Genomic DNA, 142,113 nt, shown 5'->3' on the forward strand with positions numbered 1-142,113 from the left:
TCACCCAAAAATGCTATTTTTAACAGCATTAAGGGCAGTTGCTGCCTGGCACTGATCAAAACATCTTTTTTTTTCCCCTCACGGGGTAGTTTGGTGCTTTGACACAGAAGAGAAAGGAAGATGAAATATTTCAGTCAGCCCTCAGCAGAAGTTACTCTTAATTATTTGAGAATCAAATTTAAAAAAATCAAATGGAAGTGGTGGGATGTTGGAACTGGGTGTCACTCTGTGTGTACAACAGCACGTACAACACCCAGAAATAGCTGAAAACCCTGAAAAATGCAAAATAAAACACGTTAAAAATATTTTTAAATCAAATCCCCCACTACAAGTATATAAAATAAGGTTATTTCCCCAACAATTCCCAGAAATCGCTGAAAACTCTGAAAATACAATCAAAAACAGAATAAAAATAATTTTAAAATCAAACCCCAATACAATTATATAAAATAAGGTTATTTCCCCAACAATTCCCAGAAATCGCTGAAAACTGTAAAAACTACAAAATAAAACATGATAAAAAAGATTCTCAAATCAAAACCCCCAGTAAAATTATATAAAGTAAAGTTATTTCCCCAACAATTCCGAGAAATAGCTGAAAACCCTGAAAATACAATCTAAAACAGAATAAAAATAATTTTAAAATCAAACCCCCAATACAATTATATAAAATAAGGTTATTTCCCCAACAATTCCCAGAAATAGCTGAAAACTGCAAAAAATACATAATAAAACATGATAAAAAAGATTCTCAAATCATAACCCCCAGTAAAATTATATAAAATAAGGTTATTTCCCCAACAATTCCCAGAAATAGCTGAAAACCCTGAAAAATACAAAATAAAACAGAATAAAAATAATTTTAAAATCGAACCCCCAATACAATTATATTAATAAGATTTTTAAATCAATACCCCCAGTACAATTATATAAAATAAAGTTATTTCCCCAACAATTCCCAGAAATAGCAGAAAATCTGAAAAATACAAGTTAAAACAGAATAAAGATAATTTTAAAATAACCTCCCCAGTACAATAGTGGGAAGTGAAGCTGTTTCTCACCCAAAAGGTGCAGCAGGAGGAAAAAGCCACGATCTGCTGGATTCTGCAGCGATTTTTGATCCCAAATCTGGCTCCACCTGGGTGGAACAAACCTCTCCCTTTGGAGATGGAGCAGCCACTCCTGGGAGAGCAGCAATAAAATAGGAATGGCCTCAGGAATTGTGATAAAAAATCCCATTACTCCAAATTCTCCTCATGGAAAGCACCCCTTAGCTCCAAGGTTTCCCTTCAGGTCACCTGGGATACTCTGGGATAATTTAAAACCCCAGGAGAATTCCTGGAATAATTTAAAAAAAAATTAAAATTCCAGGAGAACTGGAATCAGAATGCAGCCTCAGCAGGACTCCTTGTTTGTAGGGAAAGGTTTTCATGGAATGCCAGAATATCCTGGGTGGAAGGGACCCCCAGGGGTCTCCCAGTGCCAGGAATCCCAAACCCCAGCCTGTCCAAACGCTCCTGCAGCTCTTTTAACGAAGCTGTGGAAATGACAGAACAAAATAGAGTCAAGGTGCAGGTTCCAGGCACTCAAACATTCCTCTGGGATGTGGGGCCACCATCCCATTCCCAGCATCCAGCAGGATTTCCCAAACCCACGGCCTCAGCAATTAAAAGAGAACAAAGGAGGCAAAATGGAAAATAACTAAATCTGGGAGAGTGGAAGGGGGGTTGGAATGGGATGGTCTTTGAGGTCCCTGCCAAGCCAAACTGATCCAAGGTTCCCACTTTTCCCACCTGGAAAGGGGAAGGGTCGGTAAGGAGAGAGGAGGAAGAAGAAGGAACAAGGAGGAAGGATGAAGAAGGAAGAAGGAGGAAGAAGAAGGAGGAATAAGAAGGAAGAAAGAAGAAGGAGAAGGAAAAAGGAGGAAGAAGGAGGAAGAGGAGGAGGAGGAGAAGGAGAAGAAGAAGAAGAAGGAGAGAAGAAGAACAAGAAGAACAAGAACAAGAAGAACAAGAAGAACAAGAAGAAGAACCAGAACAAGAAGAAGAACAAGAGGAAGAACAAGAGGAAGAAGAACAAGAAGAACAAGAACAATAAGAGGAGGAAGAAGGAGAAGAAGGAGAAGAAGGAGAAGAAGGAGAAGAAGGAGAAGAAGGAGAAGAAGAAGATGAAGAAGATGAAGAAGATGAAGATGATGAAGATGAAGATGAAGATGAAGATGAAGATGATAAAGATGAAGATGAAGATGATGAAGATGATGATGATGAAGATAGATGATGAAGATGGATGACGAAGATAGAAGATGATGAAGATAGAAGATGAAGATAGATGATGAAAGAAGAAGATGATGAAAGAAGAAAAAAGAAGAAAAAATAAGAAAGATTAAAGAAGAAGAAAAACAAGAAAAGAGGAAGAGAAGAGAAGGAGAAGGAGAAGGAGAAGGAGAAGGAGAAGGAGAAGGAGAAGGAGAAGGAGAAGGAGAAGGAGAAGGAGAAGGAGAAGGAGAAGGAGGAGAGAAGCTCCAATCTCCAGGAGCAGCTCCATGGTCAAGGCTGGGTTTGGAGAACCTGCTCCAGGCAGATTCCAGGGTGGGATGGGATCAGGGACAGTGACAGCAGAACCCCACAGAGTCTCAGGAGGGAAACAAACGTTGGAGGCTGCAGGATTGCCCCGATTTCACAGGAGAGCATCCCAATAAAAATGGTGGTTACTGGGAACTGAGGGGCACCTGATCTGCTCCATAATGTCTGCAGGGAACATCCCAGAGTCCCAGAAAGACTGAGGTGGGAAGAGCCTGTCAGGATCACCCAGCCCCACCAGCAGCACCCAATCCCTGTCCCCAAGGCCACATCCAGACTGCTCTGGGACAATGCCAGGGACTCCAAACCTCCCTGGGCAGCTCAGCCAAGGCCTGACCACTCTGCCAGGGAAAAAATATTTTCCAGCCTCCACCCTGAGCCTCTTTTGGTGCAGTTTAAGGCCGTTCCCTCTGCTCCTGTCCCTGTGCCCTGGGAGCAGAGCCCGACCCCCCCGGCTGTCCCCTCCTGGCAGGGACTTGTGCAGAGCCACAAGGGCCCCCTGAGCCTCCTTTGCTCCAGGCTCAGCCCCTGCCCAGCTCCCTCAGGAATTCTCCAGCCCCTTCCCAGCTCCCTCAGGAATTCTCCAGCCCCTTCCCAGCTCCCTCAGGAATTCTCCAACCCCTTCCCAGCTCCCTCAGGAATTCTCCAGCCCCTTCCCAGCTCCATTCCCTGCCCTGGACATGCTCCAGCCCCTCCAGGGCTCTCCTGCAGGAGCAGAACTGGACCCTCCTGTCAGTTTTATTTCCATGTCATTGATTTTTCCTTGGATCAGGGGTGAGCCTGTGCTCACTTTGCTCTCCCTGAGTTGATTTCACTCCATCTCAGCACCTCACTCGATTCCATCCAGCCACAGCAATCAGAGCTTTCTGCAGATTTCTCCTGAAAGAATCCAAGCAAACATTCCTTGGAAAATAATAGGAAAAGCCGCCCTAGGCAGAGAGAAGATTTTCCAGGTGGCCAATTAACTTTAATGAGTTTTCTGCTCCTTTTGTGTCCCTTATTTGCAAGTACCTGGTGGGGTTGTTTGGGAGTCTGGAGTTTTGGGAAGGCTGCTGGCTTCCCCAGGCTGCTGAAGGCTTTCTCTGGGTTCAGATAAACAAATTCCATGTGTTGGTGGCATCTCCCAGAGTGCTGGCCCTGCCTGGGAGCTCAGACAGGACTGAGAAGGAAATGCCTGGATCCTCTTTTGTCCCTTGGCCAGTTCAGGTTTTTCTCTGGTGCTTTTTTTTTCTTTTTTCTTTTGTTTTTTCCCTCCCCCCCCACCTTTTTTTTTCTTTTATTTTCTTCTTCTTTTTTTTTTTTTTTTTTTATTACTACAAAGAAGTCCAATTCAGTTTTTAATTTGAGCCTCATTGTCAGGAACCAAACCAACCCTCTTCCTCTGGCAGGAAGCTGCCCTTTGGAGGCATTGGCACTTTTGATTTCAAGCTGCATCAGGTGTCTCCTATAATTCAATTAATTTCCCCCCATTCTTCTTCCCTTCTCTCATCTCTCCTTCAGTGCGTTCCTGAGGCAATTGCAGCTCTTTGGAATTCTTCTCTGGAGGGTTTCTGCCCTTGGCAATGCCCAGGGAGCTGCTTGAGGAATCTTCTGTGCCTGGATTGCAGGGGATCAGCCCAGGGGTGCCCAGGTGGCCGAGAAGGCCAAAAACATCCTGGGCTGGGTGAGGAATTGTGTGTGCAGCAGGAGCAGGGCAGGGATTGTCCCTCTGTGCTGGGGTCCCTCAGGGCTGGGTCCAGTTCTGCTCCTGCAGGAGAGCCCTGGAGGGGCTGGAGCGTGTCCAGGGCAGGGAATGGAGCTGGGAAGGGGCTGGAGAATTCCTGAGGGAGCTGGGAAGGGGCTGGAGAATTCCTGAGGGAGCTGGGAAGGGGCTGGAGAATTCCTGAGGGCTGGAAGGGGTGGAGATTCTGGGGAGCTGGAGGGGCTGGAGAATCCTGAGAGCTGGAAAGGCTGGAGATCCGAGGGAGCTGGAAGGGGCTGGAGAATCCTGAGGGAGCGGGAAGGGGCTGGAGAATCGAGGGGCGGGCGGCGAGCTGGATCAAGAGGCTCAGGGGCCCTTGTGGCTCTGCACAAGTCCCTGCCAGGAGGGGACAGCCGGGGGGGTCGGGCTCTGCTCCCAGGGCACAGGGACAGGAGCAGAGGGAACGGCCTCAGGCTGGGCCAGGGCAGGCTCAGCTTGGCCAGCAGCAGGAATTTGCCCATGGAAAGGGGGCTCAGGCCTTGGCAGGGGCTGCCCAGGGAGCTCTGCAGTGCCCATCCCTGCAGGTGTCCCCTGGAGGTGGCACTGAGTGCTCTGGGCTGGGCACAAGGTGGCCATGGGGCACAGCTGGCACTGCCTGGGCTGGGAGGGCTCTGCCAGCCCCAGGGATTTGGGGGTTCTGTGAAAACAAAGCATTGCACGTGTCTGCAGGATAGAGTCACCTTGGTGAACCCCTGGGCTGGATTTCATCCTCCCAAAAATCCCTCCTGAAATAGTTCTGGTCCCCCCCGTGCCCGGGGGTCCCTCTGGGCTCTGTGGTTTGGCCAGGGCTCTCCCTGCAGGAGCCCAGCACATTTCTGTGGCTTCTCACATGAGGAGCAGCACCATTGTCCTGCCCTGACTGCAGCATTCAGGGACTGTGCAATTCCCACCAGAACAGCCCTGGCAGGGGCTGGGGCTCCTCACAGGGCACTCAGGGAGGGTTTTTAGCCCACAGCTGTTTTTAGAGCTCCCCGAGGCCGGCAGGAATGTCCTGGGCAGTGGCATTGGGACGCTGGGATTTACAGCCCTCTCCCAGCCACTGATCACTCAGAGTCAGCAGAGGCTGAGGAGCAGACAATCCCACACTCACCTCTGGTCTTGCTTTCTGTTTTAATTGCATTTGACACTGCAGAGGCCCAAGGAAAGCAGAACTCACTGCCACTGAAAGAGAGCTTGGTCCAACACGCCAGGACGATGGCTGATTGCAGCTCTAACAGATTTCTGAACACAAAAAGGCCTTTATGAGGTAAAAGTAGCCCTGTAATGTCAGGAAAACCTGCAAAAGGTGCTGCACAACTTGTGCACTCCACAAGAGTGCCTGGAGCCAACTGGGCAGGCTGAGCTGTGGGAAGGAGGCTCGGGCACTTCTCCTTGGCCAGAGGACCAGGGCCAGCCTTGGCCGTGGCTGTGCTGGCTCTGTCCCCTCCTGAGGGGGGACAGGTGTGTGTGCCCCCCTGCCCAGGCACTGCCTGTGCCCTCAGCAGAGCATTTCAGCTGGCTGAGCCCTCTCAGGGCTGGTTTGTGCCTCTGCACAGAGCTTTGTGTGACAGTGCTCACAGGGGTCCATGGGGAGGGAAGAGAGGAGAATCTTGACTCCATGTTCAGAAGGCTTGGTTTATTATTTTATTATATATATTATGTTAGAACTGTACTGAAAGAACAGAAGAAAGGATTTCAGCAGAAGGTTTAGCTGAGAATAGAAAAGGAATGAATAACAAAGGTTTGTGTCTGACCCAGACAGTCTGGGCAGCTGGGCTGGGATTGGCCATTGATGAGAAACAACCACAGAGACCAATCCCAGACCCACCTGCTGCATCCCACAGCAGCAGAGAATCCTTGTTTGCAGTTTGTTCCTGAGGCCTCTCAGCTCCTCAGGAGGAAGAAATCCTAAGGAGAGGATTTTTCATAGAACCTGTGGGTGACAGCTTCACACGAAGAAAAAGGATCCTACAGCTGGGAAGGGCGGAGAGGAGCACCCCAGGATGGTTTTCCATTCTGTGCCCTGATCCAGAAGGGGCACCCAGGGAGAAATGCTGGAATTCTCAGCAGTGATTCACCCTCCCAGCACAGGGAGATCAGGGAAAGCAGCACCTGAAGGGCTCCAGGAGAGCTGCAGAGGGACTGGGGACAAGGATGGAGGGACAGGAGCCAGGGAATGGCTCCCAGTGCCAGAGGGCAGGGCTGGCTGGGATCTTGGCAATGAGGAATTGTTCCCTGGCAGGGTGGGCAGGGCTGGGATGGAATTCCATCCCTGGATCCCTGGCAGTGCCCAAGGCCAGGCTGGACACTGGGGCTGGAGCAGCCTGGCACAGTGGGAGGTGTCCCTGCCATGGCAGGGCTGGCACTGGGTGATCCCTAAAATCCCTCCCAACCCCACCCAGTCTGGGGTTCTGGGGTTCTGTAATCCCTCGTGGTGGCTCCCAGCACCCAGAGATCAGGGCAGAGCTATCTCTGGGTTATTCCCAGCACCTGGAATTTTCTCACCTCACAAACCCGTGTTCCACAGCCCAGAGAAGTGAGAACCTGCACCCCTTCCTCAGAGGGGACAAAGAGGGGACACCCACAGCAAGGGAGGTGTCCCCTGCACCTGGAGCAGGTCTGGGAACGCCACAGCTCTGAGGACAAATCAATCAAATAAACAACAACCAATGTACACCACAGCTCTGAGCAAATAAATCAAATAAACAATAGCCAATGTACACCACAGCTCTGAGCAAACAAATCAAATAAACAACAGCCAATGTACACCACAGCTCTGAGCAAACAAATCACCCTTGTGATCACAGACTACGAAACTGATGCAAAAAATGCTCCTAATTAATCTGTTTTAAGACATTCCAGTCAGAATTTTGTTCTGTTCCAGCGGTGCCAGTGACAGGACGAGGAGCAGGGGCCATGAAACTGAAACACCACAAATTCCACCCCAAAGAGAGGAGGAAGCTCTTTGCATGGAGCCCTGGAAGAGCTGCCCAGGGAGGTGATGGATTCCCCCTCTCTGGAGCCATCCCAAACCCAGCTGGACGTGTCCCTGTGTCACTGATCAGGGTGACCCTGCCTGGGCAGGGGGTTGGGCTGGGTGATCTCCAGAGGGCCCTTCCAAACCTGATCATTCTGGGATTCTGGGATCTCAACCCCTGGGGCACCAGAAAGGAGCTGGTGGTTGGACCTGGCAGCCAAAGCCCAGGGACACCCCCAGGGCACGGGCAGAGAGCTGGAGAAAAGGGAAATCTTGTGAGCTGAGACAAAGACAGATGTTAGGACACGAGGAGAAGGGAAAGTCATGGAATCATGGAATGGTTTGGGGTGGGAGGAACCTCAGACTCATCTTGTTCCCTCCCTGCCATGGCAGGGACACCTTCCCTTGCTCCAGCCCAGTGTCCAACCTGGCCTGGCACATTCCAGGGATGAGGAGCTGAGCATGACCCACCAGAGCCAGCCCCCAGCCCAACCCTGCCCATGGCCTGCACAGCAAACAGAGCCTTGGGCTCTCAGGTTCCTTGGGAAACTCCTTGGGAAACTCCTTGGGAAACTCCTTGAGAAACTTCTTGGGAAACTCCTTTTCCAGCCCAGGATTCTGCTGCTTTCCCTTCCTGAGGATCGTCCTGCTTCCCCTGGCAGCAATCCCAAACTGATCTCCAGGTCACTCCTGGGTTTGTTTCCTTCCCCTCTGGGCTGGGTGCAGCTCTGCTGGAATTGTTTTCTCTCAGTAGAGGGCAGGGAATTATTTATAGGGGATTCCAGGGATTATCAAAGCAAACTCTCTGCTCTTTCCAGGGCTGGGAGAAGTGGGAATACCCTGAGTAGCTTGGGGGATCCTTCCTGCCCTCTGCCAGGGGCCTTCCTGGAGTCCCCTCCTCCTCAGTATTTCATTCCTGGCATTCCCTGAGAGCAGGGTGGGAATGGGAATGCTGCCCTTGCACCTTTGGGTACAGAGCCTCCTGCTCCTGGCTCCATCCTGCCTGTGCCAGCTCCCGGTGCCCACAGGGGGAGCAGACCCTGTGGCACTGTCACCCTGCTTGTCCCCAAAAACAGGGAACAGCCACGATGGCTCAGGTTTGGCTTTTCTGTTTTTCACACTCTGTGCTGCTTTCGTTTGTATTTCTGAGCTCCATATTATGGGATGGAGAGCTCTGTGCCCAGAGCAGGGAGACAAAACAATTCCTGCTCCAGCTGGGCACCAAGGACAAATGATCCCAATCTCAGCCCAGGAGCACAAACCCCGTGGGCTGGAGAGAGAAAAACAAGCAGGGTGGGAGTGCCTGGGCTAAAGCTGGGCTGGGACAATGAACTGCAAGGTGGGAATGGAGCAGAGCTGATCCCAAGGAGAGACCCCGTGCCCGGCCGGGCATTTGGGGCCATTTGGGTCATCTTGGGCCATTTGGGTCATTTGGGTCATCTGGGTCCATGTGGGACCATTTTGGTTCATCTGGGTCCATTTGGGACCATTTTGGGTCATCTTGGGTCCATTGGGCATTTTGGGTCATCTTGGGTCATTTGGGTCATTGGTCATGTGGGGCCATTTTGGGTCATCTTGGGTCCATTTTGGGACCATTTTGGGTCATCTTGGGTCCATGTGGGGACCATTTTGGGTCATCTTGGGTCCATTTTGGGGCCATTTTGGGTCATCTTGGGTCCATGTTGGGACCATTTTGGGTCATCTTGGGTTCATTTTGGGGCCATTTTGGGTCATCTTGGGTCATTTTGGGACCATTTTGGGTCATCTTGGGTTCATTTTGGGATCATTTTGGGTCATCTTGGGTGCAGCCCTGGCTGGGCTCTGGTGCTGCCCAAGGTGGGTCCATGCAGGAGATCCTTGGAATCAATCCCTGCTTTATTCTGGGACTCTGCCCAGCCCCTGCTCTGGGGCAGCCCTCACAGGGCACCACCAGGCTGCAAGGACCCTGAGCCTCCTCCTCTGCTTCCAAGGAGAACTGGGGAAGGAAAACCCATCTGGAGCCTTCTCCTCCCTACCTGTGACCTTCACATCTGCCCCCAGCACCAGGCTGAGCTCAGCTCACCAGCACAGGCTGCAGCTCTGCAGAGCCCGGCAGGAGCTGGGCATTCCCCAGGGAATGCTGGGGGTCTCCACCAGGAGCAGCTTCAGGTGTGTGGTGCTGTGAGGGTCCCCAGGATGAGGGGAGAGACAAAAATTTGACTCCAAGTTTTCAGAAGGCTGATTTATTATTTCATTATATATATTATATTGTATTGTACTTATATTACATTACATTACATTATATTATATTACATTATATTATATTATATTATATATTACATTTCTTATATTAATCTTATATTATATTATATTATATTATATTCTATTTCTTCTCTTCTCTTCATATTCATTATCATTACTATCTCTTACTCTTCATTATCATTACTATTACTTCTCTTTACTTATTTATCATTCTCTTCTCTTCTCACTCTCATTCTCTTCTCATCTCTCTATTCTCTTCTCTTCTCTCTCTTCTCTTCTATACTTCTCTATCCCTCTTTCTCCTCTCTTCCGTCCTACCTTTCTCTTCCCATCCCTACCCTTCCTACCCTTCATGCCTTCCTCCCTTCCTTCTATTACTTAATCTTCTCTATCCTTCTCACCTCTACTATCCCCTATCTCTCCCTCTCTCTTCTCACCCCTTATCTTGCCCTTACCTTCTATTATAAAGAAATTCTATTATATTAAATGACTTACTAAAACTGCACTAGAGAAAGAGAAAGGAGACATCAGAGGCTTCCCAAGAATGAGGAACAGAAGCCTGTGACTCCTGAGAGAGCCTGGCTGGGATTGGCCATCCAGGGAACACAACGCACAGGAGCAATGGAAGAATCCCCCACCACACCCCAAAGCAGCAAAGGGAGAAGCAATCAGATCATCACTATTTACATTGTTCTCTGAGGATTCTCAGCTTTCCAGGAGAAGAAATCCTGGTGAAGGGATTTTCCAGAAAACATCACAGTGGCCTTCAGCAGCAGAATTCCCAACTGTGAAACCCTGCTGAGGAGGCTGAGGGATTCCTCCTGGGATGAAGTGCATTGTACTGTCAGGAGACACGGAATCATGGAATGGTTTGGGTGGGGAGGGGATTTAAACCATCCCATCCCATCCCTGATTTAAACCATCCCATCCCATCCCTGATTTAAACCATCCCATCCCATCCCTGATTTAAACCATCCCATCCCATCCCTGATTTAAATCATCCCATCCCATCCCTGATTTAAATCATCCCATCCCATCCCTGATTTAAATCATCCCATCCCATCCCTGATTTAAACCATCCCATCCCATCCCTGATTTAAACCATCCCATCCCATCCCTGATTTAAACCATCCCATCCCATCCCTGATTTAAACCATCCCATCCCATCCCTGATTTAAACCATCCCATCCCATCCCTGATTTAAATCCTTCCAGCCCCATCCAGCCCCACCTTGGGCACTCCCAGGGAGCAGCCACAGCTTCCCTGGGCATCCCCAGCTCCTCTGTTCCCACAGAGCTCAGCCAGGGCCCTCTCACAGATCCAGGGAATCTCACCATCCCACCATGGTGCTGAGACTGGGCAGGGCCATGGACTGGGACAGCTCAGGCCATGCTGTGCCTGCACAGCCCTCTGGCTCCCCAGTGTCCCAGAATTTTCCTCTTGGACATCCAGAACCTCTCAGAGCCCATGGCACAAACTGGGCTCTGGGCACCCCAAAGGCTGGAGCACATCCCAGGGTTTCCCTTCCCTTTTTTCCCCCTGGCACAGCTGTTTGCTCAGTCCCAGCACTGCTCCAGCTGGATCCCCTCACCTCCATTCTGCTGTTGGCTGTTATTCACTTCCCAAAATATCCAACTCTTGCTCTGGGAGCTGACTGGGCTCAACAAATGGCAACCCTCACTCCCCCTCCCATTAAAACAACAACAAAAAAAATTAAAATCCCTGTTAGAAACTAAAATTTCAGTTATGGGGAAAGTTGTGGCTGCAGCTGAGAGGTTTGTAAACAAATCCAGGTGCTGAGGCAGCTCCAGTGCTGGGACATCCCCAGTGCATCCTGCTCCTGCCACCCCCAAAAATGGGACAACAATCCGAAAGTCCTAGAGGGAGTCACTGATAGCAAATGTTTGGAATGTGATCAGTAAAATGTTTGGAATGTGATCAGTAAATGTTTGGAATGTGATCAGTAAAATGTATGGAATGTGATCATAAATGTTGGAATGTGATCAGTAAATGTATGGAATGTGATCAGTAAATGTCTGGAATGTGATCAGTAAATGTATGGAATGTGATCAGTAAAATGTTTGGAATGTGATCAGTAAAATGTTTGGAATGTGATCAGTAAAATGTTTGGAATGTGATCAGTAAATGTATGGAATGTGATCAGTAAAATGTATGGAATGTGATCAGTAAATGTCTGGAATGTGATCAGTAAATGTATGAAATGTGATCAGTAAAATGTATGGAATGTGATCAGTAAAATGTTTGGAATGTGATCAGTAAATGTCTGGAATGTGATCAGTAAAATATCTGGAATGTGATCAGTAAAATGTATGGAATGTGATCAGTAAATGTCTGGAATGTGATCAGTAAATGTATGGAATGTGATCAGTAAAATGTTTGGAATGTGATCAGTAAATGTATGGAATGTGATCAGTAAAATGTTTGGAATGTGATCAGTAAAATGTATGGAATGTGATCAGTAAAATGTTTGGAATGTGATCAGTAAATGTTTGGAATGTGATCAGTAAAATGTATGGAATGTGATCAGTAAAATGTTGGAATGTGATCAGTAAATGTTTGGAATGTGATCAGTAAAATGTTGGAATGTGATCAGTAAAATGTTGGAATGTGATCAGTAAATGTATGGAATGTGATCAGTAAATGTTTGGAATGTGATCAGTAAATGTATGAATGTGATCAGTAAAATGTTTGGAATGTGATCAGTAAATGTCTGAATGTGATCAGTAAATGTATGGAATGTGATCAGTAAATGTTTGGAATGTGATCAGTAAATGTTTGGAATGTGATCAGTAAAATGTCTGGAATGTGATCAGTAAAATGTTTGGAATGTGATCAGTAAAATGTTTGGAATGTGATCAGTAAATGTATGGAATGTGATCAGTAAAATGTCTGGAATGTGATCAGTAAATGTTTGGAATGTGATCAGTAAAATGTCTGGAATGTGATCAGTAAATGTTTGGAATGTGATCAGTAAATGTATGGAATGTGATCAGTAAATGTATGGAATGTGATCAGTAGTGTCACGAACTGAGCATCAAACAGGTGTGAACTCTCTTGCTGCTGTGCCTGTTTCACGTCTAAGAGCCTGCAGGAATGAGAATTGAGGAGTCTGAGCCTCCAGTGCTCCCACAGAGAAATCATTTCAGACAGGGAGATCTCCATAAAAAAAATTATTGGAATGGAGCAGTTTTCAATTCTTACTGTATGGAAGAGTACTGTGGACTTGGTGAGATTTACTTGTATCATCATTGAGAATCTTGTTGAATTTCAAACAAACAGATAAAAAACCTGCAGGGCTCCACTGAAGCCCAGCCCCATGGTAGTGTGAAACGTGACAGAATCTTTTCTTAGGAGGAAACTCAGCACTTCTCATTCCCTCTGCTTTGGTGGCCAGCAGCTCAAACAAGAATTTATTGGGGTGAATTTAAAAGAAAACCCCACAGAGTCCGGCAGGAGAGCTCCTGGCTCTCGGACCATTTCAGTCACTGAATAAAACAGGAATTACAAACTCTGTGCAATATTTGATTTCCAGAATAAGGGGAGAGCCTGGGGCAGAGGAGGCTCAAGAGGAAGAGCTCCTCCTGCACAAGAGGAATTGTGTGTGCAGCAGGAGCAGGGCAGGGATTGTCCCTCTGTGCTGGGGTTCCTCAGGGCTGGGTCCAGTTCTGCTCCTGCAGGAGAGCCCTGGAGGGGCTGGAGCGTGTCCAGGGCAGGGAAGGGAGCTGGGAAGGGGCTGGAGAATTCCTGGGGGAGCTGGGAAGGGGCTGGAGAATTCCTGAGGGAGCTGGGAAGGGGCTGGAGAATTCCTGAGGGAGCTGGGAAGGGGCTGGAGAATTCCTGAGGGAGCTGGGCAGGGCTGGAATTCCTGAGGGAGCTGGGCAGGGGCTGAGCCTGGAGCAAAGGAGGCTCAGGGGGCCTTGTGGCTCTGCACAAGTCCCTGCCAGAGGGGACAGCCGGGGGGGTCGGGCTCTGCTCCCAGGGCACAGGGACAGGAGCAGAGGGAACGGCCTCAGGCTGGGCCAGGGCAGGCTCAGCTTGGCCAGCAGCAGGAATTTGCCCATGGAAAGGGGGCTCAGGCCTTGGCAGGGGCTGCCCAGGGAGCTCTGCAGTGCCCATCCCTGCAGGTGTCCCCTGGAGGTGGCACTGAGTGCTCTGGGCTGGGCACAGGGTGGCCATGGGGCACAGCTGGCACTGCCTGGGCTGGGAGGGCTTTGCCAGCCCCAGGGATTTGGGATTTGGGGAATCAGCATTGAAACTGGGACAGATGAAATGGAAAATTTAAAACTACACCAAAGAAACTGGAAAAGGACAAATCAGCATCACTTTCACATTTGCAGCCTCTGCTGAGCTCCATGGAGTGGAGTTGAAATTTCAGTTATTCCCCTTCAATCCAAATTCTGGGTGTGAGGCAAAATCCCTTTAAACTCCAATCCTTCTGTTCACTTTCAGGAAACCTTCAGAGAAATCTCTGTCTAAGACACATTCTTGCAATTGGCACTTTGCACACCAAAAATGTGAATTTTCAGCAGCCAGGGCAGCTGAGGGAGCCAAACCTGGGGCAGATTCCCAAATCCAGGCTCCTCCTGGCTGAGCTCATCCCTGGCTGGGAGCCAGCTCTGTCCCACAAGGAAAACTCATGGAAAAGGAAAACTGCCTGGAGCAGGAGCAAGCACAGCAATAAAAGCACCTCTGATACAGATTCAGCTGCAGGGAGTGTGCTGTGTATTCCCTCTGTTCTTCCAGTGATTTTTCCAGAAAAAAAAAAAAAAAAAAGAAAATTAAAAGAAAGGGAAAAAATAAAATAGGAAAAAAAAAAAAAGAGAATTGAAAGAAAAAAGAAAATCAAATTTAAATTTTAAAAAGCCTTTGATGAAAATACGCCCAAACAAACAAACCCCAAAAATCCAGACATTCATTACTCTTAAAGGAAGATGTGGAGAAAAAGAAGATGTCATTCTTTTTCTTGATTAATTTTTAAAAAAATTAAGATATTCAGAAGAAATCTTTCTTTTCCTTTCCAAAATTCCCCATCTAAGGAAAAAAAAAAAAAAAAAAAAAAAAAAGCACAAATTCCCCCCAGGAATGATCCAACCACTGGATTTACATCAGAGAGCAGGAGGCCTTTGTATATATAACAATAATATCACAGATTTTCCTCCTCTTTTCAACAAAAGAAAGGCAAAAGGACACATGAACACTTCATTCTGATGGTTTTTCCCCAGTTTGAAATGTCCACTCGATGGCAAAACGAAGCATCTTTGATTCTTGGGGAGTCTCTCATTCCCACCTGGAATTTTCTGGCCTTACCTAAAAAGGAATTTTTACCTGTGCTTTGAGCACTGTTTGTCTTCAGGACCATGAGGTGGCTTTTGGCAGTGAAAGTTTGGGGATTTTTTAATATTAATTTAAAAAAAAGAGTCAGGTTTTACTTTTAGCCACACTTTTATTGCCTTTTTTATACCCCCAAAGCAAACCCCACCAAATCACATCCCAGATTTCTACATTTACACTGCAGACTTGTTAATATCCATGGTCTGGAGTAATTTCTGGGAAAAATGCAAATTACAGCATCCTGCTGCTGGAGAAATCTTCATTATCAATGTAATGCTCCGAGAGAAAAGCAAATCAATTTGCAGAGTTGTCCAACAGCAAGATAAGCACCCAGATAAAAACCCTCCCAAGTATTTTAAACAAAAAGAATCCTCAGTTGTTCCAGTAATGAGGGTCCTGTGACAGACCACACACATCCCACGGGCAAAAGGGATTTTTAATTTCTTTTGTGATGGAGCTATCCCAAATCTTTCAGGATAAAAATAAAAATGGGTTGGAGGAGGTTTGAAACCCTTGGGAATTTCAGTTTTTCTTGGCAGAGAGTTTCTGCTCAGGGCTGGCTGGGAGGATGCCCCTGCACTCCTCTGGCCTGGCCAGGGGGTGTTTGGTGAAAGCTCTTCGGATGACATCGATGTCCCTTCCCAGGTGCTCCATCATGGGGGACACCAGGGACGGGGGGGCCTCCAGGTCGATCAGGAAATACCTGAAATGAGAGACACAGCAATAAACAACCAGGACACTGGGCTGGGACAAACCCCACAGAAACACCTGGGGTGGGATAAACCCCACAGAAACACCTGGGGTGGGATAAACCCCCCCAACATACCTGGGGTGGGATAAACCCCAAAATGGGGTGGGATAAACCCCCCAAAATACTGGGGTGGGATAACCCCACAGAAACACCTGGGGTGGGACAAACCCCACAGAAACACCTGGGGTGGGACAAACCCCCCCAACATACCTGGGGTGGGATAAACCCCCCAAAATACCTGGGGTGGGATAAACCCCACAGAAACACCTGGGGTGGGATAAACCCCACAGAAACACCTGGGGTGGGATAAACCCCACAGAAACACCTGGGGTGGGATAAACCCCACAGAAATCCCTGGGATGGGATAAACCCCCCAGAATCCCTGGGGTGGGATAAACCCCACAGAAACACCTGGGGTGGGATAAACCCCCCAAAATACCTGGGCTGGGATAAACCCCACAGAAACACTTGGGGTGGGATAAACCCCACAGAAATACCTGGGGTGGGACAAACCCCCCAAAATACCTGGGGTGGGATAAACCCCACAGAAATCCCTGGGGTGGGATAAATCCCCCCAAAATACCTGGGGTGGGATAAACCCCACAGAAACACCTGGGGTGGGATAAACCCCACAGAAATCCCTGGGATGGGATAAACCCACAGAAACACTGGGTGGGATAAACCCCCAGAAATACCTGGGGTGGGATAAACCCCACAGAAATACTGGGGTAGGACAACCCCCCAAAATACTGGGGTGGATAAATCCACAGAAATCCCTGGGTGGGAAAACACCCCAAAATACTGGGATGGGATAAACCCCCCCAAAATACTGGGATGGGATAAACCCCCCAAATACTGGGATGGGATAAACCCCCCAAAATACCTGGGCTGGAACAAAATTAACCAAAATAGCCTGGGCTGGAGCCAAATCCACCAAACCACTGTGCTGGGACAAAATGCACCAAAATACCTGGGCTGGAAGAAAACCAATCAAAACACCTGGGCTGGAATAAAATCCACCAAAATACCTGAGCTGGGATAAAACCCCCCAAAATACCTGGGCCAAATCCACCAAAACACCTGGGCTGGAACAAAATCAGTAAAAATACCTGGGCTGGGACAAAACCCCACCAAAATACCTGGGGTGGAACAAAATGCACCAAAATTTCCAGGCTGGAACAAATCCAATCAAAATACCTGGGCCAAATCCACCACCATACCTGGGCTGGATCCAAATCCAACCAAATTTCTGGGCTGGAACAAAACCAACCAAAATCCACCCAAGTACCTGGGGTGGACAAAATTAACCAAAATACCTGGGCAGCAATTCAAGGAATTCTTCTGGGGGGTTTCTTAAATGAGAATTCCCAAGTTTTTCTGCTCCTGTGGGGTTTTTTTTCAAATGAGAATTCCCAAGTTTTTTCTCACATTTTGGTAACTGGATTGTTGGAAATAAAAGCTCAGGGTTAGCTTGATTTCAATGATGTGAAGTTCAATTGAACTCTGGTGGAATCATGGAATATCCTGAGCTGGAAGATGTCCCACAGGACCATCCAGGCCCTGCCCAGACCCCCCAGATTCCCAGTTTTTCCCTGGGAACGTTGTCCCAACACTCCTGGAGCTCTGTCCGGCACTGCTGACCCAAGGAGGTTTGTGGGGGTTTTTGAAGGAGTTTTGAAGAAGTTTGAGATGGGATTTGGATGGTTTTGAGGTCCCTTCCAACCCAAACCATTCCAGAATGCCCCAATTCTCCCAGCCCAGCTCCCCAGGGAGCACCTCACATCCCTGCAATGAACCCACCCACGTTCCAAGGAGGATCAGACACCCCAATTCCATCCCCAAACTGCCCCTGACAGACAGGACTTTGCAGGAATTTTGGATTCCTCCAGAGTCAGCCACAGCAGGAGCAGCCCATGTTCACAGAGGTGATCCTGGAGGGAAAGCCCCAGGACCAGAAGGGAACTGGGAATGGGAAACACAGGAGCTGGGGCTGTGAGCGAGCCCTGCTCGTGCCCTGAGGCTGCACTGGGCTCATTTTTTGCCCTCAAATCCCAAATATTGCACCCCAAGAGCCCCACGGGGCCAGGAGTGACTCAGGCAGCGCTGCTGGATTGCAGAATCCACCCCTGGAAAACATGGGAATGACTTTTCCTCAGCCACCACCCTGATCTCACAGCAGCAGCCACCTGACGGCCTCAAGTCATCCCCAAACCCTTCCCAGAGAGCCCAGAATTCTTCAGGGGAGGGGCAGGATGGTAAAAACCCACAGGAAACCCCAGTCCTGAGGCAGGAGAGGTGCCCAGCTGGAATGGGATGATCCTGAGTGTCCCCGGAGCCAAGGCAGCAGTGCCAGCCCGAGCCAGCCCTGCCCTGCAGGGTGCCTGAGCTGCAGGAATTGGCCCAGGAATTGTCCAGGGATCTGCAGGAATTCTGCTGGGCTCCCTCCTCCTCACAAATCCACACAGCAACCAAATCTGGGCATCTCAGCTGCCCAGTGCTCCCTGGGCTCCGGGATGCAGAGATGGCAGCAGGGCAGGAGTTTGGGGACAGAACCATTTCTGTTCTGGGATGCAGAGATGGCAGCAGGGCAGGAGTTTGGGGACAGAACCATTTCTGTTCCAGGATGCAGAGATGGCAGCAGGGCAGGAGTTTGGGGACAGAACCATTTCTGTTCTGGGATGCAGAGATGGCAGCAGGGCAGGAGTTTGGGGACAGAACCATTTCTGTTCTGGGATGCAGAGATGGCAGCAGGGCAGGAGTTTGGGGACAGAACCATTTCTGTTCTGGGATGCAGAGATGGCAGCAGGGCAGGAGTTTGGGGACAGAACCATTTCTGCTCTGGGATGCAGAGATGGCAGCAGGGCAGGAGTTTGGGGACAGGAACCATTTCTGTTCCAGGATGCAGAGATGGCAGCAGGGCAGGAGTTTGGGGACAGGAACCATTTCTGTTCGGGATGCAGAGATGGCAGCAGGGCAGGAGTTTGGGGACAGGAACCATTTCTGTTCCGGATGCAGAGATGGCAGCAGGGCAGGAGTTTGGGGACAGGAACCATTTCTGCTCCGGGATGTAGAGATGGCAGCAGGGCAGGAGTTTGGGGACAGGAACCATTTCTGCTCTGGGATGCAGAGATGGCAGCAGGGCAGGAGTTTGGGGACAGAACCATTTCTGTTCCGGGATGCAGAGATGGCAGCAGGGCAGGAGTTTGGGGACAGAACCATTTCTGTTCCAGGATGCAGAGATGGCAGCAGGGCAGGAGTTTGGGGACAGGAACCATTTCTGTTCCAGGATGCAGAGATGGCAGCAGGGCAGGAGTTTGGGGACAGAACCATTTCTGTTCTGGGATGCAGAGATGGCAGCAGGGCAGGAGTTTGGGGACAGGAACCATTTCTGTTCTGGGATGCAGAGATGGCAGCAGGGCAGGAGTTTGGGGACAGAACCATTTCTGTTCAGGATGCAGAGATGGCAGCAGGGCAGGAGTTTGGGGACAGGAACCATTTCTGTTCTGGGATGCAGAGATGGCAGCAGGGCAGGAGTTTGGGGACAGGAACCATTTCTGTTCCAGGATGCAGAGATGGCAGCAGGGCAGGAGTTTGGGGACAGGAACCATTTCTGTTCTGGGATGCAGAGATGGCAGCAGGGCAGGAGTTTGGGGACAGAACCATTTCTGTTCCAGGATGCAGAGATGGCAGCAGGGCAGGAGTTTGGGGACAGAACCATTTCTGTTCTGGGATGCAGAGATGGCAGCAGGGCAGGAGTTTGGGGACAGGAACCATTTCTGTTCTGGGATGCAGAGATGGCAGCAGGGCAGGAGTTTGGGCACAGAACCATTTCTGCTCCGGGATGCAGAGATGGCAGCAGGGCAGGAGTTTGGGGACAGAACCATTTCTGTTCCAGGATGCAGAGATGGCAGCAGGGCAGGAGTTTGGGGACAGGAACCATTTCTGTTCTAGGATGCAGAGATGGCAGCAGGGCAGGAGTTTGGGGACAGAACCATTTCTGTTCTGGGATGCAGAGATGGCAGCAGGGCAGGAGTTTGGGGACAGAACCATTTCTGCTCTGGGATGCAGAGATGGCAGCAGGGCAGGAGTTTGGGCACAGAACCATTTCTGCTCTGGGATGCAGAGATGGCAGCAGGGCAGGAGTTTGGGCACAGGAACCATTTCTGCTCTGGGATGCAGAGATGGCAGCAGGGCAGGAGTTTGGGCACAGGAACCATTTTCCAGCCTGGCCAGTTCTGTGGCAGTGCAGCCCAGCAGGATCCAAGGATGCACCCCCTGACTGATTCTCTGGTAATGCCACTCCAGGCACTGGTGACCTCAGCAGATGACACTTGAACTCTCCTCTTGGGAACAGCTTCCAAACCCTCTCAGCCAGCAGGAGGGAGGATGGGGGCAGCAATTCCAGCTGAGATTCCTGCCCCTTTCCCCTGATCCCAGTGCCATCCCCAGGCTGCATCCTGAATTCATTCCATTTCTGCCCAGCTCTCCTCTGCTGCTTTTCATTGTGCTCCTAAAACGGCAAGGGGGTTGTTTTTTGGTTTGTTTTGTCGGGTTTTTTTTCTTTCCCCTCCAAAGGCTGCTTTGCAACTTTGTGCTCTCTCTGCCATTAGCCAAGGGTGGAAATTTCCACTGACGCACTGTTGATAAGCCAAGGAGAAGCAGGGGGGGAAGGGAGGATGAGCTGTTCCAGCAGATCTTTCTGACTCCTCTCAGGAAAAGGTATTTTATCAAAATTGCAGGCGCTGGGAAAAACGTGGGGTTTCAAAAACAACCACCTCTCTCCAACGTGAGCGAGATTGCTTCCCTCTGCCACGACAAAACAAAGGGAGGGAGAGAGAGCAGGGAGAAAGAAGCAGCAGGAAAAAAAAAATAAATAAATTGGATTTCTTCAGGAAAGAAAGAAGGGCTGGAAAAACAGAGAGCAGCACAATGGACAATGAGAGCCCTGAGGAGATCTGAACCCCCTCCCCTCAAATCTCCCCACTGAAATCAGCAGCCAGGAGGCCACGGGGGTTTGAAAGCCCCAAACCTTCATTGCAGGCAGTGATCCCTGACCCCACAACGCTGCTGTTTGTGGAGTAAACAACCCCAAATCCCAGCGAGACAAAGCCAGGGAAAAATACAGGAATGCAGCAGGGGAACCACCTCGTTCCTGCAAAGAGAGATGCAAAAAGCATTTGTGCTCTCTAGGAGTCACCAGGGGAGAAATGCAGGAAAATTCCACTGATTCACCATCAGCCCACAGTTATTTTTGTCCTCCTGCTTGACTGCAAACACAAGGATGATTTAAATGCAGGGGAGCAGACTGGAACACATTAAAACAATGCATTAACTCCAAAAAAAAATGAAAATGTAGATGTCTCAAATAAAGGAGGACGTGCCTTTGTGTGTGAGGGAAATAGAAAAAAATGGACAAAAAAAAAAGAGCCAGGTTTCATTTCTCAAATTTACCAAATCCAAGCCAGAAATTGTTTGAACCTTGAGTCCTAAGGATGCTCAAATCTGTTGCTTTCAGATGGCCTGGGTAGGACTTCAAGGATCCTGGATGGAAATTCCCTTTGAAACCTTCCTGGAATGCACCTCTGGGCCAAGGGGAACAGTGAGGATGTGGTGGCCTTGGAAGAGGCTCTGGAATCCCAAGGTTTGGCCCCAAAATGTCTCCCTGGTGTGAAGGTGGAAGCTCCAAGGGGAAGAAAATGTTCTGAGGAACAGCAGAGGTGAAGGGAGCAGAGAGCACCTGGAGGAAGCCACAGCAGGTGCAGGAGGAGCTCCACGTTGTCCTCATCAAGGTAATTCCACAAAAATAAATTTTTTTTTTTTTTTTTGCTACCTGAATGTTCATTTTTAGGACCATGGAAATGGGGAATTTGCTTTGCCCCTCCTCAGCAGGGCAAGCTCGTGGATTGTCAGGAGGAGCAGGACAAGTGCTGCCTTTAGCTTTTAAAAATATGGCAGTGGGAGTTCCTTGAAAATCTGGGAAGGACCAGATCCAACCCAAAAGTTGGACTTTGGTCACCAAAACTGTGCCACAGGAATGATGGGAATGATCCTCAGAGAGCTTGGGGGGAGAGACATCCACAGCCCCAGGAATGGCAGCTCCCAAATTCCATCCACAGGCACCTGCTGTTCAGCTGACTGAATCATGGAATGATGTTTCCTTAATTTAAAGATCATTAAGAAAAGAAAATCATTGAAATGAAAGCCAACCCCCCCCAAAAGGGTGGCTGGTTGCCACCCCACCAAGCCCAGTGGCCACACAAGGAGTTTGCAGCAGGGTGCCCCAGGATTTGGTGGGTTCTGGTGCCTCCACATCCCCAGCTCTGCTCAAGGCCTCTAAAAAGCACCAGAATTCCAAAGGGTGGAAAAGGAAAAAACAGCTCAGGTGGAAAGGGAAAAGCATCCCCAGCATCGCAGGGCTTTGATCCCTGAGGCACAGCCACACTTCCATGGGGAGAAGGATTGGAAGGCTCAGTGATGGCTCCACTCATCAATGGAGAAAGCCCCATCTAGTGGAAGAAGGCAATCAGCTGAGCAGAAAACACTCCAAACGGGCAGAAATCCCCAAATATTCCAGCTGCCTTTGCTCTCATCCCAGTGCAGCCCACAGCCAGAACACCCCTGTGGCCCAAACAGCTCCAGGTGTTCTAAAATCCCAACAGCAACAACAGGTTGGGTTGGGCATTAAGTTTAAATTGATTTTGGGGGGGTTAAGTGAGGGAAAAATGCAGCAATGCAGCTCCTTTGCTGTTTTTGTTTTGCCCTCTTTGGTCTTCAAGAGCCACGGAAAGCATCAAGAGGCTCCACTTGAGCGAGGCCAAACACGTTTGGAGGATAAAGGGAAAATACGAACCCTGCACAATTTGGGTTCAACAAAGGGTGGGGAGAGGGTTGTTCAAACCTGTGAATGCCCAGAGAACTCTGCTGACAGGTGACCATTATTGCACTCCTACAAATCACAGCAATAAATTGTACCCAGGCAGTGGGGATGGTCACAGGGCACTTCAACCTCTCCATCCACGGGGAAAATTTCATCCTGCCACCAGCAGCAGGCTTGAAAATGAATTGTGCAACTTCCAAGGCTCAGCTGCTTTGTGGGGAGAGGCAAAGCCTGAACATGTAAGAAAATTTACAGGGAAATGTTTCCACAAGAGTCAAAACAAAGGGGGTGTCCACAGAGCTTGTGGATTCCTCACGCCTGGAAATGGGAGGGTGGATGGGGCTTGGAGCAGCCTGGGAGAGTGGAAGGTGTGGCTGGAATCTTCAGGATCCCTTCCAGCCCCACCCATCCCTGATTCCATGGTCAGTTGTTGGATTATTCCTCTCAGCAACCACCCATTCCTGCTGGTTCAAGAGCCTTTCCTGGGCAGGTGCTCTGGAATTCCTGGCCTGAGCCCTTGGGGGCTGGGCTGCATCCCTTGATCCTCAGGGACCCTGGAATTCACCTCCTGCAGAAAATACCCCGGGCATGTGGGAAGGGGAACTCCCCAAAATGCAACTCCTGGGTGAGAATTCCTGAGCAACTCCCCAAAGTGCAATCTTTGGATGCTAATTACTGATCAACTTCCAAACTGCAATTCCTGATCAACTCCCCAAATTGCCATTCTTGGATGAGAATTCCTGATCAACTCCCCAAAGTGCAATCTTTGGATCATAATTCCTGATGAACTCCCCAAATTGGTTGATAATTCCTGATAAACTTCCCCAGACTGCAATTCCTGGGTGATAATTCCTGATCAACTCCCAAAATGCTAATCCTGCATGATAATTCCTCATGAACTCCACAAATGCCATTTTTGGATGATAATTCCTGATCAACTCCCCAAAATTCCTGCATGAGAATTACTGATCAACTCCCCAAACTGGATGATAATTCCTGATGAACTCCCCAAATGCAATTTTTGGATGATAATTCCTGATCAACTCCCCAAAATGCAAGTCCTGGATGATAATTCCTGATCAATTCTCCAAATGCAATTCCTGGGTGAGAATTCCTGATCAACTCCCAAATTGTTGATCCTGCATGATAATTCCTGATGAACTCCCCAAATGCAATTCCTGGGTGATAATTCCTGGGGGATAATTCTTGATAAACCCCCAAAAGAGAATTCCTGGATGATTATTCCTGATAAACACCCCAAATGCAATTTTTGGATGATAATTATTGATGAACTCTCCAAATGCAATTTTTGGATGATAATTATTGATGGACTCCCCAAAATGCAATTCCGGATCAACTCCACAAAATGCAATTTCTGGATAAGAATTCCTGATCAATTCTCCAAATGCAATTCCTGGGTGAAAATTCCTGATCAACTAATCCTGCATGATAATTCCTCATGAACTCCACAAATGCAATTCCTGGGTGAGAATTATTGATAAACTTCCAAAATGCAATTTTTGGATTATAATTCCTGATCAACTCCCAAACTGCAATTCCTGATCAACTCCCCAAATTGCAATTCCTGGATGAGAATTCCTGATCAACTCTCCAAACTGGATGATAATTCCTGATAACCTCCCCAAATGCAATTTTTGGATGATAATTCCTGATAACCTCCCCAAAATGCAGTTCCTGGATAAGAATTCCTGATTAACTCTCCAAACTGGATGATAATTCCTGATCAACTCCCAAATTGCTGATCCTGCATGATAATTCCTGATGAACTTCACAAATGCAAGTCCTGATGAACTCCCCAAATGCAATTTTTGGATGATAATTCCTGATCAACTCCCAAAATGCAGTTCCTGGGTGATCATTCCTGATCAACTTCCCAAAATGCAGTTCCTGGGTGATCATTCCTGATCAACTCCCAAAATGCAGTTCCTGGGTGATCATTCCTGATCAACTCCCAAAATGCAGTTCCTGGGTGATCATTCCTGATAACCTCCCCAAAATGCAGTTCCTGGGTGATCATTCCTGATCAATTCCCAAAATGCAGTTCCTGGTGATCATTCCTGAGCAATTCCCCAAAGCAGTTCCGGGTGATCATTCCTGATCAATTCCCCCAAATGCAGTTCCTGGGTGATCATCCTGACATTCCCCAAATGCAGTTCCTGGTGATCATCCTGATCACTCCCAAATGCAGTTCCGGGTGATCATCCGATCAATCCCAAAGTGCAGATCCTGGGTGATCATTCCTGATCAACTCCCCAAAATGCAGTTCCTGGGTGATCATTCCTGATCAACTCCCAAAATGCAGTTCCTGGGTGATCATTCCTGATAACCTCCCCAAAATGCAGTTCCTGGGTGATCATTCCTGATCAACTCCCAAAATGCAGTTCCTGGGTGATCCTTCCTGATCAATTCCCAAAGTGCAGCTCAGCAGGAACAAAAGCAAGCCCTGGGTTTGCTATTTCAGAGAACACGGGGGCTGAGGAGACAACTGTGAGTGAAGAGCAAAACAAAAAGATGAAGAGGCAAAGCAAGCAAATAACAAAAGAAAATTGCCATCTTTTCAAAATCAAATTTGAAAGCAAGGAAAAAGAAACAACAAAGCAATGAAAACCTGGCAGGTAGAACGTGGGAATTGTTAGGAATTATCAGAGTTTTGCTGGAGAACTCACAAGTCATGGAATGGTTTGGGTTGGAAGGGAATTTAAGCTCACCCAGTGCCAGCCCTGCCATGGCAGGGACACTCCCACTGTGCCAGGCTGCCCCAGCCCAGGGTCCAGCCTGTGCCACAGAAATAAATGTGCCCCTCAATGAAAGAAAGTGAATGAAGTGATGAAAATGTGGTGAGGTGAACACACTGCTGTGTCCAGGCAGATTTAATCCCACACATCCCAAAACCAGGAGGAGGGAAGGCCCTGGTGCTCCATCAGTTCCTGAGCAGGCTGAGCTGCTCCACCTTTGCTCCAGAGCTGAGGATGGAAACAACTCTGGAGTTGGGCTAAACCCACTAAAAACTCTGCAATTCCAACCCCAGCACCCCAAGCTCCTCCTCAATCCCCCATCCCAGCTCCTGCAGCTTCCCAGATTCCTGACCTGGCAATCCTTGGAGCCATCACCTCCCCAGAGGGGTGTGTGAGTCCTGGTTTGGTTTTTTTCCCGGTTGTGTTGGAGCTGCCTTTGGATCATGTCCAAAGTCAACCCCCCCCCCCCAGCCCAAGGCTGACCCCAAACTCCCCCTGAGCCCTGGACAGGCACAAGGGGGGGGGATTGAGGCAGGGCCAGAGCAAACAGGGAACCACAAAGTGCCACCCCCAGCGTGCTACTATCGCTTTACAACCAGGTGGAACCTGCCCTGCTGTCCTCAGCCAGCCCCAGCCTGGAGAGGGATTCAGAGCTGGTGGAGCATCTCAGACAGCAAACAGAGCCTGGGCTGAACATTCCTTCCATTCAAAAGGCTGCACACACCTCATTGAAATCAGTTTGGTTCTGTTTGTGCCAGCAGAAACACCTCTGGGACCAAAACACCACCAAGCCCCTCACAGCAAGCTGGAATGCAGCTCTTAGGAACAAGTAGTGGCGAGTTAGAGAAATGCTTGGCACCAGTCTGGGGCCCAGCAGGAGAGAAAGGTTGGCAATCCTGATTTCAATGCCTTCTTCCCCTGGCTTTTCACACTCTGGGCAAGTCGGGCTCCAAGTCTCACCTAAATTCCCATCCCTGGAACCTGGTCCTTGGCAGGTTTTATTCAGCCACAAGGTGAAATGTTACAATTTCAAATCCTTCTCTGAAATACTTAAAACCCCCAAATGTTCATGTCCTGCTACGAATAAAATTAATGTGAATGAGTGGCTATTCCAGTTCAAAGATCAGTAAATCAGGGATTGAAAAGTTTGATCCTTTAATGAATCCACACCATTCCCAAAACTCAATTTTCATAATGACCTACAGGCAAAAACTGTCAGTATTAAATCTCCCAAAAAAAAAAAAAAAAAAAAACAAAACAAAAGGAGGAGGATGCCCAAAAAGATGAATTTAAGAGAAAAACCTAAATTTTAACACCTCCTCCTCAATGAGCAGGATCTCCAGAGAGGGAATAATCTCACTGTTTGTAGGATGATCCCACTGTCTGTAGGATGATCCCACTGTTTGTAGGATGATCTCATTGTTTGTTTGCAGGATGATCCCATTGTTTGTAGGATGATCCCACTGTCTTAGGCTGATCCCACAGTTTGTAGGATGATCCCACAGTTTGTTTGTAGGCTGATCCCACTGTTTGTAGGATGATCCCATTGTTTGTCTGTAGGATGATCCCACTGTTTTTTTGCAGGCTGATCCTACTGTCTGTAGGCTGATCCCACAGTTTGTTTGTAGGCTGATCCCACAGTTTGCAGGATGATCCCATTGTTTGTCTGTAGGATGATCCCACTGTCTGTAGGCTGATCCTACTGTCTGTAGGCTGATCCCACAGTTTGTTTGTAGGCTGATCCCATAGTTTGCAGGATGATCCCATAGTTTGCAGGATGATCCAATGGTTTGTTTTCTAGGCTGATCTCACTGTTTGTAGGATGATACCATTGTTTGTTTGTAGGCTGATCCCACTGTTTGTAGGCTGATCCCATAGTTTGCAGACTGATCCCACAGTTTGCAGGCTGATCCCATAGTTTGCAGGATGATCCCATAGTTAGTTTTTTAGGCTGATCCCATAGTTTGTAGGCTGATCCCACAGTTAGTTTTTTAGGCTGATCCCATAGTTTGTAGGCTGATCCCACAGTTAGTTTTTTAGGCTGATCCCAGAGTCTGTAGGATCTGGGGCTCTCAGGAGAGTCGCTGTCCCTGCCAGGGAGAGCTGAGGCCGCAATCCCCCGTGGCAGCCTTGCACAGATCAGCTCTCCCAGCAATGGCCAGAGCATTCCCTTTCTCTGGGGTTCTCCAGGACCGTGCTGGGGGTGCCCTGCCTGTGCTCACTGTCCATCCCATATCCCAGCTCTGTGCAGCACTCCAGAGCTCTGGAACAAAGCCTTTTTTAAGGACGAGCCATCCCTCCTGCTGATTTATCAGTTTGGGTTTTCTGCCTCAGCTCCTTCCCTAGCTCTAAAATCACCACAAAACCTGAACAAGAAAATCAGGGAATGGTTTGGGCTGGGAGGGAAGTTCAAGATCATTCCATGGGCAGGGAACCTTCCAGCAGCCCAGCAGAGTCCAAGCCCCATCCCATTAATTTTCTATCATTCCATTAGATTCATTTGCATATCATTCACCAGCCAGAGGCCCAAGGAATAATGGATTGAGTGTCCATCCCAAATCTCCAACTAAGCACATGCTAGAGGAAAATAAATCAGCTAAAGCTCTAAGAGTCAGGAAAATTTAAATAAATAAACTTTAAAAATATTTAAAACCTCAAACAAGCAAAAAATTAAAAGCTTTGGAAGATTCAAGATGCTCCCCCCAGACACTCCTGTGAATTCTTAAGTTAATTCAGAATAAATCAAGACTAAGGAAAGGTGGAATATTCTGGATTATCCACACCAACCTGCTCCAGAAGGGACACAGCAGAATTGGGAATTGGCTGGGGGGGAGAAAAGATTCCTGGATTTCATGGGAGGTCCAGGAGCTTAGGGAGGTGTCTGGAAAAGTTGTTTATTTTCTTTTTAACTTTATCCTATTTAAAAAAAATTCTTTTTTACAGCTGTTGTAAAGTAGAACTGGCTGAATAAAGGTGAATAAAATATTTTATAAAGTGGCTCCAAAACTGACTTATCACTTCCCATTGATGGATAAGGTTGGATTTCCTGAATGTTTCCTTTTCCAATATGAAATACTGGATGGTCCAGCAGGAACCCACCCTGCCTGTCCATGGAGCTGCAAATTCCACAGGAAAACCTCCAGGAATGCAATCCTCAGGAATTCTCAGCTCTGGATGGGAGATCCCAAAGAGAAGCACCCAAACCATGTCCTGCAGCTCCTCTCTCCATCCTGCTCCTCCCAGCAGTCAGAGACCTGGATCCTGCCACATCCAGGAGGAGGAGGAGGAGGAGGAGGAGGAGGAGGAGGAGGAGGAGGAGGAGGAGGAGGCTTTGATCTGATGTTTTCCTGCTCGAAGGTGGCAGTTCTTGGTTGCTACAGCCTTGTTGTACTCAGCAGATAAATCCACCTGCTCGGGGGCTCTGCAGGCAGGAGGGGTTTGCTCAAAGCTCTCTGGGAGGACTTGGAAGGGCTGGAGGGGAGAGATGGACCTGGCCCATCCCAGAGCACCCTGAGCCAGCTGGGAGCAGGAGAGGGATTGGGATTGGGATCGGATTGGAATGGGGTTGGGACAGGAGTTGGGATTGGAATGGGATTGGGATTGGAATGGGGTGGAGATTGGGGTTGGGATTGGGATTGTGTCCCTGTGCCCCTCAGGTGATTTCCCACCTGCAGAGCTGCCCCAGGCCTGCCCCAGCCCTGGAGGAGCTGGAGCTGCTGCAGAGAGCCCAGAGGAGGCTCCAGGATGGGCAGAGGGCTGGAGCAGCTCTGCTGGGAGGAAAGGCTGGCACAGCTGGCATTGCTCACCTGCACAGGAGAAGCTTTGGGCTGAGCTCAGGGTGGCCTTGCAGGGCCTGGAGGAGCCCCAGGAAAGCTGGAGAGAGACAATTCCCAGGGGATGCAGGGACAGCAGCCAGGGAATGGCTCCCAGTGCCAGAGGGCAGGGCTGGCTGGGATCTTGGCAATGAGGAATTGTTCCCTGGCAGGGTGGGCAGGGCTGGGATGGAATTCCATCCCTGGATCCCTGGCAGTGCCCAAGGCCAGGCTGGACACTGGGGCTGGAGCAGCCTGGCACAGTGGGAGGTGTCCCTGCCATGGCAGGGTGGCACTGGGTGGGCTCTGGGGTCCCTCCCAGCCCAAACCAGTCCCTGGCTCCCCCTCAGGCACTGCCATTGTGCCCGTGCCTGTTTTCCTCTCCTGCTCCATGTGGGTTTTTTTCCAAGCCGTGGCTCGACCCTGCCAGTTTTGCAATGTAGGATGAAATCCTGTTGCATGCCCATGGGAGCTGAGAAATTCCTGTCTCAGGACAGAATTAGTGATTACCTCATCCTGCTGTCAGAGCAGAAGCATTTCATAAACATGAAAGCCTTTTCCAAGGGCAGACCAAGGAGCTGGTGTCCCTCTCCTCGTGCCAGGAAGGAGCCAAGGCAGAGGGATGACATCTCACTGATTTTGGGTGCTGAAGAGGAGAGGTTGGATGAGTTTTTGGCTTGCGTGGCAGCACTTCTGCAGGGCAGGTTTGGGGTTCTTCAGAAGACAGGAACATCTCCAGAACTTTGGAGAAGAGGTGAAGAGAAGGCATTTCTCCAGGGGAGCTGAGCCAGGGCCTCACCACCTCCACAGGGAGGAAGGAATCCTCCCCAGGATCCCATCCAACCCTGCCCTCTGGCACTGGGAACACATTCCCCCTGTCTGTCACTACATGTCCTTGGAAAAAGTCCCCTTTCCTGCTTTGCAAAGTGTTCCTCAAGGTTCTGGAAGGGCTCTGAGGTCTCCCTGAAGTTCCTCTTCCCCAGGCTGATGGAACTGATGGAGATCCCCCTTCCCCTGGCAGCTCCCACCATTCCCACCTGGCAGCAGCACCAGAAGGTGCTCAGAAGAGGGAATGAAGCCAGGAATCACCCCATGAGAGCTGATCCAAGGAGCAGCTCTGGAGTGCCCTGAGCTCCCCCAGAGCCCCTCAGGGAAGGGCAGGGCTGGCCAAGCTCCCCTTGCAGGCTGCAGGATCGGGAGCAGCTCATTAATTGTTAATTGTTCTTTGGATGAGGCAGCCCCAGCAGTGGGGGTTGCTGAGCAACATCTCCCAGGCCTTGGAGAGGCAGCAGCCATTCCAGAGGTGGCCTCGAGGAGCAAAACCACCCTGGGCAGGGATGGAAGCTGCAGCACCTCCCTCTGCACTGGGGGCATTCCAGCCCAGTGGAAATTCCCATTTATTGTGTTCCATAAAACGCAGGATTGCCTTAAACACCCTTACCTGAGGGGCTGGGGGAGCTGGGGGGGCTCACCTGGAGATGGAAAAGCTCCAGGGAGAGCTCAGAGCCCCTGGCAGGGCCTGAAGGGGCTCCAGGAGAGCTGCAGAGGGACTGGGGACAAGGATGGAGGGACAGGAGCCAGGGAATGGCTCCCAGTGCCAGAGGGCTGGGCTGGGTGGGATCTTGGCAATGAGGAATTGTTCCCTGGCAGGGTGGGCAGGGCTGGGATGGAATTCCATCCCTGGATCCCTGGCAGTGCCCAAGGCCAGGCTGGACACTGGGGACAGTGGAAGGTGTCCCTGCCATGGCAGGGCTGGCACTGGATGATCCCTAAAATCCCTCCCAGCCCAAACCATTCCATGATTGTGGACTTCATCAAACCCCAAAACTGTATCAGGAACACAACCAAGTCCTACAGGGCATTGAATGTGAATTATTAACATTGGAGGAAAGGAACCCATCCTGCCAACTGGGAGATTAAGTTGAGCTTTATCAGAAAACAGCCTAAAAATAGTCATTTAAAAAATAATAATAACATTGTTTGTGTTGGGGAAAGTTCTGCAGTGCAAACACCACTGAAAACCAGCACAAACCTGACAGCTCTCAGAATAAAACACACAGAACACTCCAAGCAGGACACACAGCCCCCAGGAGCCACCCAGAGCCCCTCCCAGGTCCCACCTGCAACCCAAACATCCCAGAAGACCAAAGGCTGGTCCTGGTGTCCATGTCCCAGGAGTGACAGGACTGAAGGGGGAGGTGGTTGGGAAGGAGGAAAGTTTGACAAGAAAGTCTCACAGCTATGGGTGCTTCCATTTCTATTCCTTCATCAACCTCCACTTTCAATATTTGAATGTGGAGTCTGAAGAAGGAACAGAGCTGGAAGCAAGTTTTGATCTGAAAGGAAAGAATTTTGAGCCAGCCTGACTGGCTGACCAGGAGCAAAGGGAGTGTGGGTTAGAAGGGGTTTTATGGCTCAGAGCAAAGATAAACCCACCCCAAACCAGAAGATGTTTGTACCAAGCAGGAAGAGAGCACAGGCAAACAAGGCACAAATGTGGCAAGGAGAAAAAAGGGCTCAGAATTTCCCACTGCAAGAAAACTGAAAACCAACTTCTGGCTGGAACTGCCATGTGCTGACTGTGAGTGCCTGGAGAGCAGGGCCATGGATGTGGGAATGACAGCAGCCAGGATGGGCTGGAGACAAGAGTTCAGGGACAGATTGGTTCTGCTGGGTGAAGGTGCTTATGGGGTTGGGCTGTCCCTCTCTGTCCCCACACACGCTCAGGATGGTTCTGGCACGCTGGATCTCAAAGGATGAGTCTCCACTCTGGGTTTTTCGGTCTCCAGAATTGTTTATTGTTTCTTACCTACAAAGTCCCTTCTCTGCCCGACCTGGATCTGACCAGCAGGGCAGCCAAAGGCACTCTGACCACCCCCAAGGCGGGCACATCTTTTATAACAAAAACTACGGATATCAGATTTACCTTTTATCCCCAATACCTGTCACCCTCGTCACCAAGTGCACCCTCACCCCAGAGCAATCCCCAAGTGCCAACACCACAGCAGGAGATGGATGACAAGAAGAAGAAAGAAGAGCCCTGTGACACGCCCTGACTGCTCCATCTTGTCTCCACAACCCCCCTGTACCAAACCCCAAAATCTGGGATTTACCCTATAATTGTGTCTTCCCTTCACCATTCCCACCCCAGTGATTCCCACAGGTTCCATCTCCTCACACACAGGTGGCACATCCCCAGATGGATCAAAATCCATCCACCAAGTGCTTCTGGCAACGTTCCAAGGCTCCCGAGCCCCCCAGGGGTTCTCTCATAGCTCTGGACATCAGGAGGGATGGGCTGAGCTCCCACAATGCTCAGCCCAGAAAAGGAAATAATGCCCTGTGAGCAAACCCAAGGGTCTGCAGGGCTGCCTGCAGCTGGAGCTGACAGCTGTGGGCACAGCTCTGTCACCCTGGGCTGCTGGGACACCTTGGCTACAATAAACTGCATTTTGGAGAGCAGCCTGGTGCCACATCCCTCATCCCAGCTCCCACAGGAGGTGTCCCCACGTACCCTCCTCTCTTGTGGCGCTCCTTGTGCTTGGTGATTCTGTAGGGCAGGGCCCTCTCCCCCAGGCTCTCCAGGCTCCTGACGATGGCTCCTCTCTGCAGCAGAGCCTCCACGGTGCGCTTGAGCACGGCAGCTGTCTCAGGCTTGGAGAGAAAGAAAGAGAAGTCAGGAATGGCTGGGAATCTGGGGGGTTTAGGGGTGGAAAGGACAGCTCAGCACTTGCAGAGGGGGGGCTGCAACCCAAGAAGACAAAGGGGAAGCACTGAGAGAGAGAATTTTTAGGAGCTGTGGTGCTGTCTGAGGGTCTCCAGGAGCAGGGAAGAAGCATTTTATATGATATGTTGGAGGGTCTCCAGGGAAGAGAGGAGAATCTTGACTCCATGTTGCAGAAGGCTGATTGATTATTTTTTGATATTATATTATATTCAAAGAAAATGATACACTAAAACTATACTAAAGAAACATCAAAAAGCCAGCAAAGAAAAGAATGAATAATAAAATCTTGTGATTAACCAAAGTCACGACACAGCCAGACCTGTGATTAATCATTAAGTAAAAACAATTCACACACTAATTAAACAATTCTTTAAATCACGTTCTAAAGTAACAAAACACGGAGAAGCTGAAGCTTCCCAGCTTCTCAAGAAAAAAAAAATCTTAGCAAAAGTATTTTTCAAAACCATGCCATTGACAGCAGGCAATTCCCAGCAGAACTTCCTGCCATTCCCAAGTCAGGCCCCAGCAAGAAGAAGATGAGTTCATGGATTTGACTCACCTGGAATCACTTGGTCTGAGCCTGGCACAAATCAGTGTTCCCAGCAAAGGAAAATGATGGACTGGGAGCAGTTTTGGGGTCCTTGCACTGTTGTTGTTCGTTATTATTTCAAGTGATCAGCGTGGGGAAAACACAAATCCATGGCTTGGTATGGAGACAGCAATAGCCCCACTGTCCATCAATGATATCTGTCATTTCTATCCTTCTTTACACTTGGGGAACCACAGGAAGGGACCCACAGGATCTCTGATCCCACAGGATCCCAGCAATCCCATTCTGTCCCTGGCAGGGCTGTCCAAGGCTCCTGCAGCTCTGGCAGCCCTTCCACAACCTCATTCCAGGGAGCTGTGGAGAGCAAGGACAAACCCTTCCTAACCTCCAGGCAGATTGAAATGAAATTCAATAAAATCTTGTTGGGTAAACCCCCTGCCCTCCATCCCTCACCCCCAAGTGACACAGAGGGTTTTGTCTCTTTTCCACAAGCCCAGGGATCAGCACATTCCCTGAGTGCTGCAAGGCCAACGAGAGCTGCAGCTCCTGAACACAACCAAGCCAAAGATTGAGCCCCATGTATTGAAAAACAAAACCAGAGAGAAAGAACAAGAAAAGAAAGCCACAGATTTCTACATTCAGGATTGTAAAAATTGCAACCTTCCCCACTTGTGGCCATACTCTGAAAACATCAACTAATTGTTGGGTTGGAAAGCTTGGCACTATAATGCCTCTCATTGCCCCTCTCCCAAAATTGCCATGGTTTATCCTGGCTTGCCTAAAGCCATCACCCAAACTAAAAATAGGCTGAACTCTGCAAACCAAGAGATCCACAGACACAGGTTCCTTGGTTTGCCTCAGAGCCAGCCCTCGGGGACAGAGGAAATCAGCCAGCCTGGCTCCCAGCTCGGGAGCCACAACATTTCTTCCTGAACAGCCCAGCTCTAATTCCAGTCCAGAGCCCAGCTCTAATTCCAGTCCAGAGCCCAGCTCTAATTCCAGTCCCCCAGCCCAGCTCTAATTCCAGTCCCCCAGCCCAGCTCTAATTCCAGTCCCCAGCCCAGCTCTAATTCCAGTCCAGAGCCCAGCTCTAATTCCAGTCCCCCAGCCCAGCTCTAATTCCAGTCCAGAGCCCAGCTCTAATTCCAGTCCCCCAGCCCAGCTCTAATTCCAGTCCCAGAGCCCAGCTCTAATTCCAGTCCAGAGCCCAGCTCTAATTCCAGTCCAGAGCCCAGCTCTAATTCCAGTCCCCCAGCCCAGCTCTAATTCCAGTCCCCCAGCCCAGCTCTAATTCCAGTCCAGAGCCCAGCTCTAATTCCAGTCCCCCAGCCCAGCTCTAATTCCAGTCCAGAGCCCAGCTCTAATTCCAGTCCCCAGCCCAGCTCTAATTCCAGTCCCCCAGCCCAGCTCTAATTCCAGTCCCCCAGCCCAGCTCTAATTCCAGTCCCAGATTCCAGCTCTAATTCCAGTCCCAGATTCCAGCTCTAATTCCAGTCCCAGAGCCCAGCTCTAATTCCAGTCCCAGAGCCCAGCTCTAATTCCAGTCCAGAGCCCAGCTCTAATTCCAGTCCAGAGCCCAGCTCTAATTCCAGTCCCAGAGCCCAGCTCTAATTCCAGTCCCAGAGCCCAGCTCTAATTCCAGTCCAGAGCCCAGCTCTAATTCCAGTCCCAGATTCCAGCTCTAATTCCAGTCCTAGAGCCCAGCTCTAATTCCAGTCCCAGATTCCAGCTCTAATTCCAGTCCCAGAGCCCAGCTCTAATTCCAGTCCCAGAGCCCAGCTCTAATTCCAGTCCCAGAGCCCAGCTCTAATTCCAGTCCAGAGCCCAGCTCTAATTCCAGTCCCCCAGCCCAGCTCTAATTCCCAGTCCCAGATTCCAGCTCTGATTCCAGTCCCCAGCCCAGCTCTAATTCCAGTCCCAGAGCCCAGCTCTAATTCCAGTCCAGAGCCCAGCTCTAATTCCAGTCCCAGAGCCCAGCTCTAATTCCAGTCCAGAGCCCAGCTCTAATTCCAGTCCCAGAGCCCAGCTCTAATTCCAGTCCAGAGCCCAGCTCTAATTCCAGTCCCAGAGCCCAGCTCTAATTCCAGTCCCCCAGCCCAGCTCTAATTCCAGTCCAGAGCCCAGCTCTAATTCCAGTCCAGAGCCCAGCTCTAATTCCAGTCCCCCAGCCCAGCTCTAATTCCAGTCCCAGAGCCCAGCTCTAATTCCAGTCCCAGAGCCCAGCTCTAATTCCAGTCCAGAGCCCAGCTCTAATTCCAGTCCCAGAGCCCAGCTCTAATTCCAGTCCAGAGCCCAGCTCTAATTCCAGTCCAGAGCCCAGCTCTAATTCCAGTCCCCCAGCCCAGCTCTAATTCCAGTCCCAGATTCCAGCTCTAATTCCAGTCCCAGAGCCCAGCTCTAATTCCAGTCCCAGATTCCAACTCTAATTCCAGTCCAGAGCCCAGCTCTAATTCCAGTCCAGAGCCCAGCTCTAATTCCAGTCCCCCAGCCCAGCTCTAATTCCAGTCCCAGAGCCCAGCTCTAATTCCAGTCCAGAGCCCAGCTCTAATTCCAGTCCCAGCCCAGCTCTAATTCCAGTCCAGAGCCCAGCTCTAATTCCAGTCCCAGATTCCAGCTCTAATTCCAGTCCAGAGCCCAGCTCTAATTCCAGTCCCAGAGCCCAGCTCTAATTCCAGTCCAGAGCCCAGCTCTAATTCCAGTCCCAGAGCCCAGCTCTAATTCCAGTCCAGAGCCCAGCTCTAATTCCAGTCCCAGATTCCAGCTCTAATTCCAGTCCCAGTTTCCAGCTCTAATTCCAGTCCAGAGCCCAGCTCTAATTCCAGTCCCAGATTCCAGCTCTAATTCCAGTCCAGAGCCCAGCTCTAATTCCAGTCCCAGATTCCAGCTCTAATTCCAGTCCCAGATTCCAGCTCTAATTCCAGTCCCAGAGCTGTGGGGAGGGAAGAGGAGACAATGGAGCTGCTGCTCCAGAGGGGACAGGAAGAGCCCTCAAGCCCAGGGAGGGTTTGGAATTCCAGCTCTGGACCCCCCTCCTGCCCCCAGGGCAAACCAGAGCCATTCCCAGCTGCTCTCAGCCCTGGGCAGCCCTGGCAGTGCCCTGGGGCACATCAGGGGGTACCAAGTTGTCACCTGGCTCTAGAAAGGGGCAGTCCCAGGCTGCACCCAGGGAAATCCAGGCTGGAGAGCAGGGAAAAGGTTTTTCCAGCAAGGGGGAGAAAGTTCTGGCCTGGCTGCCCTGGAGGTGGTGGAGTGCCCATCCCTGGGGGTGTTTAACAAAGCCTGGAGGTGGCACTGGGTGCCAGGGCTCAGCTGGGCTGGACTCCATGGGCTTGGAGGTCTCTTCCAACCCTGGGATTCTGGGAATTCTGGGAAGAATCCTGGGAGGGTCAGGCTGGAAGGACCCACAGTGCTCACCTGGAGACACCTCTGGGACACCCAGGGCTGGGTCCAGGTGGCTCTGGAATGTGCCAGGGAGGAGACTCCAGCCCCTCTCTGGGCTCTGCTCCAGCTGGGTCCCTGCCCAGGGCAGAAGCTGTGCCTCCTGGGCAGGGGAATTGCTGGGACTGGGAAAAAATGGGAATTCTATGGTGGCAAAGTGGTTTCAGGCATGACCTCCAGCCATGAAGCTCAGAGAGCATCCTGGAGACAAAGCAAGGGTGGAAATAAAGCCTTTGGAATGCTGATGTCTCCTGAAAAACGAGGAGCCAGCTGCCTGGAAGCAGAGCTGTGTGAAAGGACTCGGCTCCACTGCTCCTTTTTCCATCTCATTTCCCCCAGAAAAGTCCAAGGGATAGAAAATCCAGCACTGGCTATGAAAACAGCTTTGTCAAGCACCAAAACCTCCTCCAAGGAAGCAAACTCCAGCTCCTCAGTAGCTCTAGGGCTAGGAGAGTTCTCCATTCTTCTGGCCACTGGCTCAGTCCAGCAGGAAGCATTTAAAGTCAGTGGGCACATCCCAAATTATAAACAGGAATAACTCCCTCCCAATTACCTGATTATCCCTTCAATGCAGTAACACAGGATAAAATTATGTCCTTTTTTTTTGGTTACAAAAGGTTGGTCTGGGATTATTTACTGAGGTGGAAAGCAAAGAAGGCAAAATCCACGTTTAGAAGGAAGCTGCAATTCCAAGCAGCAAAACTAAGGGGGAAAACCATTTCCTTGCTGTCATTTGCTACTTAATAGAACAGCAGAAATTATTAGTGAAAATGATTAAAAACCCTGCAATTACTGTAAAAGCATCAACAAACCAGAGCAGCAGCCCCAGGTCGGGAACAACCACTCAGAGCAGTCAGGGAAGGACAAAATCCAGAGAAATGCAGCATTCCAAGGAAAGAGCAGATGGGGGAGCTGGGCTGAACCCCTGGGGAAAAGGGGCTGGGCTGGAGCTGGAAATGGAGCAGTGGGAATGGGGAAAACTCCAAACCTGCCTGGAAGTTCAGGGGTGGGGAGGGACCTCAGAGCCCACCCAGTGCCAGCCCTGCCATGGCAGGGACACCTCCCACTGTCCCCAGTGTCCAGCCTGGCCTTGGGCACTGCCAGGGATCCAGGGATGGAATTCCATCCCAGCCCTGCCCACCCTGCCAGGGAACAATTCCTCATTGCCAAGATCCCACCCAGCCCTGCCCTCTGGCACTGGGAGCCATTCCCTGGCTCCTGTCCCTCTGTCCTTGTCCCCAGTCCCTCTGCAGCTCTCCTGGAGCCCCTTCAGGCCCTGGCAGGGGCTCTGAGCTCTCCCTGGAGCCTTCTCCTCTCCAGGTGAGCACCCCCAGCTCTGCCAGCCTGGCTCCAGCCCCTCTGGACTCATCCCACCATTCCCACACCTTGCTTGGAGATGACTTTAGGGACAGCAGGATGCAGGGACAGAGGTTTCTGTATCTACAACAGAACCATCTTCCCAAGACAGAACAGAGGAGAAATGGGAACCCCCAGGAGCTCCTGACCACGAGAACCTTCCCATCTCCCAGCCCACCCTGAGGGAACAGCAGCAGCAGCAGCAGAGACCATCCCAGAAATGGCCAACAAAGTTCCAGCAGGCAGGTCAGCAACAGGAACTTGGGGAGAAGTGATCAAAATGACTTCTGAATTAAAATGAGCAGCCCATCCTCAGCCCAGAGTGTAATCAGCATTTGGAGGGTGTGGAAGGCAAAGAGCCAGATGTGAATACAAAGCCCACGGGCCTGGATGCAGAGGAAGCAGCAACTTTTAAACTCCAAGTGATGCCTGAACTCTTCTGTTCCCAAATCCACCTTTCTTCTTCAAAGAATCTAAATTCTGTGATGGATTTTTTAAACTCTTAACTCATCTTTTAAGATCAAAGGAAATGATAGAAGAAATTAAACTAAAATCTAAGGAATACAAGTACTCTATAAATACCAACACACAGTTAAACTAAACCATCAATCCCAACACTGAATTTAATTCATTTTAGAGAGCTGAAAGCCTTGAGAATTCCTAAAAGGAAGCCTAAAAAGGAGCCTTTTAAATCTGAAATAAACAGCCACCACATCCTCCATGATTTTGGGTCATTTCAATGGTTTATTTCTAGAAACAGTTCAAGTAACAATTGGCCACAAAGTCACAGAAGGGTTTGGGCTGGAAGGGATTTAGGGATCACCCAGTGCCAGGGCAGGGACACCTTGCACTGTGCCAGGCTGCTCCAAACCCTGTCCAGCCTGGCCTTGGGCACTGCCAGGGATGGAGAGTCCTCAACCTTCCAGGCAGAATCAATTAAACCTCAGAATTAATTAAACACCTTCCTTGAAACTCCAGAAACTTCAACTCCTCTTCCAACCTCAACACATTCTAACAAGGGCTTCAAAGTAAGACTGCAAAATTCTCCTTATCAGGAACTTGCTGAGAAAGAGCTCCCCAGGAACTCCAAGTTTTGTTCCTGCCATGACTTTTTGATGTGAATATTTCATCAATTTGCTTTGTATGTTCATTGAGCTTAGTTAGGAGTACAAAGGAAAAATAATGAAATCCAAAGAAAAAAAGACATGGAGGGAATATTTCCCCTTCAGTCTCATTCTTCCCCAGTTTTACAGACTGGGCACGACACCACAGGGGCTGGGATGTCCCCATGGTCACCTGGGGTCCCTGTCCCAGCTCTGGAAAGAGCTGGAGTGGAAAATCAGCCAATTCCCAGAATCAGAGAATCCCCAAATCCCTGGGGCTGGCAAAGCCCTCCCAGCCCAGGCAGTGCCAGCTGTGCCCCATGGCCACCCTGTGCCCAGCCCAGAGCACTCAGTGCCACCTCCAGGGGACACCTGCAGGGATGGGCACTGCAGAGCTCCCTGGGCAGCCCCTGCCAAGGCCTGAGCCCCCTTTCCATGGGCAAATTCCTGCTGCTGGCCAAGCTGAGCCTGCCCTGGCCCAGCCTGAGGCCGTTCCCTCTGCTCCTGTCCCTGTGCCCTGGGAGCAGAGCCCGACCCCCCCGGCTGTCCCCTCCTGGCAGGGACTTGTGCAGAGCCACAAGGGCCCCCTGAGCCTCCTTTGCTCCAGGCTCAGCCCCGTCCCAGCTCCCTCAGGAATTTCTCCAGCCCCTTCCCAGCTCCCTCAGGAATTCTCCAGCCCCTTCCAGCCCTTCCACCCCTCCAGGGAATTCTCCAGCCCCTTCCCAGCTCCCTCAGGAATTCTCCAGCCCCTGCCCAGCTCCCTCAGGAATTCCTCAGCCCCTTCCCAGCTCCCTTCCCTGCCCTGGACACGCTCCAGCCCCTCCAGGGCTCTCCTGCAGGAGCAGAACTGGACCCAGCCCTGAGGGACCCCAGCACAGAGGGACAATCCCTGCCCTGCTCCTGCTGCACACACAATTCCTCACCCAGCCCTCCTGCCCCACCCAGACTGGTCTAAGCCATCTGTCCCTTCCAGGACAGGAATTTTCATGGATCAGAGCAGGCTCTGCACACGCAGCTCTTCCACCCACCCTGCACATCCTCGCTGCTGCCCCAGGACAACGAGCCAGGACAAAGACAAAGCTGAACAGGGTGAGTAAGAAACCCTCCACAGCACTTTTGGAGGAGCACAGCTGTAATTTTTAAATCCTCCTGCTTTTGCAGAAGCACCCTTGGCTCTGGAGCAGGTCTAAGGTGGAAGCCACAATGCTTTCACCAAGTGAAGAGGGAATCTTGCCAATCCCCTGCTCAAATTCAGAATTTATCCCAGCTAAATCCTGGGATACACAAAACTACCTCACAACAGGAGTCAGGTAAGTATTAAAATCACTGCTGACAAAGGGTTGTAAACACCATAAACTCAATTATCTTCTATCATTTCAACACCCAAAAAGCAAATCCCTGAGTCCAAGCTGATGGAAGTGGGAAGGGCCAGAGGTGAAATCTCCTGGCTCGTTCCCTTTCCCAGCACCAGAGCAGCCACAGGGAAACTGAGGCAGCCCCGTGGCAGGAAGGGAATTCCCTGCAGGAAAAGGCCTCAGTGCCAGCACCTGAGTGGGATTTTCCACCCAAACCCTGCCCAGAGCCCCCCCAGCCAGGGGAACCCAAACCCCAAACAAAGAGAAGGAAACTGGGGAGTGAGGCTTGGCCAACACAAACAGAACCAGCTGCTGACAGAGAGGCTGCTTGAACCTCTTTGAGAATCACTGACCTGGAAAGTGCTCACTGGGTAAACACCTAATCAACTAATTATGGAACTGGTTAATTAATAGTTAACTCGTGAAAACGCTCCCTCCTGGAAAACACAAATCCCAAACAAGTCTGTAGAGCAGGAAAATGCTCATTTTTTATCACAAATCTAAAGCTGCCTCTCAAAAAATGTTTCTTATCCACCCCCTTGGAACAAACAACAGCAAAATTTCCATTTTTCTTTTACATCACAGCAGCAAAAGAAGAGAATACATGAAAAATGTGGGTTAATTTGTTTTGTCTGCAGCTCAGACTCTGGGTTTAGGAGCCTTGCCACGGTTTTTGCCAAGCTCCCATCTCCAGAGGGACCTGAATCCCTCATTTAACTCCAGGCCCTTGCTGAGGCACCAACACTGGCCAAGGAATTCACAATTCCCAAGCTCATCATGTCCTTAGGGGGGACAGGGATGAGGAGAAGGGAGACTCAGGGCTCTGCTCACAGAAGGTGCTGGTGTTTTAATTCCAGAATCAGAAAGAAGGTGCTGCTCCCACCCAAGAGCTGCTTGAGCAGCAACTGAACAGGAAAAGAGAGAAAAGAAAGAGAAGAAAGAGAGAAAAGAGAGAGAAAAGAGAGAGAAAAAGGAGAAAAGAGAGAGAGAAAAGATAGAGAGAAAGAAAAGAGAAAAGAAGAGAGAAAAGAAAGAAGAATAGAAAGAGAGAAAAGAAGAGCGAAAAGAAATAGATCAACAATGATCACCATATAGACAAACCCGCCATGAGCAGCTAAAGAAGATATATAACCGTCTCACTAGAGACAAGCAGATATGCAAATCCAGACGAGAGATTAAGAGCGCAGCACCTCTCTCTCCACTCATCTCTCCCTCTCTCTACTCCCATCTCCTCGACCCCTCTCCCTCTCGACCCCTCTCGTAACATCCCTAGCTACCCCCTCCCTCCCCCCTCTCCCCCTTCTCCCCTCTCTCCCTCTCCGACCGCCCCCCCGTCTCTCACGACTCCTCCCCCTCTCGCCCCCCCTCGTCTCCCCCTCTCTCGCCCCTCTCTCTCCCCTCTCGTCTCCCCGCTCTACCCCTCTCTCCCCTCCTCTCCCTCTCTTCCCCTCTCTCTCCCTCTCTCTCCCCCTCTCCTCTCCCGCTCTCCCCCTCTCTCTCCCCCTCTCTCTCTCTCTCCCCCTCTCCCCCCCCTCTCCCCTCTCTCTCCCTCTCTCTCCCCCCTCTCTCCCCTCCCTCTCCCCTGCTCCTCCCCTCCCTCCCCCTCCTCTCGCTCTCCTCTCTCCTCCGAGCCATAGAGGATAGCACCGATCCCATCGTATAATATCGGAGATAGAGAAGACTAAACTGATCTTTCACCATATCCGGCAATTCCTCAGCTGAAGGGGGTTTCAGTCCTGTTCTGTGCCCTGAGCCCAGCCCAGCCCAGCCCCACCTCCCAAAACCAGAGCCCAAACTCAGGATTTGGGGTCCTGGAGTTCTCCTTGCAGCCTCCAGGAAGCCAGGCTGGCTTTGCCTCTGGGATAAGCAGGAGAACAGCAATCATCTTTAGCTACAGGGTTTACTGAGAGGGAAATACTCCAAAACTCTCTCTTCTGCTGGGTTGGTCCGTTTGGGTTTTTTTGGGTTTTTTTTTTCTCTATTTTTATTGAAACTTTGTACAGAAGTTTGAAACATTTCCATACAATACTTTGAGACAGGACAAAATGCCATGGTAAAGGAATGTAAACTGCAAGAAACACAGTCTGAAAGTATCCAAATACTCTCTAAAAAGAGTTTTAGTTTGAAGACTAATGCAGGAGGCAAAATAAAATGCATACAGTATACAAAGAACAGTATACACAGGGCCAGCAATGCTAACTATGAAAATTTTGCATCAGATTTACTTCAAAGATTGATAGCAATATGATAATTCTATACACTAGACCAAAATTAATTTATCATACATCGTTTCTATGACAAAAAGCTTGTCATTAAGGACAGTAGCAACTTACAATATAATTAAGCTGTATTAATCTCATTAACACTTCTAAATCTATATTCCTACTACAGTAAAGGTTTTTTATTTTTTTCATTATATTGTCTTATAAGATCTTAACAGACCTTTAAATAACACTTTACCAAAAGAGACCTGGATCCATTATAGTGATCTTATCTACATGCCCATTTGGCTTATTTCCAAAAAAACAACCAAGGGACAAGGAAAAAGGCAGGTTTCAAATGCTATATGATATCATTTGGTTTTGGTCTGAAATGTATTTTAGAGAGTTAAAAAAAACCAACAGAAAAAAGGCAGTTCATTAACTGGTATTTTATATAAAATCTGCAGAAAATTACAACAGCAACAAAACCCAAAAATACTTCACAGATATCTAAAAAAACATTTTTCTCAGAGATACAAGGTAAAGCAGCATCACTTTGACACTGTGCTTTAAAAAAGAAGATGATGAATGAAGAGACTGCTCGAGTGAGATTAGAAAATTTTGCTTTCTTCTTGAAGAAGACTACTAACATTTTGCACAGCAACTATTTTTACAACCACCTCATCTGAAAAGCGCGAATCCCTCGACACAGAATTGTCATTTCACCGCCGGTTCTGCTCAAAGTGTCTGACTTTACACGTGGAACTGAGAATGCCAAGTGTCACCAGATGTCACTATACCATGAGTTCAAGATTGGAACAGAAGTGAAGCAAATGCCTTGAAACCAACACCAGGAAAGAAATCAAAGAGAAAGTGTTTTGTAAACAAAACAAAACCACTTTGCAAGGAAAAAAAAAAAAAAACCAAACAAAACCAAAAAAAACCAAGAGTTCAGAGATCTCACAGTGAAATCAGAAATTCTAATTATATATGTTTTACATTCTAGGACTACTCTTTACCTTAGGCCAATTAAAGCACATTAAACCATTTAATTATATACAAACATTTTCTTTAAAAAAAAAAACCAAAAAAAATTAAAACATTGCACAGAAGTCTGCTTTTAACATCACATAACAAGGTTAGTTTTATTTTCAAAACAATTACATTTAAGGGCACAGAACATACAGAATACCAAATTAACAGATGAGTAATTTTGCTTCTCTGTACATGCTAAATCCAAAGATTTCCTTGAGAAAGCTGGAGCTTGGCAACTCCAGCTTCTTCCATGTCTCTGTTCTCTGAAAGGGAGCAATTCCCAACACCTCCTCTATCTCAGGATTTAAAAAAATAGATATATAAAAAAAATAAAGCTGTTTTAAAGTTGTAAGCATCTTTTAAGTGCTGGCAGAGCTCCCTGGTGGCTCTGCCCCCTCCACTGTAACCTCGTGGAAATAAATCCTTTTCTCTCCTGGGTTACAGGGCTCATGACTCTCATCAGAAGTCTCATCCTGGCCCTTCTGGGATCAGGGAACACACAAGTGGAGAAGTAAAAAATACACAATATAAGGAATATACTGAAGGCCATTTTTATTTCTTACAATCTCGCACGGTTGCCTTTCCCTAAAAGCTAAACTGGAAAAATTATATATAAAAAGAAAAATTAAACAACAAAAAAAAACCTCTAAACTTTGGCAGAGAATAGCATCAAATCAGCCATTTAAAAAAACTTAAATAAAAAGTCTCCCAAAATGTACTATTAAACTCTCAAGAAGCCTCTTCTTTTTTAATTTTTTTATTAATTTTTTTTTAAATAAAAGGCTTCTACCATTTCCAGGAGCAAAATTCAAATATCTTACCAGAAAAAATAAGTTAAGGGAAAAAACAAGAAGAAAAAAAGCTGTCATTCCAAACTCAGTTTTCCAAGACTTGCCATCCTAAGCTCAAGGCAATAATAAATAAACCCATTGCTGCAAGACAGAAGCACAACCAGCCCCACCCAGGGGGAGGGGGCCAGGCAACAAAATTCCATCCTGGGAAACCCTCTGTGGTTCTGCTGGACCAAAAAATGGGTGCTCAACCCCAAATTTACCAACGTCCCCCTCAGCAAAGGCTTGTTTACGCTATAAAAAATCCCTTCTCCTACACAAGGTCCTTCTTGCCAGCAGGCAGCTCGCTTGGAACCTCAGGAATATCTTTCTTTATTAATAAAGGCCTTTTATTAAGTGGTTTTATGCAGCAAAGAGCATCAGCAACTTCCAGGGTCTCTAGGACACAATGAGGCTGAAGAGGAGCACACAAAACACCCGAAGAGAAAAAGCACTGGAGAAAGAATTTGCTCGAAAGCTTCACAATACCAGGTCTGAAGATGGGGTGGGGAGGCAGATTATTAATCCATGATGATCCTGCCTGCCCATCAGCAGTGTGATTAGCATGGCAGCTCGTTAGTGGAGCACAAGGGACACCAAGGGGTGATGGAGCACCTCGGGCTCCGCAGCGCAGTCCTGAAGGACTCACCTCCCTCCCAAGGCCAAGGAGAGCTCCCCAGGGATGGCACCGAGCAGGACACTGGCAGTGTGCCCGTCGACCCTTCCAGGTGTCCTCTTGGAGGAGCAAAGGCTGGGGAGGGATGGAAGCAGCAGGGAGAGGCCGCTGGGAGGAGGGCGGGCAGCGCCTGCTGCAGCCGCGCCTTTGCCCGCCCGCGTAAGGCACCCTGGGGACAGCGCCCAGGGGGATGGAGCCGAGCCAAAGGGTCCCTGAGCTAACCTGGCTCCCCAGGCGGTGGCAAAGCGCTGCACATCCAGGAGCAGCCTGGAAAATCCCAGTGCCAGGAGCTGCTCCGGAATCCCAGTGCCAGGAGCTGCTCCAGAATCGTGCCCAGCTCCGAAGGGACACGAGTCTCCTTCCCTGGGCCCAACCAGGTTGGAGCCACATCCCAGCCTTCTCAGGAGGATACTGTTGGACTGAGAATCAGCTTTACCTTCTACAATTTATTTCTCACTACAGTCAAAGCGTTGCCCTAAATGATTTTATCCTGTATGGAAACAATTCCCTACATCTTTACATCAAACTGTCCTTCACAGCTCAGCCCTCTAATGAAGCAACTTGAGATGCCATCAATTTCACACACCAGGATTTCACCCTTAAACAGGATTTCAAATCTTTTCCCAAACCAAGTGTGAACACACAAATCATAAGAAAATGTGTCTCGTCCTGTTGGTAGCAACATCAGCACCACGTATGGTGGCTCCTCTCTACAAATATTGCAACAACACTCCAAGTTTTCCACTTTGGAGTGGTTCTACTTCCCAGCAGCAACAACTAAACCAAGTGGAGAAAAGTGGGGCAGCTCAGCCTCTGGTCAAAGCTTTGGAATGAATGAGATTCAACTGATATTAAAACACCACCAAAAGAAACAAAAAACACCCCAAAAATAGAAGTGAATAATTTTATCTGAAAAGATGCAGTGGGAATTATCTGCTACAAGCCGTGTGGATGGCACCACTGGAAAAGCAAACTTTCTCCAGCAGGAGAAGGCAGGACTGACCCAAATCTCATCCCTACAAAAAGGTTTCCCCCACAGGAACTGGTTCTTGTTGGTGTGCCAAGGAAATGGTGCTGGACCCCTCAAGTGGTTTTGGTGAACGCTCACAATGGTCCCTCAGCCTGATTTTGGCCCAGCCAGTCCGTGCTCTCCTGAACGAGCTCAGGAGCAAAGACAACTGGAGGAATTATTTCCATGGAAAGCCTGGATATGACCACTCTGTCCTGGAGAGAGAAGGAGTTTAACACTGCTGGGCTCTGCTCCCAAAACCAGGAGCTAGCTTGGCTTGGGGAAGGATGAGAGCACCAACCTGCTGCACACACATCCTCCACAGCTGGGAACTGCTCATCCCTGCCTGGGCATCCAACATCCATCCATCCATCCATCCATCCATCCATCCTCTGGAGACCTACAAATAGCTGTGACTGCCGGGGAGGAATTCAGGTTTTTGGAAAAATCCTGAGGACAGGACAGACCTCAATTGGCGACACAGATTTGTGGCTGCACGCGCTCCCCGTCTCCTGACACCGAATCCCTCAGGACCCTTCTGAGGAGGGAGGGAGGGAAGGAGGGAATTTCTTCACACAAAGGTCACTCACGGGAAGGGGCTGCCCAGGGCGCTGGTGGAGTGCCCAGCCCTGGAGGTGTCCAAGGAATGTGGCACTCTGGGCTGGGTGACAGGTGGGGACTGGGCACAGCTGGAACTCAATGATCAGGGAGGGCTTTTCCAAGCTCAGGGATTCTGGGATTCCTCAAAATACAAAAAGGAACTTTGACAGGGTGGAAGGGGAAGTGGGAGAAGACGTGGGGCAAAAGGACTCTGGAAAACAAGGAGCACTTTCACCTCTCCCTCCCATTCCCCCTTCCTCGCCTTCCCAGCTGTTCTCCCCCTGCAGCATCGGGGCTTCCTCCTCTTCCTCCTCGGGGATTCCTCCCAGACACAGCAGAAAAAAACCCTTCTGCAGGGTGAAAAACAGTTTTTCAAGAGATGCAAAGCCTCAGGGTTCTTTTTCCCGTATGGTAGAACCTACAAACAGATTTTTCCCCAAAAAGAAGCCAACCCTAACAATGTCCTAAAGGTTCAGAGGGTGGAGAGGCTGAATGAATCTTTTGGCCATTTACTGAATGGAACTCAAGAAATTCCACCCAAATCTGAGGAAAAATTTCTTTCCATGGAGGGGGCAGAGCCCTGGAACAGCTGCCCAGGGACATCCCAAACCCACCCCAAGAATTCTGTGATTCTTCAATTTCAATACACTACAAAACCCCACAGAAAGAATATTTCTTTTTCATCCTCCTCCACTGACAGTTTGTCATCTCCAGGCTTATTTTTGTTTTCGTTTTTTCTCTTTTTTTCTTTTTTTTTTTTAATACAGAAACTTTTCAGTAATGGAATTTACAGTGGATAAAAATCAAAAGACAAAAATTTCCTTACAAAGAGTAAAAAAAAAAGGCAGAAAGCTGCTAAGAGCCATCATGTTTTAAGTGCTATAAAATGAGACAAAACAGCTTCCTGTTGTAGCCAGAAGAAAAATGAGAAACTGAAAAAAGGAAAAAAGCAGTGAGTGCAATTAAAAAGTGCTAAGTTGGCCAAGGTAATACAGTTATTTTATAAATGTGCATCACAGCTCTGCGTTTAAAAATCTTTAGACAAAGCGTTAATCACTCAGCTTTTACACACTGGTAACTGATTACCTGTTATCTTCACTTAGTGCTGACTGAGCTGTAAGTGCCTGACTTCAAACACAGCCACCTGCCTGCCTTTGGTATATTTATACACAGAAAAACAAAAGGTTAGTGCTGCAAATGGAAAAAGAAAAAAAAAATGAAACCAACACAAAAGGGAAAAAAGAAAAAGCCACCACAGGACAGGTTCTGCTTTCAGCAGAGGAAGGACAACACATCTCAAATGGTCTCGAAATAGGCTAAAGCTGGGTTGACCTTACAATTATAGCGTAAACAATGCCTGGGTTGTGGTTATGTTGTTTGAAAAGAAAGGAAAAACCAAAAATCTCCAGAGACCTGTATCAACTTCTGTATGTTTAAGCCATACCCTTAAAAGTTCACTATTCACTCACAAAGAGAAGTAGACAAACATGAAGATTCCAAGCGAACAGACACAGACCAGTCCAGTATTTAGTAATAGTTTAACTTTTGGAGTCTCTTCCAGCATTTGTAAACAAACAGTCTCCTCCTCGACCTCCCGAACCACTCTCTTGTTTACGTTTTTACTTTTAAAGCCACAGAACCAATCTATGAATTTCAAATGTCTCGCCCTGTTGTCGGTCCCCTCCTCCTCCTCCTCGTGCTTTTTCTCCCCCATCAGGGCGGCCTGTCCGTTGGAGTAACAATCCACGGGCGTCTCCACCTCGGAGTGGCTCACCGAGATCACCGGGTTGCTGTCCTCCCTGCACGTCACCAGGAGGTTGATGTCCTCCGGCTTCACGTTTTTAATGTTCTCCTCCGACTTCCCGTTGGGAATGATGTGGTTGGCGTTCTCGTTGCACTTGAGGATGCTCTTCTCCTGCGCCCGGTACAGCTCCCCCTTGCCGGCGCTCTCCGGCGCGCCGCGCTTCCACAGCGCCCAGAACGTGGTGGTCCGGACCTGCTCCTTGGTGGGCGGCGGCGTGAGCAGGCTCACCACCACCGTCACGGCCCCGGTGATCCAGAACAGGGCCGTGGCCACGTACATGTAATGGATGTTCTTGATGAAGCCGGGCCTGGCGTCCGGCTGGTCGCACTCGGGAGCGCGGTAGAAGAAGGCCAGGATCAGGCGGACGGCGCCCAGGACGAACCCGGCCATGCCGCCGTAGAAAGCCCCCTGCTCGTTGCAACGCTTCCAGAAGATGGCCATGAGGAACAGGGCGGCCACCGGCGGGGTCAGGTAATCCGCGACCTCCTGGATGTACAGGTACATCTGCCCGCCCTGCATCTCCACGATGATGGGCACCCAGGCGATGCTGATCACCACCATGAAGGCCACAAAGACCCTGCCCACGATCATCAGCTCCCGGGAGGTCGCGCTCTTCCGGATGAGCTTGTAGACGTCGAGCGTGAAGATGGTGCTGGCGCTGTTGAAGATGGAGTCCAGGTCGCTCATCAGGGCGGCGATCATCACGGCCATCATGAGCCCGCGCAGCCCCACGGGCACCAGGTTCATCACCAGGCGCGGGTAGGCGATGTTGGAGCAGCCGGCCCTGCTCCCGCACACCTGGAAGCAGTGCTCGGGGTTGATGCAGGCGATGTCATCCACAAACAGGATGCGGGAGATCATCCCCGGCACCACGATGATGAACATGGGCAGCAGCTTCAAGAAGCCGGCCATGAGGGTGGAGCCTTTGGCGTGAGCGATGTTTTTGGCGGCCAGAACTCTCTGCACTATGACTTGGTCGGCGCACCAGTACCACACCGAGGCCGGGGTCTGTCCCAGCAGAAATCCGGGCCAGGGAATGTCTTCGTCCGTCGGCTCGCGCAGCATTTTGAGAGAGTCGGGCTTCGGGCTGACGTTGCAGGAGTTGGTGTTGGAGATGTTGTAGGTTAGGAGGATGGAGGTGATGTTCGGTGACGCCAACATGTACCTCCTTTTCACTTCTTCGAACCCGCCGACCTCCATGAGGCTTATGATCATGAGTGTGAGGGCCCCGATGATCATAAGCAGCGCCTGGAGGGTGTCCGTGTAGATGACGGCCACCAGCCCTCCGGTCACGGTCAGCAGCGCCGTCATTCCGATCAGCAGGATCACCGACAGGTAGAGGTTCCACCCTAGGGACTCTTGGATAAAAAGCGCCCCAGAATACAAGTCAACCGAGAGTTTGGTGAAGATATAAAGAAGCAGAGACAACGCTGCAAAATAGATCTGAATCCTATGCCCTCCGAACCGCTTGGACAAGTATTCGGGCATGGTGTACACTCCCGAGCGGATGTAGACTGGCACGAAGACCCATCCCAAAAGCTGCAAAAGCATTAAGGCGTTGAACTCCCACGCGCCTACGGCGAATCCGCTCGCCGCTCCAGATCCTGCGAGCCCAATGAAATGTTCACTTCCAATATTGCTCACAAACAACGAGGCCCCGATAGCTACCCAGGTCATAGAACGCCCTGCCAAAAAGTAGCCACTCACGGTGCTCCGATTGTTTTTCCACATGGCAAAGAAACCTATGCACATTACAAGCACGAAGTACAGGGCCACAATGGCAATGTCTGCTGGCTCCAAAGAAGCCCTCATTTTGTAACCAAAAAGCCTTCGCTGACGTCCACTTCTCGCCCCCCAGCCAACGTCTCTTAAGCACCACGTGAACCAGTTTTAACCAAAATCAACACAGCGGGTCAAATTCTTTGTCCCTTGGTTTGCTGTCCTGATGCTGGTGGCAGTGGTACATTTACTTTTCTCCGCTTCTCAAATTTGGGAACTTAGCACGCACTTTTAATCCACATTCCACAAGAGCATCAGCCTTAACTCAGTTGATGTAGGAGAAATTCTTAGTTGCAGCTAAGTTTAGTGAGGCCTACTGTACCAACCCTGCAAGGCAGCAAAGACAAAAGACAAAGATTGAATTAGAGAGGAATTTCATGAAGTAATGAGAAAAAATTTGAAGTGTAGTAAAACAAATCACTGAACACCACAGATTTTTCCCCCTTTATATTTCCTGCAATCCATAACAGACATCATTCAATATTTGTAGGGCTAAGTGGTAAAAAGCCTTTCACAAGTCAGCTTCAATGGTTACAGGTACCTTCAGAGACGCAGCGATTCGGGAGGATTGAGCGAACCAAATTCCCCAGAACACAGCAAGCAACAAAAATACATTTTCTTTTTCTTTACTCTGGTGTCTCACAAGTCTCCTTCTCAAGCCACTAACCAGATCTTCCTCTTCCAAGCAATCTCAGGAAAATAAAATTAAAATAATCCAACAAATAGCAATGGCTGTGGAGCCCAAACCTGGCTCAGCATTTCCTGCACTGCACTCCCCAAATCCTGGGAGATCCTGGCACCACAGGAAAGGACCTGAGACACCAGCTGGCTGCTGGAAAAATCAAAGTGAGGTCACAGCACTGTCAAAAATCAACATCCATTTCAAGTCAGCTGGAGAATCAAGGTTATTCTGCAGGTTTGGAGGTGAGTTTGCTCCTGTCTGGGGTACAGATAATCACAGGGTTATTTTTCACTGGGAAAGCTCTCCGTACACATCCACATGATCCAAAGGGAGAAAACATCCCATTCCAGCAAGTTCAGCTTCTGGAGAAGCAAAACTCCACCTGACATCCCACTTTAGGGCCAGTCCCTTTGGACACCCACGCCTGGGGTTCTGTGGGAGCACCAGAGGCACAGGAGGGAACACTGGGTGGGTTCTAGCAGCAGTCACAGCTGGAAGGATGCCAGGAAATGCCCTTCCAGCATCCATTCCCATGCCAGCACGGAGAGGATGGAAGGTATGGAGGCAAAGATTTCCCGAATTCCCAATCCCACCTGACAGCTCCCAAACTCGTCAGGAAACAAAACCTGCTGGAAGTGGAGGGAAGGGGACAATGAAGACTTGGTGGCAGAGGAAGGGGCACTGAGGAGCTCCATGGCAGCTCCCTCGTGGATTTGGGATGTGCTCCCAACTCCTGTTCATGCCTTGAAAGGTACCACAGAATCATGGAATGGTTTGGGATGGAGGGACCTCAAAGCCCACCCAGTGCCACCCTGCCATGGCAGGGACACCTCTCACTGTGCCAGGCTGCTCCAGCCCCAGTGTCCAGCCTGGCCTTGGGCACTGCCAGGGATCCAGGGGCAGCCCCAGCTGCTCTGGGCACCCTGGGCCAGGGCCTGCCCACCCTCTACCAACCCAAAGGCCTCTAATGGGTTTGGAGAGAGCTGGACACGGGATTCTTCCATCTCCTACACCCAGCAGCCACGGGAAGGGAAGACCAGAGCAAAGAAAGGTTTAGTCTAAAGACCAGAACACAAACCTTTAGTAGCAGCAATGAGATTATCACAGAAGGTGAGGAACAGGTCTGACTGCACTCCTCTTTCCCACTCACTGGTAAAAGCACAAGAAAACCAACACTGGGTTTTTTTCTGGCCATAAAATCTCACAAGACCTACAAGCATCAGCTCCAGGCATTCCCCTTCCAGTTCTTTCCCTGGCAGGAGGCTGAAGCTCCCATTTCCTCATTAATTAATCATTAATACAAACAGCCTGATAGCATATTCTAATATTTGGTTGGTTTCTTGTTTAGCATCCCTGCCGTGTATTGGCTTTGTTTAAAGGGTCAATAAAACCATTTCAAATTCCAAGAGAGTTAAGGATGAAAATGCACACGTTGTGTTAAAGGCAGCCGTGGTACTGAGGTAAAAACGTGCAACTCCTCACAGATTTTAAAAATAGCTCCCAAAAAGCCACAACCTCAACCTTAAGGAGAAATCCACCACTGTGTCATTTGTATGGTCCAGCTGTTTTTCAGGAGAAAAATTTAAAAAAAATAAAAATAATAAGGGTTCCCCCCCCCCAGCACCACAAACCCACTTGAGAATAGAGATATTCCTTCTGCTGGAATTACAGCCAATAATGAGAGACTAAGGAGAATGGCACAAAACGGACTGATTACAGCACTGGGCTAAATTTATCATTCCTCAGAAGCCTCAAACCACAGATGTATTTTCAATTCTTCCACAGAAGAATTCACATTTCTCCCCACCCGCCAATACAGGAGTAGTTAAACGGTCTAATAGCTTAATCCAACCCAAAATTATAAACACTTCACATCAGATGACGCAACCAGAGCCAAGTTTAATGGACTATTCTTAGTTTTAAGCACTTTGGAGCAAGACTTTAATACTGTTGTGCCTTTTGCTATATTCAGCTAATTTTTCAACTACATGATGTTTATAGTAAAACTATAAATATTTGAAGAGAAAGGGAAGAAGAGATTTTACTGAGATATGACAAAAAGAAAATCTGCTACACGGAAAACCAGAAGGGACAGCCAGATAAGGAAATGCTAATAATGAATATTTTTAGTATTTTCTTGTCCTTCTCATTACTAAAAAATATTTGATTTTAACTTGAGTTCACCCCCCATCTTCCCTGTAGGCTCATCAGTGACCTGTCACAAATATCCTATAGAGCAATATGGAAAAATCACAAAAATATCTATTAAAATGGATTCAATTTGATATCAGAAGTATCCAGAATGTTTCTACAAACAGGATATTAACAGGGAAGCTGTGGCTGCCCTGGATCCCTGGGAATGTCCAAGGCCATGGAAGGTGTCCCTGCCCTGGGGGTGGGACTGGATGGGCTCTGAGGTCCCTGGGAATCCAAACCTTGTGCAATTCCAGGATCCAGGCTCTCTGACAAGTGTGTCACTATTAGATGCAGCTGCCCTCAAATAAATTGTGACATTCCTCAATTAAGTCACTTCAGCTCCAGGGGGTTCGTTCCAACCAAAATAAACAACAAGGGAAGTTCCTGGAAGATACAGCCAGCCCATGCACCTGAAACAATCCCACTGCAGAGAGCTGAACCTGCCCTTTGCCACCAACACCTGAGGGGTTTTTTTGCAGGGCTCAGTTTGCCTGAGCTGGAAGGTGGAAAGTTTTCAGCAGCCACCACAAATCTGCTGCACTGTCACTAAATTACAGCACCAAAGTAGCTTCTTGTACCAGTTTCTTAGACCTAATTCCAAAATAACCCTGGAACTTTTCTTCATTAGGAAAATGAGACTCATCCCTCTGAACTTTCAGCAAGTTCTGACCTCAAGTTTTACAAAGGACTTTTGAGATGCCCCATGTGAGTTTAGTCCTGAGTTATTAGAACAGTGAACATTGTGGCACTGACAGAGGGAGGGAAGAAAAAAAAACTGCAGAAAGACAGTGCTGCTGCCAAGGACTGGGAATTTTCTTCCCTGAGGCTGTTTTCTGGCTGGATCATATCAAAGACACAAAACAATGTGCTTCCCTCTTGTCTGGAAATAGAGGCTGCAGCTCTGGTGAAACAATGCATATGTCTCTCCAACACCCAGCCTGTTCCTTAAGTGAAAAATAAAAATCCCAAGCAAGTCCCTGAAGAGAGATTTCATAATGTGAAGCAGACCCAGGGTGGGATTTTGAGGAGAAATTTGTATGACTGTTCTAAAGGAAAACTTTCTCCAGAGTGCTTTTCTAATAAAATGGGTGTTTAGAACATGCCAAGGTCCAACTGCTCCAGCTCTGAAGGCACCATTTGTTCTCAGCTCTGCAGGCTCTCTGGCAGATGGGAAGTGTCTGAGCTGACTTTGCTTTTCTCCTCACCAATCCTGATGTCTGAAGGGTTAATTTGGGGATGGAGACGCCCACCTATCCCACAGGAGTGTTCACTGTTAGCAAATTAAATGCTCTGCTCACAGATTTCCATTATTTCTTGGGAACAACATTTTCCCTCTCCACCTTCAAGCAGGAGTATTTGAAATCAGACCTGCAGCACTTCACCTACTGAACAGCTCTGCTGTGTGGAAGAAATCTGTCCAGACTGCCAGCATCATGGAAAATATTAACTCTGGCACAGAAAAATTAAGAAATACAGAAGTCCTGTGCCTTGGGTGGGGTCTGTACCATGGGCCACCCCCTGAGGGTGTTTTCCAGACCCCTCACTCTCCTGGCCATGGACACACCAGGGAGTTCTTACCTGTCCACTGCTCCACAGTAAACACAAGGAAAAAAAAAGAGGGGAAGCTTTGTTCCATTTACTGCAGCACTCCAGAACACAAAAAAGGAGCACTGAAGCTCTTCATGGAGTAAGTGATACATAAATTATGTAGCACATGCCCTTGAGGAAGCAGGGGCTATCCTTGGCAGCTGCTCAACAGAGCCCTCAGCATCCAGGGCAGCAGTTCCAGGCTTTTCCCTGAAAACCAGGAGCTGGGGCAGGGGAACGTGCCAGGAACCCCCCTGGGACACACAGGGAAGGCAGAAGTTGACCTGGAGCAGCCAATAAATAACTGGAGCTGCTGGGGATGCCAGGCCAGGCCTGAACTCCAGAGGCTGCAGCAGGAAAGGGCCCCATCTCCAGGTCACCGGAGCCCACCTGGCTGAGCCTGGCAGTCACACTCTGCATCATCAGCACATCGAGCTCCTGCTGGTCTGCAGAACTCAGGAGCCAACTCTATCAACCACCACCACCAAAAAACTCCACTTTGAGGTGCAAGGAAGGAATCACTCACTCAAAGGAGTTGTTATGAACACGTAAGGAACTTTTGTTTTGCTCAGGAATCACTCCAGCTCTGGTCTTCATTTTACTGCAGCAGCACAAAAAAGCAGCTTGTTCCAGCATAAATTCTTCTGGAGTCTTTTCTACACAACTGTTGAGGGAGACATGAGAGAAATAAGTAACCCCAGAGCAAGAGCCACAGAGACCTCACTGCCAGTCAGAAATGGGATGGGCAGTGGACAATTACAGAGCAGGAACTGGAGTGATGTGAGGCCAGCTGGAGCTCAAGGGCACTGGCACTGTTAGAGCAGGACATCATCTAGTTGTCATTTTTTGGAGTTTTTTTAACCATTTCCCCCCCTCATTCCAAGCAAATACACCTATCCCAGTGTCCCACCATGTCACAAATGAAGGGCAGAAGGCACAGGGAGGACACTCCAGCAGTCAGTGGTCACAAAAGAAGCTGCAGCCTTGCAAAGCAAGAAAAGATGGATTTTTTCGGGATCTGCATCACCCTCCTCGAGCCACTTCATGCCACTGCCTGTGACATTCACACTTGGCTGGTTCCCTTTGCCAAGGGCCAGTCCCCAGCACTCCAGCAGGAATAAGGAACTGATTTGCTTCCACTGCTCTTCCCAAAACTCCAACACCTACAGGGCAAGGGGGGTGAGATGGGGACAGAGGGAAGGAGACAGAAACTCCCTTTTTATCTGTTAAATACCAGAGATAGCAGAAAGAAATTCTGTCTTCTCTAGGCCTACCTAGACAGGATACCCAGGAGATTAATCCATCAATTACCAATTTAAAGAAAATAAGGAGTTAATACCTTCCTTTTCCCTTGTCAGCCCAAAGAATTGGCTTATGTTTCCATGGGTGACAAATGTTATCTGGAGGAATTTCTTCATGGAAAGGAACTGGAAGGGGCTGCCCAGGGAGGTCTGGAGTCCCCAAGGAAGGCCTGGAGGTGGCACTGAGTGCTCTGGGCTGGGCACAAGGTGGCCATGGGGCACAGCTGGCACTCCATGGGCTGGGAGGGCTTTTCCAAGCTCTGGAATTCTGTGAAGGGAGCAGAAGCTGCCAAGGAATTGGGCCTTGCAGAACCTTTCCTGCCTCAGCTGCAGCCCCAGCAGGGCCCTCCTGAGCTCAGTTTGTCACCACAAAGCCCAGCCCAGCAAGGAAACCAGAGAGGTGACATTCTCCCCTCCACAGGACACGGTTCTTTTCCACAGGAACTGAAAGCACAAGGGGGAAAGACAAGCCAGAAGCCACGTGGTCAACAGCAAACCCAAGGGCACCAGAGGGCAACAAGGCAGCCAAGGAAGGGCCAAGGGGCTGGCAGAAACTGGAAGGTTCTGGCATCTCACAGCACCAGCAAGGTCTCCCTGCCAGGTCACACTGCTCTGGAAGGTGCAGCAAGACACTGAGACCCAGGGCTCAAATCCCTCCTTTGGAACCCAAAATGCAGCAGCACAAACACTGCACTGCCTGGCAGGGATGGGGGAGATGAAGACTTGGTCACCAGAGCAGCAGCAAGAGAAGGGGTCAAACAAGCCTCAGCAGCCAGGAATTTGATTTCTGGAGTGGATCTGGGACCACCTCAGTCCTCTGGACAAGGTTATCACCTTCTTAGAAGCAAATATCAGAAATGCTGCACAATCTCTGCCACTGCTGAGGATGCCCTTTCCTTCAGCTGGAGGCTCAGTGCTGGGATGCAGCTGGTGGTGATCACCACTCAGCAGGAACTGGATAATCCCAGCCTAAAAAATGTGCTGCTTCATCCCATTTGAGGAGGCTTTTGGCTGTGAGAGTGCAGAAATTGCTTGTGAGATGAGAAAGGAGAAGTGTCAGTCCCCATGAAACTGGGCAAGATACCAGCAGGAAATTCTTCTTCAAATTTCTAGGAAGAAAAAAAAAAAAAAAGAAAAGAAAAAAACCCAACCAGACTCATTAAGTTTCTTTAGGACTTCCCCAAATTGCCATCACATTTCTGGCTGCCCACAATCTTTGGAAGAATATAAAGCATCCCAAGATTATTGATAGGTGAGACAGAAGGTCAGGATCACACATAATCCAAGGATTTGAGGCTCTCCAAGCTTCCCAGTCAGCTGGGTGCTGTTTCAAGACTTGTGATCCTTCCTGGAGATTTCAAGACACCAAAACCAGAGTTCCATAAAATTCTGTTGGTTCTAAAACATTTAATGCTAATTACAAAGCTTGATGCAGAATATCTCTATTAAAAGCTACTGAACATGGATTTCTTTTCTAAAACACCAACTCCACTGAACACATCCCCTCCTCTGATTGGACCTGGCTTTTTATTATTCCTCAGATATTTGCAGGACTGAACACAAGGATTGGCTTGCAAGTAGACAAACCAGGATAAAAAAAACCAGCAGAACAACAGTTGTTCTGCAGTTCCTCCATGCTGTTTCTTGGGTTCATAAACCTCCCTTTACACCATCCACTTCCTTCCTGCCCTTCTCCTCACCAGGGGTGATGAATTTTCTCTAGAATCTCATTTTTAGCACCAATGTTTACACCAGTGCTCCCCAGGACAGGTCTTCACATCTTGCCTTACTTTCCACATATTTAATTCTAATTTTTCCACTTCTCCATAATTAGTTACGTTTTGCATCTCTCTCTGTGGTTTTTATTTTTCCCTGCTTTCAGCTTTTTATCAGCTCCTCAATGCACACTGGGGATATCCCTGCTGCTCCATAGGGCAGGAATTTTCCCAGGGAATCACCTGGTGCCCAGAGGTCCCTGCTGCCCTCAGGTAAAGGACACAGAGGCTGGGACACAAAGCTCTTCCAAGCAACTGCTCCCACATAACCAGCTCTTCCTTCATCCCAGATCTGCAGCCAGGGAGGTGGGGGTGGCTGTGGCTCCAGGAAGGATCAGCCTGCCATGGATGGAGCCTGACAAATCATAAAATCAGGGAATGGTTTGGGTTGGAAAGAATTTAAAGCCCATCCAGTGCCACCTCTGCCATGGGCAGGGACACCTTCCACTGTCCCAGGCTGCTCCAGCCTGGCCTTGGACACTTCCAGGGATCCAGGGGCAGCCACAGCTTCTCTGGGCAAAGAAAAAAAACAAAAAAAGAAAAGGGAAGATAAATTACTTGACAACAACTTAATTGCCAAAGCAATTTTTGTGTGGCAATGACGGTTGTGGGAGAAGGGAACTGGAGAAATCAGCTCCTGAAAGAACACACAGAGAAAAGCAGAGCTTCCATCATTCCAAAGAATGGAACTGAGGAAGATTAGGAGACAGAAAACACAAACACACAGGAGCTGAAGGAGCAGCTTCTCCTCAGTGTTATATGGACAATTTTGACAGGAGTCAGTCAGCTTTCAGGACTTTCCAAAACCTGACATTAATGCTGATCAGCACAGAGCACTCTCCAAGAGTTCAGGGACAGAATCTGCTCCATGCTGAAGTTACCAACACCTCCCTGTCCACAGGCAGAACACACCAGGAACAAAACCCAACCAGGAGCAGAGAGCTCCTTGCTGAGGAGGAACCAGGGGCAGCCCAGAGAAGTCTGAACTCAAAGGATAACTCCCACTGCTGTCCCCTGAAGAGGGACTGGCCAAACCCCTCTGAAATCCCACCAGGGGCTTGCAAGAAACTGAAATTAGGCCTAAACTGTTCTGCAGTAAAGAAAAATCCTCTGTGTCCCCTCAGACCCAGGCACATATGCCACACTTGGCAAAAATTCCAGCTCTTCCAAGACTGGAAATGTCAAATATCAGGCAAGAGGGTATCGTTCCCAAATGCTGTCTGCACCACACCCTCTAAAATCCAGTTCTTCTTCTGGAATGCTCAAAGCAGAAAACAAAAAGGTGACTCCTCCAGCAGAGCCAGTGCTGGATCTTGCTGTTTTCAGATCCTGCCTTTAGTTCCAAGGCTTTGGTCTCCTTCCCAGCACCACCCCCAGCTCCAGGATCCCTCCCTGCCAGGCTCAAGAGCCTGCTCCAGCCTACTGAAAATGCCAGTGGGAACAGAGGAAAAAAGTTTTGTGTAATTTTAACCTGCTCAGCTGGGAAGAGGGGTGGGGAAGATGCACAGTTCCACTGGAAGAGCAGGTGGTACACCGGAAAGGAAATAAAATAAAATAAATAAAATAAACCCAGTATCTTCCTGCTTCGTTCTCTCCCCCTCCTTCCTGGCAACTGAGACATCAAAAGCCCAGTTGCTGCAGCTGCCTACACAGCAATTAAGTGGAATAGTCAAGATGTCAAGCAACACTACTGCCCATTTACTTTGGCTTTCCCAAAATAGCCAACAATCCCCACACGGCAGGTAGGGAATTTTGGAAACGCAGCAATCCACTCCAAAAGCAACAAACAGCTGCTAAAGACAAGTTGTGTTGTGAGAACATGGCTGGAGAAATGAGAGCACACATTCACTGCAGGATTATTATTATTATTATGATTATTTGGAAGTGTCCAAGGCCAGGTTGGACAAGGCTTGGAGCAGTCTGGGACAGTGGGAGGTGTCCCTGCCATGTGGAACAAGGTGATTTTGAAGACCCCTTCCAACCCAAACCACTCTGGGATTCCAGAAGGGGGTGGATGGGTCTCCTAGTCCAGGTATTTGCTGAGTAAAAGGTGGTTAGGTTTTAGATGATGCCACTGTGTGTTTGAACTTTGTCACAGGTGAAGAAGAGCACACTGCTAATGAAATATTGATGAATTTCCTCATTTGCAGTGAAATGCTCTGAGTTATTCACAAAGTGCCCACCAGTTCCAGATACAAAGGGGGCTGGTGGGGACGGGTGTCCCTGTGCTCTGCTCTGGGTGACGAGGTGGGGATCACTCAAAGGCTGGACTCCATCCTGGAGCTCTCCTCCAAGCCCAAGGACTGTGGGATTCCCATCTGTGCCCCAGTCCCCTCAGGAGTCTGGCACTGCCACCCCACAGTCACTCTGACAAACAGCCTCAGAGCAGGAAACCATTTCCAGCTCTTCCATCCTTCCTTCCCAGGGAGTTTCAGAGCTCCCTACAGAGCCCTGCTCTTCCAGGCACTGAGAATTCCTGCAGATTCACTCCTGGGGATTCACTGCCCTTCCCTGCTCCGCCACAATCCCCCCACTCAGAGCCAAAGATGGGAGAAAATCAGGAATTCTTAGAAACTCAGCTTTTGTTAGGAACAGGGAGTTCAGGCCATGGACAGCTGGGTCTTCATTTTGCACCTTTCCCTCCAGCACAGCTGCAGGACCTGCCTGGGGCTGCCGTGGGCAGGTAAGGTTTGGTTTGCAAACACCTGGACACTGCTGATAACAAATCTGCCACCAAGCTCTCCCCAGCATTTGTTCTTTGCAGGCTGCAGTGTGGAAAGCAACACAATGGGCAACATGAATCATTTCACCTCCATGTGCTCACACCTTGCATCTCCTCCACAACCTCACACACAGCAACACAAACCTCTCACCCTCCAAACACACCACAGAGGAGTGGGGGGTTATTAATTCTGGGGGTACTTTTATTATTGTTTTCCTAAGAGTCACTAACTGGGAGCTTTCTGATGAAAAACTCTCTATACATACAGAGTATATGAAATATCCTGTGTTCTAGTATATAAAAATACAGGTTTTAGTCCCAGTCTATTACCTCTCACAAATCAGGACAGAGAAGAGCTGCTCAGCTTTGACTTCAGAATAAAATCCTGACTTTTTGTGGAAAGTACATGCAGACAACCAGAGACAAAGGCTGGGAAGTGGCACCAGTGCAAAGTGAAAGTTTTCCCATTCCCAAAGCTCTTGGGTGTTGCATTTTTAAGGCACAAAAGGAGAGCTGAAGAGGCTCTGGAGCCTGCCAAGCCTGAGGAGAGCAGCAGGCAGGATGGATGGGGTGTGCTGGGACCCTCCCAACAGAAGCCACCCGCAGGGAAAGAACAGGAAAGGATCCCTGACTTGGACACGAGCAGGGCTGGGCAGCAACGGGGCTTAAAGGAACAAAAATGAACTGGAGGGACTTCTTCTGCCTGGATCCCTGAGAATGCCAAGGCAACTATTAAAAGAAAGTTGTGGGTGGGGAAAACCCCACAGAAGCACCAAGTTTGCCTCTGAAGAGAGGCAGCAAAGTCTCCAGGCTGAGCTTTGCACCAAGCCGCCAGAGAGCTCCGAGAAGTTCAGGACAAGCCCTAAAGCACAGGAAAGCCAAGTGACAAGGGTTTGGGACAAGGGAGCTGCCACAGGGGAGGAAGGACATCACAGACACCAAAAGAAGAGTCAGCACTTGCTCAGACAGCACCAGGACATGCGGCCACCACAGAGAGACTGTCAGGGCAGGACAGGGAACACCTGCCCAGGTGCTGTCACCAGTGTGGAAAAGCAATTTCATTTATTCTTCTCCAGGAAGGAGCTCTGGAATCATTCCACTATTTCAGCCTGGCTTATTATGCCCATATTTTGCCTCATTTAATTCAGTATTACAGCCAGGATTATGCACAGCTTACAGGGGTCATTAGAGCAACCCCCCAGCCAAGATCCAGCAGCACCACGGAGCATTAAACCACTCGAGAAAATATTTCCAAGCGTTCTCATGGCACAAGAAAGGCAGGAGCAGCAAAATATTGGGAAACAAAAAAGCACCGAGATCTGGTGTGCTGAAAACAGCATGAAAATAGCAGCACCTACAGACAGACTCCAAATTTTAGACTTACAACAAGGGTGGGTTAAAAACACCAGCACAAACTGAAATGTTTGGACATAATCACAAAGCTAAAAAAAAAACCTTAAAGGTACATCCATGTGGAAAGAACATGCTGGAGAGTCCAACTTCAAAGAGGCAAAGGTTGCAGATGTTAAATCCTGAGTGCACTGATGTTCATTAGAAGCATCTTACAGCTGAAAGCTTATCCCTGCATCTCCGTGGTCAGATCCTAGAAACCAGAGAGCCTTTCCAGCAGAGAGCACTCCGTGGATCCTTTCAGAGAAGTCAGTTTATTCCTGCCTCAGTATTGTGGCAGATTTGCTACGCTTGCTGTCCTGCCCTGCATTCCGTGTGCCCGCCCGGCTTAAAGCATCTCCCACATCAACAGCACGGCTACAAAAAACACCTCTGCCTCATCCACCCAAGGGGACAGGTGTGGAAAGGAACAAAAATAATCGGACAAAAATTATGTGTTGACAAGCAAGTGGAAAAGCAGCGTATTTCTGCCCGGGTGAGCTGGTGCAGCAATGTCACTCGGCTTTCTCCCTGCTGCTGCGTTTCTCCACTAGAGGACCCAGGTGAGGTGTCTCTACTACAGCTTCTGCAGCTAAACCACGGGGAAAAATATATCAAAAAAAAAAAAAAAAAAAAAAAAAAAAAAAAGCCAGCCCCGACATGTGGATGGTCCATGTAAAATGAATGGAAATGTACTAGTGCATGCGGCACACCAGACGTGCTCCCGTAATTCCCAAAAAACCACGGCCACGCTGCTGAGCTGCTGCTGCTCGGGGGGAAAAGGTGCTGGTGGGAATAAGGGTAAATCCCAGAGTATCCACGCCGGGCTGGATCGGAGGGCTCCAGCCCGGCGCAAGTGCTGCTACATTCCAACACCAGCACCGCATATTAAGCTGGAAAGCAGCAGATAAACAAAGGCTATAGAAGGTACTAGAGAAGGACCGGTATCAGCTGTTATTTACCAAATAAACCTCCCATCCACACGGAGATGGCCTTATTTTATTATTATTTTTACGCACACACATCCCCCATTCCCACCCCCCCCCCTTCCCCCACGTATTGACTCAGCTCCTGCCGAATGGGAAGAGCATCATTTAACCGAGCTCTGTTATCACCGCGCTGCCAAAAAACAGCGGCAACGGCTGCTGCCACCCCCAGCGCCCCTTCCCGGGGGCGATACGGCCCGGCCTATCGGCCCCGCTCAACTGGTGCGGGCAAAACCCCATCCTTGGCACTGCCCTGGCACACGGGGGGGAAGGTGGCACCCCGCGGTTGGGAGCTGGCCGGAGCGAATCCTTCGCTGTCGCCCCTTTTCCCTCGCCCCGAGGCTTCCCGGAGCCCAGGGGCGCCGAGGAGGTGCCCGGCGATGCCAGCGCAGGTGCGGGGAGGGGGATGGAAAGCGCTGGTGCTGCAGAGGGAGAGGGGGATGCGCTGGCAGGGGCAGGGGAAGGGCCGGCTTCACCTGCTCCAGGCACGGAGGGAGGGGATGGGCAGGGAAAACCGCATCTCTGCCGCTCGGAGAGCGTGGGATCTGCTTACCTGCGGACCGGAGGGGAGGGGGAGAGGGGACTGCGGCTCGGGGGCAGCGGCTCAGCCAAGTCTCCGCGGGCGCGGGCAGGGAAGGGGCGATGGGCGAGGGGCCGGAGCGCGGGGGAAGCGCCGCGGAGCCCGGGACACGCTGCGACACTGCGGGCGACAGGGCCGGCCGGGCCACGCGGTGCGGCGGGGACAGCGGGCACCGAGGGGACACCGCGGCGACACCACGGGGCAAGGATGGAGAGGGGGTCTGCCAGTCCCACCTGCCTCCCTCCCTCCCTTCCTCCCGTCTCCTCTCCCTCACTCACCCTCTGCATGGCTTTCACGATCAAAGCCAGTTCATAGCGGGGCATCTTAGAGCTGGCAGCGGCGGGAGGAGCGGGGCACGGGGTGGGGAGGAGGGGGCTGCGGAGAGGCCGGAGAGGAGGAGCAGGGGGGACAGGAGGAGGTGGAGGAAGGCGCGTCCCGACGCTGTGGCGGCTCCTTCCCGCGCGGCTCCCGCGGCTCAGACGCCCGTACGGGCAGGGGCGGCGCGGCTTAAAGGGCGCAGGAGCTGCGCACGCTCGACCGGGCCGGCCCTGCCCGCGCCAAGCGCCGCCCCCGCCGGGCCGGGGCTGCCCCGCACCGCGGCCTGAGGGCCGGGACCCCCGCGCGGGCTCGGCCGGGCCCTCCCCGCGCTGCCCCCGCGGCCGGCGCCGCCCCCGGCCCCGCCAAGCCGCCCGAGCCGCCGCCGACGCCGCTGCTGCAGGGAGTGGAAATTTCCACTGCGCCGCCCCCTCCGCTCCCCCCGCCGGGCCGCGCTCACTCCCGGCCGGGGCCGCGCACGGAGCGCCGCGGGGGGGCCGGGGCTCGCGGCCGCGCCGCGTGTGGGCCGCGCGTGGCGGGGGCGGCTCGGGCCGGGCCGCGAGTGTGGGACACCCCGGACACCCTGCCCCTGTGGGACACCCTGCCCGTGTGACACCGACACCCCGCTCGTGTGGGACACCCCGGGTGTGACACCCGTGGACAAACCTGCTCCGTGGGACACCCCGGGTGTGACACGGGACACCTGCTCGGTGGACACCCGGTGTGACACCCTTGCTCGTGTGGGCACCGCGGGCCGGTTGTGTACACCGGGACACCCTGCTCCTGTGGGACACCCCGTTGTGACACCGGACAACCTGCTCCTGTGGCACCCCGGGTGACACCGGACACCCTGCTCGTGTGACCGGGAACACCCTGCTCGTGTGGGACACCCCGGGTGTGACACCGGGACACCCTGCTCCTGTGGGACACCCCGGGTGTGACACCGGGACACCCTGCTCCTGTGGGACACCCTGCTCCTGTGAGACACCCCGGGTGTGACACCGGGACACCCTGCTCGTGTGACACCGGGACACCCTGCTCGTGTGGGACACCCTGGGTGTGACACCGGGACACCCTGCTCGTGTGGGACCCCCGGTGTGAACCGGACACCTCCCTTGGGACCCCGTGGTGCACCCGGGAACCCCTGCTCCTGTGGGACACCCTGCTCCGTGGGACACCCTGGGTGTGACACCGGGACACCCTGCCCGTGTGGGACACCCCACCCGTGTCACCGGGACATCCTGCCCATGTCTGGTGTGGGATACCCTGCTTGTGTCACCAGGGCCCGGGTGGGACAGGACGTGCAGAATCGTCCCACTCCGCCCGCTGCCATGGGCACAGACACCTTCCACCAGTCCAGGCTGCTTCAAGTCACAGACAACCTGGTGCCTTCCAGAACCTTCCTCATCCTCAGGGCACCTCTGTCCCCCCAGGACGTGCCTGTTGTCAGAGCTCCTCAGTGCACAGCCAGGACCTTTTCCATCTGCAGAGTCCTTCAGGGCACCCCCAGAACTTCTCCATCCTCAGGGCACCCCAGAGTGGGTCCAGCACCTTCCCCATCCTCAGGGCACCCCCAGAACTTCTCCATCCTCAGAGCACCCCAGAGTGGGTCCAGCACCTTCCCAATCCTCAGGGTACCCCAGAACTTCTCCATCCTCAGAGCACCCCAGAGTGGGTCCAGCACCTTCCCCATCCTCAGGGCACCCCCAGAACTTCTCCATCCTCAGGGCACCCCAGAGTGGGTCCAGCACCTTCCCCATCCTCAGGGCACCCCCAGAACTTCTCCATCCTCAGGGCACCCCAGAGTGGGTCCAGCACCTTCCCCATCCTCAGGGTACCCCAGAACTTCTCCATCCTCAGAACTCTGCAATGCACAGCCAGGACATTCCCCATTCTGAAAGCACTCTGAGGTCCTTTCTCGTCCTCAGGGCACCCCCAGGTCCTTCCCCATCCTCAGGGCACCCCCTGACCTTCCCCATCCTCAGGGCACACTCAGCTCCTTCCCCATGCTCAGTCACAGCAGTCACAGCCATGGTGTGAGCGGCTCTCTGGTGGCTGTGCCGGGGTGTGGAGGCCCGAGCAGCAGCAGGATGAGGTCAAGCTGCGTGTCTGGCCTTGGTGCCCGAGTCCTCCCTGCGAGGGAGGCTCTGGACACGCTTTTCCCAGCCTGGCACTCGCCCCTGCCCGGAGCTCACGTGCAGCCGCCAAGGTCAGTGACACAGATCCCTGCAGCTGCAGCACATCCGACACCAGCGTCCAGCCGGGCTGGGCTGGAAGCTGAACCACTCGCTCCCACTAGAGAAGGTGTTGGAGGGGCCTGGGGGTTTCTTTGAGCACTCTTTGTCATGCCCACAGCAGAGAGCTGTCCCTGCCTTCTCTCACACCCGTGCCCAACGAGCTGGCTTTGGCAGAGCCATTACCACTCAGAAACAATCAAGTTTCTGCCTAAGCTGTTGAAGCCCTCATTGCTTGATCCCATCCTCAGGAAAAGGATGAGAGAACAGCCCCACCGTGCCCAAGGGGAGGCAGAGAAAGAGACAGATCTCAAGATAAAAGACTTTAATGAAATATCACTGGAATCCCAGCCCCAGCCCAGCCAGAGAGGCCTCAACACCTCCCCTGGGTGCCCCAGCCATGCCCTTTCCATAGCCAGGAACATTTTCTTCTGCTCTGCCTGCGCAGGGAGGCTGCCACAGTCTGTGCCACGGATCCTGAGGGCAGGAGTGGAAATGAAAACTCCTCCCAGTGCTTTTCAGCAGGACTTGCAGCTCAGCCAGCCCCAGTACTGCTGTGGGCCTTCCTCATCTCAGGCAGGTGTGAGCTCCCGGTGCTTCCAAGGCGTCCTGTGCCCTCCAGGCACGAGGGCTGTGCGAGTCCTGGGAGCTGTTTTGGGTACTGCTACAAGACAAACTGCCTGTGCAGAAGTGTTTACAGGTATTCCCAAGCTCCCACCGCTCCCTGCTCAGGCAGTAATTGCCAGGCAGCTGACAGGGAGAATTTACTGCCTGTTGGTTTCACAATGCAAACTCTCCCTGGGTTTGCTTCCCCGTTTGTTTTCTAATACACTGTTGTCTGGCCTGAGCTTCTTCCTCATTCTGAACATGTTCTTGGCAAGCTCAGGAGGAAATCCAGGTGAGGTGGGAATGCTCAGGTATCCCTGCCATTCCCACATCAGCCATTCCTGCCCTCCAGGTGCTCCTTGTGCAGCCGCAGGTGACCCATGATGTTCTCTTTGTCACATTTGGAGCTGTCACATTTTGGCCAGGGGCAGAAAGGAGTGTGGAGAGCTCTAATTCCCAGTTCTTCCAATGTTCTACCTCCTTCAAACATTTCTCTGGCAGAAGAAAAGGAAACTTTCAATCCCTGTCCCTGTTGTCCTTCCAGTGCTGCTTTCAAATGCCAGTATTGGATTCCCAGTAGGATATAAATTTACAGTCTCTGTTCAGTCTCACTTCTGACTCTAGTCCATGGGCAATCTCCCTAAATACACATCTGAATGTGGCCATTCCCCCCTTTTTGGGAATCCCCCCCCAGCTGTATTTAAAGCTGTCTCAAGACTCCCCAAACATCAGCCTGAGCCTGAATCCATTTTTGTCCATGATGGGATTTGCTCCCAGCAGAAACATTTGATCCTGAGACCTCATAAACCCATTCCCAGGTGGATGTTTGATATCCCTGGGATGAGATCTGGGTGCCTGAGGGTCTCTTGTGCACATCAGCAACACAGGTAGTGACTACACCTGTCTGTCACACGTATGTGGGCATCTCATGGAGCATCCCAGAATCCCAGAGTCATCAGGAATGTGGGAAGAATCCTTCAGGACCATCCAGCCCCACCAGCAGCTCCCCAAACCCTATCCCAATCCCAGGGACTCCAAACCTCCCTGGGCAGCTCCTGCCAAGGCCTGACCACTCTGCCAGGGACATTTTCTGTCCCAGTCTCCAACCTGAGCCTGCCCTGGTGCCATCTGAGGCCATTTCCTCTCCTCCTTTCCCTGCCCCTCCTGGCAGGAGCTGTGCAGAGCAGGGAGGTCCCCCCTGAGCCTCCTTTGCTCCAGGCTCAGCCCCCCCAGCTCCCTCAGGAGTTTTCCAGTCCCTTCCCAGCTCTGTTCCCTTCCCTGCACACACTCCAGCCCTGCCCTCTCCTGCCTGTCCATCCCTTTATGGAAGCTCTGGATGATCCCCAGATCTTTCATCACCCATCTAAGGTGTCCACCATTTCCAAGCTCCCTTGAATCTCCAAAAGCATCCTTGGAGGTTTTTCCTCCAAAAGCATCCAAAGACTGTAGGAAATGCAGTATTTAATATTTAGAAGCACAGGGTTAGAGAGGATGGTCTGAACAACAAGTGGTGAGCATGCCCTGAATACTCAGTAAGGAAATAAAAACTCCCCCAACAGGGATTTTATTCACTTTATTTAAGTAATAAGTGTCATGCAGAATGTCCTGACTTTTTCATGCTGCAGTTTGGGCAAACCACCCTCTCTGCATCCTGGTGTCTCTCCCATCCATCCCTGTCCCAAAGAGCAGCACAGAGAGCATGGATGAATAATTCCACCCTTCATACATCACCTTTTGTAGTAAAGCACAGATAAAAATATGTCCTCCTGCATTCCATATGCTTATGCCAAGGTTTTCTTTGGGAAAGGTGTTGGGAATGTTTGAGGCTTGCAGCAAAGTGGGGCTCTGCTCCCAGGGAACAGGGACAGGACAAGGGGAAATGTCCCCAGGTTGTCCCAGGGGAGGCTCAGGTTGGACCCCAGAACCAATTTCCCCATGGAAAGGGTGCTCAGGCCTTGGAAAAGGGTCACAGCTTGGACTCCATCATCTGGGAGGGCTTTTCCAACCTCATTAATTCTGGGATTCCATGAAAAAATGTCCTGCAATATCTCAGGGACTCCTGACAAAGAAGCTGGCCCAGCATAGCAGTTAAGGGTGAAAATGAAAGACAAAAAATTGGCACTTCTAGAAGCTCAAAATCACCATTCAGAACTTCTCTAACCACGGCTATTTTTGGTTTTAGCAGTCTCCTGACTAGGCTGCACTAATGCTCATTTTGCACCACGTCCTCTGTGCACCACAGAAAGCCAATTCTCTGACTAAAAACTTTAATTTCCACCTATGGCACGTCACTCAATATCAAAATAAAATCAAAATTTATCCCAGGTTTAGGACTGGGATGTTGGTTCAAAATAAAACCAAAATTTATCCCAGGTTTAGGACTGGGATGTTGGTTCAAAATAAAACCAAAATTTATCCCAGGTTTAGGACTGGGATGTTGGTTCAAAATAAAACCAAAATTTATCCCAGGTTTAGGACTGGGATGTTGGTTCAAAATAAAACCAAAATTTATCCCAGGTTTAGGACTGGGATGTTGGTTCAAAATGAAACCAACATTTATCAGAGGTTTAGGGCTGGGATGTTGGTTACCTCCTGGCCCAGGTCAGGAGAGGTGTTTGGAGGTGCTGGTGGGAAACAGGAATTGCCTGTGGAAAGAGGAATTGCCCTGCTGGGTGAGGTTTGGTTTGCCTGGCTCTGGGCAGGGCTGTGGGACAGGTGCAGGCCTGTTCTCCCTGCTGTTCCCTCTCTTCTCCAGGAGGTTTGTCCACAAACACCACACATTTCACACATTCCAGGTGGGTTTGGCACTTAGCACTAGGGTCTAATGAGAGGATGTGAAAGAGAGGGGAAAAGGAAAGGGAGGAGAATAGATGGAAAAAGACTGGGATGGAGAAAGGCTAGATTTGAGGAAGAAGAGCACAGGGAAAGATGGGAGATGAATGAGATAAAAGAGACCAGGAAGGATCATGGATTTGTGTGCCCAGAGGAGGCTCCAGGATGGGCAGAGGGCTGGAGCAGCTCTGCTGGGAGGAAAGGCTGGCACAGCTGGCATTGCTCACCTGCACAGGAGAAGCTTTGGGCTGAGCTCAGGGTGGCCTTGCAGGGCCTGGAGGAGCCCCAGGAAAGCTGGAGAGAGACAATTCCCAGGGGATGCAGGGACAGCAGCCAGGGAATGGCTCCCAGTGCCAGAGGGCAGGGCTGGCTGGGATCTTGGCAATGAGGAATTGTTCCCTGGCAGGGTGGGCAGGGCTGGGATGGAATTCCATCCCTGGATCCCTGGCAGTGCCCAAGGGCAGGTTGGACACTGGGGCTGGAGCAGCCTGGCACAGTGGGAGGTGTCCCTGCCATGGCAGGGCTGGCACTGGGTGGGCTCTGGGGTCCCTCCAACCCGAACATTCCATGGATCTGGGATCTCTCTTGTCACCTCCCTTCAGGCATTTCCCTTTGGTCACCCCAAAGCTTCTCCTCTCCAGGTGAACAATCCCAGCTCTCCCAGCCTTTCCTCCATCCCTCTGCTCACCCTGGTGCCTCCTCTGGAATTGCTCCACCAGCTCTCTGTCCATCTGCCACAATGTGATTCTTGCACACGATGGAAGGAGTTCAGATTCTTTTTGCTGTTTACTTTTTAAAAGCTGCATAATTACACACATCCAATCTGCTTTAAATGAGGACTAGGTTGCAAAATCAATACCACATAATGAGGAGCGTTATTTTTCCTTCCTCTCCTTTGCATCTGCATATGCAAAGTAGATAATTGCCCACTTTTCTTTTCCACGGGCTCTGTGCCACATTTATTTTTCAGGGTGGAGCCACTCTGGGGCTGTGTCAGGATGACATAGTGGAGGAGGCTGCTGTCTCCAGAAGTTTTTCCACATTTATTTCAGCAGACAGAAGATGAGCAGTGAATTTTCAGGGGATTATGTGGAAAAGGATGAGCTCTTGGGTTTGAACCAGCTGGGATGTGCCTTAGGAAGGGATTGAATCCCTCCTTCCTTACTTGGGTGGGGCTGCACGAGTCAGTTAAACCACACTTCTTGCAGGTGGCCATGAATTTCACCCTCCCAGTTTCTGAGTGTCTGAATTGACATTTTGTGGTCTCATTTGCAGAAGTGCTGAATGATCCCAGATGGAATAAATTCAATTGGTGCTGCACATTTGAAGTGCTCTGAATGAGGAACGCAGCAACTTCTTGAAATATTCACTTGAACTCTTCACTGTCTCAAACTCAGGAACCAGAATCTAAAGAACCTTCAACTGTAGGTAATTCCAGCCCGTCCCAAACCCATCACACCCAGGAGGAAACAAAACCTGTTCATGGCTGATGGTTCTTTTCCATGGAAAGGGGAGGAAGGGGCATCTTCTTGCTCTTTATCCTGATATCCCAGAAGTGTCCTGCCCAAAGAAACCTAAAGCCAGGATGGCTGGGAAAGTTGTTGTGACTCTCCCACCCCTCTCACCCTTCTCCTGAGTGTTAATGGCTCTGCCAGGTGGCACAAGGAGTCTCCAAAATTCCTCCCAGGAGGGGACAGACAGTGGGGCTGGCTCTGCTCCCAGGGCACAGGGACAGGAGCAGAGGGAACGGCCTCAGGCTGGGCCAGGGCAGGCTCAGCTTGGCCAGCAGCAGGAATTTGCCCATGGAAAGGGGGCTCAGGCCTTGGCAGGGGCTGCCCAGGGAGCTCTGCAGTGCCCATCCCTGCAGGTGTCCCCTGGAGGTGGCACTGAGTGCTCTGGGCTGGGCACAGGGTGGCCATGGGGCACAGCTGGCACTGCCTGGGCTGGGAGGGCTTTGCCAGCCCCGGGGATTTGGGGGTTTTGAGTAACACAGCTGGGTGGTGCTGGGAATGACTGTGGAGGGATCTGGGAGGGCCCAGTCCTCCCAGAGAAAGCTCTGGCACCCAGGGGATTCAGGGGTGGTGTGGGAGGTGCAGCCACCAGCCGGGCTCAGCTGGGATGTCCCAAATGCTGAGTGCCAGGAGAGCCTGGGGAAACAAGGGGCAGAAATGGCTCCAGAAAAGCTTCCAGCCGGGAGAGAGGCAGGCCAGTGGTGGAGCCCAGAAGTAACTGTAACAAAGTGTAGCTTGTGTGGAATACAATATAAGATTAGAGAGATACAAAGTAGGGTTAGATGGGCTGCTGGGCAGGAATCGTTCCCTGGCAGGGTGGGCAGGCCCTGGCACAGGGTGCCCAGAGCAGCTGGGGCCGCCCCTGGATCCCTGGCAGTGTCCCGGCTCAGGTTGGGTGTGGAACCTCGTGGAAGGATCCCTGACCATGTCATGGGGCTGGATGAGCTTGGGGATCCCTCCAACCCAAACCATTCCCTTGTTCCCTGACGAGGGAACAGCTCTAAATGCATGAACAGGCAGAGGGAGACTGGCAGAAGCTGCAGAGCCACCACAGGCACATCTTTGGGTCCTGTGTCCCATCTTCAGGCCTCAACTCAATTAAATCCCAATCAGTGGCTCATTAACTCTCCAGTGTGAGCAGACACTCCAGCAAACTGGGAGCAGCAATGAAAACAGAAGCCTGTAAGAGTGAAAATGAATAAAATCAATGTAATTAGCAAAGGGAAAAGAAAATTCCAGGTAGGTGTGGCTGTTCCTTAGGAGTTAGAGCAAGAAAACTGTGAAAAACAGATGTGCTCTTCCTCCAGGATGGCAGGATGGGAAGAGGTGACGCAGGGAATGCCAAAATGATTGATGGCTCTTTCTCCTCACTCCTCAGCAAGGAGAATGAACAATGGCCCATTGAGTAACCACGAAGAACAGAGAGAACAGAGCAGAACATTTCAGCAAGTTGGGCTTTTTCCAGTCAGCCAGACCTGGCAGAATCCAGCTGAGAGGACGTGGAGGACTGGCTGAATCCTAGAGGAATCCACGAGGAATCCCTTCCCACACCTGGAAAAGGGAAGAGCAGGACAGGTGCTGCAGTCACCTGAGTGAAAAAACCAGCTTGGGGAATGTCAGGGGAGAAAACAGCCCCGCTTGAATTCCTGGAAATTTCTGGAAACAAATAATGAAACAAAGTTTTCTTTTGTGCATGGGAAATAATGAAATGATAAGTGGAGGCCAAGAATGATTTGCCAGGAACAAATCCTGCCCAGCCAGGCTCATTTCCTCCCCTGACAAGTAGCAGCTCTTATGGACAATAGATATTGCATATCTTGACTGGAGCGAGGCTTTCAGCACAGCCTCCGCTGAGGGAGCTAAAATGAAGCCATTGTGAGGTGGACTCAGCTGTTTGAAAGATCAAAAACCCTCCAAGAGGGATTGCTGTTAGTGTGGAAAAATTACAGAAAGCATTTTTGCAGATGCCCTGCCCGGGGTTTGTGCCATTCCCTGTTTTCCTTGTGTTTTGGAGGATGAAGGATTGAGGGGAAAGTTCTACCAGGATTAACACCTTGATCCTTGAAGAAATGCTGTAAAAACAGCAGGATTCAGTGCAAGTGTAAACTCAGTTTTAGATAAGAATAAACCCCCCCAGTGGAAGGAGCCAACAAGGCACAAAACCTGGACAAAAACCTGTGGGGATTTTGGAAGAGCTTGAGGTCCCTGAGAATTACCAACTGTGTGGGAAAGCAAGAATTGGCCTGAAATGTCTAAACAGGCTGGTTGGGATGTGTGGAATAATTCCTGCACTCCCACTCAGCCCTGGGGAGGCCTGAAAGTGAAAAATGAATGATTCCCTTTGGTCACTGAACTCGAGAAACCCCAGCGTGGTCTCCAACTTCCTCACGAGGCCAATTAGGGAAAGTCCTGAGAGCAAAAGAAGGTGCTGAAAGTCTGTAAAAAAGCTGACCCTGGAGGGAACTCTCAAAGATCTGGGTTTGGTGGTTTTAATCTAGAGAAAATAGGACAGAGAAGAAACATGATAAGAGTCTTCAAATATGTAACAGGTAGAAGGCAGCAGGAAACTCTCCATGCTTGGAGGGGAGCAGGGAGCTTAAACAATATCCAGAATTACAGTTTCTGCTGGATTTAAGGGGAAACTTCCCAGTCAGGGAGTTAAGGAAGCCTTGAGGGGCATTGAGGGCATTGAATGCAGCTGGAAAAAGCACCACAGATTATTGGTGTGCTGGGGAAGAAGATTTGAGGCAAACGTACCTTAAAAGCTGCAGAAATGGATTTGAAGGGCTCAGGTGACATCTGGAGCTGGAGACATCCCAAGGGGGCTGTCCATGGGTGAAAAATCTCTCAGCTCCCAGGAAGTTCTTCCCAGCAACCTCCAAGCAGGAAAAAAAAGAGAAAAATCAGCTCTAAGATGCAAACATTGAAAGGTTTCTGAATCCCAGATAATTTCTTGAGGTCTCTTTGTGCCTTCAGTGACTGCACACAGACACAGGCAGGGCCAGAACTGCTGAATTTCTGCTTCAGTGCTTTCCTGCTGCAGGTGAGAAAAGGGATGTTAGGCTGTGTTGGTGTCTTGTGCAAAAATAAATAAATAAAGAGAGAGAAAGAAATACATAAATCAAGGCAGGCTGCATCCTGTGCATTTCTGGCAAGAGCAGCCTGCAATCCCATCACCTGGGAGACAACCAGGGACTGGCACTGCTGCTGTGCCAGGGAAGGAGAGGTTTTGTCGGGAACCTGAGGGATGGCTTTGCTTGGATCCCTCTGCAGACATTCAGGAGACAGCAGAGCCAAGACAAGGAAAGGAGAAGCAGCAGAGGTACAAAGAGCTGGGGAAGGGGCTGGAGCCCCAGGAGGGGCTGAGGGAGCTGGGAAGGGGCTGGAGAATTCCTGAGGGAGCTGGGAAGGGGCTGGAGAATCCCTGAGGGAGCTGGGCAGGGGCTGGAGAATTCCTGAGGGAGCTGGGAAGGGGCTGAGCCTGGAGCAAAGGAGGCTCAGGGGGCCCTTGTGGCTCTGCACAAGTCCCTGCCAGGAGGGGACAGCCGGGGGGGTCGGGCTCTGCTCCCAGGGCACAGGGACAGGAGCAGAGGGAACGGCCTCAGGCTGGGCCAGGGCAGGCTCAGCTTGGCCAGCAGCAGGAATTTGCCCATGGAAAGGGGGCTCAGGCCTTGGCAGGGGCTGCCCAGGGAGCTCTGCAGTGCCCATCCCTGCAGGTGTCCCCTGGAGGTGGCACTGAGTGCTCTGGGCTGGGCACAGGGTGGCCATGGGGCACAGCTGGCACTGCCTGGGCTGGGAGGGCTCTGCCAGCCCCAGGGATTTGGGGATTCATGATTCTGGGAATTGGCTGATTTTCCACTCCAGCTCCTTGCAGAGGGCTCTGAGGTTGTGCTGAGCCATCCTCCCCGTGCTGGGGATGTGATCATGGAATCCTGTGCAATTAAAATGACGCCTCCCCCAGAAGCCTCTCTCTGCTTTTCCAGCTGTTTGTCCTCTTCTCTGGGCAGCAATTTGCTGCTAATAAATTGTGTTGTGCAAACAGAATATCATGAATCAACTGATCCAGTTTAATCAAGTTTAAATCCACATTCTCACCCAGGAGTCCCTAACCCAGATTAATTTAGAGAAGTGAGGGGGTCTGACCCCTCCACCCTTAGAAATCACACATGCAAAAGCCACGCTGCTGTTCATAGTGCTGACATCCAGCAGGAATGCTCAGAATCTGGGAAATGCAGGGGAAAAGCAAATCAAAAATCAAGAATAATGATTTCTCCCTTGTTCCAGTGGAGCTCACCTTTTTCTGCTTCCCTGATCATGGTGGCTCTTCCCAAACTCCAGTTTATTGAAGGGGTGAATGTTCAGGCTCTCTCTTTTTTTTTTTTTTTACAGAGACAATTTCTGCACCAGGTTTTCCTGGACATTTTTTTTTTTTCCATTCAAAAATTCTTTTCACATTCTAAAAGTGTGTGAGGGCAGAAAATGCAGATTTCAGGCATTTCTTCAGCATTTTCAGGTCTTGGAAAATCCATCTGGAGTTGTGACTTTGCTCCAGCTCTCACAGAGCTGCTGCAGGTCCCTCTGTGCTCCAGGCACAGTGAGCCTGGTGCTTCCAAGAGCTCATTCCCTGTGCAGGACTTGTGATGGAACAGGAAATGTTTGGATTTCCATTTGAAGAACAGTTCCATTTAAAGATTCCATGATCCAGAACACGCCCAAGGAGTTTGTCCAAGAAATCCCCAGGGAAAAAAAAAAATCCAAAGAAACCTCTGCAGGTCAGTGCAGAGATGCTGGAAATAATAAATGAGAAATCCTGGAAACACAAAGTTGGAAGAGACCTTCAGGATCATCCAGTCCACCCAGCTGGAGAAGAGCTGCAGATCCCACGTCACTGATTCCAGGAGATTCAGGAATTCTCTGCTGGAATGACACAAAGGAGATTCATCAGGCGCCTCCTTTGTGGTGCCAGGCAGAGAGGAATCATCCTGGGGGCAGCAAAAGGCCTTGCTGCCACTCTTGGCTTCTCTGTTACACGGTGACAATTCAGAATTTAAAATGTCAGGCGGCAAACAGGGTCCCACGTTTCTCCCCAGTCAGTGGACAGAGCTCACTGGAGTCACACTCCAGAGGGATTTAGTCCTTCCAACAAAATATTAAGGAAACTGTTTGGTGCAAAGGGAATCAATTCAATTCTTTAGGATAATCCCCTGATTCCTGCAGGTTCAACCTGCAGCAGACACCACAGAACATCATCAGAAGCCTCAAACTCGCTTTGTGCTGGTGATTAATGCAGGTGTTAATTCCTCCAATTAACGTTTGTGCAGAGTTACCCTGCTTTACAAGGATCAGCAGCTCACAGGTGTTGGATGTCACCGATGTCACTGACCTGGGGCATTAAAGCACCTGGGAATTCGGGAGCCTTGAAGAATTTAATTACAGTTTTTCCTCAAACCACTCCGAAATTTCTGGTAATTTGTGCTCCTGCCTGGGTGGGAATTCAGGAGTGAAATATCTTCTGGAGAGTGCTTCAACCCCCTCACCCAGCCAGGCTTCCAAACCGAAAGGAAAAGCCAGGAGATTTTGCTGAACCCCCCAGATGTGAAAGATTTGGGGGTTTTGGGGCTCAGGACTGAGGTCAGAGCTCACCAGGGGCTGCAGCTCCTCCAGAGGAGCCTCACCAGCCTCAGTGCCAGGATGGCACCTGAGCTTCTCCAGGGATTTGCAGGGAGTTTCCTCAGGGCAGTGCAGGAAACAGCTCTGGCTCATCTGGAGCAGGGAGAAAGCTCCAGCTCAGCCTGGAGATTTTATTCACTGGGAAGCAACAAAGGAAAGGCCTCGGAGGAGAGCTCTGGGGGCAGGGAAATCTGAGTGGGTAAAAATCAACAGCAGGGAAAAATCACAGAACTATTTGGGTTGGGAGAACCTCAAATCCCACCCAGGGCCACCCCTGCCATGGCAGGGACACCTCCCACTGTCCCCACTGTCCCCAGTGTCCAGCCTGGCCCTGGGCACTGCCAGGGATGCAGGGGCAGCCCCAGCTGCTCTGGGCACCCTGGGTCAGGGCCAGAGGCTCAGTTCTTCCTGCCACTCTTCAAACAAATCTCAGAAACCTCTCTCAGGATCTCAACCCCAAAAAACCCAACCCCAAAAATTATACAGCCAACAAAAAACCAAAAAACCAAACCCAAAATTATAGAGCGAACTTGGGAGAGCCCAGAGCCCCTGGCAGGGCCTGAAGGGGCTCCAGGAGAGCTGCAGAGGGACTGGAGACAAGGATGGAGGGACAGGAGCCAGGGAATGGCTTCAAAGTAGGATTTGATGGGATCTTGGGAAGGAATTGTTCCCTGGAAGGGTGGGCAGGACTGGGATGGAATTCCCAGAGCAGCTGGGGCTGCCCCTGGATCCCTGGCAGTGCCCAAGGCCAGGCTGGACACTGGGGCTGGAGCAGCCTGGGACAGTGGGAGGTGTCCCTGCCATGGCAGGGCTGGCACTGGGTGGGCTCTGAGGTCTCTCCCAACCCAACCCACTCCATAATTGTAAAATTCCCACACATGAAAAGAACTGCCAGCATCATTTCTTGTTGACACCACCCATGTCCAGAACCTCTCACTTCTTAACCTCCAAGACAATCAGGATTCCCTTTTCCACGTGCAGCCCTGCTGGCCCTGCTGTGCCATTTCACAGCCAATTTCCCAGCCCAGCAGGCCTGGCAGGAGCAGGGGGTGCTGAGCCTGCTGAGCCACGTGAAGCCAGTCAGGGCAGGCCCAGCCTGGCAGCAAAGCCCAGCTCTGCCAGGCCTGTCCTTGTGTGTCCCTGTGTCCCCTCACTCCCACTGAGAGGGGACAATGGCAGGGGCTGTCCCCCAGCTGGCACAGGCTGGGAGTTTGGGGGTGTCTGTGCAGGGCAGGATGATCCTGAGGGTCCCTTGCAGGATATTCTCACTGCCATAATTCCCTTTATGAGGCACCACAATGATCCTGTTAAAATACAGATCCTCCTGTTAAAACACAGATCCTCCTGTTAAAACACAGATTCTCCTCTTAAAAAACAGATCCTCCTGTTAAAACACAGATTCTCCTCTTAAAAAACAGATCCTCCTGTTAAAACACAGATTCTCCTCTTAAAAAACAGATCCTCCTGTTAAAGTACAGATCCTCCTGTTAAAGCTCAGATCATCCTGTTAAAGTACAGATCATCCTGTTAAAGTACAGATCCTCCTGTTAAAACACAGATCCTCCTGTTAAAATACAGATTTTTCCTCACTTGTTTCAGTGGCTGCAATGTCTGCAAAACATCCAACCAATTTTCTTTTTTTTAGAGGGAGCTGATCCACCTGACTCTGGCACTTGCACTGAGTGCAGGGCAGTTATGGTCTGGATGCTACCAACAGCGAGGTGGAGCAGAACAGAACTCTGTCTGTGTTCCAGATGTGGGGATTCATCTCCCAAAGTTTAGATTAGGTAAAGCACAGAACCATTCCTGCAGCAAACACATCTGGAAGACAGCCTGTGGGAAATGCAGCAGCAGTTGCAGGGGAGCAGGAAGTCAGAGAGCCCCTTGCAGAGATGGTGTGAGTGCTGATACGCCAAAAAAAAGAGAATATTTCAGTAATTCCCACGTCGAAATGAGATACAAGAAGTGAAACAATGACCTGTGGCGTGGCTTTATGGGATGTGGAACCCTCTGTGATGTGTAATGAGAGGGTCCAAGGCTGCCGGGCAGAACAACTCGTGCTTTTCTCAGCAGAAGAACTCAGGGAGTAGCAGCAACTCCTTGGCTGCGTTTGGGGCAGCGGAACCTGCCCAGTTCCCTCCCTGTGCCCCAGTGGAGCATCCCACACAATCAGCAATTCCCTGCACCGCTCCTTTGGCTGATGCCTCCCCATTCCCAAGCTCTCATGGCAATCCCAGAGAGAACAGAAGGTCCCCAAGGTTTCCCTCCCACTCCTGGGTGTGAAAAATGCCTGGTTTGTGATTGGCTTTTTGCAAATGTTCAAATGAATATTCTAGGTGTTTTGCTATAAAGTTATGGTGTATTATTTTTTTTTTTTGCAGTGTGTTAAATAGAGTTTTGGGTTATAACAGAATGTTAAAATAGAAACTTTGCTATGGAAGATACTTTTTTAAAGAGAGGACTCTCACCAGACAGCAGCCATGGGACACCTGAATCTGTCAGAGAAAGAGAATTTATTGCCCCATTATCAGGACAAACGAACTCCTTCCTGCCTGCTCAGCCCTGGAGACGCTGTCAGGATCCAGAGGAAGGAGCTGACCCTGCCCAGCCAGAATCCTGGGTGGGAATGGAATTGATGCACCAGGGATGGGCTGTGGGAATGTGCAACAGGCTGTTGCTTTTAAGGGTTAATCCTCTGTTCACGTGGGGCCTTTTTGGGCTTATTTTGCCCAGAAAAGGTACCTGGAGTGTCTGTAACTCCTTGTTCCTATTGTCTCATATTGTCCTAATCCAAATTGTCCAAATTATTATTACTCTAATTATATTGCTATTTTTATAACCATTTTATTCCTATTAAACTTTTACAATTTTTAAAACGAGTGGTTGACGTTTTTCCCATGGCCCAGCACCAACCCCTGGCAGTGCTGCAGCAGCTGGCAGCACTGGCACCTTCCCCTGGCACCACCAAGCCCTGCACAGGGGGCACAGGGAGCCCACTCCTTGTCTCCTCACCCATTTTCAGCCACACCAAACCCCCGGGCAGGAATCTAGAGGAATGATTCCTTGGAAGGAAGGCTGACCATTGAAAAATCAATTCCTTCTGTAGTCATCAGGGGCCAAGAGGAGAGAAGAATTCACCTTGTAAAGGTGCCTGTTTTGATATATATTTGAGGGTACAATTTCTATTAATTTTGAACTTTATATATATACATATATATTTTTTTTTTTTGGCACTGAAAATTAGGAGAACTGAGGTAATGTTGAAAGCAGGATCCATCCCACTTCTTCTCCTCAGAATTCCCCCCAGAACATACACACAAAGATCAAGAATGGATTGAAAACAAAGTGCAGGTTGAAAAAAAAAACAAAACCCAAACAAAGCAATTTTCCCATTTTTCACCAGGTATCCTATGGATTACTTAACAGATTTACTGATAAATCTTTTTATTCCTTGAACGCTTTTTAATCTTGTTTTCCTCCCTAGAACAGCTCACTCCTCTTTACCTTTCACTGCTGTGGGGCTTCCAGGCTGGCCAGCAGAGACACTCAGCTAAAATGTGCTGTCCCCTCAGTGCCACCTCTCAGGATTTGCCATCTCTGCTGCCCCACCCTGAGGCCCTGCCCAGGTCCCTGTGCCCACACCTGGGGTGGTGACACATTCCCACACCCTGGCTCCTGCTGAGAGGAATGGGGGATTTGTCTTTCCAAACCAGTGCTGGGAGATCAAACCAGCGCTGGGAGAGAAAAGGAACAATGGGAAGGATTGCACTGGGAGATGAATGGAAAAAGATTTTTGCTTTTACCAATGAACTTTGGGTATGCTGATAAATGAAATGGGACGTTGAGAGATGAAAGAAACAATGGGGAAGGAAAACCCCTGAATTCCATAAGGATTAGAAATGGAAAGGGAGGGTTGGACATGAGAGGGGAATCTCTGGGATCAGGTGTTCTGGGCAGTCTGAACCTCTCAAGTGCCTCAGAAATGGGGAAAGAGAGAAGGGAAATTGGGAAATTGGGATAAAAAGGAGGCTGCACCTCCAAAAATGGGAGAGATCCCAGGGGATGCCCCATGGCCTCTGCCTTTATTGGAACAAAGTCAAAGGACTCCTCTGGCTCCTGTTTGGGCAGAAACCCCTGGAGTTTGGGGATTGATTTTCCTGACTCTGGCACAGGGCTGCAGGAGCTGTCAGGGGATGCCCACGTCGTGCTGGCTGTGAGCATTTCCATGGTGATGGTGCCCTTTGTCTGCCGCTCAGGAGAGGGAATGACACAAAGCCCAGACCCTCTGGGCATGGTGACCTGGGCTGCAGCCCTGGGGGCACCTGTGCCCTCATCCCCAGGCAGGTGTGGGCACACGTGTGTGCAACACACAGGGAGAGCTCTTGGAGAGGCCACAGAGATGGGGAAGGGTCTGGAGGAGCCAAGCAAGGAGCAGCTGAGGCACCTTGGAGTGTCCAGCTGGGGCTGGGGGCTGAGAGAGACCCACCAGGGGCTGCAGCTCCTCCTGAGGGCCAGCAGCCATCCCTGCTCCCTGGGAGCTGACAGGAGCTGGCCCACAAGGGGTTTGGGTTGGATTTTAGGGCAAGGCTCTTCCCCAGAGGGTGCTGGCACTGCCCAGGCTGCCCAGGGAATGGGCACAGCCCCGAGGCTGCCAGAGCTCCAGGAGCCTTTGGCCAGCGCTGCCAGGGATGCCCAGGCTGGGCTTGGTGGGGTCTGGGCAGGGCAGGGGTGGCACTGGGGGATCCCTGGGGGTCCCTTTGCAGGAGGGACCAATTTAGAGATTGAAATGTATTAAAGAGAAGCCATTGGAGCTGATCTCTCTCCCCTGCCCCAAATCCTTTTTTCCTCGAGCTATTCCATGATCCTGGAGCACTTCTGGGCCTTATTTAAATTTCAGGACCGATCAATGCTGGCACTGCAAGCAGAGATGGGTGGGATGAGCAGAGGGGGAAGGAGCAGCACAGAGCAGGAGCCACCACAGCTTTGGTGGCAGCAGCAGTGTCACCTGCAGCACCGCTGGAGTTTTGGGTTTTGGTGGCTTGAGCCAGGGTGGAGCCGTGTCCCACCTGCTGCAAGGTGTGGGTGGGCAGGATGTGCAGGTGAGTGTGGGCTGGGGATCAGCACCCCATGCAAAGGCAACAGAGAAAACAAATCAGAATTTTGTGTCCTGCAAGAAGCAGCAGCTCTGCCCCGGGTGGGGATGGGTTCTGAGAGTCACACTGGAAAACTGCCCTTGGAAACCCACGGGAAACAACAAATGCCCTTTAGCAGAGGGGGAAGAGAAAATTTGCCTTTTTCAAGGGCTTGTCACGTGAAATCTGAGCACTGAGCAGTGTGAAAATGCCAAAGAAACTGGAATGCTGGAAGTTTGCTTTCTAACCTTTCTTAACAAACAAAAAAAAAAATTTAAAAAAGAAGGCTTTTACCACTTTGTAGCCCTCCCAAAATAAATAATTAACAATCATGAAATCGTTCCATATCACATAAACAAGAGCCCCAGGCCTCACTTTTTGGTGGATGATTTATATCCATCGTTTCCTTTGGCAGGGAGAGAAACAGCTCTGGCTCTATCTCGAGATAAAATTATAAACACAAATATCACACAGCAGAGGGAACTCCAAGTTTTGAAGTCCTGCAAGGCTCAATCCCAGTTTTTTTTGGGTTTTTTTTTTTCCATAATGTCACCTCACCCAGGGGAAACTGTTCCAGTTTCAGCAGATTCCCTTTGATTTCTCAAATTAATGGGCAACACACAATGGCTGAAGCCTGGGAGAATCCAAATTGGACATTTTTATGTTGTGTCACATCCACAGATGATCCTGGAACAGCTCACCTCTCCAGAAAGCTCTGTTTCCTCCAGGAAATACTGTTTTCTCCTTGTCCCCAGCCCAGCTCCAGCTGTTCTCCCCCCTGGAGAATGCTCCATGAGTTTCTGGCTCTCCAGCTGCCCTTCCACACCACAAATCCCTTCTGTGCAGGACCCAGGAATGGCAGAAGGAGGACCAAGATCTGCAATTCTGTAACTTGGCACCACCTGCCCTGAGAGTGGTGTTTGGGAAGGAGGAGAAAGTGAAAACCCCTTTGTCCAGTGGAATTTGCATCCATGGATTTGTTGGATCTGCAGGAGCCAAGAGAAAAGAGCCAACAAAATCTGACAGCCCTGGAGGGCAGAGGGACCCTGGGCTGGAGCAGGGCAGGGGAGGGGATTCTGCCCTGCTCAGGTGAGAGCCCACCTGCAGAGCTGCCCCAGCCCTGGGGCCAGCCCAGGGAATCAGGGAGCAGCTGGAGAGAGCCCAGAGGGGAGCACAGAGCTGTTCCAGGGCTGGAGCCCCTCTGGAGCCAGGCTGGCACAGATGGCATTGCTCACCTGGAGAGGAGAAGGCTCCAGGGAGAGCTCAGAGCCCTGGCAGGGCCTGAAGGGGCTCCAGGAGAGCTCAGAGGGACTGGGGACAAGGATGGAGGGACAGGAGCCAGGGAATGGCTCCCAGTGCCAGAGGGCAGGGCTGGCTGGGATCTTGGCAATGAGGAATTGTTCCCTGGCAGGGTGGGCAGGGCTGGGATGGAATTCCATCCCTGGATCCCTGGCAGTGCCCAAGGCCAGGCTGGACACTGGGGACAGTGGGAGGTGTCCCTGCCATGGCAGGGGTGGCACTGGGTGGTCCCTAAAATCCCTCCCAACCCAACCCAGTCTGGGATCCTGTGCTGTGCCACCTGGGAGAGGGGAGAGAGCTGAGGCCCAGGGATGGACAAGCAGGTGGAAGGGCAGGGTTAAAGAAAGGAGCTTCCTCCTCTTCCCTGTTTGCTGAACCTATTGTGGTCCTGGGAGGAGGAACCTTTCTCTGGCAGAGCCCTTGGGGGCCATTTCCATCCCAGAGTTCTGAAGTTTAATGGCATTTTCATGGAATCATGGAATCCTGGACTTGTTTGGGTTGGGAGGGACCTCAAAGCTCATCCCATCCCACCCCTGCCATGGCAGGGACACCTCCCACTGTGCCAGGCTGCTCCAGCCCCAGTGCCCAGCCTGGCCCTGGGCACTGCCAGGGATGCAGGGGCAGCCCCAGCTCCCCATTCCCAGCACATCTGTGCCCACCCAAAGCAGCTGCTGGAAGGAAAGAGGGGCTGTGGAAGGGGAAATGGAAGAGGCTGCTGAGTTCCGTGAGGAGCAAATGTGATAATGGGAGAAAAAGAGAGGCTGGTCCTGGCTGGATGTGGATGAGAGGTCTCAGAGGGAGAATTCCTGCTCTCAGGATACACTCACAGGATTTTCCTAAGGATTTGTCCTTCAGAGATGGATTATACAACTTTTCTTCTTACGGGAATGGCAAGATTAAAGATCCCAAACGCTCTGTGCCAGGAGTCTGGAGAGGTTTCCAAAATGCATTTTAATCCATGGTAGGCTGGAAGTTGTGCACCGTAAGCAATTTTCATTGTTAGGTGGAAGTAAATATGAATTACTGGAGAATCTGAAAATCCTGTTCCACCCAGCAGCTCACAGAGCGTTTCAATCCTGTGTACACAGGCATTTGGGAGGGAGGGAGGGAGGGAGGGAGGCAAAAAAGCTGTGACAAACCACACTTAATGACACATTTGCCAAATGGAGCTGGTGGTTTGCATGCACAAAAGCTCTTCCTGCACCTCCTGAAGTGCACAAACAGCTTTCCCCTATGCAAACCACCTCTGCAGGATGTGCACACCTCTACCCAGGATGGTGCAAGGGCAGGCAGAGATGGAAAATTCACATTTGCAGCTGCAGAGGCCGAGCTGTAAGGGCCGAGGGCCCTTTCAAAGTTCATTTCCAGCTCCTCATTTCAATACACGTTTTATATTTATATTTTTGTAGATTTAAATGTATGAAAGAGCAGCCATTGGGAGCTAATCTCTCTCCCCTGCCCCAAATCCTTATTTCAGGCTCTCCCAGCTGTGCTAGATGTGGAAGGCCTGAGCAGGGAGCGTTATCAGAGTGGCTGCAGTGCCCAGGGGATGAGTCATGGAGCAGATTCCCATTGCTGCCTGTGGACAGAGCCCTTGGAACACAAAACCTGGGAGGAGGAGGAGGAGGAGGAGGAGGAGGAGGAGGAGGAGGAGGAGGAGGAGGGACGGCACTGCAGCAGCCCCCAGCTCCTGGGAGGCTGGAGGTGGAGCTGGCTGCTGAGAACTGCAGGAATTGTTTCCATCACATGGTTAATGACTCAGCAGCTTAGCCCAAAATATTTATTTTTTTTCTCCTCTCCACCAGCTCGTCTGTGGAAAGGAATGGGGGCACTGGGAGAGGGGAGGGGGGCTGGGGCTCTGCTGGCTGAGCATCCCATGGGTTTCCCACTCTGGATCTGCCATCTCCAGGATTGGAACACCTGGGCTGTGACACCCCCAGAGGGATTCCTGCTGGAATTGGTGCCCAGAGCTGCCTGGAGTTTTGGGCACCTCGACATAAAATGGGTTAAAATGAAGCTCTTGGGGAGGGTCCGAGGAGGGGCAGGGGCTGGGGAAGGGTCTGGCTTGGACAACCCTCCCAGGGATGCACAGGGGGGATTGCTGGGGTGTCTGCAGGCCAGGGCTTGGATCAGAGATCCTTCTGGGTCCTTCCAGCTCGGGAGATTCCAGGATTTGAAGCTTGGATCAAGTCCTGTCAATAAATGCACCTTTCTCTTCCCCAGCAGAGGGACTGGAGCCCCAGGAGCTGCCCAGCAGGGAGCAGGGGGCAAAGCCAGCCCTGAGCAGGCTGTCCCTGCTCTCCCAAACTCTGCCTGTCCCAGCCCTGGGAGCAGCCAGGAGGGGAGGAATGGCCGGGAGGGGACAGGGACAAATCCTCCTCCTCCTCCTCCCAGGCCCAGCTGGCTCTGCTCCTCCTGCTCCCACAGCAAGGAGTGAGAGGATGTGGGGTTTTGTTTTAAGCCCAGCTTAAGCACACCCAGGGCTGGCTGGTGCACAGCCCCTGCAAACTGTGCCCCTCCCTGCTGTGGGTTGTGTCACCATGGCCCCAAATCCCAATTCCCTCCACTTCCAGCCCAGCTTCCACACAGAACTGCTGCAGGAGTTTCCTGCTGCTGAGAGGTGTTCCTGTGGGCTTTGGGGCCAGCCTGGCCTCTGGATTCTGTCCTCAGCCCTGCCCAGAGGAGCCCTGCTGCAGCCTCCCGTGTGGCAGGAGAGCTCCAGGCTGGGATTCCTTGCCAGGGTCCATCCCCTGCCCTGAGAGGGCACTGAGCCACCTGCACTGTCCCTGCAGCCGTGGGGACTCCAAACTGGAAGGAGCTGGAGTGCCAACTCAGCCAATTTCCCAGAATCCCCAAATCCCTGGGGCTGGCAAAGCCCTCCCAGCCCAGGCAGTGCCAGCTGTGCCCCATGGCCACCCTGTGCCCAGCCCAGAGCACTCAGTGCCACCTCCAGGGGACACCTGCAGGGATGGGCACTGCAGAGCTCCCTGGGCAGCCCCTGCCAAGGCCTGAGCCCCCTTTCCATGGGCAAATTCCTGCTGCTGGCCAAGCTGAGCCTGCCCTGGCCCAGCCTGAGGCCGTTCCCTCTGCTCCTGTCCCTGTGCCCTGGGAGCAGAGCCCGACCCCCCCGGCTGTCCCCTCCTGGCAGGGACTTGTGCAGAGCCACAAGGGCCCCCTGAGCCTCCTTTGCTCCAGGCTCAGCCCCTGCCCAGCTCCCTCAGGAATTCTCCAGCCCCTGCCCAGCTCCCTCAGGAATTCTCCAGCCCCTTCCCAGCTCCCTCAGGAATTCTCCAGCCCCTTCCCAGCTCCCCCAGGAATTCTCCAGCCCCTCCCCAGCTCCCTCAGGAATTCTCCAGCCCCTGCCCAGCTCCCCCAGGAATTCTCCAGCCCCTGCCCAGCTCCCTCAGGAATTCTCCAGCCCCTTCCCAGCTCCCTTCCCTGCCCTGGACACGCTCCAGCCCCTCCAGGGCTCTCCTGCAGGAGCAGAACTGGACCCAGCCCTGGAGGGACCCCAGCACAGAGGGACAGTCCCTGCCCTGCTGAGGACACACATGTGACACCAGAAGTGCCCCACTGGCTGGTTTTTAGGTGCCAAGAGCAGCCTCAGAGCCCAGGCTGATCCCAGCAGGACCTTGCAGGGAGGAGCAGAGTCTGGCTGGGCCTGAGGCTGCAGGAAGGGTCACCACTCCTCACTCAGCATCTCCTCCATCTGTGCTGCCCTGCCCTCTCTCTCTCTCAGGGGGCAGCCACGCCACAGTCCAGCTCTTAATTTAGACCCCAAATGTTATTTATGAGTTCCTCATCCCAGATGGACTCAGTCTCTGGAATCTCTGCTATCAAAGTGTCCTAGGGTGACTGTTATCCCCATTCGTGTGTGTGTAATTTATGCTGGATATTATGTTCTGTGCCTTTAAGACTGGCAGAGTGAGAGTTTTGTTTTGGGCCTCCTATCAGCTACTCGGCGGGACATCCAGATAGCACCAGAGCATGTTGCGGCTTCTCTGCTTTTTGCCCTGCTTTTTGCTCTCGCTCTTGCTTCTGCTTCGCTTCTGCTTTGCTTGCTCTTACTTCTTTCCCCCTTCTCATTAGTTACTTTAGCTAAACAGTCCAAATTCCTTTCTGGACTGTTCCCTCCCCCCACCCCGTTGGACCTGCTGACTGCTCCGGAATGGGATTCAGAACACCGAGAGAGAGGTTACACCTTGTGGCTGCAGCAGCTGCCTCAGCACTGGAGGGACTGACAACAGCAAACCCCCAGGAGAGACTTTCTGAATTTGTCATCTTTCTCAGAGCAGTGGAAGAGTGGTGTCATCCGGTATTGTTCATTGTGTGTGCTGGGGGGTGCTGTGCTTGTCAAATAAACAGGTTCTTTCCACTTCTCTCTGAGGAATTCTTCCTGAACCAACTGGGGAAGGGGCCTGTGGGTTTGCTTTTGGAGAATCCCTTTTTGGGGATTCTCTCCAAATTTGCCCTAAACCAGGACAAATCTTGGCGCCCAACGTGGGGCTCGAGAGAGAGTGGAGAGACCCTGTTTTGAGTGCATTTTGGTTACCATTATTCTGTTTCAGTGTAAAGCAGTTAATAGACATGCTTTTTGAATTCATAATGTCTATTGGGGTGAAGGCTTGCATGTATTTCTGGTCCCTAAGGTTTTTTGAGATCTTAATACCTCTATGGTCCCTTGGTTTGTTTTCTTATCCAGAAATAGCTCTTGTATTGTCTCTAATACGTAGCTTTTACAGCAGAGGGGCAGTGACCAGAGTAGCTATCCTGCTGGGCTTGGTGGTAATAGCTTGCAAGAAGTTTGTAAACATGCTGGGGTCTGCTCCAGGTGTGAATGGTTCATGGCTATGGTTATGCATCCAGATTGTTAGAGGAAGAGCAGGGGGTGAGGCTTTTCAGCCTTTGCTTTCCTTCTTCTCCTCTGAATCTGTTGCATCGCTTTGGAGAATGTTCAGTTTCCCCTGAATGTTAAAGAGACCATCTTTCTAGTACTCAATCTGGTAAGCTTGCTCTATATAATCTGCTGCATCTCTAGAATGAGGGCTGAGATTTCTAGCCGGGCTGATGAGATCCCTGACTCAGGAATAGACCCAGGTGTGGAAAATCCTAAGTGGTGTGGGAAATGGGAGGATATGGGCCAAATCCTGAAGGAATTCTCTGACCCTATAGTCTGGGACTTTGCCCATGATCAAATTCAGAACCCAGTTGAGGTGGGGAAATATCTGAAAGAGAAGTACCAGGATGACCCTAAAGAGAAAAAGATCATTGCACTGAGCTGGGCCTTGGCATATGCTTATCGCACGTTGCTAGATATGGTTGGCCAGCAGACAGAGGCAGGGGGGCAGGGAGACAAAGCAGCCAAGCTAGATAGTGAGCCTAAGCCAGCAGCTAAACCAATGGCTGTAGCTACCAGCACTAGAAGTGGGAAATGCACGGGCAAGACCAATCGACCAGTGGATGATGATGAGGATGATGCAGGAGAAGGACCCTCAGCGCCTCCTGATGTAAATCAGAAGTCAAAGCAGCAGGTGCCAGACCAGAAGCCCATATGGAGTCCTTTTCCCTGAAGGACCTCCGTGGCCTAAGGAAGGATTGCACCCGGCGACCCGATGAATCCATAATTAGTTGGTTAGTCCGTCTCTGGGATGCTGCAGGTGAGGCCACAATTCTGGATGGCACTGAAGCCAGGCATTTGGGATCCCTGTCACATGATCCTGTTATCGACCAAGGAATGATGAGGGGGGTTAATCCTCACAGCCTCTGGGCACGGGTCTTGGACAGTGTTGCACAAAGATACCTGTGTGCAGATGATCTTTATATGCAGCAGACTCAGTGGAAGACCATAGAGCAAGGGATCCAACGCTTGAGGGAAATGGCAGTGGCAGAGATTATCTTCTCAGATGACGTAACAACTAGGAACCCAGACTTGGTACCGTGCACGTCTGTGATGTGGCGGAAACTTGTACGACTCGGGCCACACGAATATGCTTCTGCCTTAGCCATAATGAAGCGGGATGAGAGGGATGAGACCGTGCTGGATATGGCAAAGAAGCTCCGAGCATATGCAGACGCTGTGCATGGCCCAACACATGCCAAGATCACAGCAGTGGAAAAACGTCTGCAGAAGTTAGAGGATAAGATAGAGGAGAATCACAAGAAGCTCAGGGAGGAAATTAAGGAAGACCTTCTCCAAATCTCAGCAGTACAGATCAGACGTCCTAGTGCCCAATACAGACGTTCCCCAGATGGAGAGAGAAGGTACACGCCATGAGCTGAGCTGTGGTTCTTCCTGCATGATAGTGGAGAGAACATGAGGAGATGGGATGGGAAATCTACTGCTGCTCTGGCACGACGGGTACGTGAATTGAAGGAAGGCAGGACTCAGAGAGGGAGTTCCACCAAGAGGGAAGCAGCTCCAGTTGCCCGTAGCCGAACTGCCAGATATGATGATGATATGTCTGATCCCCTTGAAGGAACATCCAAGACATATGCCCAGGGAAAGAAGGATGACCAGGCTTAGAGGGGCCCTGCCTCTAGCCAGGTAGAGGCTAGGGAAAACCGTGTTTTTTGGACTGTGTGGATTCGTTGGCCTGGCACATCTGAACCACAAGAATACAAAGCTTTGGTTGACACTGGTGCGCAGTGCACATTAATCCCATCGAGACATGTGGGGACGGAGTCTGTGTCTATTGCCGGTGTGACAGGGGGATCCCAGGATTTCACCTTGGTGGAAGCGGATGTGAGCCTGACTAGAAATGAGTGGAAGAAACACCCCATTGTGACTGGCCCGGAGGCCCCATGTATTTTGGGCATAGATTACCTTCGAAGTGGGTATTTCAAGGACCCAAAAGGACTCAGGTGGGCATTTGGGATAGCAGCTGTAGTGACTGAGGGCATCCAGCAATTGAACACTTTGCCTGGACTGTCCAAAAACCCATCTGCAGTAGGACTTCTGAAGGGAGAAGAGCAACAGGTGCCAATTGCCACTTCCACAGTGCATCGCCGGCAGTATAGAACCACTCGAGATGCTGTGATCCCCATCCATAAGATGATCCGAGAGCTGGAGAGCCAAGGGGTGGTCAGCAAGACCCACTCACCCTTCAACAGCCCCATTTGGCCTGTGCGTAAATCGGAGGGGGAATGGAGATTGACGGTGGACTACCGTGCATTGAACGAAGTGACTCCGCCACTGAGCGCTGCTGTGCCGGACATATTAGAGCTCCAGTACGAGCTAGAGTCCAAGGCAGCAAAGTGGTATGCCACTATTGACATTGCCAATGCATTTTTCTCCATTCCTCTGGAAGCAGAATGCAGGCCTCAGTTTGCTTTCACCTGGAGGGGAGTGCAGTACACCTGGAACCGATTGCCCCAGGGGTGGAAGCACAGTTCCACCATCTGCCATGGACTGATCCAGACTGCCCTGGAAAAGGGTGAGGCTCCAGAACACCTCCAGTATATTGATGACATCCTTGTGTGGGGGAACACAGCTGCGGAAGTGTTTGAGAAAGGGAAGAAAATCATCCAAATCCTCCTGGGAGCTGGTTTCGCCATTAAAAAGAGCAAAGTAAAGGGACCAGCTTGTGAGATTCAGTTCCTAGGAGTGAAGTGGCAGGATGGACGGCGTCAGATCCCTACAGATGTCATTAACAAGATCACAGCTATGTCCCCACCGACCAATAAGAAGGAAACACAAGCTTTCCTAGGTGCCATAGGCTTTTGGAGAATGCACATTCCTGAGTACAGTCAGATCGTGAGCCCTCTTTACCTGGTCACCCGCAAGAAGAACAATTTCCACTGGGGCCCTGAGCAACAACAAGCTTTTGCCCAGATCAAGCAGGAGATTGCTCATGCAGTAGCCCTTGGTCCGGTCAGGACAGGACCAGATGTGAAGAACATGCTCTACTCTGCAGCCGGGAACCATGGCTTGTCCTGGAGCCTTTGGCAGAAGGTGCCTGGGAAGACTCGGGGTCGGCCACTAGGATTTTGGAGTCGAAGCTACAGAGGCTCTGAAGCCAACTATACTCCAACAGAGAAAGAAATCTTGGCTGCCTATGAAGGAGTCCAAGCTGCCTCAGAGGTGATTGGCACAGAAGCACAACTCCTCCTGGCACCCCGACTGCCGGTGCTGGGGTGGATGTTCAAAGGCAAGGTTCCTTCCACTCATCATGCCACTGACACTACATGGAGCAAGTGGATTGCCCTTATCACTCAGCGCGCCCGTATAGGTAAACTGAATCACCCTGGGATTTTGGAGGTGATTACAACTTGGCCCGAAGGTGAAAATTTTGGTGTCACAGATGAAGAACCAGACCCAGTGACACGGGCTGAAGAGGCCCCTCCATATAACCAGCTGCCACCAGAGGAAACACGCTACGCTCTTTTCACAGACGGTTCCTGTCGCATCGTAGGGATGAACCGGAAGTGGAAAGCAGCCGTATGGAGCCCCACACGACAGGTCGCTCAAGCTACCGAAGGAGAAGGTGGATCAAGTCAACTTGCTGAACTCAAAGCTGTTCAGCTGGCCTTGGACATTGCTGAGAGAGAGAAATGGCCAAGGCTCTACCTTTACACTGATTCATGGATGGTAGCTAATGCTCTGTGGGGATGGCTGGAGAGGTGGAGAGAGGCCAATTGGCAGCGTAGGGGAAAACCAATTTGGGCTGCTGATGAGTGGAAAGACATCGCTGCTAGGGTAGGGAAGCTACCTGTCAAGGTCCGCCATGTAGACGCCCATGTCCCCAAGAGTAGAGCCAATGAGGAGCATCAACACAATGAGCAAGTAGACCGAGCTGCAAAGATAGGGGTGTCAAAGATAGACCTAGATTGGGAACACAAGGGATTGTTATTCCTAGCTCGGTGGGCCCATGATGCCTCAGGTCACCAGGGTAGAGATGCCACCTATAAGTGGGCACGAGACCGAGGGGTGGATCTAACCATGGACAGTATTTCTCAGGTTATCCATGACTGTGAGACGTGTGCTGCCATCAAACAGGCCAAGCGAGTGAAGCCCCTGTGGTACGGTGGGCGGTGGTCTAAGTACAGGTATGGGGAGACCTGGCAGATCGACTACATCACACTGCCCCAGACACGCCAAGGCAAGAGCCACGTGCTGACCATGGTAGAAGCCACCACTGGATGGTTGGAAACCTACCCTGTGTCTCATGCCACTGCCCGTAACACCATCCTAGGCCTTGAAAAGCAGGTCCTTTGGAGGCATGGTACCCCTGAGAGGATTGAGTCAGACAATGGGACTCATTTCAAGAACAGCCTCATCAACACCTGGGCTAGGGAACATGGCATTGAGTGGGTGTACCATATCCCCTACCATGCACCTGCTGCAGGGAAGGTAGAGAGGTACAATGGGCTACTAAAAACCCAGCTGAAAGCCTTGGGTGGGGGATCCTTCAAAAATTGGGAGCAGCACTTAGCAAAGGCTACCTGGTTAGTTAACACTCGAGGTTCCACTAACCGAGCAGGTCCTGCCCAGTCTGAGTCCCTGAATATAATAGATGGAGATAAAGTCCCAGTGGTACATGTCAGAGGTTTGTTAGGGAGGAGAGTGTGGATCAATTCTGCCTCAAGTACGGACAAACCCATCCGTGGGGTTGTTTTTGCTCAGGGACCAGGATGCACATGGTGGGTGATGCAGAGAGATGGAACAACACGATGTGTACCTCAGGGAGATCTGATTGTGGGGTGAGAATGAAATTGTTTGACGATATGGGGATAAGGGGTGGAATGTCCTAGGGTGACTGTTATCCCCATTTGTGTGTACGTAATTTATGCTGGATATTATGTTCTGTGCCTTTAAGACTGGCAGAGTGAAGGTTTTGTTTTGGGCCTCCTATCAGCTACTCGGCGGGACATACAGATAGCACCAGAGCATGTTGCGGCTTTTCTGCTTTTTGCCCTGCTTTTTGCTCTCGCTCTTGCCTCTGCTTCGCTTCTGCTTTGCTTGCTCATGCTTCTTTCCCCCCTTCTCATTAGTTACTTTAGCTAAACAGTCCAAATTCCTTTCTGGACTGTTCCCCCCCCCACCCCGTTTGGACCTGCTGACTGCTCCGGACTGGGATTCAGAACACCGAGAGAGAGAGGTTACACCTTGTGACTGCAGCAGCTGCCTCAGCGCCGGAGGGACTGACAACAGCAAACCCCCAGGAGAGACTTTTCTGAATTTGTCATCTTTCTCAGAGCAGTGGAAGAGTGGTGTCATCCGGTATTGTTCATTGTGTGTGCTGGGGGGGAGTGCTGTGCTTGTCAAATAAACAGGTTCTTTCCACTTCTCTCTGAGGAATTCTTCCTGAACCAACTGGGGAAGGGGCCTGTGGGTTTGCTTTTGGAGAATCCCTTTTTGGGGATTCTCTCCAAATTTGCCCTAAACCAGGACACAAAGTCTGGTGAAAGGCTCAGTTTTTTACAAATTACAGTTTTACAAACTGAGATGGATCAGTGCCTCCCCTTGCTGCCTACCTGTGCTCCCTGATCCCTGCACCAGGCAGGTGCACACCCAAGGGGTTGGAAGAGCCCTTTGGAACTCACAGCCAGGCTGGTATGAAGTAAGAAAATTTAAATTTGCTGAAGTCTGCCACTTCCAGTCACCTTGCCTGTGAAACAGAAACATCCCAGAGTGACAAAAACCACGATCAGCCAAATGATCTGACACAACCCCAGAACCAGCAGGGTGGGAAGAGCCCTTCAGGCTCAGCCAGTCCCACCCCAGCACCACCAGCATCACCCCAAAGCCTGTCCCCAAGGGGACAGAGAGGGGGGGCACTGATATTTGCAGGGATTTCCAAGAGGAAAGTGAGAAGTTCCAGGAGCAGCAGCTGCTCTGCAGCCCTTCAAGCTGGGCTCACTCCAGCCTGGCTTTCTGCTGGCTGGGTGGCACTCTGAGGGCTCCTTTGGTCCAGAATTGAAATCCCAGGAATCTCAGAGAACCATGGAATGGTTTGGGTAGGGAGGGACCTTAAATCCCACCCAGTGCCAGCCCTGCCATGGCAGGGACACCTCCCACTGTGCCAGGCTGCTCCAGCCCCAGTGTCCAGCCTGGCCTTGGGCACTGCCAGGGATCCAGGGATGGAATTCCAGCCCAGCCCTGCCCACCCTGCCAGGGAACAATTCCTCATTGCCAAGATCCCAGCCAGCCCTGCCCTCTGGCACTGGGAGCCATTCCCTGGCTCCTGTCCCTCCAGGACTGAGGTGGGGTTTGAGCTGCTCAGGAGTCACTGGATGAATTGTTCCCATCCCATTTTCCACCCTCCATCCATCCCATCCTCTCTCTGAACAGAACCCCTCAGAAATGAGCCATCCTAAACCCCAGATCCCTCTTGGGAAGACAATCCCAGGCTGGGGAATCCTGAGGAACACGAGGAGCAGGAGCTGGTGAGGGCTGTCCTGAAGGATGGCACTGACACACCCCTGGTGGCACAGACCATGGCAGGGCCACCAGCAGCTGTAGCAAAGGATGGCCAGATCCTGGCTTTTCATGAATCAAATCTGGGGAAGTGAGAGGAGGAACTTATCGACTCCACCAGGAAGGGATTTGTCCTCCCTTGAACCCAAAGTTCTGGAGCGTGTGAAAGATTAGCAGGAGGCTTTGCCATGGGCCATTTGCTGCAGCCCTCTCTGCAAACTTCCTGAAATAAAAGAGCTCCTGGGTAGGAGCCTTGGGGCACAGGAGAGCATGACCAAGGAATAATTGACCACAAACACGAGCTACGTGCAGGAGTAACACTGCTCAGAGCTTTCCTGGCAGGGGAGAGGAGCTTCTGGAGGCAGAAATTCTCCTGCATTTGTTAAGCAGCACCTCCCAGAGACCTTGGAGATCTCAGGATTGTTCCCTGCTCCAAGCAGAAAACTCAGGGATGTCTGATGGATAAAATTACCTGGGGGCTGGGCCTAAAAGATGCTTTACCTGCAGCACCCTCACTGCAGAGAATTAACCCTGACCACAGGGAAGGGAAGAGGAAATTCATGCATTAAAATTCCTTGCAGAAGGAATGGCAGAGCTTGTGTTTCTCCAGGGAAATGGGAGAGCTGCTCCAGCCTCACGAGATCAGACACAACAGGTTGCTGATTTAACAAGCTGCACTAATGCAGGATTTCTTGGCTATTTTTCCCCCTTAAGGAGGAATTTCCCCCAGTTTTAGTTCCTTGCTAATTTTGGTGCCTGGCACTCATTTTGCTGGATTGTCCATGCGTTCATTCCCGAGGTATTTATTGATTTGTGTGTGACCAATCCACTGTCCCAGTGCACGGGATTCTCCACACCCCCAGCAGGGATGACAGGAGTTTGGGCTCTTGGAATGCCCAGGAGAGCCTGGGGGAGCTGGGGCTGCTCAGCCTGGAGAGGAGCCACAGGGAGAGGGGCCTCAGCCCTGCCTGGCCCTGTGTCTGTCCCTCTGTCTGTCCCTGTGTCTGTCCCTGGCTGTCCCTGGCTGTCCCTGGGTCTGTCCCTGTGTCTGTCCCTGTCTGTCCCTGTGTCTGTCCCCGTGTCTGTCCCTGTGTCTGTCCCTGTGTCTGTCCCTGTGTCTGTCTCTGTGACTGTCCCTGTGTCTGTCCCTGTGTCTGTCCCTCTGTCTGTCCCTGTGTCTGTCCCTGTGTCTGTCCCTGTGCCTGTCCCTGTGCCTGTCCCTGTGTCTGTCCGTGTGTGCAGAGGTCAGAGCAGCCCAGGCTCTGCTCCAGGCCCAGCCATGGCCCCAGAGCCACGGGCAGGGGCTGAGCCCAGCAATTCCCCAGCCCAGGAGGCACAGCTTCTGCCCTGGGCAGGGACCCAGCTGGAGCAGAGCCCAGAGAGGGGCTGGAGTCTCCTCCCTGGCACATTCCAGAGCCACCTGGACCCAGCCCTGGGTGTCCCAGAGGTGTCTCCAGGTGAGCACTGTGGGTCCTTCCAGCCTGACCCTCCCAGGATTCTTCCCAGAATTCCCAGAATCCCTGGGTTGGAAGAGACCTCCAAGCCCATGGAGTCCAGCCCAGCCCCAGCAGCCCAGCTGAGCCCTGGCACCCAGTGCCACCTCCAGGCTTTGTTAAACACCCCCAGGGATGGGCACTCCACCACCTCCAGGGCAGCCAGGCCAGAACTTTCTCCCCCTTGCTGGAAAAACCTTTTCCCTGCTCTCCAGCCTGGATTTCCCTGGGTGCAGCCTGGGACTGCCCCTTTCTAGAGCCAGGTGACAACTTGGTACCCCCTGATGTGCCCCAGGGCACTGCCAGGGCTGCCCAGGGCTGAGAGCAGCTGGGAATGGCTCTGGTTTGCCCTGGGGGCAGGAGGGGGGTCCAGAGCTGGAATTCCAAACCCTCCCTGGGCTTGATGGCTCTTCCTGTCCCCTCTGGAGCAGCAGCTCCATTGTCTCCTCTTCCCTCCCCACAGCTCTGGGACTGGAGTTAGAGCTGGAATCTGGGACTGGAATTAGAGCTGGAATCTGGGACTGGAATTAGAGCTGGGCTCTGGACTGGAATTAGAGCTGGGCTCTGGACTGGAATTAGAGCTGGGCTGGGGGACTGGAATTAGAGCTGGGCTCTGGGACTGGAATTAGAGCTGGGCTCTGGACTGGAATTAGAGCTGGGCTCTGGGACTGGAATTAGAACTGGGCTCTGGGACTGGAATTAGAGCTGGGCTCTGGACTGGGATTAGAGCTGAGCTCTGGACTGGAATTAGAGCTGAGCTGGGGGACTGGAATTAGAGCTGGAATCTGGGACTGGAATTAGAGCTGGGCTCTGGACTGGAATTAGAGCTGAGCTCTGGACTGGAATTAGAGCTGAGCTGGGGGACTGGAATTAGAGCTGGAATCTGGGACTGGAATTAGAGCTGGGCTCTGGACTGGAATTAGAGCTGGGCTCTGGGACTGGAATTAGAGCTGGGCTCTGGGACTGGAATTAGAGCTGGAATCTGGGACTGGAATTAGAGCTGGGCTCTGGACTGGAATTAGAGCTGGGCTCTGGGACTGGAATTAGAGCTGGGCTGTTCAGGAAGAAATGTTGTGGCTCCCGAGCTGGGAGCCAGGCTGGCTGATTTCCTCTGTCCCCAGGTGTTTTAGAGACTCATAAAAAGGTGGCTTGGAAGGACCAGAGCTCACAGCCTGGAGCTGCACCCAGGGAAATCCAGGCTGGAGAGCAGGGAAAAGGTTTTTCCAGCAAGTGGGAGAAAGTTCTGGCCTGGCTGCCCTGGAGGTGGTGGAGTGCCCATCCCTGGGGGTGTTTAACAAAGCCTGGAGGTGGCACTGGGTGCCAGGGCTCAGCTGGGCTGCTGGGGCTGGGCTGGACTCCATGGGCTTGGAGGTCTCTTCCAACCCAGGGATTCTGGGAATTCTGGGAATGCTGTGACTCTGTGATTCTGTGACTGAGTGAATTCTGTGCCTCTGGGAATCACTGCTGCCCTGCGAGTCCATCCATGCCCAGGTGTGAAAATGGGAGCAGGAAACAAACCTGGAGTTGGAAATCTTCCTGTGTCCCAGTGAGGTCCTTTGGCTTCCTCTGCACATTGGAGCTGAGGTTTCCAGGTGACCTTGGCCCCACTCTCAGTGAGGTAACACTGCCCTGTCCTGCTTTTCCACAGGGACACAGCCAGCAGCCAGTCCTGGCTCTGCAGAACGGGATCCATGTGAGAGGGATGAGGGGAAAACGGGAAGCAGGAGGTGGAGAGTGGCATTTTCTGCTCCTCTGCTGGGAAAGGGTTAAAAATGAGATGGGTAAAGCAGGGTCAGGCTGGCTGGGAGCAACAGGAGGAGGGAGCAGCAGTGGGAGGCAGGAGTGGATCTAATAGGAATTAGATTTATTGAGAATTTGTTAATTCATTCACCAGGTGAGAGCAGCTCGGCCCATGGGATTGGCATGGAGGGACAGGAGCCAGGGAATGGCTCCCAGTGCCAGAGGGCAGGGCTGGCTGGGATCTGGGCAATGAGGAATTGTTCCCTGGCAGGGTGGGCAGGGCTGGGATGGAATTCCATCCCTGGATCCCTGGCAGTGCCCAAGGCCAGGCTGGACACTGGGGCTGGAGCAGCCTGGCACAGTGGGAGGTGTCCCTGCCATGGCAGGGCTGGCACTGGGTGGGCTCTGAGGTCCCTCCCAGCCCAAACCATTCCATGATTCCATGACCCCGTGCTCACTGCAGCCTTGCACACCCACACACCCCACACTGGGACTTTGGGCTTGCACAGGGATTTAAGCCATGGCCTGGAAATTGTGGGGAATTCTGGAAGGGATCAGTGCCTGGATCAGCTGCCCCAGCTGAGAGAGATTCCCCTGCAGGTGCCCACGATCCAGGTGTGCAGCCAAAGCCACCCAGGAGGGGCACCTGGAAGAGGTTTTGGTGTCCAGAGCTCTGTGGGTGTCTCACAGCCCCTGTCTCAGCTGACCTGGACAATTCTGGGCAGAAGGGGAATGCCTTGGGTTGGAGGTGGCCTCAAAGACCACCACAAAAAACCCTTGGATCCCCCTTGCTCCAGCATTTCCAGCCCTCCCAGTAATTCCTGTGGAAGGGCTGGGAGAGCCCCTTGCTCCAGCCCTTCTCTTCCATGGGGAAGCAGCTCCTTTTTCCACCACAAAAAAGTAAATTTTGGGTTGGATAAGGTGAGGAATAACAGATCAGGGGATGCTCCTGACAGGCCCAGCAGAGAGGAAGAGCTGAATTTTCAGGATATAATCCTGCCCTGGGTTAGTGGCTGTGGGAAGAGCTGAATTTTCAGGATATAATCCTTCCCTGGGTTAGTGGCTGTGGGAAGAGCTGAATTTTCAGGATATAATCCTGCCCTGGGTTAGTGGCTATGGGAAGAGCTGATTTTCAGGATATAATCTGCCCTGGGTTAGTGGCTGTGGGAAGAGCTGAATTTTCAGGATATAATCCTGCCCTGGGTTAGTGGCTGTGGGAAGAGCTGAATTTTCAGGATATAATCCTGCCCTGGGTTAGTGGCTGTGGGAAGAGCTGAATTTTCAGGATATAATCCTGCCCTGGGTTAGTGGCTGTGGGAAGAGCTGAATTTTCAGGATATAATCCTGCCCTGGGTTAGTGGCTGTGGGAAGAGCTGAATTTTCAGGATATAATCCTGCCCTGGGTTAGTGGCTATGGGAAGAGCTGAATTTTCAGGATATAATCCTGCCCTGGGTTAGTGGCTATGGGAAGAGCTGAATTTTCAGGATATAATCCTGCCCTGGGTTAGTGGCTGTGGGAAGAGCTGAATTTTCAGGATATAATCCTGCCCTGGGTTAGTGAAATGCCTTCAGTTCTGTTTCTGAGCCAAGAGGGGAAGGCCTGGGCTTGGACCTGGAGTCACTCCTGGTTCAGAGTCCACAAGCCCCAGATGTCAAGGCTGGGCAGGAAGGATCCCTGAAAAGCAAAGCATCCCTTGGGATTTGCAGCTGTCTGGGGATAGTGACCCTGCTGGCCAGCAAACATGTTTGGGGTTTAGTCAACACTCCACATGCACATCCAGGACAAGTGGAGTTCAAATCCTTCCCAACAGACTAATTAGGCAAAATATTTGGAAAGGCTGCAATTCCAGTCGTGCCTTTGCCATGCCATTTGGAGAAACAATGCTGCTTTCATACAGTGAGAGCCTCTGAGGCTGGGAGAACACCCAGGCCCTCCCTGGACACAAAATTATTCTCAGGTTCAAGAGCTCTGATGACAGAAGTTCCTGATGCACCCACGCATCCAAATTTTGCTCGCCGGGCACACCTGAGAAGGTTTTAGTTGGTTTCAGGAGGGCTTGAAGGGTTCAGTGAAGGAGGAGATGGTTTACAGCAGGAGCAGAGAGCTGACCAGACAGAACCCTCTCTGCCAGGGCAGGCCATGTGGATTTACAAAGCTTCTGCAGCCCCTTTGTTGTGCATTCTTTGCGCCCACCAGCGCAGGGAGATCGCTCACAGCAGCGCCTGCTGCCAGGGGTCAGATTGCCAAAGGATCAAAAACTGAAACGGAGGAGAAGCCAGGGGAATCCTGGAAATGGGAAACAAGCTCTCCTGTTTTCAGCAGGCTGCGAGGAAAGCTGTGCAAACCTGGTGTGTCTGTGGCCCAGCCTGTGCTGCTGCCTCTCCCTGCAGCCGAGCGAGTCGTGGTGCCCGAGAGAGCAGCCAGCCACTTCCAAAGGGCAGGAAAAGAGAATGCCCAAGAGCTTATGGAGCGACAGAGCCAACTCCTGTCCTGATTCATGGAACCCCCGACTGGAGCCCTCCCCTTCCCCTTCTGCCAAGTGATGCCGTTGGAATGCCGAGTTATTCTGTCACGCGAAAAACCGAGAAGAAGGAGGAGGAAAAAGGAACAACCCTTAAAATTAAGGGCTTTCTCTCCTCTCCTCAGGCTGCAGCAAACCCAGGGCATTTCTCAGCATGCCTCTCTTGCCAGGGGTTTTTAAAGCACGAAGGTGGCTCTGTCTGGGCTCTTTGGAAAGAAAAACAATGGATTGTGTGGGGCCGGGCAGGTGAGGCAGCACCCAGGGCAGCCTGGGCTCCTCCTCCTCCTCCTCCCCTGCCTTCCCCCAGTGCCTAACCCCACAAACACCTTAAAGCAGAGCTGGCTCCTGCCCTTGGTGCTATCAAGGGGGAAGGCATTTGATTTTTCAAATGAAATTTGATTTTTCTGGCATGAAAGAGCCAATTTTTGCCCTTTTATGGACCAGGGGAGGGCTCGCTGCAGTGGAAACTTCTCTGCAGGAAAGGTTCCCTTGTTTATGAGCCCTTGGTGTGGCACTGGTGGGACCACTCGGGGCTCCCAGCAAGCTCCTGCAGGAGATCTCTGCTAAGGAGATCAGACTGTCTCATTCCTCCTCCCTGGGGTTTGGGATGGGTTTTCCAACCCTTCTTTGGCTGCCATCGGCTGATGGATAAACTGAGTTTGTTCCACAGGGGGAATCCCAGCAGGGTTTGGGTTGGGAGGGATCTCAGAGCCCACCCAGTGCCACCCCTGCCATGGCAGGGACACCTCCCACTGTGCCAGGCTGCTCCAGCCCCATCCAAGCTGCTCTTGGGCACTGCCAGGGATCCAGGGGCAGCCCCAGCTTCTCTCTGCCAGGGCCTCTCCACCCTCCCAGGGAAGAATTGACCCCCAAAATCCCACCCTGCCCTCTTCCACCCTAAACTCATTCCCCTGGTCCCATCCCACGCCCTTGTCCAAAGCCCCTCTCCAAATCTGTCCCCCAAAAGGTCTGAGACAACCAGAAGAGCCACCATTGCCAGGAGCAGTTTTGCTCTGTGTTCAAACCAGTTCCACCAGTAAAAAAAGCGTGTTTGTGCATAAATCAGCCCTGCCAGACCCAGGTTCTGGCTGCCTTTTCCATTTTGAAATGCTGGTTTTGTTTGTAATTTCCAAAAAGCTGCTTTCACCTCAGAGTGAAACACCAACCTGACAAAAACAAGAGTGAAAAGCTTTATCAGGGTTACAGTAAAGCCACAGAACTCGTTTGTACCTCCAATTAAAAAATGACAGAGAGGAGGGGGGAAAATAAGAGACAAAATATCTGAGAGGGAACAAAGAGACCAAATATCCATTTATTTATCTGTCTATCCATCTAATTTTAAACCTCAAATCACACTTAATCCAGCAGCGTGTGGTAGGTGTTACTTTGGGAATGAGAACATGAGATTTCAGGCAGTGATCTCCTCCTGACAGAAGGATTTCACCAGAAATGACAGAAAACAATCAGCCAGAGCAGCCAAGGGTCTCTTAGCACCATTAAGTGATGAAGTTGTAAGAATGACAGCAGAATAATTCCTGGTGTGTTTGTTGACTCCTAGGAGCTGGAGCACCATGTTTCCATGGATATGGAGTTTCTGGTTTGTGCTTCTCCTATTTCAGGATCAATGCTGAGGAGAAAGCAGGATCCAGGTCCGTGCTGCTTGGGGAGTGGAAACGTGGATTTTCCAAAGAGCCAGCTCTGGGCAGGGACACACAGCTTGGGGTCAGCCCAGAGCCAGCATTTATGGGGTTAAACAGGACAGAAAATCCCCCTCAGCCAACCCAGGGGGACCCTGGAGTGTCAGCATGGCCTGGACTGGGAGGGACCCCAAATCCCACCCAGTGCCACCCCTGCCATGGCAGGGACACCTCCCACTGTGCCAGGGTGTCCCAGTGTCCAGCCTGGCCTTGGGCACTGCCAGGGATCCAGGGATGGAATTCCATCCCAGCCCTGCCCACCCTGCCAGGGAACAATTCCTCATTGCCAAGATCCCAGCCAGCCCTGCCCTCTGGCACTGGGAGCCATTCCCTGGCTGCTGTCCCTGCATCCCCTGGGAATTGTCTCTCTCCAGCTTTCCTGGGGCTCCTCCAGGCCCTGCAAGGCCACCCTGAGCTCAGCCCAAAGCTTCTCCTGTGCAGGTGAGCAATGCCAGCTGTGCCAGCCTTTCCTCCCAGCAGAGCTGGGCCCTCTGCTCAAGTCCCTGTCACATTCCCATCCATCCTGTCCCTGACACCAAACCCCCAGGACACCTTTACTGCCCCCACACTCCATGGTGTGGCACGAGGCAGAGGTGGCTGGGCCCAGGTCCCGTGGATTTGGGGGGTCCCAGGTGCCACCAGCCCCCCCAGCTGTGGGTGAGGGGCTCTGGGATCAGCACATTTCCCCAAGCTTTCCCCTGGTGAACATTCCTGACTCCTCCTCTTCCCCCACACACACATTCCCACTGACCTTCTCCTCCACCCTGACATCCTGGTGGCCATTCCTGGGCTTGGGTGGCCACAGGGTCACTGCTGTGACCACCAGGACACCCGGGCAGAGCAGGACATCAGCAGGGAATGGTCCTGGAGGGAGAGTCTGAAGGGCTGGGAGCAGCAAATCCCTGGTCCAGGGCAGAGCTCTGACTGATCCAGCCTGCCCTGGAGGTGGAGATTAAAAACTGCTGGATCTTCTCAGAATCCCAGGATCAAGGCTGGGAAAACCCTCCAGGATCACCCAGTGCCACCCCAGCATCACCCCAGACCCTGTCCCCAGGGCCACACCCAGCTCTAAAGCTCACCTGAACTTCATCTCATCCCTTGGGCTCTGCAGGAACCTGACCTTTGGCTGGGAGGGACCATCCTGGAGACTCCTGACAGCCCTCAAGGTGCTGGGGCTGGCAGCAGAGGAATTGTGAGTTGGAGCAGCCTCAGGGTTTGTTTGGGGGCTGTGCAGGAGCTTCTGCTTGGATTGCCTGGAATCACCAGGGTGGGAAGAGCCCCCCAGGATCACCCAGTGCCACCCCAGCCCCACCAGCAGCACCCAAACCCTGTCCCCAAGGCCACATCCAGACTGCTCTGGGACAATCCCAGGGACTCCAAACCTCCCTGGGCAGCTCCTGCCAAGGCCTGACCACTCTGCCAGGGACATTTTCTGTCCCAGTCTCCAACCTGAGCCTGCCCTGGTGCCATCTGAGGCCATTTCCTCTCCTCCTTTCCCTGCCCCTCCTGGCAGGAGCTGTGCAGAGCAGGGAGGTCCCCCCTGAGCCCCCTTTCCCCTTCCAGCCCCGTCCCTCTCCGGGCTCACAGGCTGTTCCTGCTTTCTCCATTCTGGCTGTACAGGATCAGCTGCCACTGACCCAACCATGAATTGGCAGCAATTTCTGCTCAGAGCAGGGCCCTGCTGCCCAGCACCCCCAGATGTCACCAGGCTGAGGGACAGCAGTGCCCCGGGCAGGGCTGTGACAGTGACACCAGCACAGACACTCAGGACAGAGCCAAGCCATGGAAGGGGAAATGGTGAGAAAAGAAGGAATAACTGGTCAGAACAGCCCTTTGGAGCAGGTTCTCTCTTGGAAGAAAATGGTGACAAAAGCTGTGTGATGTCTGAAGGTGCAGTTCCCTCCTGTGGAAGAATTTCTTCAGCAGCAGCAGCAGGAATTCCCCCATGGAAAGGGGGCTCAGGCCTTGGCAGGGGCTGCCCAGGGAGCTCTGCAGTGCCCATCCCTGCAGGTGTCCCCTGGAGGTGGCACTGAGTGCTCTGGGCTGGGCACAGGGTGGCCATGGATTTCTGAATCTCTGGATTTCTCAATTTCTTCAATTTCTTCAATTTATTCAATTTCTTCAATTTCTGGAAACTGGATTTCTTGCAAAGTCTGACAAACCAGATTTCTGAATTTCTTGCACTTCTTGAATTTCTTGCCAAATCAGAGACACTGGATTTCTTGCACTACCCCACCTCAGCCTTGCCCCTCTCCCTCAGTGGAGTTGGTTCAGTTGGAGCTCCCTTTGCCAGCCCCAGGGATTTGGGGATCTGTGGGGACAGAAAACATCTCTGAATTTCACATTTTTGACTGCCTGAATTGCAGACACTCCATGGTGCCATCAGCGAGGCACAGTGCAGTGGGTTTGGTTCGTTAATTTGAGATTTTGATCATTTTTAGAATTTTTTTTGTTAATTATTAGTATTTATTAGTAGTATTTATGATTAGTATTTATTATTAGTATTTATTATTTAATGTTTATTATTAGTATTTATGATCAGTATTTATTATTTAGTGTTTATTATTAGTATTTATGATTAGTATTTATTATTTAGTGTTTATTAGTAGTATTTATTATTAGTATTTATTAGTAGTATTTTATTAGTATTTATTAGTAGTATTTATTAATTAGTGTTTATTATAGTATTTATTAGTAGCATTATTAGTAGTATTTTAGTAGTATTATTATTTAGTGTTATTAGTAGTATTATTCGTAGTATTTATTGTGTTTTCTTATTTAGTATTTATTATTAGTATTAGTATTAGTATTTATTAGTATTTATTTTTTGTTGTGAGGTAGGATTAGGAGAAAGGTAAAGCAAGTTTAAAACTTTAAGAGGGTATACAAAGAAAAACCAATTAAGAGTAATTAAAAGAAAGAGCAATAAGAATTAGAATAAAACACTTAGAATATTTTTCTCCTCTTTACCATTTTTTTGTTTGTTTGTTTATTGATAATGTAAAGAAATAGAACTCAAAGTTTTTGTCAGTTTATTATTTTTACCAGGCTGTGCCAGGCATCTGTGAGCATGGAAAGGGATCAGGATGTTTCCCAACACTCCTGGCAGCCCAGGCTGTCTGTGTCCCTTCCCAGCCAGAGCCTCCCTTGCATTCCCAGATGGAATTGGGAACAGCAGCAGCTCTGCAGGAGTGACCCAGCTGGAACTCTCCCTCAGAGGGGTGCCTGGGGCTGCCAGAGGACTGGGATGGATGAGGAATGCCAGGGCTGACTCTCACCATTCAAATGTAAATATCGTGTATATATGTTAGGAGAAATTCTATAGATTTATAGTAATGTTTTATAGATTTATAATAATGTTTTATAATTTATAGTAATATCTTATAATTTATAATTATGTTTTTATAGATTTATAGTAATGTTTTATAGATTTGTAGTTATGTTTTAAGGATTTATAGTTAGTTTTTATAGATTTATAGTGATGTTTTACCTGCCTTGTGTTGTTATGGGGGGTGGCCTGGGTTTGGGACATTTGGGAGGGTGGCATTGTTGCTATGGCAAGAGCTGGCCTCCAATCCAGATTTAAGGAAATGATCTCCACCACTGGACACGGAAGGAGGAGTCCATGGGCAGAGCTTTGGGAGGGGATTAAAGGGTTAAAAGGTGAAACCTCCAGGTGGGGAAAATCCTCTGCTCCCAGCCCTGTAATATCTTCATTACTCAGTCTTCTGTTGTGTTTTGATGAGGTTTTAATAAACCTTTGGAATTTTGGACGTGAGTAGCGTTTCTCACAGGAGGATGAAGATTCTCAATAATCACCACTGAACCCAGGACAGGACAGAGGGGGGCAAATCCATGGATTTAGCAGCGTGGAAGGGACTGAACTTCTCCTGTTGCCCGGAGAAAGCTCAGGAATGCCGTGCCCAGGTGTGGGACAGAGGCACCGGCAGCTGACTGTGCCTCCCAAGCCCTGGGGCAGCAGAGATCCCAGGCCCTGCTCCAGCCCATCATCCCCATCCCACCCTTGGGAGCAGCTTCTGCTCGGGCTGCAGGAAGGGTTGGGCTGGGTCCTTCCAGGGGTGGGCACGGGAGTGAGGCCATGAGGAGCTGGCAGCTCCTCCTGAGCAGGGGAAGAGCTGGGATTTCGTAGGGATTGGGAATGAAACTGAGCAGGACCTGGAAGCCCTTCCCAGGGCAGCTCCTCCTGAGCAAGGGAAGAGCTGGGATTTCGTAGGGATTGGGAATGAAACTGAGCAGGACCAGGAAGCCATTCCCAGGGCAGCTCTTCCTGAGCAAGGGAAGAGCTGGGATTTTGTAGGGATTGGGAATGAGGATGAAAGGACCTGGCAGCCCTTCCCAGCTCCTGAGCTGGGATTTTGCAGGGATTGGGAATGAGGATGAGAGGTCCTGGCAGCCCTTCCCAGGGCAGCCCTTCCTGAGCAGGGGAAGAGCTGGGATTTTGCAGGGATAGGAGTGAGGTTGAGCAGGTCCTGGCAGCCCTTCCCAGCTCCTGAACGCAGGGAAGAGCTGGGATTTTGTAGGGATTGGGAATGAAGTTGAGCAGGTCCTGGCAGCCCTTCCCAAGGCAGCTCCTCCTGAGCAAGGGAATAGCAGGATTTTGTAGGGATTGGGAATTAAATTGAGCAGGACCTGGCAGCCCTTCCCAGCTCCTGAACACAGGGAAGAGCTGGGATTTTGTAGGGATTGGGAATGAGGATGAGAGGACCTGGAAACCCTTCCCAGCTCCTGAGCTGGGATTTTGCAGGGATTGGGAATGAAATTGAGCAGGATCTGGCAGCCCTTCCCAGCTCCTGAACACAGGAAGAATGGGATTTTGGGGGATGGGAATGAAATTGAGCAGGACCTGGCAGCCCTTCCCAGCTCCTGAGCTGGGATTTTGCAGGGATTGGGAATGAAGTTGAGCAGGTCCTGGCAGCCATCCCAGGGCAGCTCTTCCTGAGCAAGGGAAGAGCTGGGATTTTGTAGGGATTGGGAATGAAGTTGAGCAGGACCTGGCAGCCCTTCCCAGGGCAGCTCTTCCTGAGCAAGGGAATAGCTCAGATTTTGCAGGGATAGGAGTGAGGTTGAGCAGGTCCTGGCCGCCCTTCCCAGCTCCTGAGCAAGGGAAGAGTGGGATTTGTAGGGATTGGGAATGAGGATGAGAGGACCTGGAAACCCTTCCCAGCTCCTGAGCTGGGATTTTGCAGGGATTGGGAATGAAATTGAGCAGGATCTGGCAGCCCTTCCCAGCTCCTGAGCACTGGGAAGAGCAGGATTTTGCAGGGATTGGGAATGAAGTTGAGCAGGTCCTGGCAGCCCTTCCCAGCTCCTGAGCTGGGATTTTGTAGGGATTGGGAATGAAGTTGAGCAGGACCTGGCAGCCCTTCCCAGGGCAGCTCTTCCTGAGCAAGGGAAGAGCTGGGATTTTGCAGGGACTGGGAATGAAGTTGAGCAGGTCCTGGCAGCCCTTCCCAGGGCAGCTCTTCCTGAGCAAGGGAATAGCTCAGATTTTGCAGGGATAGGAGTGAGGTTGAGCAGGTCCTGGCCGCCCTTCCCAGCTCCTGAGCAAGGGAAGAGTGGGATTTTGTAGGGATTGGGAATGAGGATGAGAGGACCTGGAAACTCTTCCCAGCTCCTGAGCTGGGATTTTGCAGGGATTGGGAATGAAATTGAGCAGGATCTGGCAGCCCTTCCCAGCTCCTGAGCACTGGGAAGAGCAGGATTTTGCAGGGATTGGGAATGAAGTTGAGCAGGTCCTGGCAGCCCTTCCCAGCTCCTGAGCTGGGATTTTGTAGGGATTGGGAATGAAGTTGAGCAGGTCCTGGCAGCCCTTCCCAGGGCAGCTCTTCCTGAGCAAGGGAATAGCTCAGATTTTGCAGGGATAGGAGTGAGGTTGAGCAGGTCCTGGCCGCCCTTCCCAGCTCCTGAGCAAGGGAAGAGTGGGATTTTGTAGGGATTGGGAATGAGGATGAGAGGACCTGGAAACTCTTCCCAGCTCCTGAACTGGGAATTTGCAGGGATTGGGAATGAAGTTTAGCAGGACGTGGAAACCCTTCCCAGCTCCTGAGCCCAGGGGAGAGCCCAGCCCTTGGGGGTCCCAGTGGGGCTGGCCATTTCCCCCTGCCCTGCTCCGGGGGATGCTGAGGCTCTCTGGAAAATCTGGGGTTATTTTCCCAGGAATGAAGTCACCCCTTGGCTCCACCCTGCCCAGCTCCTGGGCAATCCCCAAATCCCTCCTCTGCTGGGGATGCTCCAGAGCCCCCGTGGGGCTGGGGGTGGCTGCTCTGGTGGCTCTGGAGCAGCTCAGCTGCCTCTGGGTGTGTTTCATTTCCAGAACGTTCTGCCTGGACCATCCTGAGGAATCTGGGCTTGGCCACGGGGCTCAGGGCCCTTCACTGAGTTCCTTCCTCCCTAATTTGGGCAGGACTGAGCTCTGGTGTGGCTCAACCTTAAAACCATCCCTTTTTTTTTTTGTTTGTTTCGTTTTTAACCAAGGTCTAACTGCACCCAGCACACGGCCTCATGAATCAACCTGATTCTGTTGGGGCAAGTTTAGCCCTGGGTGTGTGATCTGTCCTAGGAGATCACACAATTTTTTCCTTCTCATCCCTTTAAATAATAAAATCCTCTGGCCTGCTCTCTTTTCCTTCTGATTCCATCACCAGCTGTTAAAGTGACATGGAGAAGAACACCTCCCTTTGCCCAGACTGCTCAGCCTGGCATCTGACAGCTCTCAGGATCAGATCCCTGCTTGCTTCCCACCCTGGCCTGGACCTTCTGGATCCTTCTTTGTGGCTCTGATACCCCCCTGCCAGCTGCTGTCCTGCTCTGGGGAGACAGGGGGGGAAAAAGGCAACAGGAGGCTGCAACCAGAGGGATTTTTGTGGGAAAACAGGAGCTGAGCTCTTGTTTGTGCCTGCAAATCACCTGAGAAGGGGCAGGTGGGCAAGACATCAACACCGGGGATTACTGGGGGATCAGGATCCCTCCATGTTTGTTTCCCTCTTTTCTCCTCGCTTTTTCCATCTGTTTTTTGGTCATTTGAGTAGATAAGGGCTGGGCAAAGGGGATTCTTTTATTACTGTAACCAGAGAAGGAGGGTTCTTCAAAAGCAAGCAATAAATCTTATTAATTTCTGTTAATCACCCCGTGAGATTTGCACACTCCAGATCAAAAATTCCCCTCCACTCCCAGGGCTGACCTCTCCAGAACTGCTGCAGCCACCCAGTGCATTGTCAAAACCATCTGACAGCCTCCCAGTTCCCTTTTTGGAGGCTCAATGCAGTTCTTTGATGAGATCCAAGAGCAGAAACAAACCCTCCTCTGCCAGCTGTTGTCATCGGGCTGATGAAACCCAGTCCCATCCCTGCAGCCCGAGGGATCAGGTGACAAAGGCAGGAGTGCTGAGGGGAGGGTGGTGGCACCTGAGCTGCCCTGTGACCTTCACAGCTCCTTGGAGCAAAACCACCAGCCTGGAGGACACTGAAAAGTGCCCAAATGTCCCTTGGAGAAGAAAGGTCACAGTCCTGGACTGAAGCAGAGCCAAACTGGCTCCATGAGCGTTTCCCAAGGGGGAGAGGAAGCACATCCTGCTGTCTCTGCTGTCCCTGCTGTCCCTGTGTCCCTGTGTCCCTGCTGCTGACCACCTGGGAGCTGCCCAGGACGGAAAACCCCCAGGCCAGGAGCTGTCCCAGCAGGGATTTGTCCCCTCCCAGCAGGGATTTGTCCCCAGGAGTTCATTGCTGGCTCCTCTGCTCTGCCCAGGCACAGCCACATTCACCTCCCTGCAGGGCTGGCACTGCCCTGTCCCTTCCCAGGCCGGGACTGTCCCAGCTCTGCTCCTCCCTGGGTCACCTTCCACCCCACCAGAAGGTCCTGGCAGTGCCACCAGCAAGTTTTGGCATTCCCAGCAGTGGATCCTGACATTCCCAGCAGCAGCTCCCACCTTGGCTTCGTGGGGAGAAACCCTCCCAGTGCACAGCCCGGCCACAAACCCACCTGGGGACAGGGAATGGGGTGGGTTGGGTTGGGAGGGACCTCAGAGCCCACCCAGGGCCACCCCTGCCATGGCAGGGACACCTCCCACTGTCCCCAGTGTCCAGCCTGGCCTTGGGCACTGCCAGGGATCCAGGGATGGAATTCCATCCCAGCCCTGCCCACCCTGCCAGGGAACAATTCCTCATTGCCAAGATCCCAGCCAGCCCTGCCCTCTGGCACTGGGAGCCATTCCCTGGCTGCTGTCCCTGCATCCCCTGGGAATTGTCTCTCTCCAGCTTTCCTGGGGCTCCTCCAGGCCCTGCAAGGCCACCCTGAGCTCAGCCCAAAGCTTCTCCTGTGCAGGTGAGCAATGCCAGCTGTGCCAGCCTTTCCTGCCAGCAGAGCTGCTCCAGCCCTCTGCCCATCCTGGAGCCTCCTCTGGGCTCTCTGCAGCAGCTCCAGCTCCTCCAGGGCTGGGATCCAGGGCTGGGGCAGCTCTCAGTTGGATCCCAGCAGGATGGAGCAGAGGGGCAGAAGGAGGAATCTTCTCCTCCCAGGGAAGCTCTGCTGGGTTTTCCCACCACGTGGAACAGCACAGCTGCCCTCGGGCCAGGGCTGGGCGTTAACAATAGTAGCTACACTACCACAAACTGTCCTGAGGCACATAAAAAAGTCATCCAGGCATCAAAAATTGTCCAGGAGCTGCTCCCCTGCTGCTTCCCCAGCAATGAAATAAAGTCCTGCTACTCTGGATTTCTCCCAGTTATATTTGAGGCGAGCTGGAGCCTCAGGTTTCCAAATCCTTTCATTGAATCAAGGGCAGAATTCCTGTTTCCAAAGGCTCCCATCAACATGACAACACTGGAGCAAACAAGAACAGCCTATTTAAAAGCAGGCAAACATTTCCCAGATGAAAGACAAACACTGTAGGTATTTATTAAGGCTCTAATCCAACTAAATCTCAAATCCATTTAGCAAAAGAAAAAAGCTTCAAACAACCATTTTCGAGAGGCTCCAGCAGTCCAAGGCAATTGAAATGTTTTATCTTTGTAGTGATGGGACACAGGGAATGGCCTTGAACTGACAGGAGCTTCAGATGGGATTTGGGGCAGGAATTGTTCCCTGGCAGGGTGGGCAGGGCTGGGATGGAATTCCATCCCTGGATCCCTGGCAGTGCCCAAGGCCAGGCTGGACACTGGGGCTGGAGCAGCCTGGCACAGTGGGAGGTGTCCCTGCCATGGCAGGGGTGGCACTGGGTGGGCTCTGAGGTCCCTCCCAGCCCAAACCATTCCAGGATTCCATCATCTCTGTGCCCCAAGGCATCTCCTCAGTGAGAACTTCCTGGGATTTGGGTTCTGCTGGGATGAAGGACCACAGATCCCTTTGTTCTCCACGGTGTCCCAGACACAGAACCCTCTGAGCTCTCCCCCTGCTCTGCCTTTTTTCCTCTCACATTCAGGCTGGGCTGGAAAATCTCCCCATGTGGTTGGATCCAACACCTACTTCATGGAATCCTGGAATGTCCTGAGTGGGAATGAACCCCCAGGGATCCCCCAGTGCCACCCCTGCCCTGCCCAGACCCCACCAAGCCCAGCCTGGGCATCCCTGGCAGCGCTGGCCAAAGGCTCCTGGAGCTCTGGCAGCCTCGGGGCCGTGCCCATTCCCTGGGCAGCCTGGGCAGTGCCAGCACCCTCTGGGGAAGAACCTTGCCCTAAAATCCAACCCAAACCCCTCCTGGGCCAGCTCCAGCCAGGATCCTGTCCTGTCCCAGAGCAGAGATTGTCCCTCAGGAGGAACCTGCAGGATGCTGGTTTGGAGCTTCCCCCCCTCAGGTTTTTCCACCACTGGATTTTTCACACAAAACCCCTGGGAGCTGGTGGCTGGGGAACTCCCCAGATTTGAAGGCTTTGTCCATCAGCACTGCAAAATATTTCCAGGTGCAGGATGCTCTGCATGGACACAACACACCTGGAGATCCCTCTGCCCTTCCCTTCTTCCTGGGCCTTCCTTGTCTTTGCTCCCCTCATCTTCAGAGGGATTGGCTTAAAATCCAAATTCTCCTTCTCCTTCTCAAAAATGAGATTCCTCTGGTGCCTGCTCTGAGAGCCCAGGGGACAGAGCTGCTAGGGTAAAATAACTTATATACAATGCAAATGTCTTCCATTCCAATGGCTTTCCTCCTAACAAATAACAAAAGTGAAGTTTGGGGAGAAAAGCTGTTCAAAGAGCTGCCTAAAATATGAAATTTTCCAGAATTGCCTCGTTTCCAAGAAGAAAAAGAACATTTGCCTGTATTTAGATTAGCAGAGGAATAAATACAGATGATCAAATATATCATGAGTCTGAATTTATTTTTATTTTTCTGATGTGCCACTGGCTTTGTTGTGCAAGGTTTTTCCCATTAGTTATTTTTAGGGGGTTTAGATTGTATTTTCCCCTAACGGGTGACATAATGTCTTGTTAAGACAATTGACCCAGATAAGACCATGCCAACTTCATCAGAATTGCTCTGGTGCATCTGGATTTTGGATATTTTGGTGGGTCACAGACCAATAGTCTCTGTGGCATGGAAAATATTTCCAATTTTTTTTTGTTGTTGTTGTTGTTTCAGACTGCCAGCCTCAGCCAGGCTCCTCCAAGCTGACACTGGTTAAGAGTGACCTAATTCAAGCCAAAGATTGCCTGGCCCTGAGGGAGACAGAGCAAAGCAGCCCCCGAACTCAGGGGTGAGCAGGGGAGAGTTTGGGGTCAGCAAACCCCCCGAGGGAGCCCTGCCCCTCTGGGATCCCCCTGCTGCTGGGAGGAGCAGCTGCTGCAGCCACGTTTTACAGCTCCCTCAGTGGCTGAGCAATCCATCTCCTGCCTCTCCAGGCTGGAATCCCTGGGAAGCAGAGCCAGGAAAACAGGACATGTGCTCTGCACCTCCAGCCCTGCTCCAGAGGTGAGGGGAAGACACTGAGGACTGAAGGGTTTGCACTCCCATCAGGTTTTCAGGGTCCTTTTTCTCTTCCTGACTCTGCTTTCCCGAGAGCACCAAGCTCTGGTGATCCCCACAAAGCTCTGGCCAAGTTCTCCAGCTCTGGTGATCCCACAAATCTCTGGCCAAGTTCTCCAGTTCTGGTGATCCCACAAAGCTCTGGCCAAGTTCTCCAGCTCTGGTGATCCCACAAAGCTCTGGCCAAGTTCTCCCGTTCTGGTGATCCCCACAAAGCTCTGGCCAAGTTCTCCAGTTCTGGTGATCCCCACAAATCTCTGGCCAAGTTCTCCAGTTCTGGTGATCCCCACAAAGCTCTGGCCAAGTTCTCCAGTTCTGGTGATCCCCACAAAGCTCTGGCCAAGTTCTCCAGTTCTGGTGATCCTCACAAAACTCTGGCCAAGTTCTCCAGCTCTGGTGATCCCCACAAAGCTCTGGCCAAGTTCTCCAGCTCTGGTGATCCCACAAATCTCTGGCCAAGTTCTCCAGTTCTGGTGATCCTCACAAAACTCTGGCCAAGTTCTCCAGCTCTGGTGATCCCCACAAAGCTCTGGCCAAGTTCTCCAGTTCTGGTGATCCCCACAAAGCTCTGGCCAAATTCTCCAGCTCTGGTGATCCTCACAAAACTCTGGCCAAGTTCTCCAGCTCTGCTCAAACTGGGCCAGGGAGGGAGGGAGGGAGGTTTCCAAGGGTGAGCTGAGGTTTCTGTGTCTTCCCTCTGGTGGCAAGGTGACGAGGTCTCTGGTGTTGAGGTGACCCCGAGGTGTTGGAAAGTCTCTTTTTCCCAGCCCCATGGCTGAAGAAGTTGAGATTCCTGGGCTCTGCTCTTCAAGGTTGTTTATTTTCCCTTACCTAGGACATTCTGTCTCTGCCCTGCTGAGCTCTGTCCAGCAGGTCAGGCTGTGGCACAGTCCCTGCCCTTGGGGTGGTGTTGGCTTTTATACCAAGAACTACCTGTGCTTTATTTACAATAACTTCCCAATACCTGTCACCTGTGTTAGACAGTCTGTCTCCAAACCAGTCCAGCAGTGTCACCATCACAGCAGAAGATGGAGGATAAGAAAAAGAAGAAGGACAGGACACACTCAGATTCCTCCATCTTGCCTCCTGAACCCCCATTCTAAATCCCCAAAATTCTACATTTTCACCCTGTGATAAATTCACTGTCACTCTACCCAAACCCCTGTGGTCTGTAACTCCTCACACAAAGTTGGGAATTGTTTCCATGGGTTAAAATGGGAGGCACAGGTGTCTGACTCCGTGCCAAGGTCTCTGAGCCCTTTGCCAAGGTCTTGAGTCCTCCAGGACAGCCAGAGGAGGAATCTCCTGGGTTCCGACAGCAAGGGACCAGGGAGGAGAATCCAGCATCTGCAGGGACACCCAGGGCCAGGTGGGTGCAAATGGGAGAGGGGTTAGGAAAAGCAGTGGTTGGGGAAAAGAGAGAAAACCTCCCAGGGAGCAAAAAGATCCTTCTCCTTCTCCTTCTCCTTCTCCTTCTCCTTCTCCTTCTCCTTCTCCTTCTCCTTCTCCTTCTCCTTCTCCTTCGCTTCTCTTCTCCTTATCCTTCTCCTTCTCCTTCTCCTTCTCCTTCTCCTTCTCCTTCTCCTTCTCCTTCCTCTTCTCCTTCTTCTTCCTCTTCTTCTTCCTCCTTCTCCTCCTCCTCCTTCATTGAACTGTTCCTCTCACCTTGCTCTGGCACAGGGGGGGTTGTGGCTGCCCCTGGATCCCTGGCAGTGCCCAAGGCCAGGCTGGATATTGGGATTTGGAGCAGCCTGGCACAGTGGGAGGTGTCCCTGCCATGGCTGGGGTGGCACTGGGTGGGCTCTGAGGTCCCTCCAGCCCAAACCATCCCATCATTCTGTGATCTTTCATGACTCAATGATATTTTGTTTTAACCAGACCTGTGTGCAATTCAATCTCTTGATTTTTAAGGTGCAAGAGTGGAGCTGTTTGCTTGACCCAAGTACAACTATAACAGATTTTAAATATAAAATCTTCAGTCCTTTAGAGGGCTGGAGCAGCTCTGCTGGGAGGAAAGGCTGGCACAGCTGGCATTGCCCACCTGCACAGGGGAAGCTTTGGGCTGAGCTCAGGGTGGCCTTGCAGGGCCTGGAGGAGCCCCAGGAAAGCTGGAGAGAGACAATTCCCAGGGGATGCAGGGACAGCAGCCAGGGAATGGCTCCCAGTGCCAGAGGGCAGGGCTGGCTGGGATCTTGGCAATGAGGAATTGTTCCCTGGCAGGGTGGGCAGGGCTGGGATGGAATTCCATCCCTGGATCCCTGGCAGTGCCCAAGGCCAGGTTGGAGCAGCCTGGCACAGTGGGAGGTGTCCCTGCCATGGTGAGGGCTGGCACTGGATTATCTTTAAGGTCCATTCCACCCCAAACCATTCCAGGACTCTGTGACCTTTTGTTTCAGCCTGCTGGGGTGTGAGCTCCCCAATCCTTCTCAGTTTTTAAGGTACAGAATGAAAGGCAGAGCCGTTTGTTTGGCCCCTGTGCGACCATGAGATATTTTAAAAACAGAATTTCCATCAAAGCCAAGGGGTGCCCAAACCCCTGAGCCAGGTGTTAAACATCCAGCAGTTCCCAATCCTTAAACACTCACCTACAACAATGGAGGTGAAATTTAGAGCAGAACTTCCTATTCTGCCTTCCAGAGCTGGAATTCATTTGGTGACTGAATTCTCACTCACAAGGAAGACTGATTTGCTTTGTCTTTAATAAAGAATTTTCTGCTGGATGGGTGTCATTTTCCCATCTGCTCCATGCTGATCTGGTGTCTCTTGGTTTTATTTTGCTTTAAAAAAAAAAAATTTAATGGCATTTCTAAAATAAATCCTGTCACTGAGTCACTTTTATTTCCCTGTGTAGCACGGGTCCAGACTGTCCCAGGGTACAGAGCCCAGGCCTCCAGCTCACCACATCCCCCAGGGAATTGGGGATTTTTGCTGCTGGTAAATTTTGCTCCTGTATTTAAAGTGGGCAGTTAATTCTGGGGCCCTGGTTCCCTCTCTGCTGCCAGGGACTCCCTGGATTTCTTGCACTATCCCATCTCAGCCTTGCCCCCTCCCAAAGTTGGAGGCTTTCTTTAACTTCTTACAAAATCTGAGAAACTGGATTTCTTGAATTTCTTGGATTTCTGGCAACTGGATTTCTTGCAAAATCAGAGAAACTGGATTTCTGAATTTCTTGAATTTCTTGCAAAATCAGAGAAACTGGATTTCTGAGTTTCTTGCAAAATCAGAGAAAATGGATTTCTGAATTTCTTGAAATTCTGGAATTTCTGGATTTCTTGCAAAATCAGAGAAATTTGATTTCTTTAATTTCTTGAATTTCTTGAAACTGATTTTCTTGCAAAATCAGAGAAACTGAATTTCTCAGTTTCTTGAATTTCTTGCAAAATCTGAGAAACTGGATTTCTTTAATTTCTTGAATTTTTTTAATTTCTTGAATTTCTTGAATTTCTGGAAACTGATTTTCCTGCAAAATCAGAGAAATTGGATTTCTGAATTTCTTGAATTTCTAGAATTTCTTGAATTTCTTGAATTTCTTGAATTTCTGGAAACTGAATTTCTTGCAAAATCAGAGAAACTGGATTTCTTACAAAATCTGAAAAATTGATTTCTTGAACTTCTTGAATTTCTTTAATATCTTGAATTTCTGGAAACTGGATTTCTTGCAAAATCTGAGAAACTGGATTTCTGAATTTCTTGAATTTCTGGAAACTGAATTTCTTGCAAAATCAGAAAAACTGTCAAAATCTTGGCCTTAAAATTTCCCTTCAGAGCAAATCAGAGGGACCAGAGCCTCCAGAATGCTGCCAAGCCCTTTCCCAGTTCTCCCAGTTCATCTCCAGGTGGGTCTGTCAGAATCTGACTGCTCATGGAATCACAGAGCTGGAAGGGACCCACAAGGAAATGAAATTCTATTAAATTTAATTAAATTCTGTGACATTTCATGAACTTCCAGCCCCCCCAGCAATCCCCCCTGGGCATCCCTGGCAGCCTGGGGAAGGTGACCCTTGGCCCTGGGGCCCTCTGAAAAATTAGTGACAATTAAGACTCTGAAATGTGACCTATTTTTGCCCTTTGCCAGGGCAGAGTGTGAGCGCAGCTGCTGCCAGGGAAGCTGGGCAGGGGCACAGTGTCCACACAGCAGAGCTGCACATTCCAGCTTCCCGGAGAGTGCTCCGACAGAATCAGCTCCAAGATCCAACCTGCTCCTTTTCTGCAGCCAGGAACAGCAGTGGGAGCAGCAGAACCCCTTGGGCAGGGGTGTTCCCAGGGCAAACAGCTCTCCTGAGGGAGCACTGCAGCCAGGACTGGGATGCAGAGCACATCCCAAAGCCTCTGAGCCGGGGATGGACCCAAACCCTGGCCAGAGCTGGCTCTGCTTGGCCTCCAGCCCCTTCCCTCTCACAGGACATCAGCGCTGCTCTCTGTCCTGGGCAGGTGGTTTGGCTTTAAATCACACAGCTCCAACCTCAGGACCCTCAGCTTGAGCCTTCATCTGGTCCCAGGTGTGGTTTGTTATGGCTCGGGCCAACTGGAGCCCAAAATCATGGATCAAAGCTGGGCCATCAAGGAAAAGCTGTTTCTGAGGGTTCAGAGCTATTATTTTCCCTTGTGGGGAAGCAATAACCAGAAGATCTTGCTGGCGTGGTGCTGAATGATCTCCTGCTACCTCGAGCTGGGGGAGGGACAGCAAGGAAAGGGGAGAGGGAGTGTTCCTTTCAAATTCCTCTCTCTGCACTGCTGCTCTGTGCAGCTGAGGAAAAGTGCTCCAAGTGCCTCGCTGGGCTGTCCTGAAGTGCCCAGCAATGGGTGCAGATGAAGTGTGTGGACTGCTCAGAAAATTGGTGCCTTCTGGTAAAACACAAAAGCTTTGGGGCAGCACGAAGGGCTGTTCCTTTATGACAGCAAGAGCAGCCCATAAAACCCCACATCTCGGACTGGGACAGCCCTTTTGGCACAAAAATGGAAATGCAGGCCAGTCCTCAGCAGTGATCATGCTGAAACACTGGCAACTCTCTGAGCAGCTGAATTCCCTGCTGAAAAAAACTGTGACTAAGAAGGCTGAGGGTTGAGAGCGTGGCTCAGTGGGATCTGGCTGGCACCCCATAAAACAACATCACACTTCCCTTACAAAAACCCTGCCACTGAAATACCACCCAAACACTCGAGTGCTTGGGAATGAGCAATGAGGGAAGCAAACTGCTTCCCTCCTGCTGAGCACAATCCTTCATCACTCACTCCCACCTCATCCTCGCAGCTGATCCCCCATTCCCGGGGGGTTTTGGGGATGTTCTGTGCCTGACTGCAGCCCTGCTGCTCCTCCACTTCCCAGCACATCCAGGACATCCTGCTCAAGTCCCTGCTGTCGACTCATCTGTGCTTTTTCTGCTCCCAGAAAATCCCTGCCATTGTCACCCTCTGAAATCTGGGTCTCCTCCAGCCAGGTCTCACCAGCTCCTGGAGATTTATTTCACACCCAGGACAGCTCAGCTACCTCAGAAGGCATGAAATCAGCAGGGTGGTTTGTGTGGCCGTGTTGGAAACAAAAAGTTTTAATAAAAGGCAAAATAACAAAACTCTTTACAGAGAAAAACTGAGCCAGGTGCAAGAGGTTCTTGTCCCTGGTAAAACACCCCACAAAAGCCATTGGTTTCTTTGCTCTCTCCTTTTTCTAGTGGATTGCTCAAGCAGAACTTTTGGCTCCTGCCCAGTTGGCCATCCTTGAGTCTGAGGTGAAGTCCCCCAGGCCCTGTGAGGTGCCTTTTTCACCTAACTGGGAAAAAAAAAAAACCAACTTCTAAACTTATTTCCTTTTTAAAGGGACAAAAGATAGATTTGTCACTCTGTCACCAAGAAGCACTTTCCTACAACCCTCCAGCAGGGAAAACTCCTCAATTCCCACTGCAGCAGCTCCCAGGGCCTTCACCTCCAGCAGGCTGCCCCAGGGGGGCTTTGCCTGCATCCCTACATCCCTGCATCCCTGCATCCCTGAATGCATGCATCCCTGAATGCATGCATCCCTGCATCCCTGCATCCCTGCATCCCTGCATCCCTGAATGCATGCATCCCTGAATCCCTGCATCCCTGCATCCCTGAATGCCTGCATCCCTGCATCCCTGCATCCCTGCATCCCTGCACCCCTGCATGCCTGCATCCCTGAATGCCTGTATCCCTGAATGCCTGCATCCCTGAATGCCTGCATCCCTGCATCCCTGCACCCCCGCATCCCTGCATCCCTGCATCCCTGCATCCCTGAATGCCTGCATCCCTGCACCCCTGCATCCCTGCACCCCTGCATGCCTGCATCCCTGCATGCCTGTATCCCTGAATGCCTGCATCCCTGCATCCCTGCACCCTTGCATGCCTGCATCCCTGAATGCCTGCACCCCTGCATCCCTGCATCCCTGCATCCCTGCATCCCTGCACCCCTGCATCCCTGCATCCCTGCATCCCTGCATCCTTACATCCCTGCATCCCTGCGTCCCTGAATGCTTGCATCCCTGCATCCTTGAATGCCTGCATCCCTGCATCCCCCCCATCCCTGCATCCCTGCATTCCTGCATCCCTGCACCCCTGCATCCCTGCATCCCTGCATCCCTGCATCCCTCCCCCATGCCTGCACCCCTGGCACCCCCCTGGCTCTGGAGCCCCACCTGTGGCAAAGCTGTGCCTGGGAAATGTGACCCTGCTGAAACATTGATGAAACGCTCGGCAACATGAAAGCAGCTGCCAAGGGCTGATTAAAAATTGAAGGGAGCCACTCGTGAAGAGCAGAAATGCTGGTCTGAGGGGGTGCTGTGCCCTGGGGGAGCACCCTGCCAGTGACACCCCCTTTCCCGAGGCTCCTTTGGGAAATGAGCTGTGCTGTGGCACAAGTTCTTGCTTTAAAGCAGGAAAACCTCTCCCCTTTTCTTCCTCAAGCCTGGCTATCAAGTTTTTACATCCTGGTGAGAGGGAGGATGTAATTAGCCCTCCCCATGGGCCCTGCCAGGCTGTTCCTGCACACCTGCCTGTCTTTCTGTGAGCAGATGAAGGGGGCACTGGAGCATTCCCTTGGCTCAGGTTCCTAATTCCAGAAAGCCAGGCCTGAAACCATGGGGTGAAGATTATTGTAAATGAGTAAAACCATTTGGATCCATTTGCACCCACATTTTGGATAATATTTAGGAATGACTCAGAAACAAGCCACTCCCAGGATAAAAAGTGCTGGAATAAGGTCAGGATAATCTACAGTTTCTGAGGCCTTTGCAGCCCTCAGCTGGCTCCAGGATTTACACACACACATAAACAGAGCTCCTCCTTCCAGATCTGCTGAATTTTATCCAATTCCCAAAGCTCTGCCCCCCAGCATCCCCACTAAGTTAAACAAACTCCCCTGCCCAGGATCCCACCACGCAGGAGGATCTGATGAACCCCTGCAGCTCTGATCAAAACCATCCCTGCCTCTCCTTCTCCAGGGGTCCTTGGCCACTCACAGCTTCCATCCCAAATCCCTGAGCTCCCCCACTCCTGGGCAGGGACAGAGGTGGCCCCTGGTTGTGTCCGACAGCCCCTGCCAGGGCCACTTCTGCTGCTCTGCCCCCCTTGGGGCAGACCAAACTCCTGGTCCAGGACATAAAACATGCCCAGCTCTCAGCAGCCAGGACAAACAGGACACATGGGAGCTCCAAAGGATCCCCAGGGCTGAAAAAGAGCAGGAATGCCCAGGCTGGGGCTAGAGAAGCACTGCCACCATCACTGCTCCCTTCTCCAAAGCCTCTCCAGGGTTCCAAAATCCCCTGCACCTTTCCCAGGGAAGCGTGGCTGCCTCTGGATCCCTGGAGGTTTCCAGTTTTTCTCTCCCAAATTTGCCCTGAACCAGGACACAAGGCCAGGTTGGAGCATCCTGGGATGGTGGAAGGTGTCCCTGCCCTTCATCATCTCTAAAGTCCTTCCTGACCAAAACCATCCCACGATTCCATAGCCTGGCTTAAACTCAGAGCCTGGAACCTGAAACATTAAAAAGAGTTGAAATGCAGCTTCACCTCCCTGCCCTTCTCCTACTTCTCTTTATCTGCCTGGTAATTTTTACTCCAGCCAATTATGTTGCAAAAAGTCATTTTATTTTAAAGTTACCTTTAAAATAAAGAAACCTCAAACAAAATAAGACTGAGAGAAGAAATCCAGGGAAGAACACACAATATTCCAGTCCCTGAGATATTGCAGCCCCTCAGCCAGCCAGGAAAATGTGCATTTGTGAAGGGATCATTAATTTTCTAGGCCTGGATTAACACCCTGAGCAGGCTGAGATGACTTTGGCTCCAGCCCCTCATTACCTGGATAATCAGGGGGATTACAGAGCCTGTGATTAGGAGGGGCTCCTGATTCCTGGAGGCTTTAAATGTCACTGATATCCCAAATCTTGGTTAAGCCTTGCTGGTTTAGGTGGTGATGGTGTCACAGGGAGAGGAGAAGCCAGGGGAGGGAAGGAGGAGAAGGAGGAGGAGGAGAGGAGGAAGGCCCCGGGTAAATCTCATTTTTTGTTGATGCTCAGCCTGATCTGAGTTCATTGGAATAAACGGGAAGGCTCCCAGTGATTTCAGTGGACTTTGGACACAGCCCCAGGAGCTTCAGGATGTAAACAGGCAGATCTGGGCATGAGCCTGGCAGGGCAATTTCCCCTGAAGAAAAAAACCACCCCAGGAGGAGAGGAGAGGAGAGGAGAGGAGAGGAGAGGAGAGGAGAGGAGTGAGGAGAGGAGAGGAGAGGAGAGGAGAGGAGAGGAGAGGAGAGGAGAGGAGAGGAGAGGAGAGCTCAGAGCTGCCCCGTGCTGGGAGAGGGGGATCACAGGGACAGGGGCACTCAGGGACCACGGAAACAGAGAATCCCTGCCTTGGGAGGGAGCTGGAAGCTCATCCAGATCCAGGGCAGGGACACCTCCCACTGTCCCCAGTGTCCAGCCTGGCCTTGGGCACTGCCAGGGATCCAGGGGCAGCCCCAACTGCTCTGGGAATTCCATCCCAGCCCTGCTCACCCTCCCAGGGAGCAATCCCTCATTCCCAAGATCCCATCAAATCCTACTCTGAAGCCATTCCCTGGCTTCTGTCCCTCCATCCTTGTCCCAGTCCCTCCCCAGCTCTCCTGGAGCCCCTTCAGGTCCTGGCAGGGGCTCTGGGCTCTCTCCCAGCTGGGAAAACTGCACCCATTGACTCAGAGGCTGTGTTGTCCTTCCCAGACGGAGCAAATGTGACTCTGGGAATGTCATTCCTTGTCTCAGCCCCAAAAGATTTTGTGGACTCCCTCTCAGCTCAGCCCATGTTCCATTTCTTGCCCCTCCACCCATTTTCCTCCCCATGAAAACTGAGCAGCAGCAGCAGCAGCCACTGCCCAAACATTTGAAGGGGCCTGAGGTTTGCTCTGCAGCTCTGCCTTCAGTTGCATGAGCTCCTGAGGAATTTCAGACCTGTCTCAGTCAGTCTGTTCACCCTAAATATTACAATTCTGGGCTGAACATTCACAGCAGGAGAGAAGTTTTGCCCTGGCATTAAAGGCAGAATGATTAATGTCCACATTTAGTGCTCATGGTAAACATTTTTCTCCCACTCTTAGAACAGGGAAGTGTTTCAACCCATGCCAGGATTCCTTGTAGCATCATTAAAGGTGATGAATTACCCTGGTTTTCATGTGGATGCAAAATAGAATTCCTTGGGAATTTCACAGTAGTTTAACGTTAATCTGTATTTACTCTGCCCCAAACTCCCATTCCCTTTCAATCCTGCTTTTCTGCAGCTCCCCCAGGTTCTCTTGGGGAGTCACAAAGTGGAACATTTCATTTCTCTCATGTTGCTTTCCTTGTGTTTGTGCTTGTTGTTCTTTCACCCCCTCGCTCATTCCTGTTAGGAATTAACTGGCCAAGCCAACTGCTCCTCAGGGAGAGCCAGAAATCCTCCCTTTGCTGGGGACATGGGACAGCAACAAAACCTCTGCCCTGGCTCCTCTCTCTGGATTTTTGATCCTCACTCCTGGAGGAAGCACCCAAAATCCTCAATCTCCAGCTGGTTTTTATGGTGTTCTAAAGTTAAATTCAAACACTGCCAATTATCACTCTTGGCAAATTAAAGCTCCTAAAGGGAGGGAATTCCAGAGACTGGGACCAACAACACCTCGTGTTCTCTGGGAAAGGCACAGCAACAAAGTCATTCCCTCCTTCCCTCCTTTGAGTGGGGAATCATGGAGTCCCAGAGTGGTTTGGGAGGGAAGGGATATCAAAGATCACCCAGAGCCACCCCTGCCATGGCAGGGACACCTCCCACGGTGCCAGGCTGCTCCAGCCCCAGTGTCCAGCCTGGCCTTGGGCACTGCCAGGGATCCAGGGATGGAATTCCATCCCAGCCCTGCCCACCCTGCCAGGGAACAATTCCTCATTGCCAAGATCCCAGCCAGCCCTGCCCTCTGGCACTGGGAGCCATTCCCTGTGTCTCTGCAGGTGGGATGTCACCTGAGGGGCACTGGGCTGGAATCATCTCCCTTGACCTGCTGGGAACCAGCTAAAGTCCTTGGAATGTGCAAAAAACCATGAGCACAACATAAGTTTCTGCTTAAAGAACCTTCCTGAGGGCAGCTACTGAAGTAATCTGTGTGGAGAGAGCACAGATTTGTGCAGATTGGTTGGAAGCAGCCTAAGAGAAAGAGAAAAAGAGAAAGAAATTTCCACTGCGCCACCAAAAAATTTCCACTGCCCCAATGCTCTGCCCTCCAATGGGAAGGACGACGTTCAGCAAGGGAAAACAAATCTTTATTCATTGAGGCTTAGATAACAGAGCTCCAAACACGTCCTGGGTGCAGAGCTGTGCCTTTGGGAGCTGTGATTAGGCATCCTTAGCCAGGGGCTCTGAGCGTGTTCCTCCCTGACGCAGCTCTGCCCTGCTGGCCACGCTGGATCTGTGGAGCAGCTCTGGGAGAAGATGCTGGCAGGGGCACTGGCTCTGCCACAACAGATGAGGCAGCGTGTCCATCAAGCCCCAACACCCAGCCTGGAAGGCAAAACTTTCCTATAGGAAAAAAATGCCGGTGCCAGGGAGGTGGGAAGCAGGATTTGGGATCTGGGAACGCTCAGGTTTGTGAGAAAAACAGGAGCACTTCTCCAAAGGCTCCAGAGTTTTGTTGTGTTGTTCCCTCTGCCATTCTCCTGTGAATGTCAGCAAAGACTGAACACGGATTCAGGGAATGACCTTAAGTTCAGCTCCTTGAAGCCCTGAAGTAAATCCCTGGTTTAGAAAAATTGACCTTAGAGAAGGAAAACATCCCAGGGAGAAACTGCCCAGGTCATTGTCCAGCTGTGGTGTGAACACAGCCAGGTTTTCTGGAAGGGCTCAAGGCCAGGCTGGAGCAGCCTGGCACAGTGGGAGGTGTCCCTGCCATGGCAGGGTGGCACTGGGTGGGCTCTGAGGTCTCTTCCAACCCCAACCATTCCATCATTCTGTAATTCAATGCTTCTGCCATTTTTTTTGCCCTTTATTCTCTATCCAAACCAATTCCCAGCTCCTGGCCCTAAGATCCCTGGCAAACAAGAGGCAGCCTGGGATGCAGCTCATCCAGAGCTACCCTGGGGCTGATCAGCCTTAAACTGCTCCTTGGCATCCAACCAGATCCCTGAATTCTGCCTGCCTGCCCTTGGGGGGGATGTTCATGGAATCCCAGACTGGTTTGGGCTGGGAGGGACCCCAGAGCCCACCCAGTGCCACCCCTGCCATGGCAGGGACACCTCCCACTGTGCCAGGCTGCTCCAGCCCCAGTGTCCAGCCTGGCCTTGGGCACTGCCAGGGATCCAGGGATGGAATTCCATCCCAGCCCTGCCCACCCTGCCAGGGAACAATTCCTCATTGCCAAGATCCCAGCCAGCCCTGCCCTCTGGCACTGGGAGCCATTCCCTGGCTGCTGTCCCTGCATCCCCTGGGAATTGTCTCTCTCCAGCTTTCCTGGGGCTCCTCCAGGCCCTGAAAGGCCACCCTGAGCTCACCCTAGAGCTTCACTCTCTCCAGTTCCTAATTTTCATGACCTTGGTAGGAATTTAATATCTTTCCAGACTCTTTCCTGCTGTCCGCTGCAGCTGAAATCAGAGGATGCAGAGTGCTGGGAAGGGCAGAGGAGTCTGGCTGTGATGGCACCAGAGCAGCACCTCAGGGACCAGCTGGGGACCACTGTCACCCTGGTTCTAACAGAATTCCCAGAATCCCAGGGTTGGAAGAGACCTCCAAGCCCATGGAGTCCAGCCCAGCCCCACCAGCCCAGCTGAGCCCTGGCACCCAGTGCCACCTCCAGGCTTTGTTAAACACCCCCAGGGATGGGCACTCCACCACCTCCAGGGCAGCCAGGCCAGAACTTTCTCCCCCTTGCTGGAAAAACCTTTTCCCTGCTCTCCAGCCTGGATTTCCCTGGGTGCAGCTCCAGGCTGTGAGCTCTGGCTGTGTCAGTGCTGCTGCAGACAGAGCCCAGCCCCAGCTGAGCACAGGCACCTTTCAGGAGCTGGCAGAGGGATGGGGGCACCCCTGAGTCTCCTTTTCTCCAGGCTGAGCACCCCCAGCTCCCCCAGCTGTCCCTCACTGTTGTCACAGGGGATCTCTACCCCCATCTTTCCCCAGCCCTTTGTGTCCCCTGGCACGTGGCACTGCCAGGGACCCAGACCTTGGCCAGGGCTCTCCTTCCCCAGGGGACACCAACGGTGGCACCCGGCGGCGCTCCATTGTTCCCTGCTCCCAAACAGCCCTTCAGTTATCCATAAATCTCTGCTTGCCACTTTTATGACACAAGCAGTGAGCAATCCCTTCAGTTCACCCTGTGACTCACTGCAGGTTTATTCATGGAGTGATCCTTCCTGCTTTGCAGGAGAGGTAGGTTGGCTCCCGTCTCACTCTACCTGCACGTGAGGCAGTGCTGATACCTGAGAGATGACCCTGGCTCTTGGCTGGGGCATCTGGGAAACTGCAGCTCGTTTTCAGGCACTGCTCCGTGCCTCTGGTGTCGGAACTCAGGACATCCCTCTGGCAGTCTGGAGTTTCCTGGGACCCTTGCCAGGGGGCTCAGAGACCCTGGCACACAGCCCAAGAACACCAGCGAGTTCAAGTGTGGGCCATGGAACAGCTTGGCACCTTTGCATGAGGAGATGGAGGCCACGGCAGTTTAGATAATATAAAAATAAAGTATTCACAGAGTGTAAATGTAGGTTTTAGGATTTTTGGTATAGGGGTTTCTGGTGACAAGGTGGAGGGATTTGGGCGTGTCCAGCCTTTCTTCTTCTTCTCTATCTCCATCTTGTCTGGTAATGTTGGCACTTTTAGATTGGTCTAGAGTAGAATCTCACTGTCTAGCGTAGATGATAGGTATTGGAGAATAACTGTAAATATTGTACAGGTAGTTTGTAGTATATAAAGATAACACCGCCCTGGGGGAGGAGGGAGTGCCTCTGACTGTCCTGCTGAACGGATCTCGGCTGGACAGGGAGAAAGAATTTTATAGATAAGATGTAATAAATAACCTTGAGACCAAAAAATGAAGAGCCCTGACTCCTTCTTCGAGCACCGGGCTGGGAAAAGAAACTTTTGAACTTTTTCGGGGTCGCTCTGACCAGCTAGAGAGAGAGAGAGACCCCGACAACTGGCAAAGGTGGGCTGAAGAAAAGGTGCCTCAGCGTGTGTGGGGACAGAGACAAACAGCTGGACTCCACATCTGGAACTCTCTGTTGGCTGCCAGGGGCTGGGACATTTGTTGCAAGGCAGGGGCTGGGAAATCAAGGCTGGCAGTTTGTCCCAGGGTCAGAGGGGCTGAGGTGGGAGCAGCAGCTGGCCCAGGCCCCCTGGCTGCCCAGGACTGTGTCCAGGTGGGTTTGGGTATCTCCAGGGATGGAAAGCTCCCAACAGCTCCTCTGGGTAACTTGGGCTTTTCACTCACAGGGACAAAGCATTCCCAGGTGTCCCAGGGAGCCTGCTCTGCTCCCCTGGGTGCCCCCATGGCCCTGGCACTGGGCACACTGCACAGAGCCTGGCCCTGCCCCTTCCCTTTCCCTCCCCCTCTCTGATCAGGGATGTGTCACCCCCTGCCAGGACTCCTTGTGACATCATTAAAGGGGATCAATTACCCTGGGGTTCACATGGATGCAAAATACAATTCCTTGGGAATTCCAGGGCAGTTTTTGTCCCTTAGCCCCTCCCTGCAGTGTCCACGGGCATGGATGAGATCCTGGAGCCTTCCCCCAGCCCCAGCTCTCCCAGCCCTTCCCCAAGGACACGTTTCCATCCTTTTCCAGCCCCTTTGGGCCATTCCTGGGCTGCTCCAGCCAGGAGTGTCCAAGTCCCTCAGCACAGAGGAGCCCTGAGCTGGGCACGGTGCTCCAGGGGGGCAGAGGGGCAGGGTCCCCTCCTCAGACTGCTGGCCACAGCCCAGGACACCCTGCCCCCCTTGGCTGTGTCACCCTGGCACCCAGCAGCCCCTCCAGCTCCTGCTCTGCTCCTCAGCAGGTTCTGGAACATGAGGTTTCCTTTTCCTGCTGCCAGACTTTCCTCTTTTTTCCAAACCTCTTTGAGCTGCACAGGGTCCTGGTCAGCTCATTCCTGCTCAGCTCATTCCTCCCTCCTGCTGCACCCAGAGCCCCTCTGTCCCCTCAGCCAGAGTCCCTCTGTCCCTCTGTCCCTCTGTCCCTCTGTCCCGTCACCAGGCCATGGGTGAGTTCCACAAAAGGGTGAGAAAGAGGAGCCCCTGTGCTGGGGATCCCAGAGAGATTTGGGTTGGAAGGGACCTAAATGCCACCCAGTGCCACCCCTGCCATGGCAGGGACACCTCCCACTGTGCCAGGCTGCTCCAGCCCCAGTGTCCAGCCTGGCCTTGGGCACTGCCAGGGATCCAGGGATGGAATTCCATCCCAGCCCTGCCCACCCTGCCAGGGAACAATTCCTCATTGCCAAGATCCCAGCCAGCCCTGCCCTCTGGCACTGGGAGCCATTCCCTGGCTGCTGTCCCTGCATCCCCTGGGAATTGTCTCTCTCCAGCTTTCCTGGGGCTCCTCCAGGCCCTGCAAGGCCACCCTGAGCTCAGCCCAAAGCTTCTCCTGTGCAGGTGAGCAATGCCAGCTGTGCCAGCCTTTCCTGCCAGCAGAGCTGCTCCAGCCCTCTGCCCATCCTGGAGCCTCCTCTGGGCTCTCTGCAGCAGCTCCAGCTCCTCCAGGGCTGGGGCAGGGCTGGGGCAGCTCTGCAGGTGGGAAATCACCTGTGGGGCACAGGGACATAATCCCAATCCCAATCCCAAACCAAATCCCAATCCCAGTCCCAGTCCTGATCATTCTCCTGATCCCAGCTGGGGCTCAGCCCAAGCCATGGATGGGATGGGATGGGATGGGATGGGATGGGATGGGATGGGATGGGATGGGATGGGATGGGATGGGATGGGATGGGATGGGATGGGATGGGGCAGGTCCAGCTCTCATCCCTAAGGAGATTCCATCCCAGGTGTCATTGGTATCATGGCACATGGAGAGGAAACAAAAGGAGAATGTTTTACTCCCTGTTTACTCCCTGTTTACTCCCTGTTTACTCCCTCTGGGTTGTTCTCTCCTTGGTGAATTGAATAATGGGATTGCTGAGATTTAAAATCAGTCCAGCCTTTGGAATCCACCACATTCCTTGCAGCAAACAGACTTTTGGCTTCCCTTATGGTCCAAACCAACACCTCTGCTGTCCCTGGGTCACAGAAAGCCAAGATCAGGGCACTTCCACATCCCTCTGCCTCACCTTGAGCTCCCACATCTCCAAAGGAAGAACATCCCCAGGCCCTGAGCTGCAATCCCAGCCTGGACAGGACTGGAACCTTCTCACAGCAGCAGCTGCCAAAGGGCAAAGCTTTCTCCTCAAAGACAACATCACCCCAACCAGGCTTGCTTTTCCTGAACAGCCTCAGCAGCCACTGGGGCCTTTGTCTGAGTCAGAGCTGGGGGTTTATCAGACTGCTCTTCCATGAAGACACACTGCCAGTGCAGTCAGGGGGAGTTTAATCTGAGAGGGAAGCAGGGGGGGAGCAGGGGGAGCATTTCCCCCCTGGCCATTAGACCTGACCTCAGCTGTGTGTGAAAAGCACTTCAGGGGCTCCATGGGGCTGGAATGTTCCAGTCTGGGAACATGGGATATTCCTCCAGATTCTGCCCGTGTTTTCTACAGGTTTAATTTCCTCAGGGCTCGAGCACAAAGCATCCAGAGCTGAGTTCAAGTGGCCAAGGCCTGGCCTAATGGCAGCACTTTTATCTTTGGCTCTATTTTGGCTCAGTTGGTTTGGCTCTGAACCACAACTGAATTCCACATCACCTTTAGTCTTGGATTTTCTAAGTCATCTTCTCTTGCAATTGCAGAACAATGACATCCTTTAAATGTCCAGCTCTGCTTGCACAACAGGCTGGCTCTGCTCTGCTCTGCTCTGAGAGCAAGCACTGACCTTAACACTCCACTTGATCAGATGTGATTGTGTGTTAAAAGAAGTTTTAAAGGTCAGGCGAACTAAGGAGCTTCAAATAATTGCCTGGGCAGCTGGCAGAATGAATTGTGAACTTGCTCTGTGTTTTCTCTGTGCAGCTGATCAAAGTGGCACGATGCTCAGCAGCTACACCTCTGCAAGAACAGCGTCCAAAACAAGCAAAGCCTGGGTGGTTTGGTCTCTTTTCTTGTTTAATCTGGAGCAATTCTTGTTTAAAAAAAAACCATTGGTCGGTGCCCTGCAAGATTTTGTGATTAAAAGAAAGAAAGGGAAAAGAAAACCCAACCAAAACATTTTGTGTCAGCTTTCTTCCTGATGTTTGTTTTACTCATTTCCAGAAAACAACTCTGGGGATGCCTGTGAGCTGTGCTGTGAAATCACCAACAAACTGGTGGATGCACTGGTGAGGTGATAAAACGATGAGAAAAAAGCAGAGAGGGCAAGTGGCCTCTTTCTGCTCCCAGTGAGGGGAGAGGAAAGTTCTGGAACAGCCAGCAGGAATAACAGGAACAGAAATTCAAATCAAACCAGCCAATTGTTTCCTCTTTCACTTCTGCAGCTGACCTGTAGAAATGGGCACTTTCATTAATTTCCTTCCAGGGATCCAGGGGCAGCCCCAGCTGCTCTGGACACCCTGTGCCAGGGCCTGCCCACCCTGCCAGGGAACAATTCCTCATTGCCAATGTCCCACCCAGCCCTGCCCTCTGGCACTGGGAGCCATTCCCTGGCTACTGTCCCTCCATCCTTGTCCCCAGTCCCTCTGCAGCTCTCCTGGAGCCCCTCCAGGCCCTGCCAGGGGCTCTGAGCTCTCCCTGGAGCTTTCCTTTCTCCAGGTGAACATTCCCAGCTCTCCCAGCCTGGCTCCAGAGCTCTTCTGGGTTAATTCCAACAGGTTCTCCAACCCCTTCCTCTCAGAAGTGTTGGAGAGCTGCACAAGAAAGCCTTGGTGTCAGAACTGCCTGGGCAAGTGACAACCAGAGCAATTGAAAGAATTGCCAAAGCTGCTCCAGGGAGGACAGGGACCAGAGAGATCTGAGTCAGCTGTGGCTTCCTGGAGGAGCTGAAGGGGCTCATCCTGCTCCTGGTGGCATCTGGGAGAGGCAGGTCACAAAAAGTGGGAAGCAGTGGTGTCATGAGTAAAGGCTGAGATTGCAGGGCTGATCCCAGCGTGACTCACAGGGGCTCATCCATCGGGAAACTCCAAAGGTCTCCCCACCACCTCCCAGGAAAGCAGGGAACAGAGCGGGTGCACGGGCCCTGGCAGGGGTCAGGGAGCACCGGGAGAGGGGGGAAAGCCTCGGGAAGGCCTGGAGAGAACTCCCTGCACACAGCCTGGGGAGATGGGATGGACAGAGATCCCGAGATATTGATGGACAGACAGAGATACAGAGATAGAGATATGTAGAGATATAGAGATATAGAGACAGAGATATATAGTTATACAGATACAGAGATACAGAGACATAGAAATATACAGATATACAGATATACAGATATATAGATATAGAGATATAGAGATGTATAGTTATACAGATATATAGACATAGAGATATAGAGATATATAGTTATACAGATATATAGAGAGATTTAGAGATGTATAGTTATACAGATATATAGATACAGAGATATAGAGATATATAGATATACAGATATAGAGATATAGAGATATATAGTTATATACAGATATATGAGAGATATAGAGATATATACGTTATAGACAGAGATATATAGTATCAGATATGAGTAGATTATACAGATATATAGAGAGATATAGAGATATATAGTTATACAGATATGAGATATAGAGATATATAGTTCAGATAGATATATAGTTATACAGATATATAAGAATAAGATGTATAGATATAGACAGATATAGAGATATAGTTATACAGATATATAGTTATACAGATATATAGACATAGAGATGTATAGTTATACAGATATAGAGATATATAGTTATACAGATGATATACAGATATATAGATAGATATAATATATGTAGATAGATATAGAGGTATAAAGAGATATATAGTTATACAGATATATAGACATAGAGATGTATAGTTATACAGATATAGAGATATATAGTTATACAGATAATATAGATATATAGATAGATATAAATATATGTAGATAGATATAGAGGTATAAAGAGATATATAGTTATACAGATATATAGACATAGAGATGTATAGATTATGATATAGATATATAGATATATAGTTATACAGATGATATATAGATATATAGATAGATATAGATATATGTAGATAGATATAGAGGTATAAAGAGATATAGATCCAGATATATCAATACAGATATGGATTTAGATATAGATATATAGATATAGACAAAGACATAGAGATATATTGATGATATAGATATAGATGCTAGATATAGATATATGTAGATATATAGATATAAAGATATTGATATATAGATAGAGATATAGAGGTATAAAGAGATATAGATATATCAATACAGATATGGTTTAGATATATATAGACATAGAGCTATATAGATGATATAGATAGAGATGTGTAGATATATAGATGTATAATATAGAGATATAGACACAGGTATATCAATATTGATATGGATTTAGATATAGATCTATAGATTTTGATATATAGGCATAGACATAGAGCTATATAGATGACAGAGACAGAGATATGTAGATATTTATATATAGAGATAGAGATAATGAGATAAAAATACAGATATATCAATATAGATATGGATTTAGATATAAATATACAGTTACAGATATATAGACATTGATATATAGATATAGACATAGATAAAGCTATATAGATTATATAGAAACAGAGATAGAGATATGTATATAGATATAGATAGAGATAAAGAGATATAAATACAGATATATCAATATAGATATGGATTTAGATATAGATATATAGATATAGATAGAGATATAGAGATCTAGAGGTATAGATACAGATATATCAATATAGATATGGATATAGAATATAGATATAAATATGGATATATAGAGATCTAGAGATCTATAGTTACATAGATATAGAGATGCTGATTCATAGATATAGACATAGACATAGAGATAAATAGATGATGGAGATACATAGATAGAAATAATGCAGATAGAGAGATATAGAGAGATATAGATATATAGAGATACAGAAATACATAGAAATAATGCAGATATAGAGATATAGAGAGATATAGATATATAGAGATAACAGAAATACATAGAAATAATGCAGATAGAGAGATATAGATACAGGGATAGAGAGATACAGAAATACATAGAAATAATGCAGATATAGAGATATAGACAGAGATACAGAGCTATAGAAATACAGAGATATAAACATAGATTGGCTATAGAGATGTAGAGCTATATGGACATGTAGGTACTGATGCAGAGACAGACACAGATACAGCTGCAGAGATACAGATAGATACAGATGTAGATGTAGATTTAGCTCTCTCCACAGTCAACAGAAAAGCCCCATCCAACCACGTCCCTTTCTGCCAAAACCCAAGCTCCACAAGCAGGCACTGCCACCTTGGCTCACTCCAACCTCTCTTTTCCCCTTTGTACCCCTGGAAAACTTCCTGTGGATCCTGCTGTGGGGATTCCATCCCCGTGCCAGTGGGCTCACTTGCATTAAACAACTTCTGGGGCAGAGGTGAACTCTTCTAATTCTGTTGCAAATAAAGAGATTCTCTTAAAATCCTGTTTAAATCCCAAAGAGTCCAGCCTGGATTTCCTTGGTTTGCCCTGTGTTGGCAGGCAGTGTTCCCTGTTTTCCTATATATCAATTTACATCTCGTTAGCACTTGCACAATTCCATTTCTCAACTCCCATCCCTCTTCCAATATTTTCTCCAATTCTCCAGCTGTAGAATTAGCCCACAAAAAAAGTCTCTGAAAAATGAGACAAAAAGGGAAGGAAACTTTGGGAGCATTTTCTCCCTCCTAATGGTTAATTGTAACTACAAATCTGAAATGTCTTCCTTCTGTCCAGCAGCACCACAAAATATTTAACAAGATTTGGATCCTGATGAGGTTTATTTCTAGACTTCACTTTGAGCAAATAATTACTGGTGTTCCTAATCCTGGGGTTAGTTTTGTGTGGAAAGAGGAGTCCCAATGCCAGTACATATGGCCAGGGACATTTGAGCTGATTGAGAAATCCAGGCTCCTTTTTTCTTTTTTTAATTTTTTCTTTTTTTTTTTTTTTTTTTTTTTTTTTTTCCTGGAAACAGATATGGCCATTCTAGAACTTTCTAAATTAACCCTGTTTAAATTTAAAGACTGGAAAAATGTCACCCACAAACGGGCTCTTTATCCTTCTCCTTCCCATCAGCTGCTGTTCCAAACCTCTGGGCAGGGATTTTATGTGCTCTGGGTTGGTTTTCCTCTGCTGGCACCTTCCCCCAAGGCAGCAGAGCTGGGTGAGGGGGGGATTCTCAGCAGTTCTTGCAATCCCCACCTCCCCCCAGTGGGAACCCACATGGGAATGTCTCATCTGGCCAGTCCAACAGGAGCTGGAAAAAGCATTTGACAATGTCCCGTGGAGAAGCAGCTCAGCTCTGACAGGGGCTGATGAGCAAAGAGATTTTCCCAACCCCATTTCCTGTGACTGGCTCTTCAGAACTGCTCAGTGAACTCAAAGATGCAACTCATAAATATTAATTTTTAAATATTTTTTGTTGCTGTTCATACCATTGCAGTGCTTTGAAAGATGTTTTAAAGATAAACCAAGTGAGAGTCCTCTGAAAAGGTTCATCAAATACAAACAGAAGCCGTGGGAGGAGATGAAAACAGCTGAGAGGAAGAAGCTCAGGAGGAATTTCCCCACGGAAAGGGTGCCCAGGCCTTGGAAAGAGGTGCCCAGGGAGGCTTGGAGGTTTGCAGGTGTCCCCTGGAGGTGGCACTGGGTGCTCTGGGCTGGGGACAGGGCGGCCATGGGGCACAGCTGGCACTGCCTGGGCTGGGAGCCTCTGGAATTCCTGGATTCTGTGCCAGGGAGGTGCAGAGGATCCCTCCAGCCTCAGGCAGAACCTCACAGGAATTTTAGTGACCTGTCAAGGAGCAAGCAGGACCCCAAAACTCATCCAGGGGAGTCTGGGACAAGAAACCAGAACAAATTTCAGTTTGTTTGTGTGACGGGAGCTTGGGCAAGGAGCAGGCAATTCTGTCCTCCTGTCTGTCCTTCTGTCCTCCAAACACCAACACAGTGAGCAGAGCTGCAAGACAACAACTCCTGTGTGAATTCAGCCAGGAGCTGTTTCCTCCAGCCCTTCTCCAGTTCCAGAGCTCTGACAGATCAGAGTTCCCTGAGATCTTTGGGGCCCCCTCAGCCCCCCCAGCTCAGGGTCCAGCCCAGCAGAGAGGAGCAGCCTGGGCTGCAGGAGCCCCGGGAGCACAGGGACACTTTGGCTTCCCTGGGCTCAGGTGACACCTGCACGACAAGGGGAGCATCCAGAGCTGCCTCCTGGTCCTCCCCCACAGATTGTGGCCAGCCAGGAGCTCCTGGGGCAGCTCTGCCATCAGCCCTGAGCAGCTCAAGCCTCTCACTGCCCTGGATTTTTCCCCGTCCCTGGATTTTTGGGTGCATTCTTCACTGGTGGTTTGGGGCTGTCAGGTGGCTCTGACACGGACACCACTGCAAGGGACAAACAAAAATTGCTCTCTGCAGCAGCCATCAGCAGCCTTCCCTGTGCTGGAAAAACATTCAGGAGGGTGTTTCTGTCCCTGGGCCAGCAGCAGGGCACAAAAATCCTGCTGAGATATTTCTGTCACGCATCTTCCCTCTTCCAAACCAGACTTTAGGGCTCTGCTCTTAAAAATAATGACTGGATAAAGGAAGGAGTTCTACTATTTTTGTTTTTATTTTCCCCTCATTGAAAAAAAATAAAAAAGGGAAAACATCTTGAAATGTCTACATCTACCAAAAAAAAAAAAAAATTAAAATCCTGATTTCTTTTTCTTCTCTGCTTAGGGGGAATGTTTGTTCAAATAAACAGAGATTAAAACAGCACAAAAATTTACTCCTTTTTTTGGGTTCATTTTTCAATTTGCTGGAATTTGAAATATAGGCATAAATAAATGTTTCAGTAGAATTGAAAGTAAATATAAGTAACAGTAAGGGAGGCCCTGAGCAAGCTGAGCTGTGAATGCCATCCCTGCTCTTGGCAGGAGGGGTGGAATCAGAGGGTCTTTAACCTGAACCATTCTCTGCTCCTAAATGTATCCAGTGATTCCAAATAAATTAAATAAATATATTAATTAAAGTTATAAATGTGAGCCTGCTGCTGGCAGCATTTCAATAAATCTTTGTAGATGTCTTTGTGAGCAAACCTGGCTGCTCCTCACCTAAAGGGAGAATCCAAGGACCAGATTTGAAATGAACATAAAAAGCAAATTAACCTAAAAAGCGCCCTCAAACACTTCTCAGAGGGTGAGGAGAGGAACTTGGACCTGGATTTGAGGATCCATGGCCTGAGTGTTGCAGGAAGGCTGAGGAGATGATCCTGGTGGGCCAAACGGGTTTAAATAGATTTTTTTTGAATGATCAACTCCTTTCATTCCCAGCACAGGAATTCCTTTATCCAGGAACACCTCCCACATGCAGGGCCCAGTAAAGGACAAGCTGCTTCCCCCTTACCCACCAGGCTGGACACAAAGGAAAGGGAAACGCAAAACAGCTCTTGAGGGGGAGCAGCAGCAGATTCAGCCCCTGGGGATTCATCTGGGACAAGTTTGTTCTGTTGCAGTTGTTTTTTCAGATTACATTGACCCCGAGTCACTTGGAGCAAAAAGGAGGCTGTGACATCTCCTGCAGCACAAAACAAACAATCAAACCTCATCTCTTGCAAGAAAAGAGAAGAGAATAAAAACAAAATTTAAAAAAAAAAAAAAAAAAAAAGAAAGAAGAAGAGGTGGTGATCCATTTGAGGAAGCAGAAAAATGCCAAGACATAATTGCAGCTTCCCTTTCACTAGAGGAGAGTCTGAAGTGGGGCCTCCTCCCTCCTTCCTCACAGGAGGCGCCTCCAGAGCTGGATTAGTGGCTCCTCTCCCCAGCCAGGTGCTAATGAAATGATGATACAGTTATTTCCAGCTCTGAGCACAACCTCCAGCTGGCAAATTGCTGGGACGTGAGACAGAGACAGGGCTGGGTGGGGCCACTGCTGAACGGGAGCTGCAATGATCAGATAGTAATGGTACCCAAAACTGAGTGGAATTTACCCCGAAACTCGGAGAGAAAACACCCTCAGGCTGGTTTTTATTTCCAACTTCATTAGAGATGATCGTGTTTCTTTTTTCACTTCTGCCCAGCTGAGCTCTGCTCCCCTTCCTGTGCCCAATTCGGCACCGTCTGGGGGCAAGGAGCAATTTCTGCTCTAAATTCCCTTGTGATGACTCTCAGGCCTCAGGAAGAGCTGGGATAAGTCATCATTTGTATTAATCGTGGAATCACACAAGGTTTGGGTTGGGAGGGACCTAAAGCTCATCTCCATCCACCCCCTGCCACAGCCAGGGACACCTTCCACCATCCCGGGTTGCTCCGAGCCCCTCCAGCCTGGTCTTGGACACTTCCAGGGATGGGGAGTCCAAAATTTTCCTGGATAATCAATTCCAGGACCTGCCCACGCTCACAGCTCTGTTCTTCACGAGGTGACAGAAAGATTTGCAAATTTATGGTGAAATTCTGCACGTTTTTCCTACCCCTTGTGTTTCACTGTCGCTGCTTTTGTTCAAGTGCTTTCTGGAGGAAATTTCTTGCTGAAAATCCATCTGGGCAATCACTCTAATTAAAGTTTAAAAAAAAAAATTTAAAAAATGACAGATTATATTCTTTTTTATCTCACCTGACAGAGAAAAAAGCTGCAAACCCAGGCTTTGTAGCTGGCCCTTGTGCCTGAAGGACGTGGCTGTGGCAGCGGTTTTCCCTCCAAAGTGCTCGGTGGGTTTCCTGCACTCGCTGCAAATCCTGAGCATCTTCTCCTGCAATTCAATTATTAAATTTGCCTTCTGTACAAACAAAAATTGAGGAGCCTGAGGGAGGGGCTGAGGAGCCTTGAGTGCCAAATCTGCCTCAGCCTGCTGCAATTTGGTGAAAAATGGAAGTTGTGTGGCTGCCTTTGTTCTGCTCCTGGCCCAACGCCACCGAGCGCCACGAGAGCGTTTCTGCCTCGAGCTGCAGAGCCTCAGCTCCTCCAGAACCTGCTCTGATCCATCTCCTCCCAACCCATGCCTGAACGAGGAGACCACTTGAGATCTGTGCCTGATTTACCTGGTCCCACCCCGGAGCAGGAGGGTGTGCAGCCACAGGAGGGGCTCAGCCACAACAAAACTGATGCTCCCCAAAAATTTGTCCAAAAAAGCCCCTGCTGTGGCTGGTGCTGGGTGTCCTCAGGTGCCAGCCAAGGGCAGGGCAGCTGCTGAGCTCTGTGCCCAGACCGCTGGGGATGCTGCCAGGGTGGTTTTCCTGCCCTGCTTCCCTCTCTGCTCGGCTCCCGCCCCGCGCAGCGGAAAAACCCAGCCAGGCTCACGTGCCAGGAGCTGTCTGCTGCCTTTTATCAGCTCCTCTGCATCCCTCCCCTCTCAGCACCTGCTGCCAGCCATCATCTGCCCAAAAAATGGAAGTTTCAGCCCTGGGGACTCGGGCTGTGCTCAAAGCCTGGCCTGTGCAGAGGCCTCTCCTGCCCTGGGACAGGACACTGCGGGTGCCACCTTCTCTGTGGCCCTGGGGACCAGGCTGGCTGCTCCTTGCCTTCTAGAACAATCCCTCAGCTTCTTCCAGAATGGGATTGGGCTCCTCTTTTTGTGAGCAACAGCTGGTCCTGGAATCATTTCAAGGAGGGGGCTCGGCAGGGAGGCTCTGCCAAAGCCTCACTCGTCAGGCTAAAAAATCCCCACTGGTTTGTGGTGGGATCACCAATGGCCTGGGGTGCTGAGGGCCCCAAAACTGTCCCAGAATGTCCAGTCAAAGTCTGTGTTTGTCACACCAACACGTGGGACTCACAGAGGATTCCATTTGGCAGGGGGAGGTTTGGAGTCCCCAGCCCTGGAGGTGCCCAAGGAAGGGCTGGAGGTGGCACTCGGTGACAGAGGGGGGGTCTCAGTGGTCTGGGAGGGCTTTCCCACCCTCGGTGACCCCATGAATCCGTGAAAGAACCATTGGCAGGGGCTCTGTGTTGCAGGGATCGTTCTGTCTGTCACATCCCCATCACCCCTGGCTGTTTATTCCCATTTCCCCGAGCTGCCCAGCCCCGGGGCACGGCAGGAGTTGGTATCCCGGGAATCCCGTGACTCCCATCCCACCCGGAGAGGCGGCAGCACCCCCGTGCCCGTCTGGCGAGCAGAAAATGAACCTTTTTCCAGCAGAACCGCCCGGCCCAGCCCGGCTACCCCTCGGCTGTGCGGGATGCAGGAGCATCCCTGCCTGCCGCTGTCGCTTAGCAACGCGGCAGCATCCGCGCAAAGCCGGGCTGGCACAGCAACTGCTGCGGGCACCCCGAGCCGTCCCCGTGTGCCCAGCTGTGCCCAGCTGTGCCCAGCTGTGCCCGGCAGCCTCCCTGTGCCGAGGATGCCCCGCGGTGCTGTGCCAGCCTCACAGCCCCTGCTCCTCGCCGCTGGCTGGGAGAGGAGGCAGCAGTGGAATTTTACAGCTCCATCCCATAATGCTCTCGCCCGCAGCCAGTCCCATGGCCTGGCTCATACCTCCGACAAAGGCTAAAGTCAGATCACAATGGTGTGACTCACAGTGGAACTAAAGATAGATCTGTCAGAGATCCCTCAGCAGCCCGGGGTGCTGCTCGCCCGGGCTGGGCTTTGGGCTGGGCTCTGCTGCCCCCAAAACTGCCCAGGTTTGGGAACACCCGGCAGTGGGTGTGGCACGGCTGTGGGATCTGCAGGAAAACACGGGGGACTGCACATGGCAGTGAGTTTGGCCTCACTCCAGTCACTGTGACACAGCCTGGGGACTCCCAAAAAGCACCAGGTGGGCACCTGGCCACGGAAAAGAGGGAGAAACATCCTGAGGAGAGATTGCTTCAGTGCCCTGTTACATTTTCATTTCAGTGCTCACCTCCCAGCTGTTTGAAACTGGTGCAGGACACAAAGAGAAGCAGCCAGGAGCCCAAGCAAGACCAGAGGGGCTCTTGCCCCAGGAGCAGCAGCCCCTGAGAAGGCCACAGAGTGTCCCAGGGGCCAGGACAGGCCAGACCCGCTCTGATTGTCACCCCAGCCAGCCCTGTGGCAGTGCCTGGGCTATGGGGACACGGGGAACACAGCTCTGCTGGAGCTCCAGGGGCACAATCCTGTCCTGAAGGACACAAAGGATCCTGAATTCCCCCAGCCAGGCACGGGGTGCTTGGCTTTTATCCCTCCATAAACACATCAGTGGAAAGTGGCAGGTGAGGGAGCTGGACCCCGTTCAGGCCTGGACAATTCCACTGGTGTCAAAGGCACTGCAGCAGGGACAAACCCCAGGCATTATTTTTAACCTGGCCATTTCCTCCCCTGCCCTTCATTCAGGAGATCCCTATGCCAGGGCATGGTTTGAGTCATGTGAATCTCCCCAGTGTGACTGCTCGTGCCCTCAGAGGCAAACACATCCACGAGGACTGAAACAGCATCCCAGGGGAAGGAGAAGGGATGGGAGGGTGGGAATTCCTGAGCAACGTGGGAGAGGGGGCTGCCCACCTGGGCCAGGGGAATATTCCTGCCTGTTTCCCCTTTTCAGCCTGACAATCCCTCTGAGCCCAGCAGATTCTTTAGGGCAGCAGTTTAAGGGCTGCCTGCCGTGGAGGGGAGGAGAACAAAACACCCAAAATGTTCCTAAAGGATATTTTAAAAAATTAACCAAGCAGCTTGTTATGCAAATGTGCTCTGGGGACTGCCATCCCTGGCTGTGACTTTCCCAGCCTTGCCCTGGTTCCCTCTCTGCCCTTGCAGGGAACATCCTCGGGGTCTCCATAGGAAACCTCACCAGAGGAGATGTTCTGCACTGCCTGGGCTTCCCTTTTCTGCCATTCCTCAAAAATCCTGACTTCCAAACACCAGGAATTGTGATCTCTGAGCACTGCCAGCAATACCAGGATCACCAGGGTGGGAAGAGCCCCCCAGGATCACTCAGTGCCACCCCAGCCCCACCAGCAGCACCCCAAACCCTGTCCCCAAGGCCACATCCAGACTGCTCTGGGACAATCCCAGGGACTCCAAACCTCCCTGGGCAGCTCCTGCCAAGGCCTGACCACTCTGAGAGGGACAAAAATATCCCAAAGTTCTACAGAAACCTGAACAGAGACTCTCAAGTGTTCTTATCTCCCAGAGATCCAGGGGACAGCCAGGAAAAGATCCCCCAAAGGAATCTGGGTGGTGATTTTTTGTTCAGTTTCACAGGAACTGTTTTAAAAGCCCCTCTTTGCCCAAGCCCTGCTTTCAGCCCTTGCCAAAAGCCCGAGGGGGAGATGTAAGAACAAATCCTGAGCCACCAGGGTTATGCCATCAGTGTGTGACCCCAGCCAGGGTGACTCTCACAGGTTCCTCCCTGCCCCATAAATCCCCCAGATCTGCAGATCCCGTGGTCTCAGCAGAGCCAGTGAGAGCAGCTCTGCTGTAACAGATGAATCCACAGAGAAGATGCTCACACACGTTGTGAACAAGAGTCAGAAGACCTCCTGAATCAATTTGTCACTGCTGTGGTGTAAAAACTCCTAAAAATACCTCTGCCTGTGATTAGTCTTTAATTTCTCATGCTCACCCACGGGAGGGGAAACACCACCTTTATTTTTTCAAGCCCCAAATCCACCAAACTTCCCCTTACTTGCACGAGGCCTTTTTAAAAATTCACTCCAAGAGCAAAGGCTCCGTTTCGTCCCAACTTTCTGCTTCAGGTTTATGGATTTGCCATTCAAGCAGGCAAATCCATGGAATCCATTTCACAGGACATTGACCCAAGGGAATGTGGAATAATGTTCTCTGGCTTTTGACATATGATCAAGTGCGAGTTTGCCACGAGGAAAGAGAACAAACAACAGCCCTGAAACGGGGTAAACCCCTCCACAAAACCCACGGTTAAAGCACAAATAAAGTTATTTCATTAGTGTTGGCTTCCCTCTTGTGGCAATGAACAAGCTGGAGCCTCAATATCTAACCAGGCCTGGTGCTCCTCCTCTGCTTTATTTCCTCCAGAGCCACTTGCACATTTCCATCATTTGAGTGACATTTGTGAATTTACAACGATTTTTTTCCCTCAGCAGCATGTGTGAGAAGGTACCACTGCTATTAATAAACTGTTTTTCATCAACAGAATTGAGAGCTATTTATAAAGGATGCTGGTATCCTGCTTTTTTTGCAGATGGGGGAACTGAGGTGTGGAATAATTAGAAGCCAATCAGCAGGTCCAAAGCAGAGCTGAAAATAAATCCCAAATCTCCT

General features: G+C 50.9%; 2 protein-coding genes across 2 annotated transcripts; both read right to left on the minus strand.

Moving 5' to 3' along the window:
* Positions 1-14,961: 14,961 nt before the first annotated feature.
* On the minus strand, positions 14,962-64,165 carry MRPS6 (mitochondrial ribosomal protein S6). Its single transcript, XM_018924907.3, has 3 exons — positions 64,025-64,165; positions 32,580-32,719; positions 14,962-15,572 (listed from the first exon to the last, which is right to left on the minus strand). Exons 1-3 carry the CDS (start codon positions 64,067-64,069, stop codon positions 15,392-15,394), a joined length of 366 nt encoding a protein of 121 aa, XP_018780452.2. The 5' UTR covers positions 64,070-64,165; the 3' UTR covers positions 14,962-15,391.
* Positions 42,541-64,160, minus strand: SLC5A3 (solute carrier family 5 member 3). Its single transcript, XM_018924906.3, has 2 exons — positions 64,025-64,160; positions 42,541-50,855 (listed from the first exon to the last, which is right to left on the minus strand). The coding sequence occupies exon 2, from the start codon at positions 50,559-50,561 to the stop codon at positions 48,411-48,413; it is 2,151 nt and encodes a 716-aa protein (XP_018780451.1). The 5' UTR covers positions 50,562-50,855; positions 64,025-64,160; the 3' UTR covers positions 42,541-48,410.
* Positions 64,166-142,113: the final 77,948 nt, after the last annotated feature.

The sequence above is a fragment of the Serinus canaria genome, chromosome 1 (assembly GCF_022539315.1).
Source record: "Serinus canaria isolate serCan28SL12 chromosome 1, serCan2020, whole genome shotgun sequence".
NCBI lineage: Eukaryota > Metazoa > Chordata > Aves > Passeriformes > Fringillidae > Serinus > Serinus canaria.

Coding starts and splice junctions, on each gene's coding strand:
- MRPS6 (XM_018924907.3), bottom strand. CDS start 64,069: ATGCCCCGCTATGAACTGGCTTTGATCGTGAAAGCCATGCAGAGG. Junction 32,720..64,024: donor TCGTGAAAGCCATGCAGAGG/GTGAGTGAGGGA, acceptor TTTCTCTCCAAG/CCTGAGACAGCTGCCGTGCT. Junction 15,573..32,579: donor GAGCGCCACAAGAGAGGAGG/GTACGTGGGGAC, acceptor CTCTCATTTCAG/GTATTTCCTGATCGACCTGG.
- SLC5A3 (XM_018924906.3), bottom strand. CDS start 50,561: ATGAGGGCTTCTTTGGAGCCAGCAGACATTGCCATTGTGGCCCTGTAC.